This window comes from Neoarius graeffei, chromosome 1 (genome assembly GCF_027579695.1).
Source record: "Neoarius graeffei isolate fNeoGra1 chromosome 1, fNeoGra1.pri, whole genome shotgun sequence".
Taxonomy (NCBI): Eukaryota; Metazoa; Chordata; class Actinopteri; order Siluriformes; family Ariidae; genus Neoarius; species Neoarius graeffei.
The window spans coordinates 95,007,783-95,110,963 of NC_083569.1; the positions used below are offsets into that span (position 1 = coordinate 95,007,783).

The window sequence follows — 103,181 nt, forward strand, 5'->3', positions numbered from 1 at the left end:
GCTGTGAGACGACAGCGCTAACCACGACACCACCGTGCCGCCTAGGTTGTCAAGTATGTGTATGTTGTATGATGGTGAGCCAAAGATAATTTTCCACCTTGGTGGACAATAAAGATTTATTCTATTCTATTCTATTAAAGAGAAAAAAAAGTCAGGAGATACTTTTCTTTGAGTAAGTTTGATCCGATACGTCGCTTTAATGTATAAGCCAAATACACGCGGTGTGAGTGGTAAGATGGCGGCCAAATGGCTTCTTTCTGATGAGCCAATGAGCTCTCTAGAGTTTATATCGAGCTCAGTGGGCGGTCCCTGTTCGCGCAAGGCATTGTGGGATACAGATTTACAACAGGACAGAACAATGGAGGACGTTGTGCGAAGGAAACGTGGAAGACCGGCGACAGTGACGGAAAGCGAGAAGAGAAGGCGCTGTGTTGCGAAGGAGAGGAAACGCAGGACCAAATTAATAAATATCGGTGATGAGCGGAGACGGTGGGAGGATCTGAGGGTGAAATTCGGCTTTGAAACACACGAAAGATTTATCCGCTATCTGTTAGACAGGTGAGAGATGACATGCAGAACCACAACAAAATATAAAATTTAAATGTTTCATTTGAATTATAAACTTAGGCCTGACTGTCCATATATCATACACAAGCATGAGATAATAACTACTGATGATTAGGGTAATCAGACTTCCCTTTCCTAAAGATAAATAAATAAAATAAATAAAAGTATTGCAGATACCGAGATATACCAGTAGTTTTTGTTTTTAATTTCATGAATAACGTTTAAAGAAATAAAATAAATTGTTCTGTGGGATTGAGCTGAATAGCTTATGGTATAAACTTATATTTAATAGTCGGGCCTAGCTTAGGTTTTCAGTGTTCTCCACTTTTCAAAAATAAAATGTGGTGGCAGGGGTCTGGGGGCCAGTGGGGTCCAGGGGCGGAGCCGTGGGGGGGGGCGAAGTCCCCCTGACGCTGACAGACTTTGGGCTTTTTTGACAGTGAAATAAACGGATAGAAAATGCAAATCATTGTTAAAATCATTTTACAAAAAATTAGCACATTCTTGCCAGTTTGTCTGGTATAAACCTGTATTAAGTCCACTTTGATAGTCAGTAACTAAAAGGGGGAAAAATAATAACAGGGTTCTCCATTTTTCAAAAATAAAATGTGGTGGCAGGGGCCCCCAATGGGGTCCAGGGGCGGAGCCCCATTGGGGGTCCCCCTGAAGTTGACGGACTTTGAGCTTTTTTTGACAGTGAAACTGGCCAATAAACGGATAGAAAATGCAAATCATTGTTAAAATCATTTTACAAAAAATTAACACATTCTTGCCAGTTTGTTTGATATAAACCTGTGTTAAGTCTACTTTGATAAGTCCGTAATTAAGAAGGGGAAACAATAATAACAGGGTTCTCCACTTTTCAAAAATAAAAAGTGGTGGCAGGGGTTTGGGGGCCACTTAGGCCCCCAATGGGGTCCAGGGGCGGAGGGTCCCCCTGAAGCTGACGCACTTTGGGCTTTTTTGACAGTAAAACTGGCCAATAAATGCATAGGAAATGCTAAATCATTGTTAAAATCATTTTACAAAAAATTAACACGTTCTTGCCAGTTTGGCTGGTAACTTACCTGTATTAAGTCCACTTTGATAAGTCAGTAACTAAGAAGGTGAAAAAAAATAAAATAATAACTGGGTTCTCCACTTTTCAAAAATAAAATGTGGTGGCAGGGGTCTGGGGGCTAGTGGGGTCCAGGGGCGGAGCCCTGGTGGGGGGCCCAGGGGGGCGAAGTCCTCCTGACGCTGACAGACTTTGGGCTTTTTTGACAGTGAAACTGGCCAATAAACGGACAGGAAATGCAAATCATTGTTAAAATCATTTTACAAAAAATTAACACGTTCTTACTGTCCATATCATCTGATGGACAATGACCAAAGATAGAACTTTTAATACAAGATGTTTTATTGGGTCCGGTTTCCCAAAGTAGCAGCAGAAATTTTACACAAAATAAATTATAATAATAAAAGTTCAAGTAATTATTGCAACAAAAGAGATTTCAAAGATTTTTACTGTCAATTCACTATATATCCAGGACATATAGGAGAATCGAAATGCCATTTCTCTCTCACCTTACTTGTAAAAACAGATAAAGATGCCAAAAAAATTATATTCAGAAAAACAGTATATATAAATATAGATAAAAATACACTCTAAAGTCAAACAATGTACAAAATAGCAGTAGTGCACTGTGCACAGTACAATATCTGTAATGGAGAAGGTGCTTAGAAGAGCAGCTTATGAGGTGTATATGAACAGTAGTGCAAATGGGCAATAGCAGCGGATACAGCAGTAATGCTAATGTTTGTGGTGTGATGTGCAAACGGATGAGATAGAGTTTCTTGTGTGAATGAATGTGTTACAGAGCAGGGGTAGGGGGTAGGTAGTGGACAGAGTTCAGCATCCTGATAGCCTGGTGGAGGAAGCTGTTCAGCAGTCTTGTGGAGCGGGTCTGGAGGCTCTGGTACCTTTTCCCTGAAGAGGGTGGGAGGTATCACCAGCAATGCTGATGGCTCTGCGGGTGAGACGGGAGTGATAGATGTCCGTAAGGGAGGGCCGAGGGGTACCGTTGATCTTGCTGGCCGTGTTCACTATACGTCGCAGAGTCTTCCGGCAGGAGGCACTGCAGCCTCTGTACCACGCAGTGATGCTTGCCTACAAAATACTTTGTCTACAAAACAAAATACTGTAATGCACTATGTTTGCACCGCCTGATTACATGCACATTACAGGACTGTTACATAACAAACATTGCCCATGACCCAACTAATCCACCTCCCTTCAGAGAGCTAGATATAGTGGCCTGTCCTCACCCACTGGAAGATACCAATTACTTTATATTGCCAATAATCTCTATAATTCATAAACAAAATACCCAATTACAGTAAATGCATCCTTTTTTTTTTTACAATACACATAATTAATGTTAATTGGATGAAACCACTCTAATGCATGCATAAGCTGGTGCGCGTGCCCGAGACTGGCACTACTAAGCCACCCCGGCCTCCATAGTTCAGGTCCTTTGACCCAGGAACCTGGAAGTCCTGCAGTAAACAACCACAGGGAAGCAACGGGAAAATGCAGCCCTCGCCTACACAATCACAGATACGTAAAATAAAAGACCTGAACTTAACTAGTGTGTGTGTGTGCTGTTATATGATTACTAGGGTGCATCAGTTGCCCCCTAAAAATGAAAAGTTCCTCCGATCATGATGCATTTATGTTTATATGTTCCTTTTGGTAAGAAAACACACTGGGTGAAATATTTTGACAAAATTCAAAAGTTTAATGGTGGCACCAGGAGCTCAAAGTTATGGAAAAAGCTGCTATTTATGACAAAATTTCAATCACTTTTCATGAAACATTATGGCACCTTATAGAGTATACCAAATATCTTAGATCCACATTTTTAGTACATATTCTAAATATATTAACAAGCACAGTTTGAGTTTTAGCTGTTCATTGAATCATTGTACAACTACTTTTAAACAATACAAATGTATTATGAATCACATTAATGTTTCTCAATCCCTTGCAAAGGTTCTTAACATGATCTCTGGGTCACAAGAAATCAATAAATGGAGTCCAACATTGTGATTCAAACCTTATGCGAAAACATAAAATAAGTGTTTTTTGGCAAAAAATGAACCTCATGGTGCCACCATTAGACTTTTGAATATGGTCAAAAATTTTTACAGGATGTCTTAATTGGTGAAAAGGAACACCCAAACAAAAATGCATCAGATTTTCTGAAAGTGAGGGCAACTGATGCACCCTAATGATTACTATAACTGTGTACGGTCGGAAAAGACGAAAGATAAGCATAACCATTGCACGATAGCGCTACAAACACCCGAAAAGCTATTTAGCTGCTGGCTAGCTGCAGCTTGTAGCTTCCAGCGTTACTATGTGTCAGTATAGTGTAATGTGGTGCGATGTAGTGTAACGCAGGGATAGACCTCAATCTGCAGAAATCTGGGTCACAATCTATATGCAGCCGGCTGGATGTTTTTCTATTGCAATCGCGTGGCTACTTCATGTCGCCCTGTATGCATTCATTTAATGGTCTTCTGCATGTTAAATAGTTATAAAATTATAATAAAGTGAGTACTTTATGATTTATTTGGTGTATACTCATGGGTTTTGTTTTTTTTTTGGCCACGGGAAGGGTGGCGGGCCAGAATTATAATGTGGCGGTGCACCACTTTAAAAGCACCCGTGGAGAACACTGGGTTTTACAGGGCGCCGGAACTTCGTGCATCGACGCAATAACATACTGTATTCCCGGACTGCACTGTAGACTACATGTAAAAGGTGTGCGCCATCCTTTTATTTTCATGGTATCGTTAAAGGTAGACTGCCTTTCAGATTTTTCATGTTTAGGTCATAAAACCTGACACCCAGTTATTTTTGTTTAGTGGACTGAAAGCTACTGAATTCGAATCCCAGACTTCCAATTTTATTACTTTTTTCCACCTAAAAGAACAATTAATGAATTTAGAGACACGTGGCCATAAATTCTCCGCTATTTTTTTTCTTGCTTCACCATCCTTGTGTCCGAAATCGCTCACTTGTTCATTACTCACTATATAGGGAATTACTATGAGTGAGCTCATTGATGAAATGAAAAAACGCTTTCGGACACTACTCCGTCCCGCTGGTATTCACATCATTGCTGTTGCACAATTAAAACGTGCCGGATCAGTCGGCTGGTGGGTTTTCAAAATAATATGCATGTGTTTTTGTGATAAATACATATTATACTGAGCGCATTTCCCACATTAATCAGTACAAAGTACCTGCATCTTTCAGTTCTTTTAAATCAAGGCTGAAATAATTTCCTCTTTGCCGCTGCAGTTTATTAAATCAAATTTGAGGCTTTTAATTTGACTTCTTTCAGCGTGACTGCAATGCATGATGGGACTGCAATGCATGATGGGACCATAATGCATGATGGGATATATTGCTTTGGTTAGTGACCATCAGTTGTACACTACTTTTCGTGATGCATTGTGGGATACTTTGAATGCACTATATAGGGTGTAATAATCCTCACTATCGTTTTGGACAGCACTACAAAATGGTGTCCTTATTATATAGTGAGTCGGGAGCGATTTCGGACACAGGGTGTGACGTCATGCGTGACGTGGGCTTTCCCCATTCACGCAAGGCGTTGTGGGATATAAGTTTGAAACAGGAGAGAACAATGGCGGATGCGAGTGTGCGAATGAAACATAAAAGACCGACTACAGTAATGGAAAGTGAGAAGAAAAGACGTTATGTTATGTATGAAGGAAAGGAAACGCAGGACCAAACTAATAAATATTGGCAGTCAGCGAGCACCCCGGTGTGACCAGCTGTTCGTTTAGCGACAGAATGATGCAACTGTCAGTGCACGATCAAAGGTAAACCTGTAGATGGCAGTAATGCAACACTGTGGATGCCAGCTGACATAAAACCCAAAAGATGAAGACGATGATGACAACTCGGGTAAACCTGCGCATGCGCACATGGGCTTCCTCTGTCTGCTTGACTGTGTGAAGCGAGCAATTTCATGCACATTTGCTAGGGAATCCCCTCAAATTAAATAACTTACCAGCCACAGAATGGCCTGGGTTTTTTTTTTTTAAAGATATTACAAAAATAAACATATCACAATGACCAAATTTTAGAAGGAACTAAATTTCACCCATTTTATGAAATTAAAATGCGGTCGACTTTTAACATGCATGTTCACAAGCCAAAATAAGATGCTGCAGCAGGCTTACTGCATACACACACGTGTCAGCTGTCCGGCTCTGTGACTTTCACAGAGTCTATGATCAGAAATTAAACATTTTAGCAACTGTATTAACCAATCAGTTCCCATTTTATGGAAAAAAATGAACTGACACCTTGGATTAATAATACACCCTGTGGAAGCACAGGGTTCCCCCTGGGCTCTGAAAAATATTCTCTACTTTTTTCCTTGAAAAATCAAGTAAAAGAAATTTTCTTCGCTGTCCCTGTGTACGAAATCACTCATTCACTACTCCCTACATAGGGAATTACTATATAGAGGACTATATAGTGAGCTCATTGATAAAATGGAGAAACCCCCCCCCCCCCCCCCCCCCACGCACGTGCGCACACATTTTGGGCACTACTCCGTCATGCTGTTAATTGCGTCGTTACAGTCGCACAATTAAAACATGCCACAATTAAAACAGGCTGGTGGGTTTTCAAAATAATAAATACATGCATGCATTTTTATGATACTGAGCGTATTTCCCACATTAATAAATACAAGGTACTTTGTGTCTGCTGCATCTTTCAGTTCTTTTAAATCAAGGCTGAATACTTACTTCTTTGCTGCTGCCTTTTATTAAATCAAATTTGAGGCTTTTTTTTAAATTAAATCAAATTTGATGATTGAACGGCAGTGAATCATGATTGATTCAGTCCATATGAAATCACCGGAGGTTTCCCGACTGACCATCTCCGATTTGCTTCATACTGTACTTTCACAAACTAATGTTGTTATTCCCAGTAAACACCATACAAAATTTCATCCTTCTATCTTTATTAGGTTTTGAGATACTGGGGCTTTAAAAATGGGGTGTGACACTGATTTTACTGTAAAAACGAGTGGTACAGAAAAAGATGCTAAGTTCAATAAGCCATTACTTTTGAACTATTCATGCTAGATGCATCAAATTTTCAGGAGTTGTTCTTGGGGACTAAATGTCTTTAACTACAATTAAAGAAAATCCACAGTTGCATATTTGTCAGTTTATAGCTTGTTGAAAACTGTAAAAATAAATAAATAAATAAATAAATAAATAAAAATAAAATTAAAAAATCAAATACGCCATGTTTTGCTACAGACGGAAATGCCGTTTCAAGGCATATGGTATACACGCCAAGTAATACATAAAAACCTGGAAATTGATAAATTCATAGATTTTTAATATATCAAGTCAAGTTTATTTGTATAGCGCTTTTAACAATAAACATTGTCGCAAAACAGCTTTACAGAATTTGAATGACTTAAAACATGAGCTAATTTTATCCCTAATCTATCCCCAATGAGCAAGCCTGTGGCGACGATGGCAAGGAAAAACTCCCTCCGACGACATGAGGAAGAAACCTCGAGAGGAACCAGACTCAAAAGGGAACCCATCCTCATTTGGGCAACAACAGACAACATGACTATAACATTAACAGTTTTAACATGAAGTATGTTTCGTTGATGTTATAAACTCTTCATTGATGGAAACTTGAGTGCAAAACTGTTCATGACAACTGCAGTCCTAAAGTTAGCAAGTCAACTGTAGTCCTCAGCCATAAAAGCATTACTGTAAGAGTCCAGAGCGGCTTCCAAGTGTGACTTTCAACTGTCCTCATGGGGCCGTCCTCCACAGGAGTGATGTAATGAGACTCCAACCAGACACAGGGCACCAGGATGGATCAGGCAAGTCCAAGGAGCAGAAGAGGTCAGCACCTCGATCCCAGGATTGACATGTAACTCAGAAGGACAGATTTTTTTTTTTTTGGGGGGGAGGAAAAAGTATTATTAGTATCTTTCAGAAACACATAGTTGTGTGCTTCTACTTGCTATCTAGATACAGTTGCTTCTACTGACACTGTAGTTTGTTTAAATTGTAGAACTGGGTACGGTAAGACTTTCAAAATAAAGATAAGCTGAATATTTAGACCTAAAATACAAATGTTAGTTCTCTGATACAATTTTTTGTGATTGTATTTTAAGTACAGTGGCTCTGTATTTTACATTTCTGTTTGTGGTGAAACATGGCGTATTTGATAGCTTAATAAATATAGTTTGGTTCAAGATACCAACTTCATATTTTGTGAATATATTAATGAAGACATGCTCTTTCCAGTGCTATAATTCTTTTTATGGTAGACCTTGTCATACATGACCAATATGCATTTGAAATATAGGCGTGAAATTATTTTCATTTTTAATGCCTCATAAATCAGAATTTTATTTCTTTTAGAAAAATACTTGGTCACTAAAATAGCACTATAACATGAGAAATAAATACCAAAATTTGAAAGATCTGATGCTTCAGTGTGGAAATACAGAGGACCAAAACTGCCCCAAAGCACAAATGAGTTTTTTTTTTTTAAACAAATTTCAGCAAGCTTTAAACTGACAAATATGCAACTGTGGATCTTCTTTTATAGTATTTCAAGACATCTCGTACCTAAGAACAACTAATGAAAATTTGATGCATCTAGCATGAATAGTTCGAAAGTAATGACTTATTAAACTTAGTACCTTTTTCTGTACCACTCGTTTTTACAGTAAAATCAGTGCCATGCCCCATTTTTAAAGCCCCAATATCTTAAAACCAAATAAAGATATAAGGTTGAAATTTTGTACGGTGTTTACTGGGAATGATAACATTGGTTTGTGAAAGTATGAAGCAAATCGGATATGGCCAGTTGGGAACATTTTCTGAAATCTGGTGATTTGAGGTGGATTTACCCCATTCCTTGCTCTGTACTGTAACTTTTATTCTTGTATTTTAGCTTATTTTGTATTCTCTTACTATTTTTAATTGTAATTGAATGTCCATTTTTAACGTATTTCTTACTCTGTCTATTTATACCCCAACACACTTTTTCTCCTTTCAGCGCAACTGCAATGCATGATGGTATATATTGCTTGGTTAGTGACCATCGGTTATATGCTACTTTTCGTGATGTGTTGTGGGATGCTTTGAGTGCGCTATATAAGGTGTAATAATTCTCACTATACATTCAGACAGCACTACAAAATAGCAACCTCACTATGTAGTGAGTAGGGAGTGATTTCGGATATAGGGTTGGTCTGCGTTTTTTTTTTTTCTTAGTTACTGACTTATCAAAGTGGACTTAATACAGGTTTATAACACCCAAACTGGCACAATTCAAATACTTGTCCAAATACAGGCCAAATTTGGGCTCCACTCCACCCTCTAAGTCTTGATTTTGGGCACCCTGTGCACCATCAAGCTAAAATAAACCTTATTTCAGGCTATTTTAGCAGGGAATTGTCCAAAAGAGATATTAGGATTCCCCTTACCCTTCAACACAAAACATGACTTACAATTGAACAGAGTTGATAAGAGTCTTGGAACAATGAAGGAATCTGAATTTGCTGTCGATTTATGAACCGAGCACAGAGTGACACAGCATTTTACATCATACGTCCGCTGAGGGAACTCTACATGCCACGCTGCCTGAAACATAAAGCCCTTCTGTCACTTGCCGGCTGACAGCACTTTCACTTTGGCAGTTTTTTTATTACACCAATCCCTGTATTACCGACACTGTCCGATGTGCTCGCGGACAGTTGGGGCTCTGAGCATGCCTCCCCTGTGGCTGTTTCGGCCCTTAAACCATCTTCAGTGCTTGAAGAAGCTCACCCAAAAAACTACTTCAGCTTAGAATGTGCTATTGTTTGGTTCACGCAGAGATAATTACGCCACCACACCAGGCTGATTAAGACGCACTATGATTTGTCAAAAGCTTGGCGCTCATTTGGTCATTACCTGTAGTCGATTTTTATTGGTCACAAGCATGTGCTCATTGTTTACACTCTGGCTTCCCGCCGTCTCTTCAGTGGGGCTGGGTTTCGGCAAACGAAGGGATCTGTGGAGGGATTTCAAAGCAGTTCCTTCCTCCCTACTGCTATGAGACTGTACAACCGGCACCTCACCAAGCACAGCACCAGACACTCCTCACAATAATGAACAATACTATCCAGATCACTCTACATCCATAGAGACTCCTCTAAATGTATACTGTGTTCACTGACTATCAGCATCAGTACTTTACAACAAACTGCTAGCTACACACTGTTAAAATGGCTCCTGTGCAATATACCTACTTACCTGTGCAATACTACCTGTGCAATACGTACACGTGCAATACCACCTGTGTAATACACTTATGTTAACTGTATATCTGCAAACCTATAAATTTATGCAAATTTGTCAATTTTTATCTTTAAATTTGCAGTTTCTTTTTCTACCTTTTTTTGTATACTTTTTGCGCTACTTCTTCACTGCCTTATCTCTTTTCTTTCTATTTTTTGTTGCTGTTACAATGTAAATTTCCCCTTGTGGGATAATAAAAGGTCATCTTATTTTTATAAAAAATGACTTATGATAAATGACAAATACATTCGTCACTGTGATGACTGCTAGTAATTTTCTCTTCGTCACTGATGGATTATATTCATCAATGACTAGTGTGACGAGCGCCAGCGGGAACCCTGGAAGCAACGGCAGAGCAAGCTGTGGTTTGGTTAAAACTTCGGTTTCAGCTGTAACTGACAGTGGCTTACACTACAAAACACTTGAGAATAGAGATCACAGAGGAAAAAAGTGTCCAGGAAGGGATTTGACTGAGCATGAAGGAAAACAAGAGTGAGCAGTGGTGTGGCTTCTCAGTGCTGGAGAGACTTGAGGAGTCTGAAAGCTGATGCTGTGCTTGCTTTGTAAAAAACACTTGTAACCACCGAAGATGAATGAAGGCTGTGTGCATAAGAAAGGGCATACAGCAAGGAGAGGCACAAAGCTTGTCAGCATTAAAATAAGGGATTCATTTCACATGTGGTAGACATCTGACATTTACAAACTGCTCTAGTGAAATCTGTTCTTTTGCTTTTACAGCTTTTCAAACCTAATGTGCTTGCCAGCTGCAGCAAGAGCAGATTGGACATCAACGGATGAAGCTTCAGGGAGGTAATCCTAAAACGCTGCCTCACATTGTGTTTTGGTGTAAAGAATAACTTTTGCTAACTGCTTTATTGTTTTATTAAGCAGGCTGTTTACAGTGGTGTTTCAGTGGAAATTAAACTGAAGGAGAATTGTTAGTGTGAACTATGGTGGCCTGTAAGTGCAAAAACACAAACCGAAAGTGAAACCAAAACCACCTCAGCATGAGCTAAAAAAAAAAAAGTGTGTGTGTGGGGATCCTTATTGAACATTTACATGTTGCTCGAATCACAAGGAGAACAAATTGTACTTTCTTTGGTCTGAAGTCTAGACACACACTATTTCTACTGATTAACCCAACTCCTTTATACAGGTTTTAATGCTGTGTAACATGGACAGCGTCTATAAAATGACACATGAAAGTCCTGGATAAAAAATAAGCATGAAAAGCATCAGTAGATTGATTTTGGGCTCATAATTCCTCTTACTGGAAAGCATTCTCCAGTTGTCTGTTTGCTGTCGACTCACTGACAGACGTGTGCTGCAGCCAATCAGCAATGAGCATGTGATGTTCAATAAGTACATATTTTTTTTCCTGTTGATTTAATGTTAAGGTTGGTATGGATTTAGTTTTGCTGCTGTGTTTTCACCTTTCAGTGATGTTTTTGGTTTTGTTGTACCTTTTTCAATTTCATTCTGTTCTCCCCACAAAGTTGTGGTTTTTGGTTTTGGCTTTTGGTTTTGCCGTAATGGTTTTGCTCTTATCTTGGTTTCCTCTTGCTTATTATTATTATTATTATTATTATTATTATTTTACTGTTGCCTTTTTGGGTTGTGTTTTTTGCACTTGCAGGCCTCTGTGGTAAACTATATGTTCTTGTAGAGTCTTATGACTGCATTGTACAAAGCAAAAGGGTGAAGTGTAATCTATTTTATGGTTTGATTTACTGATATTCATTAACTGACTACTGTAAGATTTGGGAAAATAATGTATTTCCAGTGATTTGAGTAAATGGGTCAATTCACGAATGAAGAAAGCAGAAAATAGAAGCTCTTCATAGTTTACCCATATTAATAAAAGGATCCGAATGTAGCATAATTGTTATACGGATCAGTAAATCAGATATTATTTAATCGTACTGCTTGAATACTAACCTTAAGGCTTTCTAAACAATTTTTTTTCTGCACATTTATAGTCACGACAGAAAAATCAAACAAGAGGATGCAGCTTCAGCGCCAGTGGAGATCGAGTTGGTATGTGCTGTTGCGTGTCAGGGTGGACAAATTGTAGATAAATGTAGAAGCCTTATGGGCTACTGGCTTTTCCAAATTCTGTAATCCAGGTACACATTCTAGTAGCTCTTCTTTGTTTGTGGAGGAAAAAAAAAAGTGCACTGAAGGTTGCCAATTAGTTTTCTTTCATCATTAGTCTTTTAGCATACCTCACCTTCTTTGTGCTCTGCTTCCAATACATTTATTTAAAGGCTGAGAGAATTGTACCCCTTTCTCCCTTGGATAATAATAGTACAGGTCCCGACACTGAAAACTTATCATTGAAGCCCACGTCGTGAATTTCAGGAACATTCAGAATTTGTCGAGTTTAAATTTCCTGCCAAGGGAAATGTCACCATTATTAGCTGGCTTTCACGTGACATCACGAGTGTGAGTGGTTTTACCGGCAGTTTTCCCACTTCTGTCCGACTCTGCTAGGTTGCATTCATTTTGACGGAAACTTGCGACAGAACCCGACATAGAGAGACAAATCATTAAACTACAGTCTACGACTGTTGTGGAGAAGAAAGGGGAGAGAGAAAAAAGGGAACGCGCCCGGAAAGCGATGCATCGCTGCCGGGTGCAGCAACACAAATGCCGTGGAGGGAGTGGCCCTGTTCCTTTTCCCAAAAAATAAAGGTAATCACTAATTAGTCAAGACTTTGCTACAATGAACTGCAAAGCATTTTGTTTCCAACATACTGTAATACTACTAACTTGAGGAATGCATCTTCAACTTCCAGTCATCCAACCCCCCACACCCCCGGTCGCGCTTTTACTGGGTGGGCTACTGCCAGTCCGTGGTACACTACTCAGTCTACTGTAGTAGTAGTAGTAGGCCTACCAGTTGTCAATAGTCTACATTGAAGTAGTAAACTGTACAACTGTTACAGCACAGTTGGTTACAAAATTCTGAGTATTAATATCAGTGGCTCCCTGTTTACAAACTAGGTATAGTTGTGCCAGTAGTCTACTGCTTTGTGGATTTACAGATACACTCACAGATGCCCCTTTTCCACCAAAGCAGTTCCAGGGCTGGTTCGAGGCCAGTGCTTAATTTGGAACCGGGTTTTCTGTTTCCACTGACAAAGAACTGGCTCTGGGGCCAGAAAAACCGGTTCCAGGCTAGCACCAACTCTCTGCTGGGCCAGAGGAAAGAACCGCTTATGTCAGCGGGGGGGGCGGAGTTGTTAAGACCAACAACAATAACAAGACCGCGAAAGATCGCCATTTTTAAGCGACGAGAAGCAGCAGCTGTACAAACGCGAAGTCATCCATTATTATTATTATTGTTGTTGCTGCTGCTTCTTCTGTGTTGTTTTTGGTTCAATATTCGCGCCAAGGTTTATGCAAACGTAGCAACGTAACTGACGTATACAGCGACGTAACTGACATATACAGCGACGTAATGACGTGGCTTCCCTTAGCACCGCGAGCTATGTAAAAGCAAACTGGTTCTCAGCTGGCTCGCGAGTTGAATGAGTTGTGAACCAGCACCAGCACTGGCCCCGACCCAGCCCTGGAACTGATTTGGTGGAAAAGGGGTAAATGGGAGTCACTGAAGTCTCTGTGTTACACCTCTGACTCCAGAGCTGTTAATGAGGCCATGGACTTCATTTTAATCAAGTAATATTCCTTTGATCTTTATCCCTAGCATTGCACATTTTCCTACAGTTTTAATTTTTTACTGTTATATAAATTTATATGTAGCAATAATAATTGTAAAAAAGTATATATAATATCAGACCTGCTTTATCTTAGATTCGTTGCAATGCTGCAATGGCAAGCCAGCAATAGACTATGCACGGCCACGGAAAAGTTGAACTGAAGACTGTCAGCTGTAGCTGTACTAGGCTAGCATATCATCTTTAGTCTTTTTTTAAAAGTTTGTTCTAATTCTAAGAACCTTTTTGGAAAGCTTACCATTCCATATTTGCAAACCGGTCTTCATGATCGTCCTCGGGTTCATCATTGTCACGGTCACTGACCCCGCTCTCATCGGACAATTCTGGCTCAAATCGGTATGGTTCGATACCTCTCTTCTTCCCCATCACTGGCCACTTCTTCTGTCAGTACGTCGTCATCAACTTGAACTGACAAACTACTAAAACTTGAAGCTTCTCCCTCACTAAATTCCTGCTCGCTTTGGTCGCTCATGTTGTTTGTGGCCGACACACACCCGTGACATCACGCAGCTCCCGTCTGCTACTTCCGGTTGCTTGGCAGGTGGTTCTAAAGGGGCTAAATTTACTCAGCTTTTGTCTGTGAATAGATCCGCTACCGTGCGGTTTAGAGAATAGTTGCCTCTGTGCAGGGACTCAATAAACCTCACCGAATTTAACTGCTATTCTGTTTTAGTGCAAAAAAAGCATTTCTCTCAGCCTTTTATTCATTTGGATCCAACATTTCATTTCACCAGTCATGTCTTATTGTCATGTCGAGGAATATGGTAACTAATTATAACATAATTATGGATACATGTAACTATGCTAAAGTTGTTTGGAAGCTAACCTGAGCATTTCTCTGACCTGCTGTACAGATATGAATTTCACTTGGCTTGCTAGTTCAGAACTGGCTCACAGGGTAGCTGTTGTTGAAATTAAGTTAGTTAAATGAATTTAAAATTGAAACCGTGTCCGAGTTATACAGGGAGTCCACTGGGTTTTGAGAATATGGTTCTATGATACACCTGTAGTGCAAGCGGGACATATCGTCAGTGATCTTTCCTGAAGTCATCAAGTGTTTTGGGTCTTAACATCAGACACCGTCACCCAGGTGACCTAACCAGGGCTACATGACTTGTGTCCAGGTAGTGTACTCTGCCACATGTCACCCCTCTTCAGCCAGTGCAATCGGGAAGACATCTTTGTGGCTTTCAAGATGTTTTTGATGGCCCTTCTTTTGCAGCCGACAGATTCCCAAGAGACCCAGGACCTGATATAGGGATTGGCCTGCAAACCCTCTACATCCCACCTTCACAGGCTCACAGCAGGTCTTCCACCCTTGTCTCTGGCAGTCAACCACCAGATCGGCATATTTGGCTCTTTCTCTCCTGAGCCTCCTCCAGCTGGTCTTCCCAGGGCATGGTCAACTCAATCAAGACCACTTGTCTGGATTCCCCAGACATCAGGACCACGTCATGTCTGAGTGTGGTGTATGTGATGATGTCCAGGAACCTAAGTTACCTCCCCAAGTTCACCAGGAGCTTCCAGTTCCTCACTGATGCGAGTAACCCACCCCTGGATATTGGCTGGGGCCGTGACTTTTTCCTTTCTCAGACAAAGATAATGGTGGCCTTCACTGGGTGTTGGTGCCAGCACAGATGATATCTAATGCATGGAGAACTTGGTCATAATGCCACCGGTACCTTCCCTCTCCTAAACTCTTTGGACAGCTAATGAGAGCATTCCCCTCTGCTGGCAGAGTTGACAAGCGGGTGACTCCATCAGGCCCTGACTGTGCAGGTTGGTGGGGCTTGGCAGGATGCAGACTGGACCAATAATTCGAAGCAGAATGCTTCCGCCTTCCAGAGCTCCGCCCAGGTGAGCTTGAGGCCTGCTGTGTGCTCCCACTTGGTCCAGGCTCCTTGCTTTCTCATGCCCACCATCTTGCAGTAGTGAGCTTCCTCCTTTTTGGCTTGCACCTCCTGCTGTATGCACATGACGTTGATCTTGCCACTGGCTTTGCCAAAGTGAGATGTTGTACTGCTCCCTAGGCCAGCCCGACTGGTCACCATTGTGTTGCAGCCTTTCCTCTGCCCACTTGACTGCCTCATGTGTGTGCCCCTTCTTTCCTGTTCTGACCTTGCATCTGGCCAAGGAGACCTTTGGGCAGTGTAGTCTCTGTGGAGCAGGGCTTCTCTGGCTCGGGTTACCTTGAACTCTACCAGACTGCTGAACAGCAGCTGCAACTTGGTGTTGTGCCTGTAGAGGACAATGCTGCTTAGACCTCATGGTAGGCCTAACCATCTGTGCAGAAACTGCCTGATCTTTCTCTCAAGACCTATAACATTTGTGGTTGGCACATCATAGATAAGTAGCAGCCAGAGGAGTCAGGGCTGGATTCCATGTTGGTAAATCCAGGCTTTAAATGTTCCCGGGAGCCCTGACCTGTCCACTGTGCTAAACCAGGTAGTGAGTTGTTGCTGGCTTCTTCTAATGCTGCTGCGTCCTTTAGCTCACTGGTGAAGATCTTGCATAGACTCTTGACTGGCTTCTGTGAAAGTGATGGAATTTTGTTGTCTCCAAGAAAAAAACAAATTGTCATGCTTCCTTTCCTGAGGACCAGCAACCTGGACTTTTTGGGCTTGAAGCTCATTCTTGCCCATGAGATGAGCCTCTCAAGCCCCTGCAAAAGCCACCTGCATCCGGGCACTGATGTAGTTGTGACAGTCAGGGCGTTCATGGATGATAAGGTCCAGCTATAGCACTGCCAATTCACCCCTCCTCCCTTGTGCCTCTCTGATCAGCTTCGTTACCACCCTAGTATTTTCCATACAGCCGGACACACCTGGAACTCCTCCCTTCTGCACCAAAATATCTATGTAAAATTTTTTCAAGAGGAAATCCATGAGATGATTTGCAATTATCTTTGAAGATCTTGCATTCCACACTGAGGACTGAGATAGTTCTGAATTGCCCGATGTTATTAGCATTCTCCTCTTTGGGAATCCAAACACCCTCTGCATATCTCCACTGCTCTGGTACTCTCCCCCTTTTCCAGACCACCCTTTGGATCTTCCAGATGCGTTCCAGAAATTTGGAGCATTGCTTGAAGACCTTCTATGGAACTCCACTTGGGCCTAGGGCTAAAGATGCCCTTGCTGACATGATGGTCTCCCTGACCTCCTTCAGTGTAGGTTCCTCGATGTCAAACAGGATGCTGGGCAGAGGTGGGCATATGAGGAAAGCACGATGACTAAGGTCATGATCCCTTAAGCTATCGCTATAGGTGCATCTAAGGTGGCTGTTGATCTCCTTCTTGGGGCATGACGGGAATCTACTGTGCTTCTGGCGCAGCAGCTTCCTTGCAAATCCTAATGGGTTTGCATATAAGGCGCTGCACTTGCGTGCTTTCTCCCTACCCCTCCTTTTATGCCATTCAGCACATCGAAGGGTGGTTAGCTTCCCTCTCATAGCCCTTGTGTAACTCGGAGGCAGTCTTCTCATCCTCTCAAGCTCTTTTGAACTGGTTCTTCAGTGACCTCAGCTCTTGTCTAAGTTGAATTATCTTGGTCTCGTGTCTGTTTGGTTTTGGCGCCGAAACATTCTTGGTGGTGTGGTGTTCCTCGACACCGAACCTCTCCACAGCAATGCTGACTCTGAGAGTGCTCAATGTTCTTTGGCTATTGTATCTAGTATTGCTGCTACCTCGTCAAACTGATGCCATCTCACTCCTAGGTTCGCGGCTGACCACAACACTGTTCTGAGGGTCTGCTTGGGTTTGGTGTATTTGGTGCTTGGAGGTGCGGGGCACTGTGGGGTGGCTCTGGGCCAAGCTCCTCCTCCATCTCACCAGCTGCCATGTCACAGACTGGCAGTGTGCGTTGCACCACTTGCTTCTTGCTCAAACAGCCCATCTTGGTCTGATGGATCTTCAGACTCTTTGGGTTTTTGCAGACCTTGCTGCATCTGCAGACTACATTCATGCTTGTATCCATTCCTTGGGTCATTACTGGTAACTCTGTCTAGTTGGGGTGCTCATCCCCACCAGGGGGTAATATTGTTGAAGGGTTCTTTGTAGCGTAATTCTGGGTGCTCCCTCATGAAAGCTGCAGTTTGGGGTTCTAACCCTCAGTGCACTGATTCCCATCTCTCTGGGCTGTCCACTGTCTTTCCAGTTGTCTCAAGCCTCTTCTTGGAAGTCGATGGCGATGCCATGCTGAACAGGTTCTATAATACACCTGTAGTGCAACCTGGACACATTGTCAGTAATGTTTCCCGAGATCATTGGGTGTTTGGGGCCTTAACACCAGACACCCTCACCCAGGCAACCCAGCTGGGGGTGATCAGGCCCCGACTTGTGTCCAGGTAGCGTACTCTGCTATGCGTAACCCCTCTTCAGCCAGAGCCATTGGTAAGACTTATCTGCCGCTTCCAAGAGGTTTTTTATTAGAGTATGGATTAGTTACTAGACAACTGTCTAGCCCTTGGTATATTCGGTTTCATTCCAGCCATTGGTTTGCTGGCTTTAGAAAATAGATTGATAAGGCCCCGGTCACACCGCCCGAACTTTGCTGGAGCGTTCCTTGAACGGTAGGGAGGGGGGGCCGAATTTCGACAATGCTTGTCACCGCGCACAAAATGGGAAAAAAAATCGAAAACACGGGCGTTGGCTTAGTGGTGCACCGCTGAAGCCGGCGTTGCTTTAGCGTTGGTTTAGCGGTAGCGAGCGTTGGTTTAGCGGCGTTCTGCGCATGCGGTCTTTGGCTCGGCAGGGGTATAAAGTTGGTTTAGCGGCATACCGCTTGTGACTACGGAGCTGAACGGATCGTTTTGATACAAGTTCTGATAGATTTTTGATAGAAGCTCCACCATCAGCTTGTCATACAGTCCATGTTCAGGCCTTCTCAGTATCCACTGTCTGACCCACACAACTCTGTCTCTCCTTCTTCTCTCTCTTCTCCTTCTTTTTTTTTCCTAGTTAAAAAATCTTATTACTGTTCTGTTGTCTGTATAGCTTTTCCCCTTTTTTCACTGTTGTTTAGTTGATCTTATCATATTTTTATCTATAAAATTGTTTGTTATTAATATTATTATTTATATTACTTTATACTTTTTTATTATCATTCATATTACTTTATTTTTTGTTTATTGTTTGCTGTCCGTCAGATTATTTCTATTTTCATTGTTTTTGCTGTCTTTTCCTTAATGTTATTATTATTTGCTATTATATTATCTTTATCATTATTTAATCATCATTTAATATTTACTATTAATATATACAACATTTTACTTTATAATTGTTATCCATAGGTACTAGTCATACTTTTTTAAATCAAATTTTATAATCAAATTCCAGTCTAGTCTATACAATGCATTTTCATTGTCTACTAGTCTAGTCAATTTAAGTCAATTTATTATTATTATTATTATTATTGGGGCGGCACGGTGGTGTAGTGGTTAGCGCTGTCGCCTCACAGCAAGAAGGTCCTGGGTTCGAGCCCCGGGGCCGGCGAGGGCCTTTCTGTGTGGAGTTTGCATGTTCTCCCCGTGTCCGCGTGGGTTTCCTCCGGGTGCTCCGGTTTCCCCCACAGTCCAAAGACATGCAGGTTAGGTTAACTGGTGACTCTAAATTGACCGTAGGTGTGAATGTGAGTGTGAATGGTTGTCTGTGTCTATGTGTCAGCCCTGTGATGACCTGGCGACTTGTCCAGGGTGTACCCCGCCTTTCGCCCGTAGTCAGCTGGGATAGGCTCCAGCTTGCCTGCGACCCTGTAGAAGGATAAAGCGGCTAGAGATAATGAGATGAGAAATGAGATTTTATTATTGTGGTTGTTATTATTATTATTATTATTTTCACCATTTACATAGTACAGTGAGTCAATATTAAGTCAAATCATAACGTTGCCATTGCTGTTTTACGTGTTTTAATGGGACCACAATGGAAATAAGTGCTTGCGCTTTCTTGTGTAATCCTGATTGTAATGTATTTTGTACTTCATTTTACATTATGATCGAATAAAATCAAATCAAAAAATCTGTCAACAGCTTGTTGCAATCTGAGGAGGTTCTGATTCTGCTGCTGGACTAGTGCACCAATCATAGCAAGTCTCTCAGCATCCATGGTGATGCAGTTTTACTGTAACTTTGAGCAAATTCGATATAGATGAGGTCTGAACTCAACGGCAGCTCAATTCCAAATGAGCTCCTGGTCCATTTCTCCCCGTATTTATAGCCAAATTCTGGTCCCGCTCCGACACCTCTATACCAACGCCAAACCAAAGTTCATCGTCACCATGGATAGCTGCTTCAACGCCCGACACCGTTCCAGCAACCCCGTGTCCGCTCGTAAAATGCTTACAACCGCTCCACCGAAGTTTGTGCAACGTTTAATCGCCGCCCGGGCAACGCTGGCGAAGCAGCGGTGGTCCAGCGTTCAAGATTTCTGCGTTGGCCTAGCGGACCCAAGCGTCCACGAACTTGCATCTAGCGGTGCCAAACTTTGACTGGGCGTTGGTGGAGCGGGGGTGAACTTTGCCGGGGCGGAAAATTGCCCCCTCCTCACCGCTCGCAATATTTTGTGCAGCTCAAAACTTTCGGAGCGGTAGGAGGGCCCCTCGAGAAACATCAGCGGTGGCCGAGCGTATACGGCGTTGCTTTAATGGGGGCCAACTTTTGTTAAACGGTGGTGAATGGTTACGAGCGGTGATGAATTTTTTTCACCGCTCCAGGAACGCTCCAGCAAAGTTCGGGCGGTGTGACCGGGGCCTAAGGTCATTTCTCTTTGGGTGCAGTTTCACCCATTCTGATGCTGCAATTTCAATTTTTTTTATAGGTGTTAACAAAAAGCATGACGAATAAGCCAGTGGCAGGTTCACGAGATGATGTCAGCTGGAACAGAACAGGTGAGGTGTTTTTGAACTTTATATTTTTCTTCCGAAAAGTTGTTTACTCAGGAGGTCCTTTACGATGAGAATGAAAATTGTGCTTGACATTTTGTTCTTGTTTTATTCATGGTATTTAAAAGTTTTAGAAGCTGAAGTCATGGCTTTGGGTTAAAAGACTTTGGTGTGGATCCAGAGCTCCCGGGTGACAGAACAGAAAAGCATTCACCCTACCACACAATTTCTCCCGTCAATCACAGTGACACTGTCAAGTCATGGGCATCTTTGAGCTTATGTATGTGTCAGAGGGCATAGCACTTTCCTCCATATGTTATGCTGCCTTGTGATGCAGCATTGTGAAAAGATGCAGTTGGCTTCACATGTTAACCTTCACCCTTCCTGGTTGGTAGCTATCATATGAGAGTGGAGAATTGGGGAGTGGGTAGGAATTAAGACCCCGTCCACACGTAGCCGGGTATCTGCTAAATCGAAGATATTTTTCTACGTTTTGGCCTGTCATCCACATGAAAACACATCAAAAACGAATATTTAAAAAAACTCCGGGCAAAGTGAAGATTTTTGAAAACTCCGTGTATGCCTTTTCGTGTAGACAGAGATAACCGGAGTTTTGCGTTTTAGAACGTCACAATCTGCGCCAAAAAAATGACAACAAATGCCCTGACGTCAAACGTGCGACCTTTGTTTACTGCAGAAGCCAGATTAAGCATGGACTTAAGCTAGCCGCACACCACGGCGATCCACGCGGTACCGAACCGACCCATTTCAGAGCCGACTCCCGACAGGGCACGCACATATCCCCCGACTGTTGATGAGTGCAGTCGCGATTGAAGCGACACGTGACAACTTAATAGCTTTGTGATTGGCTGTTGGATGTAGTTACTGTTAAATCCAACACTTGAAGATGCTACAGGCTGAATTACAAATGACACAACATGGAATATGTAGCGCACTATCTAGGCTGCATGAGCTATTATTTCCAACCTTAAATAGTGCACTTATATAGGGGAGTTAAAGCGATTTGGAATTCAGCCACACAACTTGAGCAGAGTGGCTTTCCAGCCCACTGTGTCTATGGATAAAGCTTCAGTCTATGGAATTACAGTATATACCTGCATTAGGTGCTACCAACACGTAGTTCTCGCGCTAGAAATTGTGTTTAATGATGTCACGTGTTATATGCGAAAGATATGATTGGCTATTGCTAGCGACTCTCGCCGATCGGTCTGGCTCCCGATTAGTTTTTCGAATCGGCTGTGAGATGAGTCGGTACCATCGAAAACTAGTCTTTACGCCTGACTCGCGACTTCAGTTGGCTCGGTACGCTGAAAATCGGCGTAGTGTGCGGCTAGCTAAAGAGTAATGGATCGGAGTAGTGCCTTGAAAGCGTTAATTATTGTGCAGGTGCTATTTACATGTTTAATTTTAGAAGCCCAACTACTGCTCCAAGAGCACAGGCGATGTGATTAGGGGGTAGGATTTGGGGAAATAATGCCATCTACAGGTTTGGAATGCTTATGAATGTGATTGAAAACGCAGATGTTCGGTTATGTGTGGAAGGGATTTTTTTCGAAGACGAGGTGGTGTGGATAAAACATTTTTATAAACGGAGGGGGGGAAATGTTCGGTTTTAAAAATACCCGGCTACGTGTGTACATGGCATAAGACTGAACTGGACAATGTAGGAGTGGAAAGCAGACAAATATTTCAGTGTTTTAAAGTAATCTATTTTTTTCCCCCCAGATGTGCAAAGGAAGCCATTCAGTGCAGATACACTGATAAATTTATCTGGGTATGTCCTTTTGGTTTACACAGTTACACAGAGGCCTGTTCACACATGGAATTAACATGCATCCCAGGTGATCAGGTCACAAGTGGTCCACTCGAAGTACAGGTGTGAGTGGCGTCGTGGGTCCCAAAGATGCATTGTGATTCAATCACTCGGACCACGTTCAGAGGTGGTCTGAGCCACACTGAAGGATTGCCTGCACAGTTGATGTCCTCTGTGCAAGCAGAAGAATGTACACCTTCACACCAGTGGTGTCGTGTTAATGTCTGATTTGGTGTGATATTAAGTTTTGAATTCTTGTTTTCATTTCCGACAGACGGGCCATGGGACACGCACTATTGCCTCCTGCTGGTTAAAAAAATATTGCCTTTGCAAACAGAAATGTATGTCGTTATTTGCATATAGAGCAGGGAAGTGAAAGCTGATCACAAATCATTGCTTGAGATACAGCCTAATGTCAGGCGTGAACTGATGTACTGAAAGTTAACCACTGGAAACCTGCTCACCCAACATGCATGTTCATGACAGATGTGAACAGGGTCACACACAAAGTATATAACGGCGTATTGGCTAACTTTTTTTTTTTTTAGGAAGCACTCGCCACGTCTATCAGGCCCATACATCACTTAATTGGGGGGGTCATTTTGACAGTTGTTCATAAAATATTCTTAAGTTCAGTATAATTTAACTCCTTTATGTATTAACTAAATGAGTATTAGAACAAATTAATAGCTCCATGAGATCCCTGGTGGGTTTTCTGGACATTTTTTGTCACAGAAAATTATCACATTATGATCACATTTTGATAAGCCACCCCTGTGCTATATACAAACTTTTCTGAACCCCTGCTTTGTATGGCCCTAATAAATTGTTACAAACATAATTGGAGATAGCAGTTATAGTTCACATGCATATAAAAGCATTTTCTGTATCTGTATGTATTAAAGTATATGTAATGCAATAAAAATTTCATATAATGTGTTTATCTTTGCAAAATAAAGTAAAAATGACAATTTTCACACAAAGTTGACAGAACAATGCTTTTTTTTTAAATAGCTTTTTGTTTATTGACTTTTTAAACAGTTGATAATGTTCATCGAGCAATTTATGCTTTACAAAGTTGACAAAATATTTATAGGGAATATATTTTTTTAAAAATAATGGGGGTCTACCATGCTAAACTCATGCTTAAATTGCGATTTATATACCCAGCAACCTATATGTACCTCCCAGTGTCAGACAGTGGTAGGAGACGGATGCAAGTGCAGAAGTAATTATTAACAATAGTGAAAACACAGGCAAACAATTCAAAATGGCAGGCAATCTCATAAACGTGAAACTAGCAAAAGGTCAGGCAAGGCACAAATGGGCTAAATCAGGCAAAGACAAAAACAAACTAAGAACAGGAAACGGGATCGGAAACCCAGGGTATCTACATGGGAGAATAAGGCTCGATAATGCGCACTGATGTGGCGTAATACTTCCATACATGTCAACCTTTGGTCAATCAAACCTGTATAACCAACCTCCAAAATCCGTATTTCCCTTACAAAATCCGTATAAGATGCAAATTAAAATAATTTACCTAAAATTTGAATGATAATTAACAATGATATATCCCAGTTACTTTTTATTCAGTATTAATAACAATAAACCTTCAGAATGAATACAAAGCTCCAATGTTTGACAAAAACACAAAGTGTCACTCTAATGTTCTGAATTGTACTCCATGACAGCTTTTTTTTTTAGCACTCTGCACCAATACCTCACTAGGCTGCATGTCACAGCAAGTGTCTGTGTTGATCTTGCCGGAGTGCCCATTCAGAATCGTTTCATACTGAAAGTCGCTCAGGTGGAAATACGCTTTTCAAACAAAATGTTAAGGTTGGCGGGATTCTTGCAATGCGGTGTGCGCATGATCAAAAGTGGAACGAAGTCTCGCTACCACAAGATAACGCGTGATTTCATAAGACTCTTTACTGGCTGTCTGTGCTTTCTGTAGTGTACAGTACGTTTGTAAATGTTATGCGCTCTTTTATCATCGTGGGAATTGATTATAGCTCTAAATATTGAAGTTTTTTTTAAAGAATCCGTATAACTTTTTGTACGCCCGTATACTACGTTTATTGAATCAAATCCGTATAAAATACGGACATTCCGTATGTATGTACTTCACACTGAACATGTGTGTTCTCATTCTTTATATAGGCACGCTGATGCCTCTTGATCATGTGCAGATGAGCCTCGTTAACAGCACGCATGCGAGAGTCCACTCGGTGCAGTCTGGAGCGCTTTGGTGTGCACACAGGACTGACACCCACTTAATAGTTGGGGCCCCAAAAAAGGATATCTGACGAGTGCAAGTATAGATTTTCTCTGTAATTTCGTCTAATTAAAAACTCTCTCCCGATAAGCGGCCCCAGCTGAACTCGCCCGAAGTTGACGCTAGCTGATTTCCGTCATTTCCAGTTTTATTTTCGTTTTGCAATGGTGGCCCCCAACATGCGCGAGGAAGGAGGGTTTTTTTTTTTTGGTCAAATGTTTCTTGGATTTTACATGAATACTAGGTAGGAACCCATTGTTTTGACCACACTCGCCGAGAAAGGCGAGTCTGGAGCGGTCTTTACTCGCCATTGGCTTTCACAACTCTCATTTGGCGAATGGTTAAACTACACGCTGATATAACCTTTCAGTCGTCAATACAGTAGATGTGTATATTTTCTTATTTGATTTAAATATCGATCAACTGAAGTTATTTGCATCCTTTTGTAAATTAGAAGTGATTTTTTTTTTTTTTATGAATAAAAATTTCCAACGTTTTTACTGTCAAAATACGCTGGATGATGTTTTTCAGAAGGTGCCACCACGAAAAGTGTTAGTTCTTGTCACATGCATTTTTAAAGCAGCTCGCTTATTTTATTTTAATTCTATTTGTTTTAATTATTTTATGTATAAAGTAACTATCTTTTTGAGAAATGCTCTTGCCATAATATAGCTTCAGGTGCTAATGTGGCATCAAAAAACCCCCTACAATTTCCAGTTTGTTTTGTAGTGTAGGAGTGAATAGACTAAATATTTCAGATATTCCATTATTAAATATTCCACATGAATAGTCCACTGAAACAGAAGGGACAGGTTTTAATAATTTAGCAGAATTTAATATAACCTTAAAACGCGATGATTATAGATATTCACACTAGCTTGCGACAAAGCCAGTATTACAACCACATGGCAAGTGTTATTTGAACTGAAATTTTGTCAGCTGTGTGTAGACAGCGAGTTGATTCTGATTTTGATGTGATTTACACAGTGCAGTCAAGCCGCCCCTCACAGCAGAAACCGTGCATAACTACATGAGCTCGGGAAACTTTTGTCAAGCAATCCACAAATGCCAGTTAAAATCTTACTGTGCAAAAAGGAAGCCTTATGTTAACTGTGTCCATAAGCACTGTTGATGTCTCTGGACTTTGAGGCATTTGGGATGGACCATTACACAGTGGAAATGTGTATTGTGGTCAGACGAATCAGTATTCCAGGTCCATTTGTGTAAGAAATGGACGCCATGTGCTCTGGACCAAAGAAGAAAAATACTATCCAGACTATTAATCAGCAATAAGTCCAAAAGCCAGGGTCTGTCATGGTATGGGGTTGTGTCAGTGCCCTTGGCAAAGGTAACTTATGCTTCTGTGATAGCAGCATTAATGCAGAAAAGTTCACTGAGATTTTGGAGCAGCGTATTCTGCCATCAAGACGATGTCTTGTTAAAATATCCCTGAAAAAGACAATGCAAAACCACATTCCAAAGGCATGACTGTGGAAGAATGCCCCTTTTCCACCAAAGCAGTTCCAGGGCTGGTTCGGGGCCAGTGCTTAGTTTGGAACCGGGTTTTCTGTTTCCACTGACAAAGAACTGGCTCTGGGGCCAGAAAAACTGGTTCCAGGCTAGCACCAACTCTCTGCTGGGCCAGAGGAAAGAACCACTTACGTCAGCGGGGGGGCGGAGTTGTTAAGACCAACAACAATAACAAGACCGTGAAAGATCGCCGTTTTTAAGTGACAGGAAGCAGTAGCTGTACAAACGCGAAGTCATCCATTATTACTATTGTTGTTGCTGCTGCTTCTTCTGTGTTGTTTTTGCTTCGATATTCGCGCCAAGGTTTATGCAAACGTAGCGATGTAACTGACGTATACAGCGACGTAACTGACTTATACAGCGACGTAATGACGTGTCTTCCCTTCACACCGCGAGCTATGGAAAAGCAAACTGGTTCTCAGCTGGCTCACAAGTTGAACGAGTTGTGAACCAGCACCAGCACTGGCCCCGAACCAGCCCTGGAACTGATTTGGTGGAAAAGAGGCAGAAGAGGGTGCTGGACTGGCCTGCCTGCAGTCATGACCTGTCCCCAGTAGACAATGTGTGGCAAATTTTTAAATCCGTTCCATTTATATCATTTTATTAAATATAGGAAGGCATTTTTGACAGCTATTTTGTCACTGCTATAGCAAGTTATGAATGTTTGTTTGAAATATGATATGTAATATCAGTCCATATGTCAAAGCAATGGCTGTAAACGAGATTCATTGAGACCTGTGCGAGACATCGTAGGACGGAATTAAAATGTACAGCGGAACCAACCCTTTGTCCGAAATTGCTCACTCGTTCTCTGCTCCCTACTCCCTATATAGGGAATTACTATATAGAGGACTATATAGTGAGCTCATTGGTCAAATGAAAAATGCTTTCGGACACTAGTCCATCGCACTAAAGAAAAAAAAAAAACTAGTCCGTTGCGCTGGTATTTACACCATTACTGTCGCACAATTAAAACGTGCCAGCTCAGTCGGCTGGTGGGTTTTCAAGATAAATACATGCATGTATTTTTGTGATAAATCCATATTATACTGAGCGTATTTCCTACATTAATCAATACAAAGTACCTGCATCTTTCAGTTGTTTTTAAATCAAGGCTGAGTATTTTCTTTTTTGCCACTGCCTTTTATTCAATCAAATTTGAGACTTTTGATTTCTTTCAGTGCGACCGCAATGCATGATGGGATATATTCCTTTGGTTAATGACCATCGCTGTACACTACTTTTCGTGATGCATTATGTGATACTTTGAGTGCACTATATAGGGTGTAAATAATCCTCACGAAGGTTTCGGACAGCACTTCAAAATGGCGTCGTTACTATATAGTGAGTAGGGAGTGATTTCGGACACAGGGCAACATCTGCCAACGTTGTCAAAAGACGCGCGTGCCCTCTTTCGAATGCTGATACAATCAAGCCGGAAGTTTTGATAGCAATCAGGAAAGTTTGAAAAAAGTAGGCAGTAATCGTCATTTAAACTCGTTTTTGTGCAATATTTAGTTTGGAAAACAGTTTTCAAAACGGCGGCACTGATACGTCACGTTTTGAAGTCTCGTGAAGATCGCGTGGATAAGCGACGCCTGCCGTGGACCAAACGAACTAAATTCAGCATGGCTAAAAACCGAACAGGCTGATTAAGTATATTTAATTGCAATTAGTTGCCAATACGAGTCACGATATAAGGTTACTAAAACCGAAAACGTAATTGAAAACACGTTAATTAAGAAATAAAGCAAGTTTAAAAATGACTTCAGTTCCCCTTTAGTAATGGTATAACTCATTAAGTCATGTATTGTATGTGATAGAACCAGATATGTATCCTTGACCAAGGAGACATTTGAGCGTCTGATGTTCTGCTGTCTGGAGTGCTCCAGTGAGTGTCGGATCCGAGGGAAAGGCAGAGGTGAGAATCTCACTTTCAGACAAGAGTGCCTGATCTGCTGTAACTACAGAGTGTGGACCTCTCAGGCAGCCGATATATCAAACGACAAGGTGTGTATTTCACGACAAGTCGTTCCTATGGCAAGTTAATGCTTGAATTTGGAAAAACGCAATAGAATTACTTTTCATATCTGACTTGTAAACTGTAATTGTTCTGGTGAACTTCAATAACAAAGGTGTTTTTTTTCTTTCTGATTTTGATTTATGAAAATGCTTTGTTGAATCAGGAAATAGTTTCAGTATACAGGTTGGTAATTCCTCACCTGTCTCTTCTCAGGTGACTGAGTGTTCACCATGTAGTGATGCTCATGGACCGTCATCTGATGACATACCTGTGACTGTTGACCAGGAACACACAAGTGATGAGTCTCCAAGGCCGACGTGTGAGGACAATGCTCAGGCTGCTGCTGATTCCATCTCGGTGAGAGAGAAACATGATGAGAATGTGAAGGAGGAGGAGCTGAGTCTCCTGATGGAAATACACGAGGACAGTGCTGAGGAAGAGGGTACAAACCTTGCACTGATAAGTGATGAAACCACTAACCCAGTTTACCCTGAATCTTCTGGCACCCTGATGGCTGATGAGGAACTGTTTATTGAAGAGCTTTCTGAGCACGAAAGTGACCACTCCTCTCAAAATGCACAAGATGATACAGATGAAGAGTACCTGCCGAACTCCTCGGAGGAAGAGCTGTTTACTGATGAGAACCGTAGCGAAAAGCTCACTAAGAAAATGAGCAGCAAGTCCTCTAAAAAGAGACAGCAAGAGGATTCAGATGAGTACATGCCGAGCTCCTTAGATGAGGCTTTGCAGAGTTGTGGTGAGGAAATTCCTAACAAGGGGATTCCCAAGAGACGATTTCAGAACACTGTTAAACCAGTAATTTGGTGTATAGACTGTGAAGCTGTAGCTAAAACGTTTTGTACATTTCAGCGGCACAAGAAGAACTATTGCTGTGCAGAGTGCGTCTCTGGCGATGCTGTCGAGAACCTCAGTTTAAAGGACTTCTCCGTTCATTTTAGTGACATCCAGAGTTTTCATCTGCATGCCATTGCCGAGCATTGCGGCAGGGAAAAGCTTTTCGAACACAAGATCTGTCAGGACTGTAACAAAACGATCAAGGTGGAGACAGATCCCAACAAGAAGGGCCATGTGTGCGAATACAAGGTCAAACCGTTTTCCTGTAATGTGTGTCACAAACGCTTCATCACCAAAATCGGACAAAAATTGCATTACTATCGCTTGCACACGGCTCACCAATACACCTGCAAGTACTGCATGATGGTGTTTGATACAAAACAGTCCAAGCTAGAGCATGAGCAGAGTCACACAGAAGACACACTTTGCTACCTATGCCCAGACTGTCCAGAAAAATTCAAAGACTTTTTTACGCGCAACGAGCATTTAAAGACTCACAGAAGTAAAAAGAAACACACCTGCAGCATGTGCAATAGGAAATTTGCCTTATTTCAGGGATACGAGAGACACTTGCGCATCCACTCAGGAGAGAAGCCTTTCAAGTGTGAGGTGTGTGACCGTTCTTTCAACCAGGATGGGCATTTGAAATCCCACATGCGTCTCCACACTGGGGAGAAACCCTTCCTGTGTGAGCATTGTGGAGAGTCTTTTAATCACAACATCAGCCTGAGGAACCACCAGCAGAGGCACCATGGCATCACTGACTCTAGCTGTGTGCCAGCAGAGGAGAACAAACCAATCGGGAGACCCATAAGGAATGAAGATCAGCCTAGGAGGCAAAGAAAAATGTGCTCTACTACTGCTGATGCGGAGCTGGAGAGTTGCGAGTCTGACTCTGATGAAGAGCAGCAGAAACGAGGTCGGAAGAGGAAAGGCAGGAGGAAAAAGTAAAGTACAAACCAGACTGTTGACTTGGAGCCGAGCTTTGTATAGCTACGAAGTGAAAAATGTTCTTTTCCACAAGCACTATCTGTTCATTGAGAGGAGATGCAAGAAATCGTATGGTGTCCGAGACCACATGACTTTTATAGTTGCTTATACGCTCGAGCAGAAACCACCAGCATTACTTGAAAGTAAGCCGCTAGTAAGTAAAAGTTTGCTTACAGTGTTTCCCCTACAGGTCAGTATTCATTTTAATATGTATGGTTGGTTTTCAGTCTCACTAAAAGCGCCTCACGTTCTTACCCTGATATTCTGACTGATAAACAGCATAAAAAGTCAAGGATTTATTTTATATCTTAGATAATGAAGCTGGCTGCAACTGCTGTACAGAATAATGCTGCTGTGTAACAGATATTACCCAGTCCATAAGAAGTGCACATTCTTATCAGTCCAAAGAGAATTATAAAACCGAACTTCTGAAATAAACAGTTTTGAAAATGTACGTTTCATTTATCCTCATGCAGTAGTTTTTGTCTCGCCTGCGTAGCAGTTTTGCAAGACATGGCGGTCACTTTTCCGGACGTCCATCTGCATGTAAAAACTTCGACATTTTCAAATATCTCCAAAAGTAAAGGTGATCCTGTGCCCATACTGCATCTGCATATTTGCCATTTGTGGAGGGCTTCTACCCTAGGGGTGAATTTTTAAATTTCGACCTTTGACGAAACTTTTGACATTTTTTCAAATATCTCCAAAAGTTATGATCTGTATGTAATGAAGACCACATTTTAACATCCACCCTAAAGAGGCCTTCTCCCCCAGGTTTTTTTTTTTAAATGTGAACGTTGATCTTTTGTCTTATTGCAATGTGAAATTGTTTGCTTGCTTCTGAGCAGGTGAGACTTCTGGTTTTAAATAGGCATTACAAGTTAGTTGTGTGTTTTCTATATTCGTAGTTAGGAGCAGGAAATGTCAACGGACCTGGAAAAATGGAGGGGGAAAAAGCTGCTGTGGCATTGTTTGTGCATGTTACGGGGAAGGGTTCGAGGTTTGTTAGTTGGGGATACAGAAGATGCCATAGAGAAGAAGCCACATTCAAGGGATATCAGTTTTATTGTGATTTATTACTTTCCCTGTGTCTGAAATCGCTCACTTGTTCACTACTCATTATATAGGGAATTACTAGATAGAGGACTATATAGTGAGCTCATTGGTAAAATGAAAAAAAAAAATGTTTTCGGACACTAGTCCATCGCGATGATATTTACGTCATTACTGTCGCACAATTAAAACATGCCAGATCGGGCGGCTGGTGGGTTTTCACAATGATAAATACATACAGTGCTCAGCGTAAATGAGTCCACCCCCTTTGAAAAGTAACATTTTAAACAATATCTCAATGAACACAATTTCCAAAATGTTGAAAAGATAGAGTTTAATATAACATCTGTTTAACTTGTAATGTGAAAGTAAGGTTAATAATATAACTTAGATGACACATTTTTCAGTTTTACTCAAATTAGGGTGGTGCAAAAATGAGTACACCCCACAACAAAAACTACTACTACTGCATCTAGTACTTTGTATGGCCTCCATGATTTTTAATGACAGCACCAAGTCTTCTAGGCATGGAATGAACAAGTTGGCGACCTTTTGCAACGTCAATCTTTTTCCATTCTTCAACAATGACCTCTTTTAGTGACTGGATGCTGGATGGAGAGTGATGCTCAACTTGTATCTTCAGAATTCCCCATAGGTGTTCAATTGGGTTCAGATCAGGAGACATACTTTGCCACTGAATCACTTTCACCCTGTTCTTCTTCAGAAATCCAACAGTGGCCTTAGATGCGTGTTTAGTCATGTTGGAAAAGTGCACGACGACCAAGGGCACAGAGTGATGGTAGCATCTTCTCTTTCAGTATAGAGCAATACGTCTGTGAATTCATGATGCCATCAGTGAAATGCAGCTCCCCGACACCAGCAGCACTCATGCAGCCCCATATAAGGACACTGCCACCACCATGTTTCACTGTAGGCACCATGTGTTTTTCTTTGTATTCCTCACCTTTGTGATGCCATACAGTTTTGAAGCCATCAGTTCCAAAAACATTTATCTTGGTCTCATCACTCCAGAGTCCCAGTAGTCTTCATCTTTGTCAGCATGGGCCCTGGCAAACTCTAGGCGGGCTTTTTTGTGCCTGGGCTTTAGGAGAGGCTTCTTTCGTGGACGGCATCCATGCATGCCATTCCTCTGCAGTGTATGCCGTATTGTGTCACAGGAAATAGTCAGCCCAGTTTGGCTTTCTACTTTAGATAACTGCAGTGAACTTGCATGCCGGTTTTCTTCAACCCTTCTCATCAGAAGACGCTCCTGTCGAGGTGTTAACTTCCGTGGACGACCTGGACGTCTCTGTGAGATGGTTGCAGTTCCATCTTTCTTTAATTTTTGTACCACTTTTGCTACAGTATTCTGACTGATAAGTAAAGCTTTGCTGATCTTCTTGTAGCCTTCACCTTTGTGGTGTAAAGAAATTATTTTCTTTGGGGAATTCTGAAAAGACAAGTTGAGCATCACTCTCCATCCAGCATCCAGTCACTAAAAGAGGTCATTGTTGAAGAATGGAAAAAGATTGATGTTGCAAAATGTCGCCAACTTGTTCATTCCATGCCTAGAAGACTTGGTGCGGTCATTAAAAATCATGGAGGCCATACAAAGTACTAGATGTAGTAGTTTTTGTTGTGGGGTGTACTCATTTTTGCACCACCCTAATTTGAGTAAAACTGAAAAATGTGTAATCTAAGTTACATTATTAACCTCACTTTCACGTGATAAGTTAAACAGATGTTATATTAAACTTTGTCTTGTCAACATTTTGGAAATTGTGTTCATTGAGATATTGTTTAAAATGTTACTTTTCAAAGGGGGTGTACTCATTTACACTGAGCACTGTATTATACTGAGCGTATTTCCCACATTAATCAATACAAAGTACCTGCATCTTTCAGGTTTTTTTAATCAAGGCTGAATACTTTCTTCTTTGTCACTGCCTTTTATTAAATCAAATCTGAGACTTTTAATTTGATTTCTTTCAGCACAACCGCAATGCATGATGGGATATATTGCTTTGGTTAGTGACCATTGGTTGTATGCTACTTTTCGTGATGCACAGTGCTGTCCGAAACTAAGGTTTCGGACAGCACTACAAAATGGCATCCTTACTATATAGTGAGTAGGGAGCGATTTCGGACACAGGGGTTGTTACAGTGACGGAACTCTAAGTACCGTTATGAAAACTTATTTTATTCATTATTGATTTATTAGCCTCTTTGAGTGGTCACTTGAATTAAACAGGTTTAGTGTATTCACAAACCTGCAGGCCGATTAAATAATGTCAACTTGGACACAATTCTTTCAGTGGAAAGTCTAGAAATAAAAAGCTCCATGGCTCCAGTAAATATCAAATATTACAGAATAAATTGGAATAATTAATATGAGAATAGTTCATGAAAGTAAATTTGTGTTAAAGGGGCCTTTGGGTTCAAAATGGAACCACTAGTATCGACCAAGATTTCCATTCTAAGCAATTGTGCCTTTATGTGCAAAGTAATGTCTTCTGATACAATAAGTAACTGTATAAGGTTGTGCTCCTCTGAAGTTTGTTTCCGTTGTCTTGATCTGTATTTCCGAGGCTCTTCAGCCATGTTGGGTTTTGTGTACAATTCCTGTAAAGTGGTGAGTAAATTTGTTTCTGGTGTATGAAACTGTTCTGTGGTCAATTAATCCAGATGTCAGTTGTGCATTTAGAGTAAAGGAAATCCAAGAGACAAAGGACAGTTTAGTAAGGGCAGCCAAGACAGCATCTGATTCACCCATGCAATGTTGGATTTCACGATAGTGTGTGTGTGTGTGTGTGTGTGTTTTTATATATATATATATATATATATATATATATATATATATATATATATATAAATATATAATGTGTGTGTGTAAAATATATACTACTGAGGACTAGATGTTCCCCACAAGGATCGTAAAATCTGACAATTTTGACCTTATGGAGATGTTTGATGGTCCCCATTGCTGTGTTTTGTAAACATTAAAAATAAAAAAAAAAGAGCCAAAAAGTTTCCTTTTCATTACTGAGGCTAAGGTTAGGTTGAGATGCAGGCACAGCATTAATTAACTGCAATAATAGTCAGTCAATGGAAGATTCTCACAGGGATAGTGAAACAAAAGGGTGGGTATATGCTTGTTCTATTATTGTGGTTTCCATCATGATTTCCAGGGAGCCAAACTGATCCAGGAGGACACTGGGTTTTTTTTTTTCATTTGACAATCTGCAAGATCTTGCAAAAATCTCTTTTTCTCTTCCTCCTTATCACTTCTGAGATTCTGTACAATACAAATTCTATCTTTGAGTTTATTTTTTTTGTCTGTTTTGTTGGTTCCCCCCCCCATGCCCAGCGTAAGGTAGTATCTCACTGGGCTGCGACAGCCTGCGACTAGTTGGAGACACAACAATTACGATAAAATATGCGAATTAGCAACAATTTTCACTTGGAATCACACTGAATTGATATTCGTGTATTTTATCGCAATTGTTGTCTCCAACTAGTCGCAGGCTGTCGCAGCCCAGTGAGAACTGGCTGAACTCGTACTTCCTGTCTCACGGAAACTGACTTGAGAAGGGTTCGTGACGCATATTTTGTTGCACAAATTTTTTGAACATGTTAAAATTTTCAGTGACGAAGGAGCAACATTTTGCGACTCATGCGAGGAAATTGAGAAGCCCCACGAATGTTTCAAGACACTTTTGAAACTCTGTCGCGAATGATGTTCGCAAGCTGTCGCAGCCCAGTGAGATACTGGCTTTATTCTCTGCTTTAGCTCCATGCCTTTCCCCCTGTCCTGTTCACGAAAGCTCCGCCCCCTGTTACTGATTGGCTGGAAATGTGTTGTGTGGCTCGGTCCGAGCCACTTTGTTTGTTTCTGATTTACAAAGCCAGATTTGCGAACAGACACCGGATATTTCCCCCCAGCGCCTATATAGAATGGACGGGTAGTGGACGTGAGGAGATATTTGCTGCATTAGAATCGCTTACTGCACCTTGAACCTCCACAACATAATCGGAGGACGGATGGCTGGGAAACAGCCGAAGAGGATAAGGTCAGAGGAACAAAAACTGAAAAAGAAGGGCTATGATCAGGCAAGGGCGAGGAGCCGCGTTAACATCGGTGAGGCTTTTCAACGGTGGAGAGACTTCCGGGAGGACAAGGACATGAAGACAGATGCGGAAGTTGCTGTTTTTCTGCTTGACACGTGCGTAATGTTTAATTCTACTCTGGTCAGTTTTTTTTTTTTTTAATTCCTGATCAGAGATTTAACCCCGGGATGCAGAAGTGCATCACTTCCGGTTGGAGTGTTTCCAGTGAAGTATCTGTAGTTAGCCTAGCCTAGCATACACAGTGGTGCAGAGAAAATAAAACCAACCATATATTGTGTATACAGTGATTTAACGGTCTGGTTTAGTATAAGTAGTTAACTAGCCACTATGGCAAGTGGTCGGTGATTTATATATTAGCGAGGAATTGTAAAAACCTCCTGAAAAGGACTGCCTCGATGATATGAACCTCTAGCTAGTGAAACACTTTACGCCGCCGTACAAATCTTGTGTAGTTGCCAGGTTACCGTACGTGGTCACAGATTTAGTGTAACTACGTACGTAAGAAGCGTAACTGGAAGTACGGAAAGCGACAAGGTTCAAGTTTCTGACTCGCAAAGTTGAATTCTGGGCAGAAATGTTCTACTTCTATTGCCGTTGGAGTTTGGAGATGTTGCGCTGCTGCACACACCGTGTAGCCTGTGTGTAAATGTTTTACCGGAATAAAATGCGTCCCCGCATTTTACGATTCCGAAATCGCTGGGGGGGGGATCACGTGACCACCGTGGGGGTGTGTTTGACCTACTTTGAACCAAAACAAGTCGGCGTGGGCAAACATGGCGGACTCGGCTCTCCCTCCAGCCAAAAAGAAAAGGAAAAGAAGAGGAAAATATGAAAGCGAAGCAGCTAGAAAGCTCGCCAGAAAAGAGATGGAGGCCAAAAGGTTGGCCGCAAGAATTTTCGTGAAGGGACAGATTGACCGCTGGAAGCGACTGAAGGATGAAACAGGGGCAAAATCTGATGAAGAATTTGCAGCGTTGCTCCTGGATTGGTGAGTCTGGGGATGAGGGGGAACACCTACTGCTGATCTTACACAGAAAGAACACAAAAGCACGAGCAGAGAAAGGTGTGTGTGTATATATATATATATATATATATATATATATATATATATATATATATATAAATAAAATGTATGTGTGTGTGTGTATGTATATATATATATATATATATATATATATATATATATATATATATATATATGACACACATTGTGTGTATATGTGTGTGTTCTGCTCGATATCAGCAGCCTTGCAGTGTGGCGTAGGCGATGCTTTTTATCCCCTTGATGTAAACCTTGATAATATTTGAATCCTGTATATGTTAATTTTTAATAGTTTGTCAATATCCCCAACACCCCTGACATTGTACTTCAGAACATGGATAGAAAGCAGGCAGTAGTAGTTGAAGTAGGATGTGTTTTTGATACATATATGGACATGGCCTTTTATGACAAAATGGCCAAATATATCAGTCCCTGCTTGCAGCTATTACCAGCCTTGGCTATTCCTGTACACTCATCGTCCTGATATTTGGTAGTCTGGGGCACGTACGTAAATGAACAGTGAGTGGGTTAAGACTGGCAGGGCTTTCCAGAGTAAAATCTAAACAATTGGCGAAGTTCTGCTCGATATCAGCTGTAATAGGCAGCCTTGCAGTGTGGCGTAGGCGATGCTTTTTATACCCTTGATGTAAACCTTGATAATATTTGAATCCTGTATGTTAATTTTTAATAGTGGGTTCAAATAAAAGTACTCAAATGTGTGTGTGTGTGTGTATATATATGTAGAGCTCTTTTCCAAAATGCTATAAATCCATTTTGATTGTTTTCAGAAAAATGACATTTATTTACCCAGACCCATAAATGTTGCAAATATTTAATTTATCCTGTTATAATAGATAGTTGGTTCAGTCTGAACATTTTCAAAAATAACTGACAAATCTAACAACAATGTTATTACCTCTGCCAAGGAGGTTATGTTTTCGGTAGCGTTTGTTTGTTTGTTGGTTTGTCTGTTAGCAACATTACAGAAAAAGTTATGAACGGATTGCTCCGAAAAAATTTTTTCCAGAGGTGTGACTGGGCACAAGTAACAATCCATTAATTTTTGTCGGTGATCTGGATCACCTTCTGGATCCAAGATTTTTTTTAAGGATTCTTTATCATTGCGAGATGAGCTGCTTGGCGGAGGTCTGCGCTCTCCGAGTGCTTTTCTAGTTGATTATAAATCCAAAGTTTATTGTATATTTTTTCAAAATGCTATAAATCCATTCATTTTTTCTGTCTTTCTGTTTTTAAAACAAGAGAACATGCTGTAGATATATAATATCAGGAACTTTCATCATACAATTTATAAAAAAATCAAATAAGTTATATAAACACAACATTCATTCATTTATGGTTAATCTTACGTTTTAAGACTGTCCACCACAGAAAACAACTAACTAAATAACAAATGGCCTGTTAGTTAAATTTTTTAAATGCAATCCATTCAAAGTGCCACCTTAAATAGCATGACAAAACCACTAATTAAATAACAATAATCAGCCCGCCACCAGAATTTTGTTTGTTTGCTCTCGTTCATGGTTATCTTTGTTTAAATAACGTCTTCTACCACCTGGTGTACGTCTCACATGTCCTTCAGAACCATCAAACATATTCACAACCACCATTTGCAAAAATTATTTGTGCTCAAGAAGCTACACAAGCAAACAAAACTCCTCGCTTCAGGGTGCCGCCATGTGGGATAGTGTAGAATGCTGACAGAACTCTGATTGGTCTAGAGGAAATGTCGCACTCAGCCAAAAAACAGGTGTAGCACCTATCATGTTTTAGAGAGAAACTACAATTTGCAGAACATATAAACAAGGAAATATAGTGATTTGACATGAAACATTAATGGAGCAGTGAATAGGCTCAGTACGCAGCAGAATAGCGTGACGAACTCATTTTTTTTAATTTGGCGTTTATCGTGCGTTTTATTTTTTATATGAGTGATTCCACGCTTATGGGTACTGAAATGGGGACATGAACTTATTTTTAAAAATTCACCTAAAACCATTAATTTTTTTACCATCAGGTCACAAAACATGTAATCTTTAATGAATGATATGTTAAAAGATAACTTGAATTTTCTGAGATGTAATAAAAACATATTTATATGCCAAAGTCAAGCCTATGAGTTCCAAAATGATGTCTGTTACATTACTTCTGTTACGATTGTCCATCTCGCGTCTGTTACAAATTAATTACAATCTAGCTATATACCATGTTAATCTTATTGAAAGAATGTGTATGTTTATTCTACTACACATGTTTATTAATTATATTTGCTAAAACATCACCTTCCTATGTTTCAAAAAGTAATTCTACATTGTTAAAATTGAGAATATATATGTCCACAACACTTCTGTTACGTTCTGACTTTGGCATATAAATATGTTTTTATTACATCTCAGAAAATTAAAGTTATCTTTTAACATATCATTCATTAAAGATTACATGTTTTGTGACCTGATGGTAAAAAAATAAATGGTTTTAGGTGAATTTTTAAAAATAAGTTCATGTCCCCATTTCAGTACCCATAAGTGTGGAATCTTTGTATAGATAGATAAAAATGCACTCCTAAAATCAATGTACAAAATAGCAGTAGTGCAGATACAGTACATATCTGTAACGGAGAAGGTGCTTAGAAGAGCAGCTTATGAGGTGTATATGAACAGTGGTGCAAAGGAGCAATAACAGCAGATACGGCAGTAATGCAAATGATGTGCAAACGGATGAGAGAGTTTTTTGTGTGAATGTGTTACGGACCAGGGGTACAGTGGTGCTTGAAAGTTTGTGAACCCTTTAGAATTTTCTATATTTCTGCATAAATATGACCGAAAACATCATCAGATTTCCACACAAGTCCTAAAAGTAGATAAAGAGAACCCACTTAAACAAATGAGACAAAAATATTACACTTGGTCATTTACTTATTGAGGAAAATGATCCAATATTACATATCTGTGAGTGGCAAAAGTATGTGAACCCCTAGGATTAGCAGTTAATTTGAAGGTGAAATTAGAGTCAGGTGTTTTCAATCAGTGGGATGACAATCAGGTGTGAGTAGGCACCCTGTTTTATTTAAAGAACAAGGATCTATCAACATCTGATCTTCACAACACATGTTTGTGGAAGTGTATCATGCCATGAACAAAGGAGATTTCTGAGGACCTCAGAAAAAGCGTTGTTGATGCTCATCAGGCTGGAAAAGGTTACAAAACCATCTCTAAAGAGTTTGGACTCCACCCATCCACAGTCAGACACATTGTGAATAAATGGATGAAATTCAAGACCATTGTTACCCTCCCCAGGAGTGGTTGACCAACAAAGATCACTCCAAGAGCAAGGCGTGTAATAGTCGGCGAGGTCACAAAGGACCCCAGGGTAACTTCTAAGCAACTGAAGGCCTCTTTTACATTGGTTAATGTTAATGTTCATGAGTCCACCATCAGGAGAACACTGAACAACAATGGTGTGCATGGCAGGGTTGCAAGGAGAAAGTCACTGCTCTCCAAAAAGAACATTGCTGCTCGTCTGTAGTTTGCTAAAGATCACATGGACAAGCCAGAAGGCTATTGAAAATGTTTTGTGGACAGATGAGACCAAAATAGAACTTTTTGGTTTAAATGAGAAGCATTATGTTTGGAGAAAGGAAAAACACTGCATTCCAGCATAAGAACCTTATCCCATCTGTGAAACATGGTGGTGGTAGTATCATGGTTTGGGCCTGTTTTGCTGCATCTGGGCCAGGACAGCTTGCCATCATTGCTGGAACAGTGAATTCTGAATTATAGCAGCGAATTCTAAAGGAAAATGTCAGGACATCTGTCCATCTCAAGAGAAGGTGGGTCATGCAGCAAGACACCGACCCTAAGCACACAAGTCGTTCTACCAAAGAATGGTTAAAGAAGAATAAAGTTCATGTTTTGGAATGGCCAAGTCAAAGTCCTGACCTTAATCCAATCAAAATATTGTGGAAGGACCTGAAGCGAGCAGTTCATGTGAGGAAACCCACCAACATCCCAGAGTTGAAGCTGTTCTGTACGGAGGAATGGGCTAAAATTCCTCCAAGCCGGTGTGCAGGACTGATCAACAGTTACCGCAAACGTTTAGTTGCAGTTATTGCTGCACAAGGGGGTCACACCAGATACTGAAAGCAAAGGTTCACATACTTTTGCCACTCACAGATATGTAATATTGGATCATTTTCCTCAATAAATAAATGACCAAGTATAATATTTTTGCCTCATTTGTTTGACTGGGTTCTCTTTATCTACTTTTAGGACTTGTGTGAAAATCTGATGATGTTTTCAGTCATATTTATGCAGAAATATAGAAAATTCTAAAGGGTTCACAAACTTTCAAGCACCACTGTAGGTAGTGGACAGAGTTTAGCATCCTGACAGCCTGGTGGATGAAGCTGTTCAGCAGTCTTGCGGAGCGGGTCCGGAGGCTCCGGTACCTTTTCCCTGAGGGCAGGAGGCTGAAGAGCGAGTGTGAAGGGTGGCAGGTATCACCAGCGATGCTGATGGCTCTGCGGGTGAGACAGGAGTGATAGATGTCTGTAAGGGAGGGCAGAGGGGTACCGATGATCTTGCTGGCCATGTTCACTATGCGTTGCAGAGTCTTCCGGCAGGAGGCATTGCAGCCTCCGTACCACGCAGTGATGCAGCCAGTGAGGACACTCTCAATGGTGCCCCTGTAGAAAGAGCACACATGATGGGAGGTGGGACTCGTGCACTCCTCAGTTTGTGGAGGAAGTAGAGGCGAGTTTGAGCCTTCTTGGCCAGTGATGCAGTGTTGTTGGACCAGGAGAGGTCCTCAGCGATGTGCACCCCTAGGAATTTGGTGCTGCTCACCCTCTCCACTGCAGCACCGTCGATGGTCAGAGGGGGATGCTGTGAGTGACCTCTTCTGAAGTCGACCACAATCTCTTTGGTCTTCTCCACGTTCAGGAAGAAACTGTTGTCTTTGCTTCATTGGACCAGTTGGCTCACCTCATTCCTGTAGTTGGCTTCATCGTTGTTAGTAATCAGGCCCACCATGGTCATGTTGTCCGCAAACTTGATGATGTGGTTGGTGCTGTTGATTGGTAATAAGAAGACCTTTATTAAAGGACCTTAAAGCATATAAGCAGAGCCATGACCTTACTTTTGTTTATAAATGCCTTGAGACCTCAAGAATTGCACAGGAATAGTTTTAAGCATTAAGAATAAATCTAATCTAGTAATTTTTACAATTAGTGATTCATATACATAGCGGTCTGAGTGAATGACCTTGATGTCCGTAACGTCACAGCAGGAAGTCTATCGGTCTCATCGCCATTTCCGCTATACTAAAACACAGAGCTGACTGCAACTCCGAGCCTCCATTTTGAATTAATTTATTGCCATGCCACGTAGATGTGCCAGCAACACGACAGAAGGTGGATTTATGTTACGTTCATGGCCCAAGAATGTTCAAACTGCAAAGATTTGGACGCGTTTTGTGAGAAGTTTGTGGGCACATTGGGCGCCTATGAAGTGGTCTCTCCTCTGCTCTGCACGTTTTACTGAAGACTCGTACGAGACCTCTGATCTGTTGAGGAGCGTTGGCTATAAGCCCGTATTGAAAGAGGGTGCAGTACCAACAATTAAAGAAAAATAAAACAAGAAAAGGAAAGTATTTATTTTAATTTTTTAAAGTGAGTTCAGTTGCACCAGTCCTCCTGGAGCGTGAGCCGAGTGTTGTTGGTAAAACCCGGAACAGGATGGGACATATTGCTCGGGCAGTGACCTCCCCGCTGTTGTTGCTAAAACTGGTGACCTCTCGTTCCGTCCTGGGTTTTAGTAATTGCCTGAGCCAAGCAGTAATGACGGAGTACTCGGTATGGAGAAAATGAGTGGAGCAGCCATCTTATTTCTTCACTGGATATTGCTGCCATCTTGCCCTTACGTGGAAGAAGCGAATGAACGGAGAACTGAACGAACAACTGAAAGTCAGATTGTTTTGAAACAATCGGCCACAAGATTGGCCTTCAAGAAGCGAGAACACAGACGGGTAAGCTCCTACTCTCATTTGGATACAAAACAACAAAAACAACACGTTGTTTACCTGCATTTAAATTAATACGTGTAACTTGTATTGTGTGTTCAAGTTACCGGTATAAGATTATTTAATTTGCTTCAGAATGTGATTGTCTCAGTTCATCTGATTATTTAATTAGCCTTTTAAGTTTTATCAGTGAAAAATGCATGCATGTACATGTATGTTGCATAAATTATAACACCTATCCTGTTTTAATGAGAGTCAACCCACGATCAATTAAGTCAAATTGGTCTTAGTTGAGCAAGTTGGTAACGGTATTTCTTACTTTCACCATAAATTTTTATTTATATGACTTTGGTCTATAGCTGTAAAAGGCCTCGGCCTTAAAACTGGTTCCTGCTGTGACGTCACGCACTCAGGGCTGGCTGGCTCAGCGGGGCAGCTCGAATGCCAACTTTGCGGTCGAGTTTAACTCTCAAAAATATATGCTGCATAAATGGGAATTTAAAATATTCCCAATCACACACAATCACAAGTGGATATCGCTTGTCTCATCTCATTATCTCTACCCGCTTTATCCTGTTCTACAGGGTCGCAGGCAAGCTGGAGCCTATCCCAGCTGACTACGGGTGAAAGGCGGGGTACACCCTGGACAAGTCGCCAGGTCATCACAGGGCTGACACATAAACACAGACAACCATTCACACTCACATTCACACCTACGGTCAATTTAGAGTCACCAGTTAACCTAACCTGCATGTCTTTGGACTGTGGGGGAAACCGGAGCACCCGGAGGAAACCCACGCGGACACGGGGAGAACATGCAAACTCCACACAGAAAGGCCCTCGCCGGCCACGGGGCTCGAACCCGGACCTTCTTGCTGTGAGGCGACAGCGCTAACCACTACACCACCGTGCCGCCATCGGATATCGCTTGTATAAGAAATAAAAGCCTACACATGTAAATAAATTCTAATCACAGTCGAGCAGCGGCTACAATTATCAACAGTCCATAATTCGATACCTTTTCAGATTTACCAATAAACAATTTTACAAAGGTGAGTTTCAGTTACAAAAGTTATTACTGGTTAATTAATCAACCGGAAGACCTGCCTCGCCCTTCGATCTTGTCTGATGACACAGCTCGTTACCCGAGCTAGATTTTTTTTTTTTTTTTGCACAATCAGCAATTTGAGGAAAACCCGTATGTTATCGTCGCAGGTAAACATGGTGGAAAGATCATGGACATATTTTTACTTCTCAAATTCAATAGTCGAAACCTACTTTTTCTTAATCTTTCATTTGACAGTCGTCATTTTGTATATCAACGCGTATTTGAAGGCCAATTTATGCTGACAACCCAGTCCTCGCAGATGGCGTCTGCGTAGCCCCCCCTCCTTCGCAGACGCTCTGTGCGCACCTCCCAAAAATTGTGACCACCGCAGACAGCCTCGCAGACAGCGTCGCAGACAAGAGGGCTCTGATTGGTCCACTCTACATCCGCTGTACACGCACTTCCGCTTCCCTACTTTCCCGGTTTGGTTTGTTTTCACGACCGCCATTTTTAAAAACACGAGCGAAGATGGAGCAGCACGAAGAGCGGTTGATCGAGGAAGTACGTACATCTATACGACTCCAGTTCTAGTCATTATAAGTAACCGGAGGATAAACACTCCACTACCCACACCCACCAACTACTCCTAGCGATTTCGCGACTTCGCGCCCCCTTGCGTTGTGGCGGTGAATAACATCGCGCACGCCTATTACTCCCCGCTCAACGATAAATTACAACTGTCTGCGAAAAGCTATCTGCGAAAGCCTTGTCGCAAGAGCATGCAGAGACCTTGAGAAGTCACGTGAGGTGTCAATAATAGTGATCACTTTCACCGATGTCCACCAGTATCGACACCCTGTGGAATTAAGTGACATTTACAACTGTTATGGATCAATCTTTGTGTAACATTTGTTGAAGTAGGTGAAGTATTTTAAGTGCTGTGATTTTATAATTTTTTTTTCTGATTCATAACAGATTGGAATGCTTATAGAGTATTTGGAATCCTATTGCAATAAATAGAAGTGGACCAGAATTAAATTCCTAGCATGTAAAAAAAAAAAAAAATTACATGCTTCAAATATTCAGATTTTACTATTCCAATTTTTTGCAGTTTGTTGTAAATATCTACCAGATATTACAATATCAGTAGACATTTTATAGTTTTAGATGTAAAAATATAAAGTGTTGCTTCGAGGAATGACACGTGACCTTTGACCTGGATTTTCATGCGGTTACAATGCCAATTGCCTGGTGACATTTTTGGTAAACTGCAAAACTAGAAATGAAAAACAGCGACTGATTTAACAAAATGTCATGTCCGAAAATATTTAAAGTGGGTAGAAAGTGGAACTAAAAGATTTTCTGATGCAGGTTAAACATCAGTTTGTTTACAAACCTTAGAATCGCTTCATTTACGCAAGCACAGACATCGATATATTTATATAAAAGATATTTTGCACGAAATATAAGTCTGTGTAAAACAAATAAAAAAACATTTTGTTCACTTAATACTACATGCCAGTGATGATTTAAAAAAGAAGAAAAATGTGGGTGTCTAACTGTGGACAAAGGTGTCGATTAGAACGATGTCGTGATCTGATTCACCAAGTAATTGGGAATCAACCCCCTCCCGGTGGAAGTTTTAGTAGTTATTCATGCACAATTTTACTCATTGAATGTCTTTTTTTGACTTTTCCAATAGCCAAAAGATCATCAAGGTGTCAATAATTGTAGCTGCCACTCATAATAATAATAATACTCAGCCTAAGCTGTTTTTCTGTGGGGTTTTTACAAATAAATTACAGTAGATAATTTAAAAACATGAAAATAAATGATCTAAAAACAGACATGTACTTTTTTTTTTTTAAACTGTATTTGCTCACAGAAAAACTGCTTGGGTACACAGTATGGCCTTACAGAAACAGCCGAATGCAAGGAGCTTGAACTAATTAGCATAATTATGGTACGGTGGTTTAGCCTCATCTTTTGGTTTGAACTCAGTCTGATCATTGTTTTGCCTTATAAGACACCAATAACAGTAATTTATCACAGGGCTCGTGCAGGTCCTTGAACTCCTTGAAAAGTGCTGGAATTTGAAAACTCATTTCAAGGGCACTTAAAACTCCTTGAAAAATCATAAATACTCCTTGAAAAAAATACTTAAATTCTTCCCGTGTGTTTAGGTGTAATAATGTGACTGAAAATCCCTCCTCTTCCTGTTACGCTGGGAGTGTACGCTGGCGCGTTTGTTGGCTGCCGCTGCTCACCGGCTTGTTGTTTGTTTATCGGCTTGTTGTTTGTTTATCGTCATTTCTTCTAACTTGGCAACATTATCTGAGTGGATTATATTGTTTCACTGACTCTGGATTTACTTTGGATTAAAACCCTCCTCCAACTACAAGTCGGACTAACATGCAGTTCCACAAGTAACTCTCGCCCGGGCCACGCTGTCTCCAGCCTAACTCGAGCCCTCTCTGCTGTGATCATTGCAGATTCCCTCGCGTACGAATGTGTAAGTCTCACCTTCCTCATTTTGTGCGCTTGGTTTGGCCTTAGCATCCAAATCGGAGTTGGCAGTTCCCCCTCTGCCTGTAACGATTGTTTTGCTATTAGCCTAGCTATCTGTAATATCAGGCAGTTGGCCTATCGAGGTTTTCTAACTTGGCTGTTGAGCTCCGCTGGTTTTAACGTTAACCTGGTGATCCATGGAGAGTTAACATGCGTCTTCTACCCGCAATTAGCGTCCTCGTCTCTCTCAGGATTTTGTGGATTATTATCACTGCCTGTGACTCCCACATTGCGTCGCATTTCATGATGGATTTATCATACTCTACTAATGAACTGCTGAATCTCAACTCACCTTCTATCAGGCTACCGCCTGGTGTCCACAAACTACTCTTTACATTGGGCATCGCTCGTCAGCAGCCCCGGTATATGCACCGGAGCTGCCGTCGCAAATTTATCAAGTACTCTTCCCAAACTGACGGCGCCATCCCCAGTCTCATCTCCTCTCGTTCGTCGATTAGGCGACGCGTAGAGGCTGGAATACACCCCCAAAATCTCGCTGTGCTGTCGCTGTCTGATTTCCCTACTGCTATTACTCCTATGGCCCCTATCCCAGTGCATTGGACTCCTCGCCACCTCGTCAAAACATACCGCTTAAGTGCCGGAAAAAACATGGCGAATCTTCGTCCGCTGAACTTTTATGGGCCAATCTCGTCTGAACAAACATTGCAACTACCACCAGTTAAATTTGCCTTGTTAAATGTTAGGTCTGTAGCAAATAAGACTTTTATCCTCAATGATTTGATCACATCTCGAAAGCTGGACTTTCTGTTTATTACTGAAACATGGCTTAGGGCTGGCGATTTGTCCTCTTTTGTTGAACTATGTCCTCCCCACTATGGCTTTTTTAACTCTCCTAGGGTATCAGGCCGTGGTGGTGGTCTGGCAACAGTGTTTAATAAGCTGTTTAAGTGTAGGTCTTTGCCTAATCAAGCTTACTCTACTTTTGAAGTTCAGTTATTGTTGATTACTGCATGCTCTCCAATTCTTTGTGCTTTAGTGTACAGAACTCCTAAAGCCACTAGTGGTTTCCTAGAAGAGTTCTCTGACCTTTTGTCTTCTATGGCCTCTCGTTCTGAGAAGCTACTTATATTGGGAGATTTCAATATTCACGTGTGCTGTCCCACTAAATCACTGGTCAATGACTTTTTAAACCTGATTGATTCCTTCAATCTAACTCAGTTAGTATCTGGCCCCACACATATGAGAGGTCACTCACTGGACCTGGTTTTATCACTGGGTCTCTGTACTGCTAATGTTGAAATCACTAACACTACTGTGTCTGATCATTACCTGATTGAATTTGAGTCCTTTTGGCCTACTCCCACACTCCTTCCTCTTAAACCCCATCACCATGCTCGCTCTATAAACTCTGCCACAGCTGCTCATTTCTCTGATCACTTTGAACTCACTCTCCCTGTCTCTCTGAACCTTTTGTCTTGTGACACTGAAGAATTGGTCTCTCTTTTTAATCAATCCTGCTCCCTGACCTTGGATCAGGTAGCCCCTTTAAAATTAAAGCGCCCTAAGACCAATATGACCACACCCTGGTTGAATGACTCCACACGTGCTCTCCGTCGTACCTGTCGGAGGGCAGAGCGAAAGTGGAAACAAGATAAACTACATGTCTCTTATGAAATTCTTCAACAGCGTTTAAAAATGTATCAACTCTCTGTTAAGGAGGCAAAGGCTGATTACTTTGCCCAGGTGATAAATGCCCAGGCCCAGGGTACTTTTTAAAACGATAAATTCATTCCTCAATCCTGCTGTAAACCCTGCTGATACATCAATTACCTGTGAGGAATTCTTCATTGAAAAAATTGACAAGATCAGACTTAATATCTCACCAGTAAACTCCCCTCCGCCAGAGACCCATGAGCCAGTCAGCCCTCTTCAGCTCTTCTCTCTGGTATCCGCCTCTCAACTCTCTGATATAGTGTCTCATCTGAAGCCTTCCTTTTGTCCCTCTGACATCATGCCCTCCCGACTCTTTAAGGAAGTTTTTGGTATACTCTGCCCAATTGTATTAGCTATAGTAAACTGCTCCCTAGCTAACGGTATCTTCCCCTCTAGTCTTAAACACGCAGTAGTTCAGCCACTACTAAAAAAGCTCTGTCTGGACCCTAATGACCCTAAAAACTTTAGGCCCATCTCTAAATTACCCTTTCTCTCTAAAATCTTAGAAAAGGTGGTTTTTCAGCAGCTCTCCTCCCACTTAAACAACTTTAATATTTTGGACAAATTTCAATCTGGTTTCAGAGCCCTTCATAGCACAGAGTCTGCACTACTCAAAGTACATAATGACCTCTTGCTTGCAGTTGATTCCGGTACATGTGCCATTCTCCTCCTTCTAGATCTTAGCGCTGCATTTGACACTATAGACCATAACATCCTGTTGGCGTGCCTACATGATAAAGTTGGATTGCAAGGCCCAGTCTTAAACTGGTTTAGGTCCTATTTGGAGGATAGGACCTTCTGTGTTAAGATTGGTAACCAGTCTTCCTCCTCAGCCCCAAATAAGTATGGTGTCCCACAAGGGTCCATTCTAGGCCCCCTGCTCTTCTCTCTTTACATGCTGCCCCTAGGTTCTATTCTCAAGAAGCACAACATTCAATATCACTGTTACGCTGATGATACTCAGCTCTACCTGCCCTTCAGTCCAAACTGCTCTTCCACCATCAACAATCTGTTCAGCTGTCTTGAGGATGTTAAATCCTGGATGGCACACAACTTTCTACAACTAAATGAAAGTAAAACTGAAATAATATTATTTGGTTCATCCCCCACTGTCACCAGCCTTGGCAATGTTCTTCCTCCTCATCTACCAGACACACAGAATGTAGTCAGAAATCTGGGCGTTCTGCTTGACAGTTCGCTAACTTTTAATAAACAGGTTCAATGCTGTGGTTAAAGGCAGTTTCTATCAGCTGAGGACCATAGCAAAGTTAAAACCTGTTCTTTCCCCTAAAGATCTGGAAATAGTCATCCACGCATTCATCTCCTCACGCTTAGATTACTGTAATTCCCTTTACACAGGCATGTCACAATACAACATTAATAGACTTCAACTGGTACAAAATGCTGCTGCCAGGCTTCTGACTGGCACCAAGAAAGGGGAACATATCACACCAGTCCTAGCCCAGCTCCACTGGCTTCCAGTGAGATACAGAATTGATTTTAAAATTTTACTTTTTGTTTTTAAAGCACTTAATGGTCTAGCACCACCTTATATTTCGGAACTTTTGATTCCACACTCTACACCCAGATCACTTAGGTCACAAAATCAATCACTCCTTACCATCCCTCGCACACGCCTTAAAACCCGCGGTGACCATTCTTTCTCTGTAGCTGCTCCAAAGCTCTGGAATGCCCTCCCGCCATACATTAAATCCTCCCCGACAATTGCCTCTTTTAAATCCAATCTGAAGACTTACTTGTTCACACTTGCTTTTGAGTCAAATTGAGGTTTTGTTTTGTTTCTTTTTTACTCCCTTATTATGGTGCTATTGCCACGCTTTCAATGGTTAATGTAAATATGTGGGTCTGATGTTTCAGACTATTATTGTTTTTATCTATGCCTTAGCTAACACTGTGAAGCACTTTGGCTCAACCCCTGTTGTTTTTAAATGTGCTATATAAATAAATGACTTGACTAATAATCAAAAAATTAAATTAAAAAGGAAAAATTAGAGAAATGAAGCGAAATCAATTTAGAAAAATTATGACACGATTGTCATTTAAAATGAACGCTCTGGGCTTCCTGTGTTTTTGCACATGCGCTTTGGTTCTTTGGCGCCATATTGAATTCTCCTGTTGGGCATGCAGACGTGCACATGTCGCTGATTTTTGTTCGTTCAATAAAGAGAAGGATATGGAACTCGAGGCTAATGAGCTAAACGACAAAATTGAGGTGCTAAAGAAGAAGCTCAAGCATTAACGTTTTTAATTTTGAGTGAACCAAATCGCTTAGCCGCAATGGTTGCATTGCTATAACATAGAGACAGTTTGTTGCAAACAAATTCTGTCATATACAGTTTTTTAGAAAGTTTTCCATGTTTAAATTTGTTGTTGAAATGTAACAGATTTCAATTATATCAGTGGCAGTGTTTCTAACGATTGTTTTCGAAATCTGTTTTAAAATATAACAAGCGAAAATAAAAGAAACTAATAAAATGTAACACCCGTGCAAAGGCCACGCTTTTTTCTAATAACAAATGAAACAAAAGGCTCGGCTACCAAGCTTCGAACCATGAGCGACTTTAACGATCGTAAATTCCAAAACTAAACACCTCAAAAAGCAAAGAATGCTAAATATAAACACAAACTATGTCGATATCATGGTTGTGAAACTGGTTATGGAGTATTTTGGAAAGTTTTTTGCAACCCAAAATGCCAGTTTTCCTCATTCAAAAGTTCAATCAAATGTTCATTATCCTGATTGTACCCATCGTGATGTGGTCCTTGAAAATTTTGATTTTGGTCCTTGAATACTCCTTGAAATGTCCTTGGATGTCTTCACAAAAATCCTGCACAAACCCTGTTATCAGTTTTTAGAGTTAAGGATCAGAAATGATATAGCTCGTAGCCATATATTGATTGGCGGCCATTTTGCCGTGACCACTAACATGCTGAACATCTTGGGTTCTTCAAGGGGTTGAGCCCCATCATTGAACTGAACTAAGGTTGATCATAATTTTACCTTCCAAGACACAATAACAGTCATTTATGAGAGCTTTTAGAATTATCACCAAAAAAGCCATTAACTTTTCAAACAGAAATTCAGCCATCATCGTGTCACTTTTCAGACCTGTCAACTCCCTCAGTTGTTGCCACTGTTGAAAAGCCAACCTGATGTTCACTCTGGTTTGAGCTCTGGCTTTATCCAGCCTCTTTTTTGTCATAGCACTTTCTCATACAGTCTCTAACAGTGTAAGCCACTGTAGGTATAACTGGAAATTAGGGATCAACCGATAATCGGCCTAGCCGATATATCGGGCCGATATTCTGGATTTTTAGGGTTATTGGTATCGGCCATAATTTCCACCGATATGCTGATAACATGCCTTTTTGCAGCCATTTCGTTCCTAACACGACTGTCACTGCACGTCCTTTCCTGCACTCGCCTCTCTGAGTTCAAGAACACGGTCCCGCCCACCACAACATCTGATTTGTTTGGCACAAGAGATATAGCCAATCGACACGTGTAGCTAAACGCTGTGAACTGTTTCAAGGCGGCCGTACGGGCACTCGGGCAGAAGCAGCACAAGGGATACAGCCAATCAACACGCGTAGCTAAACGCTGTGGACTGTTTCAAGGCGGCCGTATGGGCACTCAGGCAGAAGCAGATCCCACTTCAAGGTAAGGACACGCTGCTTTTGCCGCAATAAGTCACAAACACACAGGTTGCAAAAGCACAACATCATTATATGTTTACATTCTTCATCTACTACTCGTTAAAATTGGCCATTTGCATCTGTGTAGCCAGGCAAGCTTGGCTTTCGGAAGGAAGCACTTGAATTAGCCTACAACCAACTAGTCTCGCTGAAACTACATGTAATGATGTCCATAGTAAGCAGTCCCCAGCATAACGTAGGCTGCAGTCATTTTTAAATCCCCGTCTGGAAACGTTGTGAACGTGTCAGTAGTTCTACTCGAACAGTAGAATGACAGCCATACAGAGAGGTGGTCAAGGGAAGACGAGATAAAACGTAGTGTTTGTGTTCTGTAGGCTAGCGCAAGCCTACTGGCTATTTGTTATGGTGATGAGTAAACTTCATGACATGACTTGTGCTCAAAAAGCGCTGTGGCAGCGGGGGCGTGGTCAAGCATCGGTCTGTGACAGGAGGGCGGAGTCACTAAACCTGTTGTTAATTAATGTGTTTGTGTGTCTTCCCAGTGACCGCGCCCTATTTAAGGAGAGAGAGCAAGAGCAGAGGGGGCTCTCTCCTCAACCAGATGACTGATGTGTGTCTGGGTGTGTGTGTGAGAGAGTAAAAACAAGCTGAAAAGCTGAATAAAAGCAATTTTGTGAACTCAGTTCTGTCCTGCCGTCCTTCTGTGTTCCACCCACCTACCCAAAGTGTCACAGTGGTGCCAAAACCCGGGACGAGCACGGAAGAGAACAGCCCCATGGAGTCCTCCACCTTCGCCGACCTGATCCATGCCCTCACCACGGCCCAACAGAGGTGCTGCTCGCCCTCCGAAAGGAGCAAGAACAACAGTTCGAGGCCCTGGTGCTGGCCCAACAGGAAGATCGTCGGGCGTTCCGGCACCTCCTCGCGTCAGCGGGGTCCACCATCTCCACCGCCGCGGGCCCTCCCTCCCCCACCCACCCACCCTCACGAAGATGGGCCCACAGGACAACCCCAAGGCATTCATCACGCTCTTTGAGCAGGTAGCAGAGATCTTGGGGTGGCCGGTGGAACAGTGTGCCTCCTCCCCCTGCTAACGGGAGAGGCGCAGCTGGCCGCGCTACAGCTCCCCGCTGACCGCCGGCTGGCCTACGCGGACCTTCGCCGGGCTGTCCTCCAGTGTGTGGGACGCACCCCTGAGCAACAACGTCAGCGCTTCCGCGCTTTGCGCTTGGAAGAAGTCAGCCGGCCGTTCGCGTTTGGCCAGCAATTCCGGGATGCCTGCTGGCAGTGGTTGGGGGCCGACAACCGTGATGCCGAGGGACTCATCGACCAGGTGGTACTGGAGCAGTTCGTCACGCGCTTACCAGCGGGAACCGCAGAGTGGGTCCAGTGCCACCACCCGGCGTCGCTGGATCAGGCAATCGAGCTGTCGGAGGACCATTTGGCGGCTGTCCCGACAGCAGACGACCTCTTCTCTTCTTTCTCTCCTCTCTCTCTCTCCCCTCCTCATGTGTCTCCTCCTCGCCCCGTTCCCCCACCGCGGGGGCCGGCGCCACCTCAGCCGGCCTGCTGCACCCGCAGTGCCCTGCCATGTCTCCCCTCTGGGTCTGTCCCCCCCCCCCCAGGTGAGTGAGCCCCAGAGCACTAGTGCAGAGAGGAAGCCCGGGCCGGTTTGCTGGCGCTGCGGGGAGCCGGGCCACCTCCAACAGCAGTGCTCGGTAATGGAGGTGGGCATGGTGGTTCGGATCCCCAACACGCCAGGAGCCACCCTTGATCGGGCCGGAGCGTATCGCATACCGGTGACTATCCAAGGGGATACATATCAGGCGTTGGTGGATTCTGGCTGTAATCAGACCTCAATCCACCAAAGCCTGGTGCGAGGCATTGGGGGGTGCACAGGGGCTGAAGGTGTTGTGTGTGCACGGGGATGTTCACAGCTACCCTTTGGTGTCGGTCCACATTTTTTCAGAGGGGAAAAATTTAGAGTAAAGGCAGCGGTTAATCCTCGCCTCACCCACTCGATAATTTTGGGGACTGATTGGCCAGGATTTTGGGATTTAGCGACACATTTAGTGAAGAGTGGGTCCTGCCATTTAACAGGGGGAGGTCCCGGTGTCGCGTTGGCGGGAGCAGCTGTCACAGAGCCGTCTACGTCAGCTCCGCGTCAGAGTGAGGAGCCGCCGGCTCCTCCTCTCTCTGTTGGAGAATCCCTCGCGGATTTTCCATTAGAGCAATCGCGAGACGAGACTCTGCGGCATGCGTTTGACCAAGTGAGAGTAATCGATGGTCAAACGCTCCAGCCGAATGCCACCCCATCCTTCCCCTACTTTGTGATTATGAAGGATAGATTATATCGAGTGATGCAGGACACTCAGACTAAAGAGCGAGTCACGCAGCTTTTGATTCCGAAGAGCCACCGGGAATTGGTTTTCCAGGCAGCTCACTTTAATCCCATGGCTGGACACTTAGGGCAGGATAAAACACTAGCCCGAACAATAGCCCGGTTCTATTGGCCAGGGATTCTTGGCGATGTTCGTAGGTGGTGTACGGCGTGCCGCGAATGCCAGTTAGTGAATCCAGCGGCCATTCCAAAAGCGCCTTTGCGCCCTCTACCATTAATCGAGACCCCGTTCGAAAGAATTGGGATGGATCTCGTTGGGCCATTAGATCGGTCAACACGAGGGTACCGCTTTATATTAGTTCTGGTGGACTATGCAACGCGATACCCGGAAGCAGTTCTTCTTTGCAATATCTCCGCACGCAGTATTGCGGAGGCGCTTTTCCGCTTTATGTCCCGAGTTGGAATCCTGAAAGAGATTCTGACTGACCAAGGCACCTCGTTTATGTCACGTACACTGAACGAACTGTATGGGTTGTTGGGTATTAAGCCCATCCGCACCAGCGTGTATCACCCACAAACGGACGGTTAAGTTGAACGGTTCACTCGCACCCTCAAGAACATAATTAAAAAATTCGTAAGTGAGGACGCATGTAATTGGGATAAATGGCTCGAACCCTTGCTCTTTGCAGTGCGAGAGGTCCCCCAAGCCTCCACGGGGTCCTCCCCATTTGAATTGTTATACAGGTGTAAGCCGCGCGACATTCTAGATGTGCTGCGGGAAAATTGGGAGGAGGGACCTTCACCAAGTAAAAACGAAATCCAATACGTTATTGACCTGCACGCAAAACTCCACACACGCACCTAACTCAGGAGAATTTGCGGCAGGCCCAAGAACGACAGACCCGCCTGTATGACAAGGGTATGCGCCTTAGAGAGTTCACACCGGGAGATAAAGTTCTCGTACTGTTGCCCACATCGAGCTCCAAATTGGTCGCCAAGTGGCAAGGACCCTTTGAGGTCACACGGCGAGTCGGGGATGTTGACTATGAGGTGAGGTGAACGGATAGGGGTGGGGCGCACGGATAGGGGTGGGGCGCTACAGATTTACCACCTCAACCTACTCAAACTCTGGAATGAGGAGGTCCCCGTGGCGTTGGTGTCGGTGGTTCCGGACAAGGCGGAGCTGGGGCCGGAGGTTCAAAAGGGAACATTGGCATCGCGTACCTCTCCGGTCCCCTGTGGAGACCACCTCTTCCCGACCCAACTCGCGGAGGTTGCCCAGTTGCAGACCGAGTTTTCGGACGTGTTCTCGCCCCTGCCCGGCCGCACCAACCTCATAGAGCGCCACATTGAGACGCCCCCGTGGGTGGTAGTGCGTAGCCGCCCTTACAGATTACCCGAGCACAAGAAAAAAGTGGTTCGGGAAGAACTTGAGGCCATGCTCGAAATGGGCATTGTCGAGGAGTCCCACACTGACTGGAGCAGCCCGGTGGTCTTGGTACCCAAGGCCGATGGGTCGGTCTGGTTCTGTATGGACTATAGAAAAGTCAACGCGGTGTCTAAATTCGATGCGTACTCAATGCCTCGTATTGATGAGTTGCTCGATCGGCTAGACACGGCTCGTTTTTACTCGACACTGGATTTAACAAAAGGTTATTGGCAGATCCCCTTGACTCCATTATCCCGGGAAAAAATGGCCTTTTCCACACCGTTTGGCTTACACCAATTCGTCACACTTCCTTTTGGGCTGTTTGGGGCGCCCGCTACGTTTCAGCGGCTGATGGGCAGGGTCCTCCGCCCCCACGCCACGTATGCGACCGCCTACCTTGATGACATTATTATCTATAGCAATTACTGGCCGAGGCACCTCAAACATCTGAGGGCCGTCCTTAGGTCGCTGAGGTGAGCGGGTCTCACAGCCAACCCAAAGAAGTGTGCGATTGGGCGGGTGGAAGTATGGTATCTGGGCTTCCACTTGGGCAACGGGCAGGTGCGTCCCCAAATTAACAAGACAGCAGCAATTGCGGCCTGCCCGAGGCCCAAGACCAAAAAGGGGGTGAGACAGTTCCTGGGGCTGGCTGGCTATTATCGTAGGTTTATACCTAATTATTCGGACGTCACCAGCCCGCTGATTGATCTCACTAAAAAGGGGGCACCAGATCCGGTCCAGTGGATGGAGCAATGCCAGTGGGCTTTTTCTAAGGTAAAGGCTGCACTGTGTGGGGGGCCACTTTTACACTCCCCTGACTTTTCTCTCCCCTTTATGTTGCAGACGGATGCGTCGGACAGAGGGCTGGGGGCTGTTTTCTCCCAGCAGGTGGAAGGGGAGGATTGCCCAGTCCTATACATTAGTCGCAAGCTGTCGGTGCGTGAGGGGCGCGACAGCACCATTGAGAGAGTGCCTCGCGATCAAGTGGGCGGTCCTCGCCCTCCGGTACTACCTGCTGGGACGCCCTTTCACCCTCTGTTCGGACCACGCACCCCTCCAGTGGCTCTACCACATGAAGGATGCCAACGCGCGGATCACCCGTTGGTATCTGGCACTCCAACCCTTTAACTTCAAGGTTTCAGTATCGTATCAAGAGAGAAAAAAGTGCCATCTTGCCACCTGTATTAAATTATAATAACTTTTTTAATAATGGTGGCTGGAACAAAATAGTGGTGGGCCAAATTTTCAGAGTGCATGTTAATGTATTCTGTGGCCAGAATCTGCGTAGGAGCATCATCCCATGGTAAAAATGGGGCTTGGTATCCAAGTATGCACTGGAATGGTGTTAGCTGAGTGACTGAATGTCTGAGAGAATTCTGTGTGTACTCGGCCCATGGAAGGAATCGTGCCCAATCCTTCTGGTTCCGCATGCAGTATATGTGGAAGGAGCAGCCCACTTCTTGATTTGCTCGTTCTGCTTGGCCATTGGACTGTGGGTGGTATCCAGAGGTGAGGCTAACTGACACTCCCAGCCTGTCCATGAAACATGACCATAACTGATATGAACTGGGGGCCCCGGTCATTGACAGTAGGGCTGCACAATTAATCGAATTTAATTGAAAATCGCGATTTTGGCTGCCACGATTAAAGTAAATGAAAATCGCAATTTATTTCCATTTAAAATGCGAGCTCTACTGCATATCTGATCAGCACTTTTTGACCAGTACTCTGCCAAACCATTAGGGGGCGAACCGACGCATGTAAGGTTTCATTACTCCGCCTAAATAAGCAAGCAAGCCAAGTGCGCAGAGCTTCAGTGCAGCAGTATCTTCTTCAAGGGATGATAGCGTGAGAGTAGGTAACAAATTGAGGTGAGAGAGAAAAGCTAACTATGTCGGAACAACAGAGTCAATCTGTGTCTGAAGAAGCAGGGGGAGGTGAGGAGGAGTTTGTCCCTCAAAAGGGCTCAAGTTCTGTTATTTGGACGTATTTTGGATTCAGGGCGAGTGATGTCCAACAAAAACAGGCGATGTGCAGAGAGTGTCAGAGTTGTGTCTGCCCCGCAGGGTAACACCACAAATCTGTTTAATCACTTCAAAAAGCACCACGTAGAAAAATATAATGAGTGCATGAAGGCCAAAGCCAGCGTCGTTGGCACTGCACAAAATCCCCGTCCCGCAACCCCAACCCAGACAACCATCCAAGCAACACTACACCGTGCAACACGATATTTACCCACATCACACAGACACCAGGAAATAACAGACGCAATCGCGTTTTATTTAGCTAAAGCCATGGCCCCAATAAACACCGTGAATGACGCCTTCAAAAAAATGGTGAAAACGCTGGACAAAAGATACGAGATGCCGTCAAGAAATTATTTCTCGAAAGTGGCATTACCTGCGCTGTACAATCAATGTCGGGGAAAAATTGAGAGAGTTATCAGCGGTCCCGTTTTATGCTACCATGACTGACCTGTGGTCAAGCAGGACCATGGAGCCGTACTTGTCCCTGACAGTACATTACATTGATGAGGATTTCCAAATTAAAAACCGGTGCTTGCAGACGTCATTTTTCCCGCAAGACCACACGGGAGAAGCCATAGCCCAGGGATTGGAAGAGGCACTGGCTTCTTGGAGTTTGCAAGAGGAGAGACTTGTCTGCATCACAACAGACAGTGGGGCCAACATCGTCAAGGCAGCGTCTCTGAATCAGTGGACAAGGCTTCAGTGTTTTGGCCACAGGCTCCATCTGGCCATTGGTGAGTAGTTAAAAAATGCATACATAATTGAGATGTAATCTGAAAATTATTAATATTCAATACATCTATATAATTTTATCTCGAAATTATTATTGCTGTGTTATCTTCAAATACCTGCATGCTGTTATGTAGTGTGTAAGTAACTAAATGGTAAAATTAACTATCTAGAAACACGCAAACACGCACACCTTTTCAAGTTCATTTGTCCTCATCTCAGTGTATCAGCAGAGATCAGCCATGTAATGTAATGTCTCAGGTCTAGTTTGTAATTTGTGGAGCGCCATCTACAGACGCACTGAACTTAGGAACACAACATCCACACCAGAGGGAAACTTATTGAACATTTACATGCGTTCTCTCAGTGTGCCTTAAAAGAAGCATGCAAGCAAACACAGGTGTTCATCCCCCTTAAAAGCATATGTATTCCATCTCCTTTTGTGTTTATGTATGTTTTTGTTGCCCTCTTTTGTAGCAGTAAAAACAGGCAGAACAGTGAAAAAACAGAAGTAACTTGTATTTTAGCTCACTACATGTTCCTAGTGCACAACGGGCAATGATATTAATATTGACAAGTTAAAATAAATAAATAAATAAGGGACTTGAATACAACATCTTAAAATAACACGTGAATATGCATATACTTTTGTTGTGGTTTGATTCAACATGAGTTTCATGTTCTTTTACAGAGAATGCTATGAGAGATCCACGAATTGACCATGCAGTGGGGATCTGCAAGAAACTCGTCAGCAGTTTCTCTTACAGCTGGAGGCGCAAAAGGGAGCTAGCACAGGCTCAAAAAGAGCTGAAGCTTCCAGAGCATGGGCTGAAGACAGAATGCCCCACAAGGTGGGGATCAAGACAGGCAATGATTTCAAGAGTCCTGGAGCAGCATAGGGCCATTTCTCAAGTCTTAGCGTCTGACCGGAAAGCAAGACACCTCATCCCAACGTGGCAGGACACTGACATCCTGGAAGCCATCAACAAAGCCCTCCAACCTCTGACTGAATTCACAGATGCACTGTCCAGTGAGAAGTATGTTAGTATTTCCTTTGTGAAGCCAGTCCTCCACCTGTTCAGCTCCTCCATCCTCAAGGCAAGTGATGATGCTCCAGACCTGACCAACACCATCAAAACCAAAATCCTCACCTACTTGGAGGAAAAATAGCAGGATCCTGAGACACAAGAACTGCTCAATATGGCATCTGCTCTCAACCCACGCTTTAAGATGAGATGTAAATGAGGACAGGATTGCACCAATCCAGGCCAGACTCATATCTGAGATGGTTGCATCTGCACGAATGGTTAGTAATAATTGTGGATATACATACAGAATTTACAATACATTACATATGTTAACTTGGCTTATTAAAATTTGCTAAAAGATTATTGACATGCTGTAATCTGAATACGAATGTTAAATTGAATTTGAAAACTAAAATTGAATTTGAAAACTAACTGCAATAGTTAAGCTGAATTAGATTTTTCTTATTTTATGTATCATGCTCTTTTCAAGGAGATGGACCGAACTGATCCGTGTAGAGAGACTACAGACAACACAGAGGATGCACCAAGTACATCTAAGAAAAAGAAGACTTTGGGGAGCTTCTTCAAAGACACTGGGGCAAACTCAACAAGATCCTCTCTTCTCCAGGAGCAGCAGACTGTGGCCTCTGAGCTTCATTCATACCTTCAGTGTGCCAGCCTGGACAGTGAAGGGGACCCACTGGACTGGTGGAAAGGGCATCAGCAACTGTACCCACGGATTTCCCAGCTTGCGAAGAAATACTTATGTATTCCAGCAACAAGTTCTCCATCCGAGAGGGTATTTAGCACTGGAGGCAATGTTGTGACCTGCCTTTGCTCATGTTTAAAGCCAGAGCATGTTGATAAGCTGGTCTTTCTAGCTAAAAACTTGTAGGCCTCAGTATAATGCTATGTAATTGTTGCAATTGAGTTTTCAGTTCCTTCATCCTTTGGTAATTTCTTGGATAAATTTCATTTATTTGTCATTTGGAAATCAGAATTTCTCTTTTAAATTTCATTCTGCACTGAAAGCTATTCATATTGTTTGTTTGAATATAGTCAAATAAAATTTAAGTGGTTTCCCTAACATCAAGAATAGTCGTGATTAATAATCGTGATTACAATTTTGATCAAGACAATCGTGATTATCATTTTTTCCATAATCGTGCAGCCCTAATTGACAGTGTCTTTGGGAATACCATAGTAGCGGAAAATGTGATTGAATAGTAGTTCAGCAGTTTCAAATGCAGTGGGAAGACCCAGTAGCGGGATGAGTCTGAGTGTCTTAGAGGACTGGTCAGTGATGACCAGGATGACAATGTTGCCATGAGACTTGGGTAGGTCAGTGATGAAATCAAGGGTAATGTGTGACCTGGGGTACTGGAAGAGGACATAGTTTGTCGACAGGGGGAGCTCTGGGAACCTTGGCTTGGGCACAGACAGAGCATGAGGAGACGTAATAGTTGATGTCTGAAATCATGTTTTTCTACCAGTACTTGTGTTGGAGGAGCTGGTAAGTGTGATGGCTGTTGGGATGTCCGGTGGCAGGAGAGGAGTGTAGTGTGCCCAGTTGATTAGTTTGCCTCCAAGTCTAGGTGGAATGTGCAAAAGTCCCAGAGGGCAGTTTTCCCGTGGGCTTGCGGTCTGTGCCTGTCTAATCTCTGTCGATGTCCCAGGTTATGGCTTGCAGCAAGGTAGGTTTGGATGGGTGAGGTGAGGACGTGTAGATTCGAAATGCTTCTCTGTTCTTAAGTATTTTAAGTTCTTATGATCAGTCAGGATCGTGAATAGGTGCATTGCACCTTCCAACCAGTGCCTCCACTTTTCAAGGGCCAGCTTGATGGCCAAGAGCTCTCAATTACCAATGTCATAGATTCTCTCAGTGGGTGTGAGCTTTTTGGAGTAGAATGCAGTGGGGTATAACTTGGATCATTCTCCAAGGCGCTATGACAGAACTACTCCTGTTTCTGAAGCATCCACCTCCACTACGAATGGTTTGGAAGGATCTGGGTGCTGAAATATGGGGGCTGTGGTGAAAGTGGTTTTCAGCTGATTGAAAGCCTGATCGGTTGCAGGACTCCAATGGAGGTGACGAGGTCCATTTTTCAGACCGGTGAGAGGGGCTGTGATGGTGCTGAACCCACAGATGAAAGTGGTAGAAGTTGGCAAACTTGAGAAAGCGCTGCAGTTCCTTGACTGAAGTGAGAGTGGACCATGTCGTCACAGCTGTGACCTTGGCTTGGTCCATGCTCACTCCCTCCAAGTTGATAATATAGCCCAGGAATGAGATCTGGCTGACATGGAACTCACGTTTTTCTGCCTTAACATACAGGTGATTCTAGAGCAGGTGAGAAAATACTGACCTGATGTGATTGTGGTGGATGTTCTCATCTGGGGAATAGATCAAGATGTCCTCAATGTAGGCAATAACGAACCTCCCCAACATGTCCCTGAGCACGTCACTGATGAGGCACTAGAAGACAGTGGGAGTGCAAGAAAGGCCATAAGGCATGACCAAATATTCGAAGTGGCATGCGATGGTGCTAAAAGTGGTTTTCTACTCGTCATCCTCACGAATCCTGACCAGGTTGTAGGTGCTGTGAAAGTCTAGTTTTGAGAATATCTTTGTAGATCTGAGTTGTTCTAGAGCTGAAGGTACCAGTGGGAGTGGATATGGGTACTTTACTGTGATCTGGTTCAGGCCTCAATAGTCTATGCATGGCCAGAGACTCCTTCCTTTCTTTTTGATGAAGAACAACCTCGCCAAGGCTGGAGATGTTGAATGTCTGATATACTTCTGCTACAGAGTTTCTTGTACGTACTCTTCCATAGCTGCTTGTTCCATCTGGGACAAAGGGTAAATGTGGTTTTGAGGAGGAGTTGTACCTGGGAGGTGGTCAATAGTACAGTCATAGGAATGGTGAGGAGGCAGACCACAGGCTTTCCCCTTGCTGAATACCTCCTTTAAGTCAAGGTAACAAGCTGGGACGTTGTCGAGGGAGTCAGGCTGAGGGCTCTCTACAGAAATGGATGAGGGCATGAGTTGGGAAAGTCTCAAGCAGTTCTGAAAACAGGAAGGTGACCATTGAAGAGCGTCCTGTTGCAGCCAGAAAATCAGAGGATTGTGAAGTTGAAGCCAAGGGTCTCCCAATGGGTCATGATGTGAAGTTGGGATGACAAGAAGGGTTATGCGTTCAGTGTGAATGGGACCTACTTGAATCTTGAGGGAGATGGTTCATGTTGAGACCAGTCCCTCACCTATGAGTCTCCTGTCTGGCCTTCAGCTTGATTGGTCTCAAAAGTTCATGGGTGGTGAGTTGATCTCTGTACAATCACACTGTTTATGAAGTTTCCCTTTGCTCCGGAGTCTGGCAGCTTTAATAACACTGGCACTTGAAATGATTGTGAGTTGCGAGACATTTCTGGACTCACCGGGTTAGTAGGGCTGATGGTCCCGTGGGGGTCGAGTATGGCACTTCGGGATCAGATGACCGGCCTTACCGCAGTAAAAGCAGAGGCCCTCACATCATCTCTCCCTCTCTGACCGCTACAGTCGTGTATGTGAGACCGCCATAGGAGTTACGTGGTTTGTGTTTTGGGGGGGGAGAAAGAGGTAGTTGTAGTGAGTGTCCTTTTGGATGAGGTGATGTAGATGGATGGCCAGGTCAATAAGAGAGATGTTCATCACGGCATGCCAGCTCGTTGAGCACCTCTGGAGGCAAACCTTGGCAAAACGTGGCTTTCAAGGCTGCCTCATTCCAGCTACTGCCGGTGGCTAAGGTGCGGAAGTCCAGTGCGTACTCCAGGAGGCTCATTTCTCCCTGTCAGATCGTCAGTAGACTCTCTCCGATTGCTCTTCCCTCAGGTTGATGGTTAAAGACTCTTGTGAACAGCTCCAGAAAACGGTCATAAGTAATGTGTTCGCCCCATGCATCCAAACCACGCTTGCCCACTGGAGAACTTTACCAGTGAGAAGACTGATGAACTGGGAGATCGTGTTCTTTGTTTATTCCTGTGTGTAATGAAAAATATAAAGAACATTTGAAGAAGGAATCCCTTGCCGTTTGAAACTTCCTTGGAAAATTTTTCAGACCTAGGAATGCTTTGAGGGGCATGTGAGGATGGCCTGCGACATCACAGCAGTGAGCTGTGACATCCTGTTGTTGAGATTGCTGATCATCTGCTGGTGCTCTCCTAATAGACGCCCCTGCACCTTGACTGCAGTCTGCTTTGCCTTCTCTGCTGCATCCATGGATGGCGAAGTATCCTGTCAGATTGCAGGGATTTACGGATCCAGGGGAGAGCGGGTACGACGCAAACTGCAGATAAAGCCAAATTGTGAATCAGGAAATGGGCAGAGGTCGCTCAATCGGCAACCAGAGCAGTGCAGGGCAGATGAGATGATGAAGTAGGAAGTAAACGGTGGCCTTTAACAGGAAGTCAGTCAGAAAACAAACAGCTTGGTAAAGTCAGGTACAGGACATAGAACACAACTTTGCGAAGTGTGTTTATAACTGCTGAGGTTATATAGGGAGGGTGATTGCAGGATAATTGGAGACAGGTGATGTAGTTTGGTGACTGGGGGGGGTGCTGTGTATCATGGGAAATGTAGCCTGGAGCAGCTATGTTTGGAGGCGTCTCTGAACTTAGGTTTTCAGTGCTGTTACTGACAAATGGGTATTGATATTGGTTGATATTCAAGGTTTCAGTATCATATCGAGAGAGATCTTGCCAACTGTATTAAATTATAGTAACTTTTTAATAATGGTGATTGGAACAAAATAGTGGTGGGCCACATTTTCAGAGTGCATGTTGGTGTATCTCTAGACTGCTGATAAAGCTGCACTGATGGAGTTTTCATTATTTCTTCATTTATTTCAAAATCCGCTTTAGCAGGGTTCCAGACTAACTTTTTGACCAAGGAGCACTGTGCTCCCAACCCCTAAAAATTGGGCGCACCAGCAAAAATCTAGGCGCACCACTATAAAAGGTTGGGAGCACAAGCAAACGTCTTTGCCATACCAAGTATTACTCCTATTAATCAATGTTAACAACCTTCCATTAAGTATTTATTTGTTCTTGGGGAAGAAGGACAAATCACACCATTTGTTACAACCAACTGCTTTATTCCAGACTTGAACCTGCAGTCATGTCCAGGCACAACACTGATGTCAAGTCAAATACACAGCCAGGCATACTGACCTGACAGAATATCCTATAGAGTGGTACACAGGCATATTGACCTGACAGAACATCCTACAGAACACAAGCATACTGACGTGACAGAATATCCTATAGAACACAAATCAACTATTGAAAAAAATTAAAAAATGATAATAGCAGGCAGAGTCATGTGGAACTCTGCAATGGAGCGCTTCATCTTGTCTGAACAGAGACCACAGGGCCGCAGAAACTTCTGACCAATCATACACACACTTACTAACCGTGTTTGTTGTTTATCCTTATCAATCTGCTCCTTGATTCGCTGATTACGGTCAACTGATCGTTTAGCAAGTTGATTCGCCAGTCATGATCAGCTGACTCGCAGGATGCATTACATCATGGAAAATTTCTTGGAACGGCCGGCGCAGCACGAGTGCTACTTCCGGGTTTCGCATAGCGGGCGAATGGCACGTGTCAGCCGGCTGGGGAGTTATAAAAATTAATTTGATCGCGTGTTTCTGCCGGGGGTGGGCGGGGACTTGGTTTTCGTGCTTCAGTCAGCCAGCAGGGCTTGCTTCAGTCAGCCAGCCAGCGTGAAGCTTGTTTTTTTTTTTTTTTCAGACGGCGGCTTTGTTCTGCAGCCATTATCTAGGCACAGGCCTTAATTTTTGCTCATTTTTTTTATTGGCGCACCGTGCGACCGTGATTTCAAATACAGTTGCACCCTCAAAATTCTAGTCGCAAGTGCAACTAAACCAGTCGCACTCACGAGCCCTGTTTTTAGTATAACTTAAAGTTCTGAATACTACTACTGAAATTGTTCTATGTTTGACAAATAATACAACCCCGATTCCAAAAAAGTTGGGACAAAGTACAACCCCGATTCCAAAAAAGTTGGGACAAAGTACAAATTGTAAATAAAAACAGAATGCAATAATTTACAAATCTCAAAAACTGATATTGTATTCACAGTAGAACATAGACAACATATCAAATGTCGAAAGTGAGACATTTTGAAATTTCATGCAAAATATTGGCTCATTTGAAATTTCATGACAGCAACACACCTCAAAAAAGTTGGGACAGGGATAATAAGAGGCTGGAAAAGTTAAAGGTACAAAAAAGGAACAGCTGGAGGACCAAATTGCAACTCATTAGGTCAATTGGCAATAGGTCATTAACATGACTGGGTATAAAAAGAGCATCTTGGAGTGGCAGCAGCTCTCAGAAGTAAAGATGGGAAGAGGATCACCTATCCCCCTAATTCTGCGCTGACAAATAGTGGAGCAATATCAGAAAGGAGTTCGACAGTGTAAAATTGCAGAGTTTGAACATATCATCATCTACAGTGCATAATATCATCAAAAGATTCAGAGAATCTGGAAGAATCTCTGTGCGTAAGGGTCAAGCCCGGAAAACCATACTGGGTGCCCGTGATCTTTGGGCCCTTAGACGGCACTGCATCACATACAGGCATGCTTCTGTATTGGAAATCACAAAATGGGCTCAGGAATATTTCCAGAGAACATTATCTGTGAACACAATTCACCGTGCCATCCGCCATTGCCAGCTAAAACTCCATAGTTCAAAGAAGAAGCCGTATCTAAACGTGATCCAGAAGCGCAGACGTCTTCTCTGGGCCAAGGCTCATTTAAAATGGACTGTGGCAAAGTGGAAAACTGTTCTGTGGTCAGACGAATCAAAATTTGAAGTTCTTTATGGAAATCAGGGACGCCGTGTCATTCGGACTAAAGAGGAGAAGGACGACCCAAGTTATCATCAGCACTCTGTTCAGAAGCCTGCATCTCTGATGGTATGGGGTTGCATTAGTGCGTGTGGCATGGGCAGCTTACACATCTGGAAAGACACCATCAGTGCTGAAAGGTATATCCAGGATCTAGAGCAACATATGCTCCCATCCAGACGACGTCTCTTTCAGGGAAGACCTTGCATTTCCCAACATGACAATGCCAAACCACATACTGCATCAATTACAGCATCATGGCTGTGTAGAAGAAGGGTCCGGGTACTGAACTGGCCAGCCTGCAGTCCAGATCTTTCACTCATAGAAAACATTTGGCGCATCATAAAACGGAAGATACGACAAAAAAGACCTAATACAGTTGAGCAACTAGAATCCTACATTAGACAAGAATGGGTTAACATTCCTATCCCTAAACTTGAGCAACTTGTCTCCTCAGTCCCCAGACGTTTACAGACTGTTGTAAAGAGAAAAGGGGATGTCTCACAGTGGTAAACATGGCCTTGTCCCAACTTTTTTGAGATGTTGTTGTCATGAAATTTAAAATCACCTAATTTTTCTCTTTAAATGATACATTTTCTCAGTTTAAACATTTGATATGTCATCTATGTTCTATTCTGAATAAAATATGGAATTTTGAAACTTCCACATCATTGCATTCCGTTTTTATTTACAATTTGTACTTTGTCCCAACTTTTTTGGAATCGGGGTTGTACAAATTGTAAATAAAAACGGAATGTCCGGTTGTGACCTAGGCTTTAGGTCTTTTTTGTCGTATCTTCCGTTTTATGATGCGCCAAATGTTTTCTATGGGTGAAAGATCTTGACTGCAGGCTGGCCAGTTCAGTACCCGGACCCTTCTTCTACACAGCCATGATGCTGTAATTGATGCAGTATGTGGTTTGGCATTGTCATGTTGGAAAATGCAAGGTCTTCCCTGAAAGAGACGTCGTCTGGATGGGAGCATATGTTGCTCTAGAACCTGGATATACCTTTCAGCATTGATGGTGTCTTGCCAGATGTGTAAGCTGCCCATACCACACGCATTAATGCAACCCCATACCATCAGAGATGCAGGCTTCTGAACTGAGCGCTGATAACAACTTGGGTCATCCTTCTCCTCTTTAGTCCGAATGACACTGCGTCCCTGATTTCCATAAAGAACTTCAAATTTTGATTCGTCTGACCACAGAACAGTTTTCCACTTTGCCACAGTCCATTTTAAATGAGCCTTGGCCCAGAGAAGACGTCTGCGCTTCTGGATCATGTTTAGATACGGCTTCTTCTTTGAACTATGGAGTTTTAGCTGGCAACGGCAGATGGCACGGTGAATTGTGTTCACAGATAATGTTCTCTGGAAATATTCCTGAGCCCATTTTGTGATTTCCAATACAGAAGCATGCCTGTATGTGATGCAGTGCCGTCTAAGGGCCCGAAGATCACGGGCACCCAGTATGAGTATGGTTTGCCGGCCTTGACCCTTACGCGCAGAGATTCTTCCAGATTTTCTGAATCTTTTGATGATGATATGCACTGTAGATGATGATATGTTCAAACTCTTTGCAATTTGACACTGTCAAACTCCTTTCTGATATTGCTCTACTATTTGTCGGCACAGAATTAGGGGGATTGGTGATCCTCTTCCCATCTTTACTTCTGAGAGCCGCTGCCACTCCAAGATGCTCTTTTTATACCCAGTCATGTTAATGACCTATTGCCAATTGACCTAATGAGTTGCAATTTGGTCCTCCAGCTGTTCCTTTTTTGTACCTTTAACTTTTCCAGCCTCTTATTGTCCCTGTCCCAACTTTTTTGAGATGTCTTGCTGTCATGAAATTTCAAATGAGCCAATATTTTGCATGAAATTTCAAAATGTCTCACTTTTGACATTTCATACGTTGTCTGTTCTATTGTGAATACAATATCAGTTTTTGAGATTTGTAAATCATTGCATTCCGTTTTTATTTACAATTTGTACTTTGTCCCAACTTTTTTGGAATCGGGGTTGTATTTCTGTGACTTTCCCAAAGTATGCAATCAGAAATGAAACATTTTAGCAGCTATATTAACCAATCGGGTAACGTTTTCTGGGGGGAAAAAATGAACTGACACGTCGGCTTAATAATCTGTCCTTTTGCTTTTACAGCTTTTCAAACGTAACGCGCTTGCCAGCTGCAACAAGAGCAGATTGGACATCAACAGATGAAGCTTCAGGGAGGTAATCCTAAAATGCTATTTCACATTGTGTTTTAGTGTAAAGAATAACTTTTGCTAACTGCTTTATTGTTTTATTAAGCAGGCTGTTTACAGTGGTGTGTTTCAGTGGAGATTAAATTGAAGGAGAATTGTTAGTGTGAACTACGGTGGCCCATAAGTGCAAAACACAAACTAAAAGTGAAACCAAAACCTCATCATGAGCTAGAAGAAAGTGAAGGTCCTTATTGAGCATTACATGTTGCTCAAATCACGAGAACAAATTTTATTTTATTTTTTTTGGTCTGAAGTCTAGTTTGCGGAGTTACTATGATTTTTCTGCAAAGTTACTTTTGTTATATTTGACACGCATTATTTCTTCTGACTAACCCAGGTTGCTTTATACAAGTTTTAATACTGTGTAACATGGACAGCATCTTTTTAAAATGACATCATATGAATGTCCTGGATAAAATTAAACATGAAAAGCATCAGTAGATTAATTTGGGCTCATAATTCCTCTTACTGAAAAGCATCCTCCAGTTGACTGACTGACGTGTGCTGCAGCCAATCAGCCACGAGCATGTGATGTTCAATAAGGACCGCCTTTTTCTGTTGAGTTAATGTTGATATGGATTTAGTTTTGATGTTGTGTTTTCACCTTTTGTTTTGGTTTTGTTGTACCAATTTCAAATTAATTTTGTTCTCCCCACAAAGTTGTGGTTTTTGGTTTTCTTGTATTGCTTTTGGTTCTGCAGTTGTGGGTTTCCCTAATGGTTTTGGTCTTGGTTTCCTCTTGCATATTTTTTGCTGTTGCCTTTTTGGCTTGGTGGTTTTGCACTTGCAGGCCTCTATGGTAAATTATATGTCCTTGCAGAGTCAGGTTTATGGCTGCATGGTACAAAGTAAAAGGGTGAAGTGTAATCTATTTAACGGTATGATGTACTGATATAATTGATTCACTGACTACTGTACGATTTGGTAAAATAACGTATTTCCAGTGACGGGGAAAATTCATGAATGAAGAAAGCAGAAAATAAAAGCTCTTGATAGTTTACCCATATTAACCTCCGAGGGCTTAGCGGTCACATGCGTGGACAGCACTTTATGGAAATTCGGAACAAGAATCCACATATGTGGACATACTTTTTCTCTAAAAGTACATCTTATCAAAAGATGATGCTTAGTTTTTATTCTAATCAGGTTCTAATAAGCCAAAATAGCAAAGAGAAATAAAAAATGCATGTAAAAAAACAGCTTGGGCCTTAGGAGGTTAATAAAAGGATCCTAATATAGCATAATTGTTATACAGATCAGTAAATTAGATATTACTTAATCTTACTGCTTGAATACTAACCTTAAGTCTTTCTAAACATGTTTTTCTTCTGCACATTTATAGTGACGACAGAAAGTTAAAACAAGAGGATGCAGCCTCAGCACCGGTGGAGATTGAGTTGGTACATACTGTTGTGTCTGTCAGGGTGGACAAATTGTAGATAATTGGAGAAGCCTGATGGGCTCCTGGCTTTTCTAAATCCTCTAATCCAGGGGTTTTCAAAGTGTGGGAGAGTCAGCCCCCCCTCGGAGAGCAATTAAACAACAGCGCCCCCTACAATTTTTGTTGTTGCTATACTTAATGTTCCATTCGTATTTTTAAAAAATGGTTGTTGTACACTTTTTTCTTTTTCACATTTTAAACATCTGTGCTTTTTAAAACATCTTGTTTTACGCATTTTAAACATCTCATAGCATCATTAGCTAGCACCTCTTGGCAGACAACACACTGTGGCAGTGGAGCATCTTCAGATCCAGTCCATGAAAATCCAAACTTTAAATAATCGTGGTCATACTTCCTTCTTTTTTCAGTCCCCCCAGGATTCCGCGGGCCTTTTTTGTGATTGTTGCGGGCTAAAATGTCTGATGTTGCGGGGGGTTTCCAAAAAATTGCGATGAAATTTGCGGTGTTTTTTAGATTTTTGTTGCGATTACATTGCGGGAGGAAGTGAAAGTTGCGAGAAATTGTTGCGATTTTCTCTTTTTGTGATTAAAATTGAGTGATATGTTAAATATTAAGTTATTACTGAAAAACTATTGATTAAAAAAACAAAGACACTGAGAAATGGTCCTATAAACATCTTTACCAATTTAAAAGATTACCAGGACTACAAAAATGCAGAAAAATAGGCTTTACTTATCCAAATGCACCTGTTGGTTCAAAAGTTAAAGTGCATAGAACCTCACAGCACAACATGAAGTTACCTTAAAATATAATATAAATGCCTCAGCTTTCATGTAAGAAAAAAAATATTAATACTAGTACTGTGTGCAGGCAGTCTCTCCTGAAGACTAAATTAAACAATAATTATAAACTAATAAAATAAATGGCTCAGGCTTCATAGAAAAAAAACAATTTGAACAGAGTCTCACAGTATGATGCTGAAGCTGCCTAAACAATGGAAAATAAAATACCATTTTGGCAAAAATCTTGGCATCCATTAATTTCTTGTATTAAGTAAAAAAAAATAATAATGTAAAGTGCACACAGTCCTTCACTGTAAACATAACACACTTTCAGTAACAGAATTTATGCAATGTTGCCAGATACTGCTGACGTTTTCCAGTCCAAAATATGTTCAAAACCCGCCAAAATGCACTTGAAACCGCCCAATCTGGCAACACTGCACGCATGCTGCTTCTCTTGAACGTATACACGGAAGTAAGGCGGAAGGTCGTTTGTCGACGTCACCTCAAGACGACGCCAACGATTGGTCAAATTTGCGGGAAAGTTGCGGTGATTGGATATAATTGCAACACCGCCCTGAATTCGCGGGGATTGGTTGAATTTGCATTGAAGTTGCAAATCGCAACATCCTGGAGGCTCTGTTTTTTTTGCTTGGCCCAGACTCTGTCTCCTCACTCACTGTAGCTTTAGGTACTAAAAATCGATCCATTTTGTCTCTGGTAAAGGCTAGCTGAAGTTCGCTAAATGTCCGCAATAGTAACTTATTCTGGTTTATTTTTCCTCACGTTGCGCCCCCCCTGAAGAACTCTGGCGCCCCCCGGGGGGGCACGCCCCACACTTTGAAAAGCCCTGCTCTAATCCATGTACATGTTCTAGTAGCCCGTCCTTTGTTTGTGGAGTAAAAAAACTGCACTGAAGGTCACCATTTAGTTTCCTTTAGTTTAGCCTGCTGTGTGCTCCCACTTGGTCCAGGCTCCTTGCTTTCTCATGCCCACCATCATGCAGTCACGAGCTTCCTCCTCTTCAGCTCGTGCCTCCTGCTGTATGCGCACGAGGTTGATCTTGCCACTGGCTTTGCTGAAGCAAGATGTCATACTGCTCCCTCGGCCAGCCCAACCAGTTGCCACTGTGCCCACCAGCATGCTGTGCTACAGCCTTGCCTCTGCCTGCTCAACTGCCTCATGTGCGTGCTGCTTCCTTCCTGTTCTGACCTTGATTCCAGCTAGAGAGACCTTTGGGTCAGTGGAGCCTCTGTAGAGCAGGACTTCTCTGGCTTGGGTGACCTTGAATTCCTCTTCCAGACTGCTGAATGGTACAGTAGCTGCAGCTTGGTGTTGTGCCTGTAAAGCACAGTGCTGCTTAAGCCTTGTGGTAGGCCTAGCCATCTGCACAGAAACTCCTGATGTTTCTCTCATTTCTCATTTCTAGCATTTCACACATTCTTTGTACTCTGCTTTCATTATATTTATTTAATAATTTTGATCCTAAATTTAATTTCACCTGTCATGTCTTGTAATTGTCATGTCTATGAATAATGTAATTGTTATAATTAATTATAAATACATAATTATGCTAGAGTTGTTTGGAAGCTAACCTGAGCATTTCTCAGACATGCTGTACAGATATGAATTTCACTTAGCTTGCTAGCTCGGAACTAGCTCACAGAGTAGCTATTGTTGAAATTAAGTTAGTTAAATGAATTTAAAATTGAAACAGTGTCAGAGTTATACAGGGAGTCCACTGGGCTTTGAGAGTATGGTTCTGCGATGCACCTGTGGTGCAACTTAGACACATGGTCATGGTCGGGTGTTTCGGGTCTTAACATCATACACCCTCACTCAGCCGGGGGTGATCAGGCCCTGACTTGTGTCCAGGTAGCATACTCTGCCACATGTCACCCTTCTTCAGCCAGAGCCATCTGGAAGACTTCTCTGCGGCTTCCAAGATGTTTTTGATGACCCTTCTTCTTTGCAGCCCACAGATTCCCAGAAGTCCCAGGACCCAATATAGGGACTGGTCTGCAAACCCTCTACATCACTCCTCCACAGGTTCACAGCGGGCCTTCCACCATTGTCTCTGGCAGTCAACCACCAGATTGGCATATTTGGCTCTTTCTCTCCTGAGCCTCCTCCAGCTGGTCTTCCCAACACAATCAAGATCACTTGTCTGGATTCCCCAGACATCAGGACCATGTCCGGTCTGAGTGTGGTGGATGTGATGTCCAGGAACCTAAGTTGCCTCCCCAAGTCAACCAGGAGCTGCCAGTCCCTTGAGAATGCCAGTAACCCACCCCTGGATCTTGGCTGGGGCTGTGACTTCTCCCCTGCTCGGACAAAGGTAATGGCGACCTTCACTTGGTGTTGGTGCTTGCTGTGGACTATGCCAACACAGATGATATCTGCTAATGCATGGAGAACTTGGTCATGACTCCACTGGTACCCTCCCTCTCCCAAACTCTTCAGACAGCTGCTGAGAATATGCTTCAGCGTTCCCCTCTGCTGGCAGAGTTGACAAGCAGGTGACTCCATTAGGCCCCGACTGTGCAGGTTGGTGGGGCTTGGCAAGATGTCATACACAGATTGGACCAAGAATTTGAAGCAGAATGCTTCTGCCTTCCAGAGCTTCGCCCAGGTGATCTTACAGCCTGCTGTGTGCTCCCACTTGGTCCAGGCTCCTTGCTTTCTCATGCCCACCATTGTGCAGTCACAAGCTTCCTCCTCTTCGGCTCGTGCCTCCTGCTGTATGCGCACGAGGTTGATCTTGCCACTGGCTTTGCTGAAGCAAGATGTTATACTGCTCCCTCGGCCAGCCCAACCAGTTGCCACTGTGCCCACCAGCATGCTGTGCTACAGCCTTGCCTCTGCCTGCTCAACTGCCTCATGTGCGTGCTGCTTCCTTCCTGTTCTGACCTTGATTCCAGCTAGAGAGACCTTTGGGTCAGTGGAGCCTCTGTAGAGCAGGACTTCTCTGGCTTGGGTGACCTTGAATTCCTCTACCAGACTGCTGAATGGTACAGTAGCTGCAGCTTGGTGTTGTGCCTGTAAAGCACAGTGCTGCTTAAGCCTTGTGGTAGGCCTAGCCATCTGCACAGAAACTCCTGATGTTTCTCTCAAGACCTTCAATGATGGTGGTTGGAACATTTATACATGAGTAGTGGCCAGAGGAGACTGGGCTGGATTCTGTATTGGTAAATCCAGGCTTTAAATGTTCCCGGGAGCCCTGACCTGTCCGCTGTGCTAAGCCAGGCACTGAGGTTGTTGCTGGCTTTTTGCAATGCTGCTGTGTCCTTCAGCTTGCTGGTGAAGATCTTACATAGACTGTTGACTGGCTTCTGTGTGAGTGATGGAATTTTACTATCTCTAAGAAAGAAATAGAAATTGTCTGTAACTCCTTCCTTTCCTTAGGACCAGTGACCTGGACTTTTTGGGCTTGAAGCTCATTTTTGCCCATAACATGAGCCTCTCAAGCCCCTGCAGAAGCTGCCTGCATCCAGGCACTGATGTAGTAGTGACCGTCAGGTCACCCATGAATGCCCTGATTGGAGGTTAACAGATTCCTGACTTGGACAATGAGCTTCTGCATTCTACCTCTGCCGACTTCACAATCATGTTTATCACCAGTACGAACAGGGAGACTAAGCTTGTGGAGCCAGTAATGATACTGTTCTCCAAACCGTGCCATTCTGATGTTGCTGTTCCTGAAGACACCCTCGGAAAAAAAGTTGTTGGAATAGTTGATTACGAGACTTTGGATCTTTTTGGGAACTTGGTAGATGGACAGGGCTCTTTCGACTAGCTTGTGTGGGATTGAGTCATAGGCATTGTCAAGGTCCAGCCACAGTACTGTCAAGTCACCCCTGCTCCCTCGTGCCTCTCTGATCAGCTTCGTTACCACCCTAGTATTTTCCATACAGCGGGAAACACCTGGAATTCCTCCCTTCTGCACCGAAGTGTCTATGTAAAAATTAGAGGAAATCCATGAGGTGATTTGCAACTGTCTTCAAGATGATCTTGTATTCCACACTAAGGAGTGAGATGATTCTGAATTGCCCAAGGTTATTAGCATTCTCCTGTTTGGGAATCCAAACACCCTCTGTGCATCTCCACTGCTGTGGTACTCTCCCCCTTCTCCAGACCACCCTTAGGTTCTTCCAGAAGTTCTCCAGAAGTTTGGGGTATTGCTTGAAGACCTTCTATGGAACTCCACTTGGGCCTGGGGATGAAGATACCCTCGTTAACATGATGGTCTCCCTGACCTCCTTCAGTGTAGGTTCCTTGAGGTCAAAGAGGATGCTGGGCAGAGGTGGGCGTGTGAGGGAAGCACAATGACCAAGGTCATGATCCCTTAAGCTGTCACTATAGGTGCATCTAAGGTGGCTGTTGATCTCCTCCTTGGGGCATGGCAGGAATCCGCTGTGCTTCTGGCGCAGCAGCTTCCTTGCAAATCCCAGTGGGTTTGCAAAGAAGGCACTTTACTTGCGTGCTTTATTCCGGCCCCTCCTTCTATGCCATTCAGCACATCGAAGGGTGGTTAGCTTCCCCCTCACTGCCTCTGAGTTATGCAAGGGTTATTTTCCTCATCCTTACAAGCTATTTTGAACTGGCTCCTCAGTGACTTCAGCTCCTGTCTAAGCTGTGAGTGATCTTGATCTCTCGTCTATTTGGTTTTGGTGCTGGAACATTCTTGGTGGTGAATTGTTCCTTGACACCAAATTTCTCTGTGGCACTGCTGACTATGACAGTGCTTCTGGCGCAGCAGCTGTCTGAAGTCTTCGGTCCACATTCCCTTTGGCTATTGTATCTAGTATGGCTGCTACATCATCATCAAACTGGCACCATCTCACTCCTTAGCTCATGGCTGGCCACAACACTAGCCTGTTCCAAGGGTCTGTTTGGGGTTGGTGTGTTTGGTGCTTAGAGATGCGGTGTATTGTGGGGTGGCTGTGGGCCTAGCTCCTCCTCTGTCTCACCAGCTGCCAGGTCAAAGACTGGCAGTGCTCCTTCCTCAGACAGCTCACATTGGTCTGATGGATCTTTAGAACCTTTGGGTTTTTGCAGACTTTGCTACATCTGCAGGCAACAGTTCAACTCAAGTCAAGTTTATTTGTATAGTGCTTTTAACAATAAACATTGTCGCAAAGCAGCGTCATCCTTATATCCATTCCTTGGGTCATTACTGGTAACTCTGTCTGTTCAGGGTGCTCATCCTCTCCCCCTCTTGGGCACCCCTAAGGGTATATCATTGAAGGGTTCTTTGTAGCGTAATTGTGGCTGCTCCTTCACGAAAGCTGTGGTTTGGGGTGCTAACCCTCACCTGTCTTGGTTCCCATCTTTCTGAACTGTCCACTGTCTCTCCAGTTGTCACCACCCTCTTCATGGTTGTTATCCAGCTTCTTCCTGGATGTCAGTGGCGACGCCATGCTGAACAGGTTCTATGATACAACTATGGTGCAGCCTGGACACATCCTCAGTGATATTTTCTGAGGTCATTGGGTGTTTCAGGTCTTGACATCAGATATCCTCACCCAGGCAATCCAGCTGACGGTGATCAGACCCCAACTTGTGTTCAGGTACTATACTCTGCCACGTGTCACCCCTCTTCAGCCAGAGCCATTGGGAAGACTTCTCTGCCGCTTCCAAGATTTTTTTTTTTTTTTATTGGTTCAAGTATGGACTGGTTATTAGACAATTGTCCAGCCCTTGGTGTATTCTGTATCATTCCAGCTACTGGGTTGTTGACTTTTTAGAAAATTAAGATCATTTCCCTTTGAATGCAATTCGACCCATTCTGATGCGACAATTTCACTTTTTATAGGTGTTAACAAAAAGCATGACGAATAAGCCAGTGGCAGGTTCACAAGACGTCGTCAGCTGGAACAGAAGAGGTGAGGGGTTTTTTGTTTTTTCCAGAAAATTACTCGGAAGGTCCTTTACGAAGAGAATGAAAATTGTGTGCTTGACCTTTGTTGTTTTATTCATGGTATTTAAGGATGTATTTAAAAGTTTTAGAAGCTGAAGTCATGGCTTTGGGTTAAAAGGCTTTGGTGAGGAGACAGGGCTCCCGAGTGATAGAACAGAAAAGCATTCACCCTACCACACGATTTCTCCCTTGTCAATCACAGTGACACTGTCCAATCGTGGGCATCTTTGAACTCATGTATGTGTAAGAGAGTAGATGGCACTTTCCTCTATGTGTTATGCTACCTTGTGATGCAACATAAGTAGCAGTGTAAAAAGATGCAGTTGGCTTCACATGTTAACCTTCACCCTCCCTGGTTGGTAGCTGTCATATAAGAGGGGAGAATTGGGGAGTAGGTGGGAATTAAGACTGAAATGGAGAGAAAATGTGGGGTGGGGAAGCAGACAAATATTTCAGTGTTTTTAAAGTCATCTTTTTTTTTTCCCCCAGATGTGCAAAGGAAGCCATTCACTGCAGGTACACCGATAAATTTATCTGGGTATGTCCTTTTTGTTTACACAGTTACATAAAGACCCTGTTCAGACATGGCATTAATGTGCAACCTGGGTGATCAGGTCACAGGTGATCTGCTCGAAGTACAGGTGTGACCAGCATCATGTTTGCTGCAAAGATGCATTGTGATTCAACCACTTGGACCACATTCAGAGGTGGTCTGAGCCACACTGAAGGATTGCCTCCACAGTTGATGTCCTCTGTGTAAACAGAGGTACATATTCATACACCAACGGTGTCATGTTATTGTGCGACTTGGTTTGATTTAAGTTTTGATTCCTTCTTTTCATTTCTGACGGACAGGCCACGGGATGCTCACTACTGCCTCCTGCTGGTTAAAAAAAATTGTCTTTGCAAATGGACATGATGTATCTGGTTATTTGCATATAGAGCAGGGAAGTGAGAGCCGATCACAAGTCATCACTTGATGCATGTGGAGACGCATCCTAATGTCAGGTGTGAACTGATGTACTTTGTTGAAGGAGATACGCAGAGCCTTTATTTTTAAATAAATTTCTGAGTGGATAGTATCTCCATCCTTGACTCTTGTATGCTGCATAAATGGGAATTTAAAAAAATACATTTTTGAGAGTTAAAATCGACCGCAAAGTTGGCATTCGAGCTGCCCCACTGAACCAGCCATGCCTGAGGGCATGATGTCATTGCAGGAACCAGTTTTAAGGCCGAGGCCTTTTACAGCTACAGACCAAAGTCATATAAATAAAAATTTATGGTGAAAGTAGGAAATACCATTACCGACTTGCTCAACTAAGACTGATTTGACTTCACTGATTGTGGGTTGACTCTCATTAAAACAGGATAGGTGTTATAACTTACGCAACATACATGTACGTGCATGCATTTTCACTGATAAAACGTAAAAGGCTAGTTTTTCAGATGAACTGAGACTTTTTCAGAAAAATCAGATGAACTGAGACAATCACATTCTGAAGCAAATGAAATAATATTATACCGGTAACCTGAACACACAATACAAGTTACATGTATTAATCTAAATGCAGGTAAACAACGTGTTGTGTTGTTATCCAAATTAGAGTCGGAGCTTACCCATCTGTGTTCTCGCTTCTTGATGGCCGATCTTGTGGCTGATTGTTTTTGAAACAATCTGACTTTCAGTTATTTGTTCAGTTCTCTGTTCATTCACTTCTTCCATGTAAGCGTGAGATGGCAGCAATATCCAGTTTAGAAATCAGGTGGCTGCTCCACTCATTCACTTTTCTTCATACTGTGTGTTCCGCCATTACTGCTTGGCTCAGGCAATTACTAAATCCCGGGACGGAACGGGATGTCACCGGTTTTAGCAACAACCGCAGGGAGGTCACTGCCCAAGCGATATGTCCCGTCCCGTTCCATCCCAAGTTTTAGCAACAGCCCTCGGCTCACTCCGGGAGGACTAGTGTAACTGAACTCACTTTCCTTTTAAAAAATAAATAAAATAAAGACTTCTTGTTTTCTTTTTCTTTAATTGTTGGTACTGCACCCTCTTTCAATACAGGCTTATAGCCAACACTCCTCAACAGATCAGAGGTCTCCTACGAGTCTTCAGTAAAATGTGCAGGTCAGAGGAAAGACCATTTCATAGGTGCCCAATGTGCCCATGAACTTCTTGCAAAACGCATCCAAATCTTTGCAGTTTGAACATTCTTGAGCCATGAATGCAACGTAAATCCACCTTCTGTCGTGTTGCTGCACCGGCCAGCAACACATCTACGTGGCATGGTGATAAATTAGCTTAAAATGGAGGATCGGAGTTACAGTCAGCTCTGTGTTTTAGTATAGCGGAAATGGTGATGAGACCGATAGCCTTCTTGCTGTGACATTACGGACATCAAGGTCATTCACTCAGACCGCTACCTGTATGAATCACGTTAATCATAAGAATTACTAGATTAGATTTATTGTTAACACTTAAAACTATTCCTATGCCATTCTTGAGGTCTCAAGGCATTTATAAATGAAAGTGAGGCCATGGCTCTGTAGGGACAGCGGCCATGCCCGTAGCCATAGTAACCATCCCCCCTTCACAACCAGTTTGGAACACACCTCGACGCCATGTTCTATCTCCGCCCCTTCCTCTGACTCCCTGTAACAGTATTGGATACAGAGGATACCGGATACCAGGTACAGTGACGTCACCATTGCTTTAAATCAGCGAGGGAAACAAATTCCGTTCTCTCTGGCCATGGATGTCCCCTCTGGTGGACTCCACACGTGAAAGAGAGGCCGATGCATTTGGCGCTACAGAAGGACAGAGAACAAAGAACTAGCTATTGATACCAAACTTTTGCCAAAGTTCAATGTGCTTGGCCTTCACAGAGTTGCAACGCTAACTGAACCAGTTAATTACTACCCTACGCAGTGTTTCAAAGAAGAGAGGCGACCGGAATTCCCTCTCATCTTTTCCAGCGTCGACGAAATTATAAGCAAGACTCTTTCTAGATCATCGGGTGCCCAACGAGATGCCAAGGATCTCCAGCTGATGAACTGCGAAAGGAGCAAAACTGCGTCTTTCCAGATCTGAGTTCCGCGCTATCTTGGATCAGAAGGCTCACTTCAGTACCATCTTCTTCCCGAATCGTAGAAGGCACACTTCCAATCGCTAACGAGTAAGGCTGGCATCTGGGCAAAGTTGTTAGTTTTTACTTGTAGCTAGTTAACACGAACAGTGTTTTGTTTATTTGAATTAATTTATGATTTAAATGTACGCATTTTGATTCACATGAAAGTCGGTCTTAGACCGTGTGTTTTACTTTGTTTAATATCTGTGTTTAGCTCGATTGTGCATGCTCTCTCTCTCTCTCTCTCTCTCTCTCTCAACTCCTTTCGTCGTACATTTCCCGTACTGGGATTTCAGTAGAGTTTGGGTTTAAGGCCTAGCCAAGGCTAGTTAAACTACAGATTTCTTTGTTCATTTCCGCTGTGCTGACCAGTTTGGGTTTAAGGCCTACCTGGGCTAGTTAAACCACAGATTCCTTTGTCTTAATTTTCGCGCGCTGTGCTGAACCTCCCCCTTTCTGGGCACGGTAGCATTCCATTCTCTCTCTCTCTCTCTCACACACACACACGAACACGCGGCCTCCTTATCATAATTTTAACATCCACTCGCCCTTATACTGTAACACTGACTAGTTATTACTTCTGAGCACCATTAGTGCCTTAATTATCATACACTACTGATGCTTATATGTATATATTTTGTATATATTGTATCATTTATACTGAATTATTCCTTGGCTGCTATTGTTGCTATATCTGATCAGTATTAGTTCACTAATTCCTGTCAGCTATTTCAATAAGTGGTATCTTTGGAATAAACTGTCCTGTTTATTGTTACAGTATTCACTGAAGTGCCAACCTCTATCAAGAAAAGAACTTTAATTGCCTTCACCCATTTTGTTAATGAATTTATGAGACTGATTCCTTTTGAAATGAGACTGATTTGATTGATTATAATAGTTTAGCTATAAACTATTAGATACTTGAATTAATGATTAATTAATTTATGAGGCTGGTTAATGAATTTATGAGACTGATTTGATAAGACTGATTTGGTTAGCCCACTGCACCTACAGCTCTGCGTATATGCTTTAACCACTGGAGACCTGATCACCCAACATGCATGTTAATGACAGGTGTGAACAGGGTCATACATATGTTAAAGTATATTACCTTTCATTCGTCAATACAGTAGATGTGTATGTTGTATTTTCTTACTTGATTTAAATGTTGATGATCAACTGAAGTTGTTTGCATCCAGGAATTAGAAGTCATTATTTTATTAATAACAGAAAAAAAAATTCCAAAGTTTTTACTGTCAATATCTGTCTGTCTGTCTGTTAGTTCATTTGTATTTGTTTTACTTTATAAATAACTAATATCTTTTAGAAATGCTCTTGCTATGATATAGCTTCAGGTGCTGACATGGCATAAAAAAAAAATATCACTGATGCACAGTAAAATTTCCAGTTTGTTTTGTGTAAGAGTGAATAGACTAAATATTCAGTTGAAACAGAAAGGACAGCTATAAGAATTTAGCACAATTTAATATCGTATTAAAACATGATTATAGATATTCACACTAGCTTGCGACAAAGCTGGTATTGCAACCACAGCATGGCAAGTGTTATTCAAACTGAAATTTTGTCAGCTGTGTGCAGACAAGTTGATTCTGATTATGATGTGATTAAACAGTGCAGTCAAGCCACTGCTCACAGCAGAAACTGTGTATAACCACATGAGCTTGGGAAACTTGTCAAGCAATCTACAAATCCCAGTTAAAATTTTACTGTGCAAAAAGGAAGCCTTATGTTAACTGTGTCCATAAGCACTGTCAACGTCTCTGGACTTGGAGGTATTTTGGGATGGACCATCACACAGTGAAAATGTGTATTGTGTTCAGACGAATCAGTATTCCAGGTCCTTTTTTGTAAGAAATGGACGCCATGTGCTCCGGACCAAAGAAGAAAAAATACCATCCAGATTGTTACCAGCATCAAGTCCAAAAGCCAGGGTCTGTCATGGTATGAGGTTGTCTGTCCCCTTGGCAAAGGTAACTTGCCCTTCTGTGGTGGCAGCATCAATGCAGAAAAGTACACTGAGATTTTGGAGCGACATATGCTGCCTTCAAGATGACGTCTTTTCCAGGGAAACCAATGCATATTTCAATAAGACAATGCAAAACCACGTTTCAAAGGCATGACTGTAGAAGAAGTGAGTGCTGGACTGGCCTGCCTGCAGTCATGACCTGTCCGCAGTAGACAATGTGTGGTGAATTTTCAAACTAAAAATGTAAAATCATCGATCCTTCACTGTTGCACACTGTAAGACATGTTTGCAGGAAGAAAGAGGCAAAATAACACCTGAAACGCTTCATCATTTGGCGTCTTCAGTCCTTAAACATCTTTTAAGTGTTGTGAGGAGGAATGACCTTTATAAAGTGGTAAATGCTTTACTGTCCCAACTTCTTTTGAAATTTGTTGCAAAAATCAAAATTGAAAAGTGTTTCTTTTAAAAAACTGAAATTCATGAGATGAAATGGAAAATAATGTACTGTTGTATTGTTTGAGTTTAATGCAGGTCAAAGTTTATTTACAAAATATTGTTTTCAGTTTTAATTCAATTTCACCTTATCATCCCAACATTTTCTGATTTGAGGTTGTATATAATGTCACTATTTTATAGTTAATAATGGTATAACTCATTAAGTCATGTATGTGATAGAACCAGATATGTATCCTTGACCAAGGAGACATTTGAGCGTCTGATGTTCTGCTGTCTGGAGTGCTCCAGTGAGTGTCGGATCCGAGGGAAAGGCAGAGGTCAGAATCTCACTTTCAGACAAGAGTGCCTGATCTGCTGTAACTACAGAGTGTGGACCTCTCAGGCAGCCGATCTACCAAACAACAAGGTGTGTATTTCAGGACAAGAAGTCCCTACAGCTAGTTGGACTTAAAACACACAATCGAATAACTTTTCCATGTTTAATGGACGTCATAGTAGTTCTGGTGAACTTCACTTCCATGCTGTTTTTTCCTGACTTTTTGATTTCTGCGAAAGCTTTGTTTGTTGACTCAGGAAATAGTTTCAGTATACAGGTTGGTAATTCCTTGCCTGTCTCTTCTCAGGTGACTGAGTGTTCACCATGTGATGATGCTCGTGGACCGTCATCTGATGACATACTTGTGACTGTTGACCAGGAACACACAAGTGATGAGTCTCCAAAGCTGACGTGTGAGGACAATGCTCAGGCTGCTGCTGATTCCATCTCGGTGAGAGAGAAACATGATGAGAATGTGAAGGAGGAGGAGCTGAGTCTCCTGATGGAAACACATGAGGACAGTGCTGAGGAAGAGGGTACAAACCTTGCACTGATAAGTGATGAAACCACTAACCCAAATTACCCTGAGTCTTCCGACACGCTGACCGCTGATGAGGAACTGTTTATTGATGAGTGCAGTGATGAGCTTTCGGAGAACGAAAGTGACCACTCCTCTCAAAACACACAAGATGATACAGATGATGAGTACCTGCCAAACTCCTCAGAGGAAGAACTATTTACTGATGAGGACAGTAGTAAAGAGCTCACTAAGAAAATGAGCAGCAAGTCCTCTAAAAAGAGACTGCAAGAGCATTCAGATGAGTACATGCCGAGCTCCTTAGATGAGGCTTTGGAGAGCTGTGATGAAGGAATATTTGATAAGGGCTTTACCAAGAAACCATTTCAGAACACTATTAAACCAGTAATTTGGTGTATGGACTGTGAAGCTGTAGCTAAAATGTTTTGTACAATTCAGCGGCACAAGAAGAACTATTGCTGTGCAGAGTGCGTCTCTGGCGATGCTGTCGAGAACCTCAGTTTAAAGGACTACTCTGTTCATTTTAGTGACATCCAGAGTTTTCATCTGCATGCCATTGCCGAGCATTGCGGCACGGAAAAGATTTACGAACACAAGATCTGTCAGGACTGTAACAAAACAATCAGGGTAGAGACTGATCCCAACAAGAAGGGCCATGTGTGCGAGTACAAGGTCAAACCGTTTTCCTGTAATGTGTGTCACAAACGCTTCATCACAGAAATCGGACAAAAAGTGCATTACCGTCGCTTGCACAGGGACTACCAACACACCTGCAGGTACTGCATGATGGTGTTTGATACAAAACAGTCCAAGCTAGAGCATGAGCAGAGTCACAAAGAAGACATGCTGTGCTACCTGTGCCCAGACTGTCCAGAAAAGTTCAAAGACTTTGTTACGCGCAATGAGCATTTAAAGACCCACCCAGGTCAAAAGAGACACATCTGCAGCATATGCAATCGGAAATTTGCCAAACTTCACACATTTGAGAGACATTTGCGTATCCATTCAGGGGAGAAGCCTTTCAAGTGTGAGGTGTGTAACCGTTCTTTCAACCAGGATGGGCATTTGAAATCCCACATGCGTCTCCACACGGGGGAGAAACCCTTCCTGTGTGAGCATTGTGGAGAGTCTTTTAATCACAACATCAGCCTGAGGAACCACCGGCAGAGGCACCATGGCATCACTGACTCTAGCTGTGTGCTAGCAGAGGAGAACAAACCAATCGGGAGACCCATAAGGAACAAAGATCAGCCTAGAAGGCATAGAAGAATGCGCTGTTCTGCTGATGTGGAGCTGGAGAGTTACGAGTCTGACTCTGATGAAGAGCAGCAGAAAAGGGGTCAGAAGAGGAAAAGCAGAAGGAAGAAACAAGACAAAAATAACGTACAAGCAGACAGTTGACTTGGAGCCGAGCTTTGTATACACGATGCTCCAAAGAAAAACATACTTTTACAAATGCATGATCAGTTCATTGAGATGAAATCATGTGGTGTCAGACTACATGATTTTGTTGTTGCTTATGCACTCAAGCAGAAACCACTAGGATTACTTAAAGCAGTCACTAGCTAAGATTTTGCTTGCACAGCATTTCCCTTGCAAGTCAGTGTTTGTTTTAATATGCGGTTATGTATGGTTTACAATCCAGTTATAGTTGTTCTACAATCTCACAAAATGTGCCTTACATTCCTACCCTGATATTCTGACTGATAAACAGCATAAAAAGTCAAGGGTTTATTTTCTATTTTAGAAAACAAAGCTGGCTGCAAATACAGAATAATGCTGCTGTATAACAGATGTTGTCTAATCCATAAGAAGTGCACATTCTGATGTAAGTGCAGTGTACTAAGGGTTTGGGAGCAAAAAGAACTATAAAATTGAATCTCTGAAATAAACACTTGTAAGGAAAATTGCTGTTTCATCTATCCTCAAATGCACCATTCTTTATTTTTATGAGCATTTAACAAGTTTGATGTGTTTAAGACTTCCATATTTGTATAATGTGCAAGTTACTACAATTACATTTATTACTGCTGCTACTACTACCTGCTACTTAGGAGTAAAAAATGCAGATGGACCTGGGAAAATAGAAAAACTGCTATGGCATTGTTTATGCATGTTACAGGAAAGGTTATGTTAATTGGGGATACAATTGACTAAAACAGTTTGTGTGTATCTCTCTGGTTTGTTTGTGACTGGAGCTGTGAAGTCCATAAAATATTGAAATGGGAGAGCAGTCTTTCTAACCTAGTCAACAACGGATCAAAAAGATAACCATGGCTACACTGTGGCTACAGAGACCGAGATCTTCAAACTTTTTGGTGCCTCCAGACACAGAAAGTCTACAGAAATCCCAACACATTCCGAAGCTTAAAACCACAAGCTAGAGACAAAATTCTCTCACACTAGTCAGTTGAATGAAATGGCTTTCATCTAGTCTAATATCTCAAAAATGTGTAGGCCTATAAATAATGTCAACTTGGGCACAGTTATATCAGTGGAAAGTCCATGAATAAAAAGGTCTGTGACTCCAATAAATATTGAAAAATATTATAGTGCTGTCGATCAATCTTTCAAGAAGTTTCTGTATTTGGAGTACAGGAAACTCAAAAAGAGAAATAAAAGTACAGTATCGTCAAAGCAACCAAGACTGCATCTGATTCACCATCATGACCTTCACAAAATGCCTCACTAACCTTTATCAGTAGGCTAAACTGAACTGCTCGTTAATGTGTATTTTATGGCTGAACCATGACGAAAACAGACCATACAGAGTGATAGAAGCTGAAGCATCTGTCTGAGCGTTAAGTGGCAAGTTTTCACATTTACCTTTTGAATCCAGTTTTTTAAAAACGGCTCCCAGTGCAATAGTGAACATGTTTTTGTGTATGTTCTGTCAGTAAGTACAGATTTAGTGATGAGCAGCTGGGATTCTGGTTCAGCTCCTTTTTTTTTGGGGGGGGGCCTCCCCCCCTCCCCAGATCTTTAAAATATAATCAGAATTTCTAGTTTAATTATTGAGTGATTTCTGTTCCTGGTATGATTCCTTTTGTCTTACTTATGTGTACTTTCTTTTCACTATTTAAAATTTTACTTTACATGATTGTGTTCTTAACTATATGATTTTTACTTTGTTTAAAATCGAATACTAATTTGTAAACTTTAGCCGGCATTTACCCAATTTAGCATTTCAAAGTCAAGTCAAGGTTCCTCCTACGCCAGAATCTGGTCTTCCCAGGCAGTCTCCTGTCCCAGCCATCTCTTGAGGCGCATGGGTACAGCCCTGGTTTCCGTTTAGAGATCTTGCAGTCACGTGACCGGAAAGTACACAACCGCCATCTTGTCGGTCAAAAACACCGCTGAATACTGCTGCACTAGTGTACAGAATAGATCAATTTCAACCGACGGACTACACGGCTCATTTTTCTAATGAACAGATAACTAGATATATGTCTAAAATAAACGATCTACAGATTTGTGACCCTTATGGCTTACCGGACGGAGTTTTCACGACCAGATTTTGAACTGCCAGCGGAATACCCGGACGTGTATAATTACCTCATTAACTTTCCCTCGCTGTTCAGTGGTGAAGCACTGCGTGCTTATAAATCTCTGGGCAGTTATCTTTACAGAAATTCAAGCTTTGTCAGCGACTCAGATGTGGCATCTTGTAAACAAGAATCCTCATTGGATGGGTAAGTCACTTAAGTATTGAGTATAGCACTGACCAGCCGATTATAGAATAGAATAAGGTAATTCCAGCTGTGGGCGGCACGGTGGTGTAGTGGTTAGCGCTGTCGCCTCACAGCAAGAAGGTCCTGGGTTCGAGCCCCGGGGCCGGTGAGGGCCTTTCTGTGTGGAGTTTGCATGTTCTCCCCGTGTCCGCGTGGGTTTCCTCCGGGTGCTCCGGTTTCCCCCACAGTCCAAAGACATGCAGGTTAGGTTACCTGGTGACTCTAAATTGACCGTAGGTGTGAATGTGAGTGTGAATGGTTGTCTGTGTCTATGTGTCAGCCCTGTGATGACCTGGCGACTTGTCCAGGGTGTACCCCGCCTTTCGCCCGTAGTCAGCTGGGATAGGCTCCAGCTTGCCTGCGACCCTGTAGAAGGATGAAGCGGCTAGAGATAATGAGATGAGATAATTCCAGCTGTAATTCCAAATCGTCTGTCTTGTTTACATGGATCTGGCGTTGGAGAGGTAGAGGCTTAGCAGTGGAGGTTTGAGTGGCTGTTTTCTGAGCTTAGTCAACAGGCCGGCTCTGCAGCCTCGCTTTTGTTTCCGCTCCCGACACCGCCCCCTTCGCTTTGCTTCCGATAACAATCCACGGAGACCCCGCTGGTCTCGATATCTCGTCCGGAATGTTGTGCATGCGATGGACATGGCTACAAACCGTCATTTTCTGCTGGAAACTAATGTCCAGTAAGTCCATACGGTTGTAGTGGATATTGAAGTCCGGTACAGACGAACAACACGCAAAAATACACACAAAAAACATAAAAAACGTACACAGGTAGGGAGAGCTTGTAGCCACAGCCGTTGTAGTAGAATTGTATATAGTAGGGTTTTCCAGAAGAAAAGGTAGAAGTAAAAGCAGAAGTGGAACCAGAAGTAGAAGGTGGAAATATGGCGTTTGACCTACAAGATGGCGTCTGTCACAATCTGGATCGGCTGTGACATCACATGCAAGTGCTCCATAGCCCTTGGGCTCTCATTAGCTAGGGTTACAATTGGGGGCTCGTCCTCTGGTAACTGCGAAAGTTTGACTCCCTACTCGTATCTGTATTGCAGCGTGCCAGGTACCAGATGGCAGGAGGTACCATTTTTATGATGGTCTTTTGGTATGACCCGACCACAAGTAGAACTTGCCATCTCCCAGTCAGGAGGCTGATGCGTTAACCACTAGGCCAGCTCACGGTAAATATGCAATAATGACCATAATAATAGCCATCAATAATGGTTTGATACAGTGTAATGCATGGCAGCACAGTGATGTAGCTTCACAGCAAGAAGGTTCTGGGTTTGAGCCCAGTGGCCGACAGGGGAGTTTGCATGTTCTTCCTGTGTCCAGGTGCTCCGGTTTCCCCCACAATCTAAGGGCATGCAGTTCGATTAACATGGGGTAACCATGGCCTGAGGTTGGGTTGAAGTGTCCTTGAGCAAGGCACCTAACCCCCAACTGTTTTCCAGGCACTGTAGCATAGCTGCCCACTGCTCTGTATGTGTGTGCATGCTCATTACTCACTTGTGTGTGTTCACTGCTGCAGATGGGTTAAATGCAGAGGAAACATTTCACTGTGCTTGAGTGTATGATTTAAATAGACTTCTCTTTTGTAATTGACTCATATGGTTTATTTTGTAAGATTTTATGAAGTGAATACTTAAGCAGATATCTTTCTCTGAAAATCTGCCAGAAAGCCTATTAATTTGTATTTATTTGGTTTATATGGGGTGGCATATTAATAGAAACCTTAAACAAGAAAATATCAGGCAATGTCTTTGCCATAAAGCACATTCTGTCTTCCAATTCAGTTTACCCTATTCCAGAGTGATGGGTGTAGCAGGGTAAAAAGTGGCCACTGTAGAAGCCTCTGGAGGCAGTGTTGTGATCTGTGGTTGCTTCAGTTGGTCAGGTCCAGGCTCAGTCATGTTATGTGGCAATAAAATGAAGTCAGCTGATGACCTGAACATACTGAATAACCAGGTTATCCCATCAATGGATTTTTTTTCTTCCCTGATGTCACGGGCATATTCCAGGACAACAATGCCAGGATTTGTCGAGCTTGGATTGTGAGAGAATGGTTCAGGGTGCATGAGGGATGATGTTTACACATTAACTGGCCACCACAGAGTTCTGATCTTAACCTCATTGAAAGTTTTTGGGATTTGCTGGAGAACACTTCACGGAGTGGTTCGACTCACCTGTCATCAATACAATATCTCGGTGAAAAATTAATGAAGCGCTGGATGGAAATAAATATAGAAACAATTCCATAGCGAATGCATGCTGTAATCAAAGCTAAAAGTGGTCCAACAAAATATTAGCGTGCTGTGGTATCAGGCCCCAAGGCATTCGGAGCAGATCCTTTAAGTCCTCTAAATTAGGAGGTGGGACCTCCAGGATCAGACAGAATCAGAAATGCTTTAATAATCCTTAGGGGAAATTGAGTAATTTGTTTCTCCAGCACATCCCACAGATGCTTGATCAAATTGAGATTTGGGGGATTTGGAGGCCAAGTCACCACCTTGAATTCTTATGTTTCTCAAACCATTCCTGAACAATTTTGCAGTGTGGCAGGGCACATTATCCTGCTGAAAGAGGCCACTGCTGGTAGGAAATATCACTGCCATGCCAGGGCGTACTTGGTCAGCAACAATATTTAGGTAGGTGATATGTGCCAAAGTAACATTCACATGGTTTCCCAGCAGAACATAGCCCAACTCATCATAATGCTACTGCCAACTTGCCTTCTACTCATAGTGCATCCTGGTGCCATCTCTTCCCCAAGTAAGCAATGTACATACACCATGCCATCCACATGATGTAAAAGAAAACATGATTCCTCATACCAGGCCACCTTCTTCCATTGTTCCTTGGTCCAGTTCTGATATTCCTGTGCCCATTGTAGATGTTTTTGGCAGTGTATGGGGGGGTTCCTGTGTTGACCTGTGAGCTCAGCCAGAGACCTTTTGCCCCATCCTCACCACCTGGGGTCTGTCCATCTAAGAAAATCCAGTTACAAGTGGGTACTGGCACTCCAAGGTCTGCCAACTTCACAATCAGCTTCATTGGAAAGGTCATGTTGATAGCGGAGCCAAAATCCAGAAAGAGCATGTGTCCATATATTCGCTTAGTATCCAAGTGTTCCAGTGTAGAGTGAAGTGTCAGGGCCACCACATCGTCTACTGATCTGTTCGGGTAGTAGGTGAACTGTAGGATGTCCACTGTGTCTGGAACCACAATGTTTATGGATTGGAGAACCAGCTTTTCCAGGCACTTCTTGGCAACCGATGTAAGTGCTACTGGCCTGAAGTCGTTCATTGTGGGTGTGTTTTGCTTTTTTAAGTTCCGGTACTATAACAGAGGACTTGAGGGCTTGTGAGATTGTTTCCTGTGTAAAAAAGGAGTTAAATGTCTGTCTACACCGCTGCAATCTGTTCAGCACAGGCCTTCGGGACTCTGTGACGCTCCATCAGGTTCAGCTGTCTTGTGAGGATTTAAGGCCCTGAGAGAGAGTGTGTGTGTGGGGGGGGGAAGCAAAATAACACCAAACACAGTGATGTTTAGACTTCTTCAGTTCAATCATGAATTTAATCATAAAGAATGTCCTGCAAATTGTCAGAAAAGGCATACAATTGTAGCTTTTGCAGCAAGTGTTGAATGTAAATGCTTGATTAAGCCCCAAGTTCACAAAATTACTGTGTATAGTGATGGTCTCTAATGAAGGAGGAACAGTTGTATAGCATGCATAGAAAACTGACTGAATTCAGTGATCCAGCCACAATTACAGTGGGAGGTACATCATGTTTTCTAACTTTTCACAACATGTTTAAAGTTGTGAGGACAGTGAAGAAATTTTAATGTTTATTTAGATATACACTCACCAGCCACTTTAATAGTGCTCTTGATTTGCTCTTGATTTTAAGATTCCTCAGGGTTCCCCCTGGGTTTTGAAAAATAGTCAAATAATTATTCACTTTTTCTTGGTCTGTATTTTTTTCTTAGTTACTGACTTATCAAAGTGGACAAAAATAAACCTCTTTAGTTTGAGCTTACTTAAGGTTATTTTAATGTAGCATGGAATTATTCAAAAGCGGTATTATGACTCCCTTTACTTCAACAGAACAATTGATTTACACTTGAACAGAGTCGAGAAGAATCTTGGAACAACCAACAGTGAAGGAATCTGAATTTCCTGTCGATTTATGAACCGAACACAGAATGACATCGTGCTTTGCGTCATACATTAGTTAACCCAGGGCTGTTTCTATTCTAGCTATTGAAAAGACCAGGGGCTAAGTCAAGTTTTTCTGGGGCTTGTAGTTTTTAAGGGAGATTGGCATAGATAGGTTGGGGAGATTATGTCTAACTTTATAAGATATTATTATCACCCACCCACACACATTCAAAGGTTATGGCATCTTTATTACTGATTTTTTTCACTGCTCTTTTTTAAATTTATGTAGTTCAATTCAGTTTCTGTCTCCTTACTGTTATTAATACCCATAATGTCTCAAGAAACTGAGGCATGTGTCAACTGACTTTAACCTCCTAAGGCCCAAGCTGTTTTTTTACATGCATTTTTTTATTTCTCTTTGCTATTTGGGCTTATTAGAACCTGATTAGAATAAAAACTAAGCATCATCTTTTGATAAGATGTACTTTTAGAGAAAAAGTATGTCCACATATGTGGACTCTTGTTCCGAATTTCCATAAAGTGCTGTCCACGCATGTGACCGCTAAGCCCTAGGAGGATATATATCACTAGTAAAATTTATCAGTTTCATAAAAATATATCATTTCTCACTTACATATCTCTCCTTTAGGACCACAAAGACACCAATTCTAAGCTAAATTGTAATATTACAACATTCAAGTCAAGTTTACTTGTATAGCGCTTTTAACAATAGACATTGTCGCTAAACAGCTTTATAGAAAATTAAAGACTTTAAACATGAGCTAAATTTATCCTTAATTTATCCCCAACGAACAAGCCTGTGGTGACGGGGGCAAGGAAAAACTCTGTCAGACAACATGAGGAAGAAACCTTGAGAAGAACCAGACTCAAAAGGGAACCCGTCCTCATTTAGGTGCAGATAGCATGATTATAAATAACTTACTTCTATAACTGTGCCCAATCTAGTCACAGAGTATAACTGTGAAACCAGGAAAATCATCATAGTTTTAACATGAAGTCTGATTTGTTGAAGTTACAAACATTTGAAATCCCAGATGACATCCAAGTCAGTTTTTTTTTTCTATTAATCTCTTAATTTTCTTGAGGGTGAAAATACCGGGGGCTATAGCCCCGAGTGATGGGGCCTAACAATGCCACTATGTTAGCCACGGGAACCCAACATGCCATGCTGCCTGAAACACAGCTCTCTTCAGTCGCTTGCCAGCTGACAGCACATTCACGTTGGCAGTTTTTACTGACCCCTGTATTACTGACACTGTCTGATGTGCTAGTGGACGGTCGGGGCTCTGAGTGTGCCTCCTCCGTGGCTGTTTCAGCCCTGAAATCATCTTCAGTGCTTGAAGAATCCCACCCAAAAAACTTTGTCCGCTTAGACTGCTCCATTGTTTGTTTCACGCAGAAATAATTACATCACCACACCAGGCCAATTATAATGCACTGCGATTGGTCAAAAGCTTGGTGCCCATTTGCTCATTATGTGTAGCCAATTTTTATTGGTCATGTGCTCACTGTTTACATTCTGGCTTCCCACCATCTCTTAACTGGGGTTGGATTTCAGCAAACGGAGGGATTTGTGGAGGAATTTCTAGAAAAGATTATTTATGATAATGATGACAAATACATTCATCACTGTGATGACTGCTAGTAATTTTCTTTTCATCACTGATGGATTATGTTCGTCAATGAGGAGTGTGACGAGTGCCAGCGGGAACCCTGACCCTGATTCCTGTTCTTGGCTGCAGAAGTGGACCCCAATGTGGTATTCTGCTGTTGCATGTGAGATGCTTTTCTGTTCATCATGGTTGTAGAGTTGCTATATCTTTCCTGGCAGTTCAAACCAATCTGACCATTTTCCTCTAACTTCTCTGATCAACAAGATGTTTACACCCACAGAACCGTCATCCACTCAATGTTTTTCGCACCATTCTGTGTAAACTCTAGAGACTGTTGTGTGTGAACCCCAGGAGATCAGCAGTTTCTGAAATACTCAAACCAGTCCATCTGGCACCAACACTCATGCCACAGTGAAAGTCACACTTTGAGATCACAATTTTTCCCATTCTGATGTTTGAAGTGAACAGTAACTGAAGCTCTTGATTTGTGTCTGCATGATTGTAACAACTTTCTAGCTTTGGGAAACAGAGGAATGGGAAGCAGGCTTCAGAACAGGTGAGTGCATTTTTATTGGGCACACTTTTCAGTAACTTTTCACAACACAAACACACGTGACGGTGTCGCAGCTCCCCCCCAGACTGTCTAAAAGATGGAGACACAGGTTCATATACAGCCAGTAATTTGACAGGTGCACCTCATCACACGTTACCTGCTGGTTCAACCTGCCTTCTCGCAGTTCACAGCTAACGCTCGACCACGCCCCTGCTGCCACAATTATTTTTTGTGTTGTGCTGCTGTCAAGGGATGGGCTGATTAGAGAAGTGCATAGGTGTATGGGTGCTCCTAATAAAGTGGCCAGTGAGCGTACTGTATGCATGTTTTTATCTTTGTATAGTAAGACTAAAATCTAAGGTGAATAGTGCAGTCCCAAATCCTCACAGAACTGTGATACTGTTCACTTGACTATAGCAGATTAGTGTGTGTGTGTGTGTGTGTATCACCATGTTGTCTATTCTTTTACCAGTTATAAAGCATAGACATGCATTTTCTTTTTGTGACAGAGGGCTCAACTTAATGTTGAATTGATTAATTACCCCACATACACAAAAATGTCCACCTCATATGGTTATACACACAAATTGCATCTCAAACATGCATAAACAACCAAGGGCTTTTACTTAACTTACCTTTCTTGTTATTTGTCATCAGGTTTTAGGTTATCTTGTGAGGCTCTGAGCTGACTATATACCCCAAAGGGTTGAGCAAATGTACCAAATGGTATGCTTTTAAAGGAGCTGAGTCACATATACTGTGCATGCTCTGCATGAATCAGAATCTTGAAAAATGTTCAGTCCAACCAGAAATCAAAAGTTGGAGAATCTGTTCGATTAGCATCAAAATCGACTTCCATCATTGCTAAACTATCATTTCAAATTCTTTTTTGTATATTTCAATTGTTTAGACATGAGGTTTTCTTTCTGGAGCTATATTTTCCAGATATTTTAGAATCTTCGTAACTTTTTAGCATTTTGGCTAAAGGATGTCGGCTCATGGTGGCAAATGCTATGGCAGTGGCCGGGAGCTTTCTAAAGAGCTCCGAAAAGAAAAAAAAGAGGTACGAAAATCGTGGAAGAGAGCCTACTAAAGGATTTACGTGAGCCAAGATATTCTGGCTACCTTCAAGTCCATCAAACTGAAATGTATTTATTCAAGTGATACGGCTTTTCTTCAGCACTTGCTGTCGCTCGAGATGAGGAGACAACGCAGGTAAGAGAATCGAAACTTGCGCAGTAACTGTGACACAGCCCCTTTAAACCATTTCTGAGAATGTCAAACATCATTTTACCAATGAAATATACAGCATGTCAAATGACAGCATGAGGTTGTCTGAATTTTGATGGATTATATTAAAAAATATTTTCTTTTGTAATTTTTAATGAGGCGGCACGGTGGTGTAGTGGTTAGCGCTGTCGCCTCACAGCAAGAAGGTCCTGGGTTCGAACCCCGGGTCCGGCGAGGGCCTTTCTGTGTGGAGTTTGCATGTTCTCCCCGTGTCCGCGTGGGTTTCCTCCGGGTGCTCCGGTTTCCCCCACAGTCCAAAGACATGCAGGTTAGGTTAACTGGTGACTCTAAATTGACCGTAGGTGTGAATGTGAGTGTGAATGGTTGTCTGTGTCTATGTGTCAGCCCTGTGATGACCTGGCGACTTGTCCAGGGTGTACCCCGCCTTTCGCCCGTAGTCAGCTAGGATAGGCTCCAGCTTGCCTGCGACCCTGTAGAAGGATAAAGCGGCTAGAGATAATGAGATGAGATGAGAATTTTTAATGATAACCTCCACAGGCAGTGGTGCTTGAAAGTTTGTGAATCCTTTAGAATTTTCTATATTTCGGCATAAATATGACCTAAAACATCATCAGATTTTCACACAAGTCCTAAAAGTAGATAAAGAGAACCCAGTTAAACAAATGAGACAAAAATACTATACTTGGTCATTTATTTATTGAGGAAAATGATCCAATATTGCATATCTGTGAGTGGCAAAAGGATGTGAACCTTTGCTTTCAGTATCTGGTGTGACCCCATTTTGCAGCAATAACTGCAACTGAACATTTCCAGTAACTGTTGATCAGTCCTGCACACCGGCTTGGAGGAATTTTAGCCCATTCCTCCGTACAGAACAGCTTCAACTCTGGGATGTTGGTGGGTTTCCTCACATGAACTGCTCGCTTCAGGTCCTTCCACAACATTTCGATTGGATGAAGGTCAGGACTTTGACTTGGCCATTCCAAAACATTTACCTTTATTCTTCTTTAACCATTCTTTGGTAGAACGACTTGTGTGCTTAGGGTCGTTGTCTTGCTGCATGAACCGCCTTCTCTTGAGATTCAGTTCATGGACAGATGTCCTGACATTTTCTTTTCGAATTCGCTGATATAATTCAGAATTCATTGTTCCATCAATGATGGCAAGCTGTCCTGGCCCAGATGCAGCAAAACAGGCCCAAACCATGATACTACCACCACCATGTTTCATAGATGGGATAAGGTTCTTATGCTGGAATACAGTGCTTTCCTTTCTCCAAACATAACGCTTCTCATTTAAACCAAATAGTTCTATTTTGGTCTCATCTGCCCACAAAACATTTTTCCAATAGCCTTCTGGCTTGTTCATGTGATCTTTAGCAAACTGCAGACAAGCAGCAATCTTCTTTTTGGAGAGTAGTGGCTTTCTCCTTGCAACCCTGCCATGCACACCATTTGTTGTTCAGTGTTCTCCTGATGGTGGACTCATGAACATTAACATTAGCCAATGTGAGCGAGGCCTTCAGTTGCTTAGAAGTTACCCTGGGGTCCTTTGTGACCTCACTGACTATTACACGCCTTGCTCTTGGAGTGATCTTTGTTGGTCGACCACTCCTGGGGAGGGTAACAATGGTCTTGAATTTCCTCCATTTGTACACAATCTATTTGACTGTGGATTGGTGGAGTCCAAATTCTTTAGAGATGGTTTTGTCACTTTTTCTAGCCTGATGAGCAGAAACAATGCTTTTTCTGAGGTCCTCAGAAATCTCCTTTGTTCGTGCCATGATCCACTTCCACAAACATGTGTTGTGAAGATCAGACTTTGATAGATCCCTGTTCTTTAAATAAAACAGGGTGCCCACTCACACCTGACTGCCATCCCATTGATTTGAAAACACCTGACTCTAATTTCACCTTCAAATTAACTGCTAATCCTAGAGGTTCACATACTTTTGTCACTTACAGATATGTAATATTGGATAATTTTCCTCAATAAATAAATGACCAAGTATAATATTTTTGTCTCATTTGTTTAACTGGGTTCTCTTTATCTACTTTTAGGACTTGTGTGAAAATCTGATGATGTTTTAGGTCATATTTATGCAGAAATATAAACTGTGGGTGGTAAAAGAGAGCAACTGGACTTGCTTGAAGATTCTTGAAGACGTTTCACCTCTCATCCGAAAGGCTTCTTCGGTTCTGTCTGACTAATGGGGAGTATCAGGTATTATTAGTCAGACTACTTGTATTATTATTAGACTATTATTAGTAGTATTATTATTAGGTAGACTATTGGGCGGCGCGGTGGTGTAAGTGGTTAGCACGGTCGCCTCGCAGCAAGAAGGTTCTGGGTTTGAGCCCAGCAGCCGGCGGGGGCCTTTCTATGGAGTTTGCATGTTCTCCCCATGTCTGCGTGGGTTTCCTCCGGGTGCTCCAGTTTCCCCCACAGTCAAAAGACATGCGGTTAGGTTAATATGGGACAACCTTGGACTGAGGTGCCCTTGAGCGAGGCACCTAACTCCGAACTGCTCCCCGGGCGCTGTTAGCATGGCTGCCCACTGCTCTGGGTATGTGTCAGTGCTCATTGCTCACATGTGTGTGCATGTGTGTGTTCACTGCTTCAGATGGGTTAAATGCAGAGAGGAATTTCACAAGTGTGTGATGAATAAAGTTGTGCTTTCTTTCTTTCTAATCAGACAGAACTGAAGAAGCCTTTCGGATGAGAGGTGAAATGTCTTCAAGCAAGTCCAGTTGCTCTCTTTTACCACCCATAGTTTACTATGACCTGGATGACTGAGAATCTTCACAGACATATGCAGAAATATAGAACATTTTCAAGGGTTCACAAACTTTTTCAAGCACCATTGTACACTTGTACAGTATGCATCACATAAAAGAATGCACCTTTTTGTACAGCAAGACCAAAGTATATTTGCAATTCAGCACTGAAAGTGTCACTCTTGTGTAAAATAGATTTACTATTCATTTGTATAGGTAATCGTATGGGGCAGAGTCAAATTAAGGATTAATTTCACAAATGATTTCGACGTTTTGAAATTTCAATTTCAAAACTTCGAAATCACAAGTGAAATTGATCCTTAATTTTACGAGGAACCATACGATTACTTGTTTATAATATACAGGGCCAAATTCATACTTCAGAAGCCATTGAAGTTCACGACATTTGTCATTCACGTTTTCTGAACCAATCAGGGTGCAAGACTAACTTGCACATTTGAATCAGTTTCTAAAGCATCTTTCATTATGACACGGCAACACGACACAAGGATTTTGGACAGGATTTTAACATCTTTCAGGATTGAGCCCGGATATTTCTCGTCTCAGATGCCGATCTGCCTGCATTACTTTAAGAGAGTCTGGTTCGTAGTTTCCCCCATTTTCTTTCCTCACTTCTGCATAAAACTGTGATAGCACCTTGTCTAACTCACAGCATTCATATGCCACTTAGATATTCATTTATTTGTCTTTTTGCAGCCCATTTCTTAAACATGTAAAGCCAAAAATTCGTACTTTTTTTGGTATTTTCATTTTTGCTTGCAGCTTTCAATTGGTTTATCATTTCTTCATCAAATATAGTGAAACGCGGCATTGCCGAGTCAGCCATTTTGTTGACAAAATTTGCTAATTTTTGTAACCGTAACCAAGCAACGAACTAGCCAATAGCATTTCAGAAATACGTACTGTGTGAATGAAAAAAAGCTCTCCTTGATTGACCAATCAGAATTGAGTAATTTGGCCCTATGTATTATAATGTAACATACTTGCCAACCCTCCCGATTTTGGCGGGAGGCTCCTGATTTTAGCCTCCGTCTCCCACCTCCTGATCATATTTGTTAAAAACTGGATAATCTCCCAGTTTTGGGAAATCCCTCCCGTCAAGTTAAAAATACTCCCGATTATGTCCAATCAGAATCGTATGAGAAACACTGCTGATGTCAACTGATTTTTAACCAATCAACGAACAGAACGACAGTCACTTCCAAAATGTAGGATTCACCCAGGCTGTCTGACATTTTTTACAAGCAGTCATTCATCATGGTAACTAAACCCAATACCAAACAGCAAAAGTATGAATGCAAATACCAGGTTGCACAGGAGAATTAATTTCCATGGATAAGCAAATGTTCGACCAGCCAGACCAACGCATTTTGCAAGGTAAGACTACAAAGCAATTCATTTATCCCAATTATTCAATTGCAATTAAATTATCCCAATCTTATGGTGGGGTAAAAGCAGGTAAATTACATATTCTTCAAAACTACAATTGGTCATTCACACCCTTTTATGTAAATTCTTAATATTATTTTTTAATTAAAAATAGTTGATCATTTGTACGTGTATGTAACAAGTACTTATGAGACATTGAAATTAACTTAAGATTTATATTATGTTTTGTATTTTTTGTAGTAAGAAGTATAATTAAATTGCATATACAGTAGGATCTGCACGTCTGTATAAACGGATCATATCATATTGAAATGTTTTTAACTCTTCAGAATTTCTTTTTGCAGTTAAATCAGAATATAATGGACATTTGAGTGTGAAATTAAACTAGTCTTCTATACCATTTCAGAAACAAACTGTACAACTTCTACTCCTCCCCAAATCTGTCCCTCTGAGTTACATGTCGGTCCTGGGATCGAGATGCTGACCTCTTCTGCTCCTCGGACCTGCCTGATCCATCCTGGTGCCCTGTAGGGTTGGGCGGTATCCAAATTTTGATACCTTTAAACTGTCTCTGTGTTTTCCCGGGGTATACGGTATTACCGAGAAAAAAAATAATATTTTGTTTCGGCCTACTGTGTAACGTGCGCCTATGCCTCAAATGTACTATTTAAAAGCAGCATAGCGAATTATGTGCATTGTGGTATGGATTAAGCAGCAAAGCGAATTTTGTGCATTGATGAATGGATTAAGAGATATTTCAAAGCATCACGCAACTCTTCCTTCATCTTGAAAATAGTATTCAACTGTCGTTTACACGTCTGCGTTGAAACGCCATTTGCAGCACTATTTCACCTACTCCATCAAAAAAAAGTACACGATGAGCAGGATCATACCCTTTCAAGCATGGGAAATAAAAAAAGAAAAGAAAAAGAATCAACCAACACCCAAGTCCGTTTAGACTGCGCGATAAACCATATTCTTCAGCGCAAATGAGGCGAACCTAATTCAAATGCGTGATAGCTGCACAAGGCAAAATCATATGGGTCCACGTCATGCCATGGCGGGGAAATTAATAATCAAATGGCCTTACCTTGCTTAAAACGTTGTCTTGATCACATAACTCCTTACAATTATTCCACTTAAATCCATACGGTTTAACACACCCAACAAAGATAGCAAGCGCATTGCTAATTCCCACCAGAAACCTAACAGTTTACGTACGCTACGATGTTTTCTTCCGTTTCTTCAGTAGATGACATTTCAAACGTTTATTACCCACATCCCAAATGTCATACGTTATATTATTTTACCTTGTTGTTACTCATGTAACCTACTCAAAACACAACTCATTGGAGAGATCTCGTGGAAGTGGAGTACCCCAGGCTATGGTGTGCCTTAGGGGACATATTAGATTTTTCGTTTGGTTTGAAACCAAAATACTGCCACACTGCTGATGTTGTATTTTTTTTTGCCACTAACTCGTTATCTTGACTTGCCATCTTTCAACCGCGGTCTCAGTCTCTTTTTTTTTTTTAGATAGGACAGTATAGAGAGACAGGAAATGAGCGGGGGAGAGAGAGACGGGATCGGGAAATAACCTCGGGTCAGAATCGAACCCGGGTCCCCGGATTTATGGTACGGTGCCTTAGCCATCTGAGCCATGACACCCCCGGTCTCAGTCTCTTGCGAAGCTTTCTGTCAGACTCCAAATGTCACGCAGGGTTGCCACGGTAACGACATAAACAACCCTGCACGCGATGAGAACTTCTTTAGGAAATTGATAGAATTTGTGAAAATACGATCACACAGTTATTCGGGATGATCTTCAATTTATTATTTTATATTATGACCTCATGTACTCCATATTTATTTAGATATTATATATTTTTTTAAAATGACGGTAATGAGACCAATACCGTTCGTACTTTTGGATACCTCGGGATACCTTCTTACCGTAATACCGCCCAACCCTAGTGCCCTGTGTCTGGTTGGAGTCTCATCGCATCACTCCTGTGGAGGACGGCCCCATGTGGACAGTTGGGGGTCGCGCCTGGAGGATGCTCTGGACTCTTGCAGTGGTGCTTTTGTGGCTGGGGACTGCAGTTGACTTGCTGACTTTAGGACTGCAACTTACTTGCTGACTTTGGGACTGCAGTTGTCATGAACAGTTTTGCACTCGGGTTTCCGTCAGTGGGGGGTTTATAGCATCAACGAAGCTGACTTTATGTTAGGACTGTTAATGTTACAGTCATGTTGTCTGTTGTTGTCGTCCGGATGGGGATGGGTCCACTTTTGAGTCTGGTTCCTCTCGGGGTTTCTTCCTCATGTCGTCTGAGGGAGTTTTTCCTTGCTACCATCGCCACAGGCTTGCTCATTGGGAATAGATTAGGGATAAAATTTGCTCATATTTTGTCGTTCAAATTCTGTAAAGCTGCTTTGCGACAATGTTTATTGTTAAAAGCGCTATACAAATAAACTTGACTTGACTAAAGTGTTTAGTGAAATATTGCATGACAGAGAATTTGTTTGATGAGTGTATTTGAATAGTGTGGTAGTGTCTTAGTGCTATTTTGAATTTATGTTTGAAAGTTTTAACTGAAAGTTTACAAGTGAATTATCTGGAAAATGATTGATTTTGATAGAGTTTTGAGGTTTTAAGTGAAAGATTACTAGTGAGTGTATTTTGGTCGTACTAAAAGTTTGCATGAGTGAATTTCTTTGTGGAGTATATTTTGATAGTATAGTATTTATAATGCCATTTTTAAATTTTGTTTGAAAACTTTCAAAGTTTGCAAATGAGCAAATTCCTTTGGTGCATTCCGATAGGATTTTGATAGGATTTCTAGTGCTTTTTAAACATTCTGTTGCAGTGGCGGGTCCTGAAAATTCTCAGGAGGGGCAAATTATCCAATAATGTCATAAGGTGACTCATTCAACAGGTACATTATAGGTAGCCAGACATTATTGACTCACCTCATCTCATCTCATTATCTCTAGCCGCTTTATCCTTCTACAGGGTCGCAGGCAAACTGGAGCCTATCCCAGCTGACTACGGGTGAGAGGCGGGGTACACCCTGGACAAGTCGCCAGATCATCGCAGGGCTGACACATAGACACACACAACCATTCACACTCACATTCACACCTACGGTCAATTTAGAGTCACCAGTTAACCTAACCTGCATGTCTTTGGACTGTGGGGGAAAACGGAGCACCCAGGGGAAACCCACGCAGACACGGGGAGAATATGCAAACTCCGCACAGAAAGGTCCTCGCCGGCCACGGGGCTCGAACCCAGACCTTCTTGCTGTGAGGCAACAGCGCTAACCACTACACCACCATGCTGCCATTATTGACTCTTTTTTGTTTTCTCTCTGCATATCACAGTTCCATGCCACTTCTGTCCACTAGATGGCAGCACATTACAGAAATCTTTTCCCTGTAGCTACCTAAAGCTATAGGCTGTGGTGTAAAGTTGCAAACAACATTCACAATCAAAGAATAGTTTGGCTCCACAATGACCAATTCCAATTACGCCCTATTCACTATTCACATTATTTCAATATTGTATGATGTGAATGATATCTTTATAAAAGATATGTCCAACAACTAAATAAGAAAGGAAACCATATATTTTTTTAAATAATACATATTTATTTGCCAATCTTGAAAGTACTGTTCTACAGAATGTTCTGTAAATAGATTTTGTACTTCAAACTCCATGACCAGCAAGAATTTTACAGACTGTGCAACTTAAGGACAACAGGAAAGTGCACTTACTGTAACAAAACATTGTAAATAGTTGGCTAACATAACAATAGCAGTTGAATAAATAGATAAGTGGATCTTTAGATCTTGTAATTACTGGTATTTACCAAGGATATTACCAAAGTGCTAACTCTCAGAGCAAAGTGTGGCAAATATAAAAAGGCACATTAAAAACATCAAAAGTGAACTGATTGTGTGTGTGTGTGTGTGAGAATCACGAAGTCAACCAAACCCAGAAAAACACCACGGTGACTGGAGCCCTCAGTTTCATCGAGCTAACTCGAACACTCCACAAAATTTCACGCATTGGATGAGCCGGTTTAATATGTGCCTGTTCTTGCTCACCTCATCATTGTGGCGGTGAACTGCTAGCCTGTAGCCCTCATCCAGCTGTGTAGTGATGTTCACTCTCCCAAAAGCCGAAAATTTCAGGCAGCTGCCCATGTGAATCTTTGATGACTCATGTTTTTTTTTTATTTACTCTGACAAATGATGCATGTCCGAAACTCCAGTGACCGTCCAAGCAGTGTTGTCCGTGGAGCCCCTCCAGGGTGGAAAAGTAAGCGGGGGAGCAGAAAACCGCTGAGGCGTCCTTGCAGCCAGCTCGCCAGGATTTGCGCTGGGACCATGTTGAAGCAAAACCTCGAGTATATGATTCCCCCCCCCGTCGAAATTTGTTTTATGTTTAGATTTGGTCGAGGGGGGTCCAGCTTGTTTTGTTGCCAATTTAGCTCGATTTGATCGCTGACTAAATGGAACTTCTTTTAAAGACCGCACTGAATTGCTTTCCGCATCCATCTCACCTCAGAAACTGAGCGGATCGAACGCAACTTTGCCGCGCTGCGCAGTGACGTAAGCACTTTAGGGCAAGTCCCCCGGAACCCATAGAGATTGCATTGAAGTGTCAGTCAGGAGAAAAAAATATATTAACATGGGACTCTATCAGTGAACTCTTGGGCGATTTTCAACGTGCTGAAATCGCCCCAAAAGGGGCGGTACTCTAGAAGCAAGACCACCCTGATTGGACAGATACCCAGAGACGGATTAAAACGGCCTCGAGCAGCGCTGGTGAAAGTTTGTTTAAAAAAAAAAAGCTTTTTTTTTTTTTCGTTTTGGCAGTGCGTCGCCCAATCGCCCTTATGCACCAGCCGCCCTTGTTCTGTTGGAAAGTGTTTAGTGAGCGAGATACATTTTAGTCATACTAAGACAGTGCAGTATTTATTTAATTGAGTTGTTACTATTTTGGTCAAGTCTTATTAAAATTTAATTTCTATATGATATTATAGTTC

The 103,181-nt window shown here is 42.5% G+C and overlaps 3 protein-coding genes across 4 annotated transcripts; all 3 read left to right on the forward strand.

Moving 5' to 3' along the window:
- Positions 1-337: 337 nt before the first annotated feature.
- Positions 338-31,431, forward strand: LOC132872680 (zinc finger protein 354C-like). Its single transcript, XM_060907696.1, has 7 exons — positions 338-558; positions 10,729-10,800; positions 11,970-12,027; positions 20,542-20,611; positions 22,352-22,400; positions 28,074-28,260; positions 28,487-31,431. Exons 1-7 carry the CDS (start codon positions 359-361, stop codon positions 30,077-30,079), a joined length of 2,229 nt encoding a protein of 742 aa, XP_060763679.1. The 5' UTR covers positions 338-358; the 3' UTR covers positions 30,080-31,431.
- Positions 31,432-34,824: 3,393 nt separating this feature from the next.
- Positions 34,825-84,507, forward strand: LOC132872561 (zinc finger protein 568-like). Of its 2 annotated transcripts, none has more exons than XM_060907576.1 (7): positions 34,825-35,394; positions 67,971-68,042; positions 69,417-69,474; positions 76,074-76,143; positions 76,668-76,716; positions 81,972-82,158; positions 82,376-84,507. In XM_060907576.1, the coding sequence occupies exons 1-7, from the start codon at positions 35,213-35,215 to the stop codon at positions 84,005-84,007; spliced, it is 2,250 nt and encodes a 749-aa protein (XP_060763559.1). In that variant the 5' UTR covers positions 34,825-35,212; the 3' UTR covers positions 84,008-84,507. The 2 variants fall into 2 exon arrangements, with proteins under 2 accessions (XP_060763559.1, XP_060763482.1); XM_060907499.1 differs by lacking the exon at positions 34,825-35,394 and adding an exon at positions 35,477-36,287.
- Positions 56,887-59,786, forward strand: LOC132873284 (E3 SUMO-protein ligase ZBED1-like). The gene is made up of 3 exons (XM_060908708.1): positions 56,887-57,876; positions 58,563-59,177; positions 59,390-59,786. Exons 1-2 carry the CDS (start codon positions 57,582-57,584, stop codon positions 59,039-59,041), a joined length of 774 nt encoding a protein of 257 aa, XP_060764691.1. The 5' UTR covers positions 56,887-57,581; the 3' UTR covers positions 59,042-59,177; positions 59,390-59,786.
- Positions 84,508-103,181: the final 18,674 nt, after the last annotated feature.

Coding starts and splice junctions, on each gene's coding strand:
- LOC132872680 (XM_060907696.1), top strand. CDS start 359: ATGGAGGACGTTGTGCGAAGGAAACGTGGAAGACCGGCGACAGTGACG. Junction 12,028..20,541: donor CGCCAGTGGAGATCGAGTTG/GTATGTGCTGTT, acceptor TTTTTTTTATAG/GTGTTAACAAAAAGCATGAC. Junction 22,401..28,073: donor ACACTGATAAATTTATCTGG/GTATGTCCTTTT, acceptor TGTATGTGATAG/AACCAGATATGTATCCTTGA.
- LOC132872561 (XM_060907499.1), top strand. CDS start 36,073: ATGGCGGACTCGGCTCTCCCTCCAGCCAAAAAGAAAAGGAAAAGAAGA. Junction 68,043..69,416: donor ACAGATGAAGCTTCAGGGAG/GTAATCCTAAAA, acceptor GCACATTTATAG/TGACGACAGAAAGTTAAAAC. Junction 76,144..76,667: donor CGTCAGCTGGAACAGAAGAG/GTGAGGGGTTTT, acceptor TTTTTCCCCCAG/ATGTGCAAAGGAAGCCATTC.
- LOC132873284 (XM_060908708.1), top strand. CDS start 57,582: ATGACTGACCTGTGGTCAAGCAGGACCATGGAGCCGTACTTGTCCCTG. Junction 57,877..58,562: donor CAGGCTCCATCTGGCCATTG/GTGAGTAGTTAA, acceptor GTTCTTTTACAG/AGAATGCTATGAGAGATCCA.